General features: G+C 42.2%; 1 protein-coding gene across 2 annotated transcripts; it reads right to left on the reverse strand.

Moving 5' to 3' along the window:
• Positions 1-37,785: 37,785 nt before the first annotated feature.
• Positions 37,786-100,727, reverse strand: LOC306970970 (B-cell lymphoma/leukemia 11A-like). 2 transcript variants are annotated; one of them, XM_079567081.1, is made up of 4 exons: positions 99,891-100,727; positions 89,986-90,414; positions 74,030-74,104; positions 37,786-40,163 (listed from the first exon to the last, which is right to left on the reverse strand). In XM_079567081.1, exons 1-4 carry the CDS (start codon positions 99,943-99,945, stop codon positions 37,936-37,938), a joined length of 2,787 nt encoding a protein of 928 aa, XP_079423207.1. In that variant the 5' UTR covers positions 99,946-100,727; the 3' UTR covers positions 37,786-37,935. The 2 variants fall into 2 exon arrangements, with proteins under 2 accessions (XP_079423207.1, XP_079423208.1); XM_079567082.1 differs by lacking the exon at positions 74,030-74,104.
• Between the last annotated feature and the right edge of the window lie 43,452 nt (positions 100,728-144,179).

A 144,179-nucleotide genomic window follows, 5' to 3' on the forward strand; every position in this document is an offset into this window, starting at 1 on the left:
CACGCACAAAGACCAGACGGGTACACATCAACTCGTCTAAGCTCAGGTAAGAACCTGTTTCAGCATGTAAAAACGGTGGCCTGTTCCTTTAAACGCCCTCACCTCTAAATGGAGCTTTTTCTCCCCACATGGTCTGGAATGGTGGAGCCAGTGCCGACAATGGCGAGATAAGAATGTCCATTTCGTGGCATTTATATAATTTCTAAGTTTCTTCATAATAAGCAAATTATTAGATGATCTTTAGGGGCCGTTAGAAGTGAACCCGACCCACAATTAGCAGAAAAAAATGAATATGTCTCAACATTTGGATCAGAAGCCACTTTTATATGTTCATTTTAATATTAACTACTTCAATAATGACTTCTAACTAGGCTTTGACTTCGATGGGTTGATATCAGCTGAGAACATCTGCATTGTTCAAAATTTGTGATGTTCGAGGCTAAATGCTAACGGACATAGGAAAAATAAACTGATCAAAATACAGAATTCTCCACGTTTCCCAGAGTAGAAGCTTGATAACCGTTTCCGGAGGTAGTCACGCCATCTGTCCTTTCTATCTTTAGTCGTATAAAGCGTAAAATGTAAAAACAAATAAGCCTCAACGCTGCGTTATAGTCAATGGGGGACTGCCTTTCTAACACACTGCAAAAAGTAATTAACTAGATTAGTATAAAGATCTCAATTTGAGCATACTAATCCAAATTTGAGTTGTTTTGACTAGTTAAGATGTTGTTGGGCATTTGTCCTAGATCATTTCACTTGTTCTGAGATGTTTCTGACTCGTTTCAATACATTTCGTCCTCATTTCAGGTAATTTTCTTTGCCACTGGGGTAAGAAAATTGGTCTTGTCTCATTGGCAATTTTACTTTCTTATTTCAAGAGAGATTTACCCTAGAACTGGTCTGAAATGTCCTCAAACAAGCAAAGTAAACTAGGTCAGATCAGGAAAAGTGTCTAAATGAGTGAAAACCGCTCAAAACAAGAAACATTTCCTCAATTCAAGTCATTTAAGGCAATGCTTGATATTTACTTTTTGCAGTGCACCTTCCTCCGGATTGTCATGTGGTTCATGACGTTGTGCCGTCTTCATCAGTGCACGAGGCTGCGTGTTATGTTAATGTGAAGAAGAGGAGAGCGTAGAGGAAGTGCCCGTTGTTTTTAGCGTTGCAAATACACCACGCCTCAGCCGGATCTTTTTTTTCCCAAAGCCACTGCCTCAGTTGACCGGCGGAAGCGCTGGCACACCATTGTTTGCACGCAAGATTCCAACTTCATCTTGACTTTTGAGCAATGCTGTTGCTGCGCCAGTTTGGTCCGGAGCAGTCGCCTATTAGAAAAAAACATTCAAACTCCTCAGAAAGGCTCTGCAAAGTGGTGAGAGTCACTGTTGAAATCAGGTAAAAGTTGAAGAACAGGATCCATAAATACTGACGATAAATCCAGAGTTTTTCTTGTCTTTTTGCTCGAAACTTTCAAAGATGGAAGAGGCCAAACCAGTTATGAAATCCCATCCCTCCTCCCCGTGTCAGCCGGTTACATGACCTCCCCCACGCCAGGCCGTCCCGCTCCTCCGCCGCCGCAGCAGCCGTTACAGTATCCGCCGCCGTTGTTTGTTTGTTTGCCCCTCGTACAGTTATAAGAGCGCGGGAGCTCGGGTGTCGCCTGTCCGTCACAGAGCAGGGAGAGCGCAGGTGGGAGCAGGTGTGAAGTGGACGCTGACAGCTGCGGAGCACCAAGTCAAAGCCTGAAAACAATAAACATCGCGCGGCTAATTAGGTCAATGCGCGCCACGAAGACAAGGGGCTCTGCAGGACTCGGGACAACAGCTCTGGGTGGGACTGTCCACACTTCAGAACGCTCACATTAATCACAACAAGTGGTTCTTCGAGTTCCTGTGGATTATGGTGTACTGTATGTGTGCACTTACTCACAATGAAGCTCCATTCATGATCTATTTCATTGTCACACTGCAAAAAGTCCCCTACTAAAAACAAGGGAATAAAACAAGACATTTTATCTTGTTTTAAGGAAAAAATTCTGCCAATGGGGTCAGCATTTTTTTCTTGCTGAGAATTCTTATTTTTAGAATATTTTTCTTGTCATAAAACAAGAAAGAAACACTAAGTTTAAGCAAATAATTAGCTAGAATTAAGCAAAATGTCCTCAGAAAATTGAATAATTTAAGGAAAACATGAAAACGTGAAACATTGTGGGGTATTTTACTTAAATGTTGCTTGATTTAAGTAAAATGTTCTAAATGACACACATTTTTGAGCAGAATGTTCTTAATAAATATTAATATTTAAGGAAATTTTGCCCACGCCCAGGGATACATCTCCATGATGTGGAGCCAGATTGATGGTCAGAATCACCTGGCTGGAGGATTTACCTATTGTACATGTTTTTAGTTGTAGGGGAAACATACACTGACACAGGGGGAACATGCTCCACACAGAAAGGCCCTGTCCTGGTGGGAATCGAACCCAGGACTTTCGAGCTGTGAAGCTGAGGCTCTAACCGCTGTGCCACCGAGCCACCCACTTTAAAGAATGGAATGTATTATCTATCTGTGAGAATCAGTTCTTAAACTAAGAGTTGTATTCTTTGTCTAAAGCTGAAGAAAATTCAAAAAGTTTTTCTTTCTTGTTACAATAAAAATTAGCATGTTTTTAGCAAATATATGTGAACAAGAAATGAACAAGATTTTATTTCCTAAAATAAGATTTTTTTTCTCAAGAAAACTTTGCTCGGCAAAACATTATTACTTTTTAGGGAAAAAATAAGAACTTATTTCTTAACGTAAGACATTTTTTGCTTGCTTAGAATCCACCTTTTGCAGTGCATAAACTGCTGAATGAGCTAAACTGAGGAGCCTGTGAAGTATAAATGCTTGTAAATTATTTTGGACGTGATGCACCACACCTTACTTATTTATTCATGTATTGTTTGATGCTCAGAGTCACAACATTGTCACAACAGAAGTAATGTGGCGCCCCATGAGTGGTAGTTATGGAATCCATCTTTTGCTCATTGCGAACTTTAACACAACCTGCAGCTCTTCCAGAAAGAGTCTGTGTTGTTCTCAAGCCACAAAGACGTCCCAGATCTTCCCTGCACTCCTTATACGGGAGGCATGTAGGCATAACTTTGTGATGGACTGGTGTGGACCAGAATGTGGATGTCCCCACAAACCAGTGCAGTTCTAACTTCTGTTACATTGTTTATTGTATTTTCTGAACTTTCTTCTGTCATAGCACCTCAAGATGATTTTGAGGAACATTGCCCGTTCAAGTACTCTAGAAATGTGAATAATATTGACATTTCCTTTAAAATGAACACCCATTTAGGCCATAAATTATGTGTAACACTGGCATTTGGAGAAAGTGATGCTTTACTTCGGCCTATAATTTGAGGGTTGGTCTTTTGACAATGAAGAAAATCAGCACTGCACAAAGCAAATCAGTCCAGACAGAGATATAAATTACTAGAGTGGCTATAATCTGGCATGTTTATTTCAATGCAATGTTGATCAAAGATGTTTTTTAATTATTATTATTATTATTATTACAAACAATAAAAAGAGGAAGCCAGATTCTCCTCAAAATGCATAGGCACAGAGACATAATGTGTTAGGGAAGTTTAATTGAACGTGAATCATGATTTGGGCTCAGACCCCGGCGGAAGATTGCAGTAATGATATGGAATACATGGCATTGATGGACGAAATCCAGAATCTTCCCCGGAGCCCGGACACTGGTGGTGGTAGGACGAGACCCTGACAACGAGCAGAGCTGAGGAGAGGCCAGGCAGAGGAGGGGCGGAGGAGGGTCGCAGCACGGCTGGGAAACGGTCCAGTGATTGAGCGGGGAGCTTAAGAAGGGGCTCCTGCTTCATTTCGCTACTTGCAGTGTCATTGTTACAGAAATATAGAACACTTGCCTGAAACAGTGTCTTTGTAATAAGCTCCACACTGTTTGTTCCCAACAAATCTGAGTTTACTGTACAGTAGGTAAAGGAGTAGGTATAGGGCCTTTTATGTGCGCCGTCCCAGCATTCTGTGGTTAATCTCGACATAGAAGAACAGCAGCTCTACTCCAAGCTCGAGTGACTACGGAAACTCATTTGGACTCAGAGCTCGTGACCAAAAGGACAAGATCCCAGAGACATGCGGGAGGTGACACTGGGAACTGACCGATACATTTGGAGCTCCACTTATGCAAAAAATGTTCATACAACTCCCACCAACGAAGCCGGTACGGGGTTCATTCACAGGAAAGTGAAGAATGGGCACTTGAACGTCCACTCCATCCCCGCATTAGCACACACGCCGGTTTGGAGCCGCTGACAGTTTGTATCTGGCGTTCAGAATAAGAGGAGGTCTGCAGGGGTCTGAGCGGGAGAGAGATCAGATCAGATCGATGGCAGGTCTCGGAGTGTTGCCTGACACGACCTTGTCAAAGCAGAACAAGGGCAAACCCACAGGCACCAGTCAATAACGAGGGGGTGCGATGTGCCGGACAGTTACAGAGCACCGCTAATGCTATTTTTCAGTGGGTTTTTTTCAAAATAAAGCATTTGGGAGAGGGGGAAATCTGATGTTTGGCTACCTGTTGTCGAAGCAAAGCAGCAACATCTCCGTGTAGCTCCCTGCAAAGAGCAAAGTCTTTCACAGCAAAGGTGGTTTTGGGAGTGTTTTTACAGACAAACCTGGAGCAAAATAAACGCTTGTATATATGACGAGGGGGCCAAGACTGGGGCAGGATGGAGGAGCCGGAATGGAGTAGAGGATTCGCCAACCACGAGGATGCAGCACGAAATGGAGAAGAGGACTGACACGACTGGGATGAGAGAGAACCCAAAGAGGAACACGAAGCCACCCCATTGAGGAGGTCCCGTTTGGCCACCTCGGTCGCCCTGGAACGGAGAGGACGGCTTTTACTGCGTCCCATTTGAATCCTTCCATCCATCCATCCATCCATCCACCCTTCCATCCATCCATCCATCCATCCATCCACCCTTCCATCCATCCATGTATCCATCCATCCTTCCATCCATCCATCCATCCATCCATCCTTCCATCCTTCCATCCATCCTTCCATCCATCCATCCATCCATCCATCCATCCATCCATCCATCCATCCATCCATCCATCTATCCATCCATCCTTCCATCCATCCATCCATCCTTCCATCCATCCATCCATCCATCCATCCATCCATCCTTCCATCCATCCTTCCATCCATCCATCCATCCATCCATCCATCCTTCCATCCATCCATCCATCCATCCATCCATCCATCCATCTATCCATCCATCCATCCTTCCATCCATCCATCCATCCATCCATCCTTCCATCCATCCATCCATCCATCAATCCATCCATTTTCTTCCACTTTTCCATTGCTGGGTCACCCACTCTTTGCCTGACCCGTCACCTATAGGACCAGTTTGCCATGGGACACCCTACAAGGAGCACGAAGCCCCCCCCCCGCCCCCAGAATCATTCGGGTGCTCAAACCCCTTCACCACGTAAAGGTGGCGATTCCAGGAGGGGCCCTTTCAATCCTGTTTTTAACTAATCAGACGATTAGTCTCCATTGTGCCATTTTAATCCCGTTTGCTCGGATAGTCCAGTTCGTTTGAGGTCTTGTGAACGGACTCTGATCCGGGCCAAAGAAGCGAACCCTGGTCCAGCTGAAAACGTGAGTCTCGAACTCTGAATCGGATCATTCGGTTTGTGAACACAAGGAAGCGAAAGTTGTGGGGCGGTGTGCGTCTGCTACAATATTTATTTATTTATTTGTTTTTTTATATGGATCCCATTAGCTGAGAGCAATAAGCAGTCAGCTAGTCTTCCTGGGCCCATTCCATATTTTTGTCTTAAAATGTACATTGATTTAAACATTCATAATACTTATAGCAGCAAACAAACTCACAAACATGACGCTTCAGATTATTTTTGAATAGTACCTTATTTCTAAGTTCACCAATTCCAACTGGAATACGGTTCCAGGTAGATATAGCTCTATAGAGAACCGTTTTCTTCATGAAATTAGTTTTAGGATGTTGTGTTATTATATGACCATTGGATGCCGTCCTAGTATTACGCTTATGCACAGAGTTTAATAGGACAATTTGATTGAATATAAAAACAGGCATTTTGACTGATAGGCTGTTATATATTAAGGTGCCCAATGTGACTTGTATTCTTTGACTTAGATTGAGCCATGACAGAGCTGAATACATGTGCTCTCTGTTAGTTTTAATTGAGCACCAATATTATAATAGATCCATGGCTTCAACCAAAACAAACAAGTAACGCAAAGACAAAGTGGAGCGGAGACAGTGATTGGCCGGAGAGAAAAGCCTGATTAGATCTTTTTTAATTCTGTCTCTGCCCAGAGCCTTCGCAGTGTTCTCACGTGAAGAAAACATATCTCCGTGGTCCATTAGTCCTGCGTTAGTCCTGCTTTGGTCCCGTCTGCCGCTCATGCTGAGTATTGGCTCATCTATCTTTCCATTTTTTTTGTGTTCGTACTAAAAAGTGTGCAAAGAAAAACCAACACAACCCCAGTCTGATACCGCTCCATTTTGTAAACAAGAGATGGAAAAGGAAGTGGAGTTTAACCTCTTAACTCCCGTCTGAACCGAGAGGATCTTTTTCCTCACGTTATCAGATTTTTTTTCCATCATTTTTTTGTGGGGTATTCAACTCATTTTTATAACTTTTTGTATTTTTTTTCCACATTTTTGTCATTTTTTTTGGTCATTTTTTTGTAATTTATTTGTCAAATTTTAATCACATTTTAGTCATTTTTTGTCACATTTTTTTCATTTTTTTGTCACATTTTTTTCATTTTTTTTCATTTTTTGTCACATTTTTGTCATTTTTCTGTCTTTTTTTGTCACATTTTTGTAATTTTTTTGTCATTTTTTGTCACATTTTTGCCACTTTTTCATCCATTTTTCATCACTTTTTTGTCAAGGTTTTCTCACTTTTTTGTCACATTTCCATCATTGTTTTCGTCTCAGTTTTGTTGCTATTTTCACAGCTTTTTTCCAGAAGCATTTGGACTGGGGTAAAGCCAAACTGGAGAAAATGTGCTCGGTTCAGGTGGGAGTTAAGGGGTTTCTTATTCTCTGTTTTTCCTGTAGAAAGTTTTGATGCAGCGCCCCTACAGGCTGCAGAGGTGGTTCGATTGAGGTGCTTGCTTCCAAATATCACCTCCACATTTACGATAGACTCCAACCCGTGACACACATCATTTCGTTTGTTGGGAGAGATGCTACACAGTATGGCGTTGAACCATATCTTCTTCCAGGACCCGGCCGTGAACCCCCTCTCTCCCAAAATGTCCGTTTCCCATCAATATTAACCTGAGGAGGAAATGAGCAGAATATTAAAGCGGAGAGGTCTGCGCCGCTTCCATCGACATACATTAGTCCAAGACAAGCTCCATGCATTTTACATGCTCCGACCGGCCCCCAGGTACAGGCCGGAGACAGGATAACCACTCTGCCACCGGGGGGACGAGAGCAGTCCACTAAGAGAGATTAAAAGCTTTGTCCCAGCGTGCCCTCCATCAGAATGCCGTCCTGTAGATGTGTGCTCGGGTGAAAATCAAGTACGCTAGCTCTGGTTAGAATGTTTGTCTGCAATGAAGACCGACCGAAGTCAAACGATTGTTCGCTTTTATGGATAAAAACAAGTCAGATATGTTTAATTCTGACATGGATTTTATGTTAATGAAGTAAAAGGTCTTAAATCAGTGTTCTTGTTTAGCACCACCGTCAACCAAAGACAACAACGGCCACAAAGTTCAGCGTATTCTCTCCCAGCACATGCGGTCAAATGACTGTCCATTAAAGGTGTCCAAAAGTGGAGACAAGATAGATAGATAGATAGATAGATAGAGAGAGAGAGAGAGAGAGAGAGAGAGAGAGAGAGAGAGAGAGAGATAGATATAGAGAGAGATAGATAGAGATAGATAGATAGAGAGAGAGAGAGATAGATAGAGAGAGAGATAGAGAGAGATAGAGAGAGATAGAGAGATAGTGAGATAGATAGAGATAGAGAGAGATAGAGAGAGATAGAGAGAGATAGAGATAGATAGATAGAGATAGAGAGAGATAGAGAGATAGATAGATAGAGATAGATAGAGAGATAGATAGAGATAGAGAGAGATAGAGAGATAGATAGAGAGAGAGATAGAGATAGAGAGAGAGAGAGATTGAGAGAGAGATAGAGAGAGAGAGAGAGAGATAGATAGAGAGATGGAGAGAGAGATGGAGAGAGATAGATAGAGATAGAGAGAGATAGAGAGATAGATAGAGAGAGAGAGAGATAGAGATAGATAGATAGATAGATAGATAGATAGAGAGATAGAGATAGATAGAGAGATAGCTAGAGATAGAGAGATAGATAGAGAGAGATAGATAGAGAGAGAGATAGAGATAGATAGATAGATAGAGATAGCTAGAGATAGAGAGATAGATAGATAGAGAGAGATAGATAGAGAGAGAGAGATTGAGATATAGAGATAGAGAAAGAGAGATAGATATAGAGAGAGAGATTGAGAGATATAGAGATAGATAGAGAGAGAGATTGAGATAGAGAGATAGAGAGATTGAGAGATAGAGAGAGATAGAGAGAGAGATTGAGAGATAGAGATAAAGAAAGAGAGATAGATAGAGAGAGAGAGAGATAGATAGAGAGATTGAGAGATATAGAGATAGATAGATAGAGAGAGAGATAGAGAGATTGAGAGATAGAGAAAGAGAGATAGAGAGAGATTGAGAGATAGAGATAGATAGACAGATAGAGAGAGAGATAGAGAGATTGAGAGATAGATAGAGAGATAGAGAGAGAGAGAGAGAGAGAGAGAGAGAGAGAGAGATAGATAGATAGATAGATAGATAGATAGATAGATAGATAGATAGATAGATAGATAGATAGATAGATAGATATACAAATACAAGACATGAAAAACAATTGTCCGCTCGCCATGATTTTGTGAGTTAAGCTCCTCCTTTTGTTTCAGGATGGACTGATGAACAAAGGAATGTGAAGAACAGCTCTAGCTTAAGTTATATCAACGTTAGCCATTTTCACAATTTCACACATATCCTTCATGAACATCAGAAGAATCATGTTTCATTGTGGAAAAGCGACTCTACAATAGGGGTTCATCCCACCACCTCCCACACGTTGGGAACCACTGGTCTAAAGGAACCTGTCCACTGACCCTCGATGCGGTTTCAATGTCCACAGTGGGAAGGATTATGGCGGTGTCTATCCTGAAGAGGTGGATACGTCTCCCTAGATCTCCCGCTGTCCTGAGGGGTGGGGGGTGAGGGGGTGAGGAGAGGGGGCTGAGGGGGCGGACAGAGTGAGGGGTGAATGTCAGTTTGTCTCATACGGGGACAGGCTGAAAAGGTCAGCACTCCTCGCTGGACCTCGCCGCAGGGATCACCCACATTCCACCTGTATCAATGAGCAGGATTTATGGTTTATTTCGGAGAGGGAGAGGAGGAGGGAGGGGGGAAAGAGAGAACGAGGGGAAGAAATGAAGAAGAGGGGGGAACCAACAGGTCATATGTATACATTTAACTGCTAACCAGGGGCGTGCTGGGAGTTTCAGCTCACCTCGTCGGGTCACATGTACAGTTTATCTCCACAGTCAGCAGACAGAGTTATGCAAATGAAAAATACATTATTTATCTACTTTTTACACACGGGTCACTTATGCTTTTCTTTTACAGTCCGTTTCTTTCCTCATACCTCTCTCCACAAGGTGATTGGACTGTACCAACTTCAACTAACTCAGAGGGGTGTTAAAGGGGCCTAGCTCACCGGCCTGGAGACTATGGAGACTTGAGTTGCCGCTGGTCACAGATAAGGCGAGTCTCCAGGTCGTCTCAGTGGAAACAAACAAAACCTTTTCGATTTCAGCTGAGTCTCCCCCATGCAAGTCTCCATGTGGGTCTCAAGCAATTGTCATGTCTCCAAGACCTGTCAGATACCAAGGAGGTCCAAAAGAGCAGATATGGGCAAAGTTTTTATTGAGAGGGCCACATTGGGTATTTGAACTTTCCACGAGGGCTAGACCAGTTGCGAATTTGCTTTATCACTATTCTCAAACAGACAGTAATCGCCTAAAGACTTTAAAGAGCATAAACTGACCATCTAGTCTCTTTAAAGGGACTATACAGAGTCTAAAAATGTTAAAATTATGTATTTTCCTCCCCCTACATGTTCCAGCCGTTACTTCGGGTCGGAAGTGCCGCCATGCACAAGCTTGATATAGAAGGTGCAGTTACACATAAGACCTGAGGTGGCAGTAGTGAGTATAAAATAGCGAACTTGCATCTAGCCCCTTTAAAAGAGCTACAAAATAGCAGCAGTTAAGCATTATCTTTCTTTATGTCCATTTTTTTCTCCTCTGATTAGGAAATGCATATCTGGCATTGTTGTGCTTTGAGGGCCGGATTGAAAGGCTACACTGAGAAAAGTAAAACAATGGCTTAATCTGCAAAATGTATAGAAATCATTTACATCTGCATTTTGCTAGTTGTTCATAATGATATATATTCATTAGTCTAACTGTAAATGTTTCATCTGTAACTGTGAACATTTTAAATTGGTTCAACAACAAAAAATGTTCGTGACTTGAATGTTCAAAGGTTCATTGAGTCAATTTAAAACTCTTCATACACGTTATGTTTCAGTTAGTTACGTTTCACTGTGACCCAATTTGACAAAGCGCGATGTGGAAACGCTGATTTCTCATCACACACAATAAAAACAGTATGATCCCTCAGAACAAAACAAACCTAAACATTTTTATTGTCAACATTAGGTGACAGAATGACTCAATGGAGAAAGTGACAGTTTTGTTGACCTCTTAACCCCCACGTAAACTGAGCACATTTTCTCCATGTTTGACTTTACTCAAATCTAAAAGCTTCGTCTTCTTCTTCTTCTTAAAGAGGGGGTATTATGCTTTTTTCAATCACATAGCACCAGTCTATATCACACTACAATGATGACCAAACCTTCTGTTGGTCTGTCAATGCAGTAAATTAGAATAACTGCCTTGTATAAAATGTCTCTCTCAAAATGGCTGTAGTGAATGTCTTGAAATAGGCCTCTGTCTCTTTAAGAACCTCTGAGCCTTTCAGACACGCCCCCTCCACACGCTGTCTGTGGCATCAGTGGGGAGGGGGTTCTGCTGAGGAGCAGTGGTTGGTTACTCGGCTGGTGACGAAAGCTCGGAGGCGTCTCCAGGAGGTGGGGGCGTTCCTAGGAGGACTCAGGCAAAGCTATCCCTAAAATGGCCGCCATCAGAGTTTTTACAGATTACTCAAAAATACGTGGATGTGCCAAGGCAACACTTCAGGCATGTTTTTAATGAGGCAATGACATAAAAACTCGAAAAGCTTGAAAAAGTCGATTTTGTACAATACCCCCCCTTTAACATCAGCTTTCAAATGAGGCGTCACACTGGCCTATAGGCTGTTCCAGTGGAGAAGCTTTGAGATTTGGGTAAAGTCGAACCGGAAAAAAATGCGCTCAGTTCAAATCAAAGAGGATTTATACTTCAAAACACAGTAATTCTTCACCTCGGAGTGAAAAAAACTGTTCTTAGAAGTCCGATAACTTGACTGATAACTACCTCCTTAATCTGCACACATGAGAATATGTTCGGCTTCTTTCCAAAACACCTCTAGTTTTCAGACATTGTTCCTTTCATATCTCTCCGCTGAGCTCTTCGCCTGAGTGAGTGGCTTCAGAAAAGGGCTGAGGCGGGACTTAGACACAACAACCCCCCCCCCCCCCCCCCCCCCCCTCGTCTGTCATGTTTGGTCTGCGGCCCCGCGGCGACGCACAAAAGGTGAGCAGCCATTTGTAACCGAACCATCTACTTCACACGTTCAACTCTGACCCCGGAGAGAGGGGGGGGGGGGGGGGAGCAGTGTTCGAGAGTTGTTTCTGCAGGTATTTGGTCATAATGAGAGGAAAGAGTATTGACCTAAAGCGGCTGAAACATGATATCCAGTGGCTTCACTTCCTGATTTTCACGCAATCTCAGTCTTCCCTTCGATAAAGAGAAGGAAAAGGGAAAGAAAAAGAAAGGGCGGCCCGAGCAGTGAAGCCTTGGCGAGTGTTTTTACTCTTTGATGATAGGATTAGCTGAGTAACAGATGGGGAGGTGAAGGGGAAGATTCAAAGATTACTCAAAAAAAAGGTCTGTTTTTGATGAGACAACATGACAACATTGTAAAAACATACAACCCCCCCTTTAATTTTGTCGACTAAAATCATTTGTTGCATTATTTGAATGTTAGTTTTTCTCAAATTTGACTTAAACTGACAAAACTATGAGTGAAATCTCCAGGTATTGTTGTCAACTAATAAAAAATAGCCGAGTCTTTGGGATCTGTTCATTTCAAAGAGTCTCAAATTCAAGTTGAAATCATCTAAAACTACAATGGGACTCATATTTACGCTTTTCGAAAGGGTGTTTGTGAATAAAATCTTGGGCCACAGCTAATAAAAAGCGGCTGTATCTGTCTGACAAATCATTCTTAGTGCATTTAGCTTCCACTTGTGTCGCCTGCTCCATTTGGGCTGATTCTTGTGTTTGTTCAGGGAGTCCCGTGTCGAAAAGATCCGGCTCTTTTCACAATTGAGGTCCGGTTCGAATCATTCACCTTAAAGAGGGGGTATTATGCTTTTTTCAATCACATAGCACCAGTCTATAGCACACTACAATGATGACCAAACCTTCTGTTGGTCTGTCAATGCAGTAAATTAGAAAAACTGCTCTGTATAAAATGTCTCTCTCAAAATGGCTGTAGTGAATGTCTTGAAATAGGCCTCTGTCTCTTTAAGAACCTCTGACCCTTTCAGACACGCCCCCTCCACACGCTGTCTGCGTCCGAAACCATCAAATTGTAGCCTCTAAGCCTTAACCTTTCATGGGGTCGACTGTTAGATCTGTGCAGTTAGTGAACTAGAGCTTCAGCAGCATTTGAACAATCCGTCCGTCCTTAAACAGGGGAAAGGGAAGTGACATCACCAACAGCTGTTTTTCTTCTTCTTTAAAGTTATTGGTGGAGTGCAGGTCAAACAAAAGTGCATGTCGCCCCCTACTGTGCAGTGTCCAACAACAACATAGTGTCCAAACAAACACATTCAAGGAGATAAATAAATCCAAATGCTTCAAACATTTCCCTTTAGTGTTATTTTATTTCAACAGCTGTTTCATAAAGCTACATTATGCAAATGATCCATGTGGCTTAAGTTTCTACTAAATGAAAACAAAAGCATTTCATCCGAGTTTCCTCTTTAACACTGACATGTGACTGAGCTGTGGGGACGACAACATGGATTTATCACTTTTATAAAGTTTGGCTTGTGCAGAATATTAATTTTTAATTATTATTATTATTTTTATAATTAAATGTGCTCCTGTCAATCAACAGTGGTTGCGCATGAATCACTCCAGGGTGGGGGCGAGGGGGGTGGGGTGGTTTGGCGCAGTGGCTTATGGGATGGCACATAGCTCCTAATCACTGGTTAGTTAGCATCAGAGGTCCCTATGCTAAAGTGGCCATGCTAGTTAGCATCAAGGCTCCTTTTCCTAACTACTTCCTAACTGACAGACCAATTCGGAAGCAACTTGCCATGGCGGACACTGACGCACATCCGGTTTGGCGTAAGAGCTCTTACCAATCTGCTCGTTTCGGACGCAGCAACTGTCTGTGGCATCAGTGGGGAGGGGGTTCTGCTGAGGAGCAGTGGTTGGTTACTCGGCTGGTGACGAAAGCTCGGAGGCGTCTCCAGGAGGTGGGGGCGTTCCTAGGAGGACTCAGGCAAACCTATCCCTAAAATGGAGTTTTTACAGATTACTCAAAAATACGTGAATGTGCCAAGGCAACACTTCAGGCATGTTTTTAATGAGGGAATGACATAATAACATGATGTAAAGCTTGAAAAAGTCCATTTTGCAAAATACCCCCCTTTAAAGAGCCAATCACAAGAGCTGGTCGCTCACCAAAAAAAAACAATATGGAAGAGCCTCTTAATGTCCAAGGAACAGGTCTGTGCTTTGTCCAGGGCCGGGTCGCATGCAGTCTGAGCAGAGGGGCCCAGACTTCCCTCTCCCCGCACACTTCCTCCAGCTGTTCTGGGGGGCCCCGAGGCGAGGCCACAGAAACATGGTCCCACCAGCGCGTCCTGGGTCTCTCCTTTCAATGGGACATGCCCGGAACACCTGAGGAGATTCCCGAACCGGCTCTACTCCGAGCTCCTCACACATCATCCCGAACAGTGAATATGATTAAATACATTTGTCAAAAGGCTGTAAATGAAAACATGTCAAAATGAACGCCGTGGACGAGTGAGAGAAAGAGGCGATTGAAGAAAGGAGATGAAGAGAGGTCAAAGCGTGACACAGGAGACAGACATAATAAGGCGATAACAGGGGGTTCCCAGGGGAGAGCGAGGAGGCGCAGATAAGAACTCACTGTTTATTTTCTTACTGAGTGGACTGAGGTAGGATTTGAATTTAAGAACAAAAGTGATAAAAGAAAAGTGTAACTGTGTGTTTGAGACTTTACAACACCACAGTCTTTGCCAAGCTTGAATTTAGTTGAACAGATCGACTTACTTGAAGAAAATGTCACATATTTCTAGATTTATTCATTTTTTCAGGGTTGTTTTTATCCGTGAAAGGCCTTTAGTAAAAAAGGAAAAGTTGAAATTACTTCTCAAATTAAACTGATTCGTCAAATTTTCAGTATGTTTGCAAAGGCTCTCATTCGTCCAGGAAGTATTCATCGATGTGAAGCTGAAATCAGTGAATGGACTGACAACGACAGGTCAGAATTCAGAAGAGCTAAGAAGAAGCTTCTGTGCATTTGTATTTATTTATTTTAGGGCCGGGAGTTTTTACGATTAATTCCGATTGATAAATTACATAAAACCAAACAAAAATCACACTTTTGCTCTGTTTGGTAGTAGCGCTATCACCAGCTTAAATATTTCATATTCAATGTTCAATGTTGGTGTTTTCTCCATGTCCTCTAATGCATTCCACATCACAGGCTGGCAATGATGTCCAGACTAGTTGTGTTTCTTTTATTTTTTATTTGTTGTATCCACATATCTCAGGCAACATGATATGTTGGAGTCATGGAGTCATAGTCATGAATCATATTATAATTCATGACTATTAATAGCATAAGTGCATGATTTTCCTTTTCAAATGAAGCTTTTTGCATACAGATCCTGGAAGAGCACCTTACTTAAAAACATACCTAACCCACAGCAGCGCTCACTCACCCTCTTACCAAAAATCACACTTTACTTTAGCAGCACAGACGCTTTTTCAGTTTCCTTTTTCTTGTAGACGTTACTTAGGGACGAACACCTCGTGAAGCCCAAAACAATTCTACTGTACTTTCAAACTTGTTTACCATAAATGCTCTAATATAGGCCCGGGCCTTTATTTACTCAAGGGCATCTAGGACCAGGCCTTTATTGGAACCAGGCCACAATTAGAGACAGGCCTTTATTTCTATTTGAGCAAAACGGACGACCAGGAAAATGAAGAAAAAGCTTTTTTATTTTTTATTTTGTCCATTTGCACCAAAAATATTAGGTTCATTTATTAATTAACATTTCAAACCCTCTCCCAGCGGCTGGAACATTGATGCCTTTTATTTTGTCGGGACAACAGGAAGTGTTTCGTTGCTGTTAGCGGAACTTGACATCAACATGTAGGTTTTTACCACAGACCGGATTATTTGTTGTTATCTTGTGTAAAAGGCGAGTTCAGACGGAGCGTTTGTGTTTGTGATCGATCATGAGACTGACCCGAGAGAAGACGAGACGCTCGCGCTGATGGGAGGAGTTATTTTGAGGCGTGGGACTGACCTGCACACGGAGCAGCTGGACGTGCTTTGAAGACGCGATGGTGACTTTATTAAAACCCTGGAGTCCAAATATCGTCACAGGAGGTTTGAAAAGTGGCTAAATCTGTGTCAAAGTTGCGCTCGGATCAGCTCCTCCGCAGCGTCCCCATCGGCCCGGGTTCCCGTTTGTTACTTCCTGCATGTGAGTTATCATTTACACGAGTATTGAGCCAAATTCCTAACATGGGGAATATTTCTACTGCTAGTTTCTAATATCAGCCCCGGCCTGTTTTAGAGACCGGCTTTAATTTGCCTCCGCCAGCCGCGAACCCGGCCTCTGTTAGAGACCCGGCCGCTAATGGAATACAGGCCAGTATTCACACAGCTACGCCGACACAAACTTATTTAAACAGATAATTGTCCAAAATAAATCAAACTGACATTAAGTGTTTGAAATGATCACACAGGCCTCACAACTGCAGGAAAATAAGTTCACATGGAGGAAAATACATCTATACTTAAATGTGATTAATTAAGCACAAAGGCCATAATTTACTCAACTTAAAAAAATGAATCGACCCCCAGGAAAGTCCCACTGAGATTAAGAATCTCTTATACAGTGAAGTCCTGGCCCCAGGTGAAACATATTGTACATGTTTTTAGTAGTAGGGGAACCCAGAGCGTCCAGAGGAAACCTACACAGACACAGGGAGAACATAAACTCCACACAGAAAGACTCGAACCCGGGACCATCTTGCTGTTAAGCACGAGCTCGAACTCAACCAAACCCAGTCCAGTCAACGATTTCAGCTTCACTCATTTAAAGCGTAGAGTCGTTATAGTTTTTTCCCCCGGCTCTGGTGTTTGCTTTAGGTCTAGACGTTCATGGCTCTGCACTTTTCTCCAGCTCCTCCACCCCAGGGACGCTTGGTTGAGTCCGACCCGGGCCGGGAGGCCTCGTGGCGGGTTCAGCGATCACAGAGGGCCCCCGCTGACCCCGGAGGCTGGAGCTCGGAGCGAGAGGAGGCGGTGGAGCGGATGATGGAGTAACAGGGCAAGTCTTTCATGTCAAACCAATGTATTTGAGGTCAGGGGAGGTCACAGTCAGTCTGGCCTCTGTGTGTTTATGTGAAATCGAAACATATCAACAACTCCACGCAGCGCAGGGTACACTTAAGCTTTTATTTTCACCAGGCCTGACAAGTTTCTGAAAGACTTGCACTCTGTGTAGCCAAACCTGGGGCTGAGTGACAAAGACATGGCTGCTGTTTTACTCCAACGGCTCCTGATTTCCAAACAACCCATAATCAACACAATACACTCAAGAAGAGTTTTTTCCAACACCATTGATACCATTTTATCCAAACGCTAAATAAATTATCCAAAGGTCTGCACATTTATTAATGATTTCTAACTAGGCTTTGGCCCCCCTTAAACGTGGTCGATGCGTTGACAACAGCTGAAAACATCTGGATCGTTCATAATTTGAGATATTTGGTGGCTAATGCTAACGGCTATGAGGAAAATACACATTAGCAGGCATGGAATCTGAAAAGTCTAGTGGACCAACCACTGCTCCTCAGCAGAACCCGTCGAAATGAGCCAGAGGTTCTTAAAGAGACAGAGGCCTATTTCAAGACATTCACTACAGCCATTTTGAGAGAGCAATTTTATACAAGGCAGTTATTCTAATTCACTGCATTCACAGACCAACAGAAGGTTTGGTCATCATTGTAGTGTGCTGTAGACTGGTGCTATGTGATTGAAAAAAGCATAATACCCCCTCTTTAAATCTTTTCGTTCAAATAAAGAGAGTTGGTCACTGGGTCAAAGGTCAAACACATATGAATATAAACTTTTTTTTACAAAAAGTTCAAAATAAAAGTCCTTTGTCACAGCTGCTTCTGCAACACGTCATCGATGCGATAAAGATACCGTTCATTTTGCTGTAAAGTAGACGGGAGCGGAAAGAGAGCCTACACGAGCATGTTATGATGAAATCAGTGTTGTGCATTTCGAAATGATGCCGGGCAATATTAAGCCCTGCAGTCCCTGAAAAGTTATTACGTTTACTCGGCCAACAGAAGATCAGTGCGTGTTTCTGACAGGAGGGGGCGTGGCTTCACGATGGTGGCTCTGCATCATGATGGTCGTCATCCATTTAGATGGGTGATGATATCGTCCATCGGAACAACCCTATTGTACACACAATGGAATAATGTGTATTTGTACTTTGAAGGTACATAATAATAATACATAAGTCTTATATAGCGCGGGTCCAGCATGCTCCTCTAACAATCAACGGTGCTGCAGTGGAGAGGGTGACCAGCACTGAGTTCCTGAGTGTGCACATCACAGAGAAGCTCTCCTGGACCATGCACACTACATCACTGGTCAAGAAAAGTCATCAGCATCTCTACTTTCTCCGCAAGTTGAGAAGAGCCAGAGTCCCAGCCTCCATTATGTCCAACTTCTACTTCAACTCCATCACTGTGTGGTTCTTCTACAGAGGGACTATAGAGAGCATCCTGACCAGCTCCATCACTGTGTGGTTCTTCTACAGAGAGACTATAGAGAGCATCCTGACCATCACTGTGTGGTTCTTCTACAGAGGGACTATAGAGAGCATCCTGACCAGCTCCATCACTGTGTGGTTCTTTTACAGAGGGACTATAGAGAGCATCCTGACCATCACTGTGTGGTTCTTCTACAGAGGGACTATAGAGAGCATCCTGACCAGCTCCATCACTGTGTGGTTCTTCTACAGAGGGACTATAGAGAGCATCCTGACCATCACTGTGTGGTTCTTCTACAGAGGGACTATAGAGAGCATCCTGACCAGCTCCATCACTGTGTGGTTCTTCTACAGAGGGACTATAGAGAGCACCCTGACCAGCTCCATCACTGTGTGGTTCTTCTACAGAGGGACTATAGAGAGCATCCTGACCAGCTCCATCACTGTGTGGTTCTTCTACAGAGGGACTATAGAGAGCATCCTGACCAGCTCCATCACTGTGTGGTTCTTCTACAGAGGGACTATAGAGAGCATCCTGACCAGCTCCATCACTGTGTGGTTCTTCTACAGAGGGACGATAGAGAGCATCCTGACCATCACTGTGTGGTTCTTCTACAGAGAGACTATAGAGAGCACCCTGACCAGCTCCATCACTGTGTGGCTCTTCTACAGAGGGACTATAGGACTATTACCTAATTGGCTCATCTTGATAATCAGTAAACATACCAGCGACACAAACTGCTGTTAAAGTTTGGTCAAACGAAAGTGAACCAAATCTGATTGTGACAAATAACCATAATAACAATATACACTTTAAATCATAGTTCATACCTGTCAAAGGTCATTTCCTGCTGTTTCGTGGTGACGGTGCTTTGATTAAAACAGTCCCAAACTGCTCAGAAATCTTGAGCCGTAAAGCTCCTGCTTCAAATCCCATAGTAATGCTAACGCTAACTACATGTGAAAAGTGATGGTCATGATTGCAACTTTGTCATTTTCACACACGTACGAAATTCTGCCTGTCAATGCAATAAAAATAATCGGTCGGGCCACCTCAATATGGGGTCCAAACTATAAAATCTAACCCACGCCTCATTTTCCATAAAAAATAGGTTATATTTTTTCTGCATTATCCGCCCGCATTCCCGTTGCTCCGCGGCACTTTGCGTAGCAGTGTGCCTGCGGCTCCGGTACCATCATCTCCGAGCGCAGGCTCAAATGAAAACATATGGCTCTGTAAAACGGTGAAAGACGCCAAACTGAGAAAACAGGAGGCTTATCGTTGAACGGACTGACAGATTTATCAAACCGAAGCACAAGGACAGTGGGCAGCGTGTTTTTTGCTCGGATTATCCCGTGCAGAGGCAGGACTCTTCGTGGTCCGTGGCAGATGCAGCGTGTGTTCCTGTCTTCACCGGTACAAAGGGCTGGACCAGTTGCTTTAAGGTAAGAAACACCAGTTCATTTATGGATGTTTGTAAAGCGGACGATAAACCTGATGGTGCGTGAGTTTTGGAAAACTACTCCGCACCGGCAGCACTCATGTTCAACCGGTAAACACGCTAAACCTCGCTCTCTGGGCTCTAATATAACTAAATAACATCCCAATCATTAAACTGAGGTGCATTTTGGCTTTGTTTCTGCTCTGACTTCATTCGATACGTCTTTGTGGGAAATGTACAAGCGCAGGGATGCTCTTTGTGAAGTTAACAGGTAAAAGAGGCTGAAGCTGAACATGTGGATGAGCGTCATCTCTAAGGGACCCTTCTTTCATTAAGTTTTTTCTTGAAGTGCGGGTCTGGACAGAACAGCGGCATGTTTGGTCAGCCCTCATTTATTATGTCCATGGTCAGCCTTCCGTCCACTCAACTGAGAGGAGCAGTGGCTGAGCAGGAGTTAGTCATGTTGTTTGAGATGTGGTCTTGATTCAGTTGGTCCTCACATGTTGCTCTCTCATTCTGTATTAGGCCTTTGGCCTGGTTTAGATGTGATTTTGTCCTGATATTACATGTTTTTGCCCTGGCTTAATCCTGGTTTAGTTCTGAGTAGTCCTTGTTTATTATTTGGCTCTTTATTATTCTGTATCTATTGCTGTGTTTTTTCTTCTTGTCTATTCTCCAAAGCCTTAAAATGCTGGAATATAATAACTTTTATGTTTAGACCCAATTCAGATTCAGCGCTCCTGCAGCGCCTCAGTCGACCTCTTTGCTCAAAGTCTCGTCTGGACCAACGCTGTTCATGCACCAGGTGGACGATCGAGTCCTTCGTATCCATGGCTCACCCGCAGCAGATAATCCACCGGGGGGTGCAGGGCTCTGTTGTGTTTGGACTGTGAGCCGCACAAAGCTCCAGTCCGGCCCGACGCCGGCCTCAGTGACAGGTGAGGCAGATAATACTGTTTGTCTCCAGCCTTAGCACATACTCAGGAATCACTGCCCCGAGGACGACCCCCGCTGGAGGATTAAAACTGGACCTAACTGTGGGGAGGCGGGCGAGAAGTGGTTTAATGTGAGGAACAGACACCAAACACCTCTAGTTATGTTTTGATGCCGGGACAAGAAGGTTTTACCAGAGGGTTAGCAAAGATTCAACATGTTACAGAAAATATTGGCCGAGACCAGTGGTTCTCAAAGTTTGTAGGTGAGACACGGCAGATGAAAATATATATTTTTCACGCAGTGGTCAATGTGGAGATTTCTTAGCAAGTTTTCTCCCTGAACATCTTAGTTTTCATGTCAGAGTATAAAAAAGACAACGCTTACCCCATACATTCCTTATTTTATGACGTTTTGCTTACAAAAGTCGGCTTTCCCTCGCATATTCATTCAATAATATTGACATATCTCACGTGTCCTTATGGGTCCCCAAGATGACGCTGTAATCCAAATATGGTTGTTTCCTTTCTGGGAGACATCTGTATGAAAGACGGAGAAATGTTCTCATGCACATGTTACAAAACGTACAAAATAAGGTTTTTGCTCCACTTATACAAAGACCAGCACTTCAGCGGCTCCTACAGACTCCAAAACTTTCCAGTCTTGGGCTCAACAATATTTCGAAGGATTTTTCAGAGGGATCTAATTCCCAGTCTGATTTACTGAGCTTTGAACACAAAATTCAACCTGGATAGACTCAAACAGACAAAAGCAGCTATTAGGAAGATTTATTATTATTATTGATTGTATATTATTGTATATTAGATCGATCAGACCTCGGTGGTAGACATCCATGTATGTATGAAAGTCAGTATGGAACACTTTGGAGCTATGGATGTCGTCCCCGGAGCCTGGACACTGGTGGTGGTATAGGAGACCTGTGAAGATGCAGCAGGGAGAGGCTGTGGGCAGGAGACAGAAGAGACGGGGCGGAGGTGGGTCGCAGCACAGCTGGGAAGCGAACTAACCATGATTGCTGGGGCTTAAAAGCGGGGCCGAGGGCGATGATTGGAGCTACGGAGGAGCAGCTCTTACGCTGATGGCTGAGGTGGAGGTGTGGCCTCACGGAAACCCATCATTGGCTGGAGGTGATGCTGAAATTAGTCTACCAGGTTGAATTAACGCCTAGGCTTCATAACATGGCAAAATCTGATTTTTTTTTTTTCACTTATTAAGCGCTTAAAGGGACTATACAGAGCTTAAAAATGTTAAAATTAATATGTGCCTCTCCCTACATGTTCCAGTAATGTCCTAATGTGTAGAATGAGCTCAGACCTGTTCACCACAACTGCCTCTAAAATCCTGCACTGTCACTAAAAAAGTTGTTACTTTGAAAGTGCAGTTGTCCGTAAGACCTGAGGTGACAGTAGTGAGTATAAAAATTCATTTAGTCCCTTTAAAGGGGGGTATTATGCAAAATGGACTTTTTCAAGCTTTACATCATGTTGTTATGTCATTCTCTCATTAAAAACATGCCTGAAGTGTTGCCTTGGCACATTCACGTATTTTTGAGAAATCTGTAAAAACTCTGATGGCGGCCATTTTAGGGATAGGTTTGCCTGAGTCCTCCTAGGAACGCCCCCACCTCCTGGAGACGCCTCCGAGCTTTCGTCACCAGCCGAGTAACCAACCACTGCTCCTCAGCAGAACCCCCTCCCCACTGATGCCACAGACAGCGTGTGGAGGGGGCGTGTCGGAAAGAGTCAGAGGTTCTTAAAGAGACAGAGGCCTATTTCAAGACATTCACTACAGCCATTTTGAGAGAGCAATTTTATACATGGCAGTTATTTTAATTTACTGCATTTACAGACCAACAGAAGGTTTGTCGTCATTGTAGTGTGATATAGACTGGTGCTATGTGGCTGAAAAAAGCATAATACCCCCTCTTTAATAAAGATACAACATTCCCTGTAAAATCTTAGTAGCTAATATACACATTTCGTTCAGTTTATTATTTATTATGCAATTTGAAAAGAGTCTAACCCCAACCCTACTTCACGTATAAGCCAAGTCCATACCAGATAAACACCTAACATAAGCACATTACTAAGTGAATAAAGTCTAAAATCCGATGTTAACTGAAGAAAGTTTGTTCCCTGATCTTTAACGATATCAAGGCCATAACTTCCACGCTCCTTTGGTACAATTGACCTCAACTTTGGCCCAGTTTTCAGGTCTGAAGACTCCAAACCCCCACTCCTTATCCTTTCTCTGCCTCGGTCTGTCAGCCTGAACTTGACACTGTTGAATGGTCCTGGGATGGGGGGGTAGGGGGTGGGAGAGGGGGTGTCTCTTTCTTCCCGGAGGCCTCCCTCGCCGACCTCCTGACCCCCGCGGCCCCTTGACCTCGGAGCGGGACAAACATTCCCCTTCCCCGGGATTTCAGACGCAGCCGGACCTTTCAGACTCCAACCGTGGAGAATGGACTTATAATGCCCCCAGTGCACGCACCTCAAGGAGATTTAGGCGAGATCGGAGCTCCTCGAGGCGCCCGTCCCACCGCCGGAGCAGGGTGGGAAAAGGATGAGGGTTTACACTTTTCTTTTTTCTTCCAAACACGGCTAAAAACAAAACTGGTAACTCACAAATGTGCCAATGTTCTGTTTTAGTCACGACTTTTCTGATTTAATTAAATTCTCATGTTTTGGTGTGGATTTATTTTTCTTCATCTTTTTTTAAATGTTTTTGCAAGAACAAATTGCTGACAAGTTTTAAAAAGTGAATTTCAAAGTTTTATGGAAGTTTCTCTGGAATAATGTTTCTTTGATGAAGATGGTGAGAGGGAAACATCGAAAAACAATTAAACACAATAAAAAAATGTCATCAGTAGGTGGAGTAGTGAACTCTGCTCTACTCCACCACCACCCCCCCCCACCCCTCACCTGGCTTTCCCCCGTCACCCACGCTCCTCACTCCCCTCCACACCTTACAAGCTGCTCTGATCACATTCATCTTGTGTGAAACATACATTCATCCGCAGAAATAAGATTTGTTCAAAGTAAATATTTGGAGATTGACATTTATTTTCTAAACCGCAACTTTCATGAAAGTCTGTCACTATTTTTGGACAATAATTCCATTTAAAACTAAGCGCAGTACTTTTTTCCCCCGCAACCCTTGAACGCCTCAGCCTCTCCTCTGGTGCTGCTTTGCTTTGTGATCAAAAGGAGGAAAAGGAGAGAGGGGTTGGTGCTGTGAGGCGAGGGCATGGATCTATCATAATAAACGGATGAGGGAGGTGCAGGTGCAGCGCTGGTCTTCTTCTGCTGTGTGCTAGTGTGGCGCACATGGTGGCGCATCTAGAGGAGCTTGTTGGTAATGCATCGGTGCTGGATCGGCAAAATGGGATCACTTAGAGCAGCTTTAACGTGCTAAAAAAAGAGGCATTATTGCTCCCTATGCAGGGTCGCTGTGGGCCATAGTGTCCTCAGCAGAAATCTTTAATGAAAGGAAACACACTAAACTAACAATATTTGTAGAATTAAACTGATAAAGTGTGGACAATCCCCTCCAGGAACCGCCACCTTAACGTGGTGGAGGGTTTTGAGCGCCCAAATGATCCTGGGAACTCTGTTGTCCGAGGCTTCGTGACCTTCTGTGGACCCACCACCTGCAGGAGGAGCCATAGGGGCTACGACCCCCCCCCCCCCCCAGACCCAGCGTTCCTCTGCTCCGCCCCTGCTGCACTTCAGCTCAGACTTGTCTTCCCTCTCTGCACCTTCCTCTTTTTCCTCTCTGTGAGCACAGGCACCAGAGAACTCGACATGATGCAAACGTGAGGATCTGAACTTCAGTTTGGAAATTAATTTACATCCTTGAGATTTCTTGGTGAGCTGTATCATCTGTGGAATTGGCCACATTTTTACAGCTCTTCTTTCTCATCGTCCTCATTGAATGTGGTGCCCCTTGGAGAACAGCGCTATATGAGCGTATAGGAAGCGGTGGCATTACCTGTCTGTATGTGACGTACTTTATCAATTATAAATGGATAAATTACAAGTATAAAACGCTTCAGGGTTTGAGAAAAGGCCTGATGTGCACTGGCCTGTCCTCTCTCAAAGATGGGCTAATTGATTTTAAAAAGTAATTAAAACATTCACCTGCTGCTTATCTCCTGATATTCATGAATTCTGTCGGATATGAATAAACATACTGTTAAAAATAAAATTTGGAAATATTAGATACAGAATATCCTTTTCTCTCACATCTTGCGGCCCTTTCTTCTTCACCTCCGAGTCTCTCGGTCCTGTAGATCTATACATTAGCAGAGTGGTTAACCTGCGGTCACTAAAGTAATAGTCTCTCCCTCTAATGGACATACCATAACCACAGATATAACATAGTCTTTTACAGAGACCAGGGGAGAATAACGCTCAGACCACAGGCCCCTGGGCCAAATATGGGGGAGTTCAGCTGAGGCTGAGAGCGATGGACCGTCCTCAGAGGAGACAAAGTGCTGCAGGTCAGAGAGTTTAAGGCCAGTAATGCTTTGTTCTGGATTTTACAACTTTAAACAGCTCAGCCTCAAGAAGTGGAAGTAGTGATTGAAAGATGGTCAGATTTGTGATCACCAGAACAAACCTGGTAATCATGGCTGACAAGAATGCACATTTTTTTAAATTTTAAATGAGCTAAACGTCGAGTGGAGCGGCAGAGGGAGCGAGGGTCTGGGTGAATCAGTGGAAAAAAAATAATAGTTGCACGTGTTTGTGGTCATGTGACATTTTTTAGTCACATGATCCTTTGAAATACCACACCTGGGCTTCATTTCATAAGCTCTAACAAAGCCTCTGGGTCATTATCAACTTGTTTGTGTCAAGTGAGTAAGTGCATCCGGATGAAACCTGGCTGGCTGCCCTGTTTCAGAGCGTGGTGTCCTGCACTGGTCAGCTCCCTCCGCGTTTGTCCCTTTTTGTTTCCTGTAGCTCCTCTTGTGACGCCTCCTCTGTGCTGCAGGTGTGGGGGCTCTCGGTGCCTCTTCAGTGACTCAGAAGAAGAAACGTGTAGGTCTCAAAATGTCTTTTGTTTACCTTTTTTGGCGGCAAAGCTCGAAGGTCCAGGGTTTGATTCTGTGCGGAGTTTGCATGTTCTCCCCATGTCTGCGTAGGTTTCCTCCGGGTACTCCGGTTTCCCCTACCACCAAAAACATGTACAATAGGCCAGAATGAATGATGTGTGCGAGTGAAAGCATGGTGGTGTCAGAGGGACCGTTGGCGCAGACGTGTGCAGTCGCGACAGAGCTTCCGTCAGTCTCCTCCAGGGGAAACTGAAGCTACAAGTGAAGTTTACCAGCACCGAGTGTGGAGTGAAAGTACAATTGTCTTGTGTAAAGCGCTTTGTGACTATATGTCTGTGAAAGGCGCTATATAAATAAAGATTTTCTTCTTCTTTAAAAAGCTGCATGTGTTTTCATGTTTCCAATGTCATTTAACCCCTTAGAATACCTGAGCTCGTATAGGACCATTTGGATGCAAGGTGACACAAGGGGGCGCCCTTCCAACCTTCTCAGTGTAAATGTGAGTTGACTTTCTTCAGAGTGAGACTTTAGGTCAGACACCATGAGTGACAGTAACATGAGGCTAAATACAGTGAGCTCTTTGTTTCCAGTGAAAAGGCTGAGGCCTCATTGCTCTTCAGTCACAGACTGAGAAGTGAAGAAGGAAGTCACGGAGATTCTGCTTTAGACAGAACTTCAGACTTCTGCTGGATATAAAAGTTATATCATATTCTGAATCTCAAATATGGTAAAGCAACAATTAAAGGAGAAATTATTACAAAAAAACAAACACATGATTGATGCTTATAAAGGTTTAAGAAATATCCATATATATTATCTGCTATAGGTCATGTGTGTCATGTGTGAACCTCATGAGCTTCTTCTGTAACATCTGTCCACATCAGTCCTGCTGCACCACGACTCAGAGGAACTGGGACAAACATGATTCTACAGCAGATACAAACGACAAGGGTTTGTTTTTGAGTCATGAATAATTAACTAATATTTTAATTATAAACAGGATTTTTCACACTTATTTTGAAGGAATACTTGAATTTCAATCTTTTATTGTTGCATCCAGCAGAAGTGTAATGTTCTCACGCAGAATCTCCATGACTTCCTTCTTCACTTCTCAGTCTGTGACTGAAGAGCAATGAGGCCTCAGCCTTTTTACTGGAAACAAAGAGCTCACTATTTAGCGTCATGTTACTGTCACTCACGGGGTCTGACCTACAGTGTAACTCTGAAGCCAATCAGATCACAGACTCAGAGTGGGCGGGGCTCAAATGTGACCAAACGCAAAGATCGGAGACAAAAAAATTTATTTCAGCGCTCTAACAGGTTAAAGGCGAGACCCTGCAGGTGAATAGGGAAACTTTTTACATTTAGAGACATCAATATGACCCCTATGCTATCTATGTCAGTAGATTACTAACATAAATATAGTTATACTGCATTAATCTCTGTAGATCTCTGTAAATATGAGGCGTTTTATGCCTAAAATGACCCATATTTATCATGTTGAAATCTGAATAATGGATTGGGCCTTGTTTAAATTTATGCAAAACTCAACATATCAGGTCAGGAATTAGATATGAAAAAATCAAGAACCTTCAAAATATATTTTTGAAGGCAGTCTGTATGTGGAGATATTGTTGCACCAATGTCAACTTACAATTTCTCAAATACATCGATAGAGAAACATTGAATCAGTGAAATCATTTTATTTTTTTAAAGCCAATAATGCCTCATTTGAAAGACCTACAAACTGATCATAACTTTTTTGTCGGTTCATGTGGGGGTTAAGAGGTTAAGAGACGATGCATTGATGCTCCTGTGAACATGAACATGAACTTGAACCGAGGACCTTCTGGCTGTGAGGACGTTTCATGTTTAATGAATACAAGACACAGTGAGAGCAGGTGTGAACTTTATACTTTGTTTTTTTTTATTAATCGTTTTGATAAAGGGACAAAATGGTCGTGAACAGGAGTATGCACAGACAGTGGTTTCCCCCAAAATAACAAGACCCCAATCTGAGCAGCTGCAAGGTCTGCTCGTCTTTACAAAGGAATATCGACGTCATAACAAAAATAGAAACTCAAAAATCAAGCTCCCCGCGGCTCCGTTCTCAACAGAGCACCGGGTCTTAATAATAATATTAATAATAATAATAATAATAGAATAAATAGCGTCTCCCATAGTAAAAGATAGAGTTCAAGTTACCACAGACAGCGGAGGAAAAGGCTGATTTACAAAAGAACAGGTTTAGACCCATCAGCACCGGGACATTTGGCAAAGAAACGACTGCATTCCGGCCTTTTTAATGTAAAAGTTTCTGATTTTTATCGTGAAATCACTGCATTGATCGGAGGATTCCGGGACTTCTCTGTGAGAGACATGAGCGCTTTACTGCTTTACTGCTTTACTGCATTCAGAGACAAGGAGGGGGGGCTGAGGCCAGACCGAAGCAAAGAAGCACCACTGGGCCCGGGACGTAATGACCGGACGCCAGATCAAGAATACGTGAGTAACTAAATTTGATAACCGCTACATGAACTAATGCATAGTTCATGATGAAATGTCATTTTATACTCACTACTGCCACCTCAGGTCTGACACGTAACTGCAGTCTCTATATTAAGCTTGTGCATGACGGCACTTCAGACCCGAATTACCAACGTTTTGGATTTTAGAGGCAGTTGTGGTGAACAGGTCTGAGCTCATTCTACACATTAGGACATGGCTGGAACATGTAGTGGGAGGAAAATACTGAATTTTAACATTTTTCAACTCTATACAGTCCCTTAAAAACCACACTGCGTGAAATAAAGCTTTTTTTTTTTTATGACAGATGTTTTCATCATTGAAAAACACCTCATAAATGTACAAACTAGTGCATTTGCTGTACCAGGAGTGGGTACGTCCCCAGCTCGTTTCCATGGAGATATCGAGTAAAGATTTAAAGAGATTTAAATCCATTATTTGATTACCCACTGCAGTAAAAGCATTTTCTTAGTTGAACTGGTCATTAGGAGCATGTTTTGAACTGACAACAGTATAGTCCAAAATGTTACGCAGTGTGCCTTTAAGGAAATAGATAATCATTGATAATCATGATGAATGTGTTTGTGCAGAAGATACAAACGGGGACAAAGACCAACTTTTTGATAAACTTAACAGTAGATACGGGCAAACGTTTTGACCCAGGGGCTGCATTGGGTTTTTCATGATCTGAATATTTTATATATATTATTGCTTTTATTTCTTTTCTCTTATTTTAGTCTGGGGGCGTGGTGTTAGTCTGAGGGGGCGTGGTGTTGTAGTGAACAGCTGTAAACGCGACACTTCTCTCTCGCTCTCTGGAGCGTGTTTGACAAAGCAGAGCGGCTTCACATGGAAAGATCAAAACAGTTCAGATTTTAACATTTCTCTGAGTTTTTAGATGGTTAAAATCCAGGGATGGCTGAGAAACATCCTGTTAAAGTCTTCAATCCAAGAACCAGGCTGTTTAAATGAAGAGATCGATAACACGCAGTGTTTCAAAACGTGTCAGCAATGCTGCTGTTTAACATTGACTTGAAATATTTAGGCATTTGCCTCTTCACATAACATTAGTGTCTGTGCAGAGAGGAAGGTGTTTCATAAAACACTAATTATCTCTGTTTCTAGACAAAAATCAGTGATTTTGATCAAAACTAGCCTCTGTTTAGCTTAGATTTCTCCGGAACCGAATTAAACTGTTTCCACCTACTGAGAGCTTAGAGTCTCCCCTTTCAAACGAGCCACAGCATGTGTCCATAGGTATAACACAGAATACGCTGTGGTGCTACAAATATCATTAAAAATGTGCAGCCTCAATGTGTTAACAAGCAACAACACAGCTGCAGTTATGCATATCAATGAAAACGGGTGTCTTTCCCCCATTTTAGGCAATGCGTACTGGACTTTATGTTCTTTTCCAGGCCAGATTGAAGGGCTAGACGGGCCGTATTTGGCACCCGGGCCTTAGTTCACCCCCCCTGACTCACAGCAATGACATTTGTAGCAGCATTTGTTGGTAATTGTTCTCTTTGCAGGTTTTCAGAAGGTTCCGTCCTTGTCCCTGTCTGTTTCTTCTGCACACAGAGTTCATCACGATGCAGGAAAAAGGAAACGGGAAAAGTGTGATTCATTTCTGTTCATGTTTTTAATCGCTTATGTAATCAATTCATCGTGATCAATCCAACAAAGTCCTTATAGGCAAAACAAACGAACGCGGCGCCCGGTGGTGCTTCTGGATCGGCCCTCGCTTCGCCCCGCCTCCTCCGCCGCAGAGGGAGGCGTGGCGGGGGGGTGGGGGGGTGTGCAGGGGGAGGAGGGGGGAGGAGGAAGGGGGGAGATCCCAGCCAAATAAAACCAAAACGAAGATAGATATGTACAACACAGAGCGGGGCAGGGACACGAGCGGCGGCCATCTTATGACTCCGCGTCTCCCCCCCCCCCCCCCCCCCCGGAGCTGCTGCTTTCACTCCTTCCCCCCCCCCAAAAAAAACAATATACAAACACTCCGCGCTATAAGATTATCCTGCCAAATTAAGAAAATAGAAGGTGGCAGCCCAGGTTTTTCACTACCGAGAGAAGAGCTCGGTGAGGAGCCTTTTCCGGAGAACAAGCAACAGTTCAAAATACAGGCTGATATAAAAGACTATGGCGCCTAATCTAAACAACACAGAATCAGATACGCGTCTACAGAAAAACATGTCAGGAGCCCACCAGTGCATTTCATATAGACTTATATTATATCATAAATAATCTTATTCTGTCCCCAATGCAAATACTTTGACCGGAAGAGGGTCAAGAACCAACGTAAAAAACAAAAAACAAAAAATGTATTACAAAAAAAAACATCACAGAATTGACTTTTTTTTTGTACATTTCGTGTCCTCTTTTGCGATGGGAGGGGAAAAACTCATAAACAGTTTGATGCCGATGATAAAATATAACATTTTCTTTGATACAAAAAAAAGGTTTGTACAAAACATATTTTCTTTAAACATGGAGATCCGGGAGTTCTTCCACAACACGGTAATGCCTGGAGTCGGACGTCGTAAAACGCATAGTAAAAACGTGTCTATGAGCTAAGTGCTGGAGTTTACTCGGAGACAGTTTGCAACCCAGTTTTATGCAGGAAAAAAAAGAAAGAAAGTTGAGAAGTAGCCGACTTCAGTAGCTGCTTGAGAGTAAAAGCTCAAAACAAAAACAAAACTCTAATAATGTAAAAATCCTAATGTTTCCAAAGAAAATAACATAAAAAAGTATGAAAAATCTATATATTTCTGAAGAAAAAGGGGGTACGAAACACAAACTGCATATATTTTAGGATTTTGTAACTTTAAAACAAGTAACCATTTTTTTTGTTACTCAAGTAAGAGTAAAATATACTTAATTACAATGTTGCTCAAGTAGAAGTAAAAAGTACTCAATGATATAACTACTCTATTACGTACAACCTCTTCATTTGTGCTAAGGTTTTGTGCCTTATTGGAATTTGTGTGTTTGCATTGAATTGTCAGCGAACTATCGATTTATTAAAACTGACATATCTCCATGGTAACACAGGACAGTCAGCGCCAAACTGAGGGAAACAATTTTCCACTGTTTTTAACCATTTTCTGGTGGATTATGAACTTATTTACCACACATAAATAAAGTCAAGTGTAACTCGGGCCCATTTGGATGTTTATTGACAGCTGATTGTTCAGTAGAAGTGAAAAAACGGCAGTCGTAGCTAGCGTTAGCATTAGCACGATGCTAACACGTAGCATCTTGTTTGCATTCTCCGTTTTTTATGTATTTATGGGCTGTTGAACCACTTTGCTCCTCTCCATGTCTTTGTATCTTTATTTAGTATAAAACTATATTCATAATTCAGCATTTATTAAAATACTTTTTGGAATAATTAGAGAAAGTTTATATTTTTCTCCAAATTGCTTCCCCCTTGACTGTTTTCAAACATGACGATTCCAGAGTTGCCGTCTGCGTCCACACTGGGGGACAACAGACCGCTCACCAGTCGGCAGAAACAGATTCATATCTCTTGTTCATATCTATCTACATCTATGTTTGAAATGACATCATTAAACCAAATACGTTTGTTCAGTGATGATGTCATCGCTCCACTTCCGGGTCCAACGGAGCTTTAGCCCTTTTCACTGTATTGGGATTGAGCTGATTTTAACCTCATGTAACTGACGACAACTAGTGATGCTTTTCTGACATTAATTATCAAATTATTTTTTTCCAAACACAATGAAGGCAAATGTATATATATGAAAATATCTTCATTTTGTCTGGAGAAATGGTGAGCCATATTATCCGAATCAGGTGTAAAACTGTTTTTGGCCTTGTATTTGTTGTTATTTCAGCAGGAGATTCAGATAAACTTGTGTTTTTTGCTGTGGACCCTTATTACTACTGGGTCCAAGTAGTAGTAAGATACTACTTGGACCCAGAAGTATCTTATTATTGCCCTTTTGTCCAGCAGAACCTCCACGCTCACTGAAAGAAGACTTCTTATATTGTTATGTACGACGTGTAAGCTAATCACCGATGCTAATCCTTTGTTAGCATGCTAGCCAAAACACTTAGTGATATTGCTATTTTTATGCTTTAAGATATACATTTTGCGCAGTCGCCAACTCTGAGGTTATGGTTATTCGTGTTGCCTTTCTGTGATGGTACGAAAGTGGGAACGGCAGCGCAGATGAGCAGGTAGTAGCTTTGTGATTTCGGGTTCAGTTTGATTATCCACCAGGTCCAGAACGATAGCACATGGAAAGTTACGACCAAATCCAGTTCGACTCCATCTTTTGACTTGACATAATTGGCCTATTTCACAAACCACCTCGTAAAACAACAGGTAAAAATGTAAGATGGCAACATTGTGTCGTTGGCCTGACATGTAGCTACAAACTGGGTTGCAAACTTCTATTGGCATTGATAAGGCTGGCAACACATTTCTTTCCATGTACAAGTGAAACGTTACAAACAAATCTCCCCCCCAAAAACATATTTCAAATTCCCAACCATTTTCATCATTGTAAACCTGGTCGTGTTTTTTTTAGAGACAGTGCACCTCGTGTCTGGGATTAGTAGCAAAAGCGCTAACGGAAGCTAACGTCGCTAAGTGCTTTGAAAACAAACCAAAAGAAAGAGCTGAAATTAGAGCGCGAGTTTGGAAACGTAAACATTTTGTGCCCTGCGTTTTTGTTTCTGCATAATATTCATTCACATTTGACCCTTTACAAGAACCACAGCGTTTTTTTATTCATCTGCATCGTCGATATCAACCCTGTTTGTGTTTTTTTTTTACATCATGATTGCCTGATCCCACAGAGCTTCCAGTTTAGTGGCTTTTGGTTCGTCCAACTCGCCCGCTGTTAACGTTGGCACCGCGGACAAAACATGAGAAAGAAGAGGAGTTTGTGGTGAAGGCTGATTGTTTTAGATCATTATCTTTCTGTCGAGGTTCATTCATTCAAATGAGCCACAATTTAGGCCTTAAAAGTCAATAAAGTTGAATTGAAACTGGCATTAAATACACATTTCTTGGATGTTAATGGATTTGCTCAACTATTTTTGCTTCGTAGTTTGGTAAAAAAATACAAAAGTTAAGGTTTAAACAGGGTGGCCAAATTTCTTTCACATTCCACATTCACATTCCAAGTTTCTTTCACTCTTAGAGTCTTGGGTTTGAGGTTTTGCCACAACAAATAGTGATTTTTATAAAGAAATAAGCTAAAATATAGTCTATTTTACTGTTTTTTTTCACTCACCTCAAGGCTTAAAGGGGCTAGATGCAAGTTAGCCGTTTTATACTCACTACTGCCTCCTCAGGTCACATGTGTAACTGCACCTTCTATATTAAGTTTGTGCATGACGGCAATTCGGACCTGAGTGACAGTGCAGGTCTGAGCTCATTCTACACAATAGAAAAAGCCGCTCAATTCCTTGGTTTAACCGTGGACCTGGCAACCTGGGGTCTAAAACACTTTCCGCTGCATTTAGGCTTAAATTACACATCAATTTCCTCTGTTCTATAGAGTGTTTACAATTTACAGCAATGAAATATGTGCATATTTTGCTTTTGCGGCATTACAAATACAGTTTTTCCTTCAATTGTCCAAAAATGGGAGGGTCTCAGTTTAGTCTGAATTCAACCTCAGTCTAGTCTCACTTAACTTCTGGTTTAGTTCTAGTTTTATTCCATGAATCACCACTTGAGAAGTGAATAGTTACTGGGTATTGGAGTTAGAAAGCATAAAAAAACCACATCCCTAAATGTTTTTACGGCGGTGCCAACACCAGCAGGGGGCAGTGCGTAACCGCTTTACGCCTCGACGAGCCGAAAGAAGAAGCAGCTTTGTCGTTTGTGCTAAAACGCTAAAACACATGGACACTTCCCGAGCCATGCGCGCTATCGCTCAAGTTCAAGATTGTACACGTTGATATTTAAAAAGAACCTCCTTAAAAGAAACCAAAGTACGTAGAGTTGGGGTTTTCACATTTCTGCCTGTACCGGGACCGCGGGTCGTGTCACAGAAGCCCGTCCGACACGGAGTAGGTAGATACATCGTTCATGAATTGTCAAAGTCTGTTGGAGCTTTGGGGCAAGAACCTTCAGAACACATTATTGGGCGGCTTCCTTTCTTTTTTTTTCATCCTCGTTTATACCAAGCATTACGGTAAAGTTCAGGTCAGTGTGGGCAAGGGTTTTCACGCTTTTCCAATGGGAGACATTTATAATATATTCTGTTTTCTACACCCAAACAATAAAGCTTTGAGAAGAAGGAAAATGCTTTTGATTTGACCGATCTAAGCATCATACTAGTATGGTATTGGGGAAAAAAAAAGGTTTAAGCTCTACTGGTATGGAAAAAATGAAAGTATCGAAAGCAGGAACCGGGGAAAACAAACAACATATATCTTTAGATCAAAGTTTTGATGCTGTTGGTCCAGGGGCAGCATTAAAGGAAGTGACTTGGGGTTATTTTACCTCAAATATATATATATATATATTTCTTTCAATTTTTTTCCCAGTTTTTCCCCTATTTATTCCCATTTAAAAAAAAAATCTTGTTTCCCAATTTCTAATACCGTTTTTCCCCAAGTTTTTCCCCATTTTTTACACAATTTTTCCATATTTTTTGCCCTATTTTCTCCCAATTTGAATGTCATTAAAAAGACACGGATTTAAACTGGTACTAACTCTAAGTTTCTTGGAAAAACAGGGGCATTTCTTGACTATTTTTACGCACTAGTTTGTCATAAATGCAAAGAAATACCACCCAAAGCACATGGGTTTAAAGTGACAGTCTGTAAGTTTGCAAAGTGATACGAGATAGCGTGAAATTTTAAAGAAAACCATCAAATTTTGCAACTTCTTAGTTTGCAAAATGAGGAGAGCAGGAAGTAAACGATCAAGCTCCTCCTCCTCCTCCTCCTGATTGGACCTGACAGGAAAAGCTCGTCTCATTGGTCGGCGCAGGAGGAGACTAGACTCCGATTAGTTGCTGAGATGCGTGAAGGAAGGACTTCACGATAAATAATATATATCTTATTACTTTACATCAAAATGCAAGACCAGGTGGTTGATTTTGCACATTTTGTAAAATTTGCAAAACATTCAGACTTCCAGACTGTCACTTTAAATTGTACACCATTTTTGTTTTATCAGAAAAGTTGCCCATTGTGTCCAAAATAGCCAAGGTATGATGTACAAAACATAGTATTAGGGCATTAAAATAGCATTGAAGCGCGTTTAATGTGACCCTGAATGAAAACGTTGAAATGTTGGCGATGTGTTTGAGCAAAGGTCGCACATATTTCCCATTGGAGGCGAGAATCCTTGACATACCGAGCTGAAATGTACCGTTCTCGGTTTAAACAAAGCGTTCCCCCCAAACAGATAAGATTATGTTGGATGTTTCAGAAATTCAAGGCACTCTTTCTCTCGTAATGATAGCATCGATATTAGCACGCCCTCGTCGTTCTTGCGTCTGTTTCAGAAATAAATCACTCGCTTAAGACTTTGAGCCGATGGGACTTTCATTTCTTTGACCCTGTTTTCGTGGAGAATCTTTCACAAAGACTTGGTTTTAAGTGCATCACAGGGCGTTCGGGGCGGATCTGTGTGATATGTGACGGGGGGGAGGGGCCACAGCGTGGACCCGCCTCCTCGCTTTCTCTCTTTTTTTCTTTTTTCACCCCCCCAAGAATCCAAATGGAAAATAAACCCAAAAGAAAAAAAAAAGAAAAAAAAAAGCTCAACAAGCAACACATTTACTCAACATCTAACCCACCGGGGACGTTACTCTTTTTTCGATTAGCAAAAAACGTACTATGCATGCGGACTAAGTCTTTAAAAATGGAGGAAGGAAACGGAAAGGAGGAAAAAGATATTACACGACATGTAAATTATTGCACGATAAAAAAAAAAAGGCTCGTCGTTTCGCGTGGATGCAGGAGTATTGCCCCCGATAAAGGTCATGCATCGATGAAATGGAGACGGGTGACGGGGGGGCCCTCTGATCGGGCCCCCCGAAAAGGAGTGCTCAGCTCAAGGGGCAAATCTACAAGGGACTGGTGTAGCTGCGAAGGGGGGGTGGGGGGGGGCACCGCAAGAAAACATACTCGGGTTGAAAACCACCGGAACTCTGGATATTCATGTGGACTCGGATTGTTATGGTTAAACCTGTGGACATTTGAGTTGTGTTTCTGACTAGTTTCAACAGGTTCTTCTCTAAATGTTCTTCTTCTTTTTGACCATATTTTTTGCATTATGTGATGGATTCATGGCACAAAACCCGTTCAGCTGCATGCTTGGTTGAAAATTCCAGACATCTTTTGTCCATTTTACACATTTTTCTTCCAAAAGTTGCACCATTTGTCAAATTTTACGTAGAAATATCCAAATTTTACTACATTCCTTTGCTCCTTTGCCCCCTTGCTCTTTGGAACAAGTGAATTTCTCCATTGTAAGATCAATAAAGGAATTATCTGATCTTCTCAATGCAATGACTTGTAGCATTTCTGCCATGAAAGATTTTGTATTTGGGAATTAAAATCGAATTGAATGTGTTAAAGGTGACTTGCTCCCTCTGTAATTAATCTGTTGTCGTTTCTCTCTGAAAGCCAAATGGCACAAGACCTTGCCATATCACAGCAGCAGAACAGGAAACAATGGTTAATGGATATATTTTTCCCATTTCTAGTTGATTTTGCTATCACTATCCCTTTTTTCACATTGGCATTGATCGTGAAAAGCGATGGATTCCCTGGTCTGTTTTTATATCGGCAAATTCCTACACCGGCAGATTATCTTGTTCCAACTTCCACTCCTTTTACCTTTTTTTTTTGGTTTGTTAGGGGCCAAACGAGTCGTAGGTTCTGCCTTGAGAGAGAATTTATCTTTATGGTTGGAAGGCAGATGAGTGAAGTTCTCCCTTTAAGAAATGAGTTAATGTTTTATAAAGGATTACTTTGCATTCTTATAAGTAGGGCTGTCACGATAATTACTCTATCGACTTATCGTTCAATAAATAACACATAAACGATATGTTTTTGTACAGACGTTTTCACCGTCTGTACATTTATTAGGACAGATTGTGACAGGCCTACTTATAAGTATATTTTCTACCAATTACTCTGCTCATTCTTTACTGATCCTTATTGTTAATGGTCTTCTATTGCTGTTAATAAGTTTGTAAGTTTACCATTATCGAGCTGCTGTGACAACGCAATTCCTCTTGTGGATCTACAGTAGTTTGTCTAAGTTTCCTTTGACGATGCACATTTTAGGTGCAGGAGTGAAATATGAGGTCTGGAAATTGCAACCATTGAAATAGCCGTAAAACCGATTGCAAATTGAAACCCGTCAGAAATATGTCAGACAATAACTACAAGTCTAAGCTTTTTAAATCAACATGAATATTCCGAGTTCTAGTCCTTTCCCACCCATGAACATATCTTTGCAGTGAAATTGTCTCAAGTTTTTTTTTTTTTTCTTTTCAACACAGTTCGGTTTCTATTCCGACTTGATCTCGGTGCTGAGCGGCCGATCGCTGTGCCACTTCTTCATGTGTTTCTCCAAGGTGCTGTAGACGCTGAAGGGCATCTGGCATATCTCGCACTTGTACACGTCCTTGCCGAGCTGCCCGTGCGTCTTCATGTGCCGCGTGAGCTTGGAGCTCTGGGCGCACGCGTAGTTGCACAGCTCGCACTTGTAGGGCCGCTCGCCCGTGTGGCTGCGGCGGTGCACAGTCAGGTTGCTGCAGTTTTTGAACACCTTGCCGCAGTACTCGCAAGTGTCGCTCCGCCGCCCGTCCTTGGAGCCGGGCCGCCCGTGACCCCCCAGGTGCGGCGTGCTCCCCCCGCTCCCGGTACCGCTCCGGCCCGACAACCCCCCGTCCAGTTCCCCCGGCGGCGTGGAGAAACGCAGGCTGCCGTTTTCCGAAGAGTGCTCGGACGAAGAAGCGAAAGGCGATTGTCTAGAGTCCCCGAAACTTAAAAAAGGGTCTTTGACCTGTCGGGAAGCGGCGTAACCGGCCAGCCACTGCGAGTAGACGTTTTCCGTGTTGGGGATCGTCGGCGTGGGCAAGTCGAACTCTTTCTCCATTTTGATGCGTTTGGTGAACGGGCTGAGCGGGCTGGGGCTCCCCAAAAGCAGCTTCTTCGACAGGCCGATGGAAGCGGATTCGCTCGGGGACGCGCCTCTCCCGTTCACCGTCGGATTCTCCTCCCCGCGGTCGTTCTCCAACGCGGCCTCGCCGTCGCACAGGTCTCTGTTGAGGTGGTGATGGTCGCGGTTCAGGTGGTGGTGGTGGTGCAGGTGGTTCTCCTGGGCTAATGCGTTGCGCTTGTGCGCGCTCAAGGCTTCGCTGAAGTGCTGCATGCTGGCCGCGAGCCCCATCCCCTGCATGACCTCGGGCAGCGACCTCGGGATAACGGCCGAGTCTTCCAAGCGACTGCCGATGCCGCCGACGTTGTTCTCGTGCGGCCGCCCGTCGAGATTCAAGCTGAAGTGGAAGCTGTTGTTGCGTCTCTCCGCGCGGTCGCCGTTCTGCGCCGCCACCTCCATTTCCTCCTCCTCCTCCTCCTCTTCTTCTTCTTCCTCCTCTTCCTCTTCTTCCTCCTCCTCCTCTTCCTCCTCCTCCTCCTCGCCGTTCTCCCGAAGCAGCCGGTTGTTCTCCTTCTTCAGCTTGGCCACCACGGACTTCAGGGCGTTGCTGGCCATGTGCTCGCTGGTCCCCGGCTCGGGCGAGGACGCGTTCGAGAGCCCGTCTTCCGACTTGCCGGCGCTGGGGGACGACGACGACTTGTGCATGTGCGTTTTCATGTGGCGCTTCAGCTTGCTCGCTTGCGTGCAGGCGTGGTCGCACAGGTGACACTTGTACGGCTTCTCCCCCGTGTGGCTCCGCCGGTGCACGATGAGATTGCTTTGGAATTTGAACGACTTCCCGCAGAACTCGCAGCACTTCGTCTTCAGGTTGTTGCTGCTGGCGGAGTTGCTCGCGCCGGACGACGGCACGGGAGTCGTCGGGGTGGTTTGCGACCCCACCGGTGATTGCATCGCGTTCGGGATGGGCGGCGGGGTTGCGAGATAGGGCAGCTTGCTCGCTCCCTGGCCGTTCGCCCCGTTGCCTCCCGTTTGGAAAGGCTGGAGCAGGCGCTGCATCGGGCTCGGGCGGCTGGGCGAGAGCGGAGGAGAGGACCCTGAGGCGTTGTTGCCCGCCAGCTCGCGCAGCCGTCGGGAGAAGTCCATGGACGGAGGAGGGTCCAGGGGCATGGGGGGATTGAGGCGCAGCACCCTGTCGAAGGCACTCGGGTGGTGGGCAGCCAGCGCCAGCTCCTCCGGGCTCAGGTGATGCGGCTCCAGGTGGTTTCGCGGGGGCGGGCTGAAGAGGGGCGGCGTGGGGGGGAAACGCTGATGGTGTCCAGTCGTCGTGCCGCCTGCGCCCCCTATCGTCCCGACGCTGTCCCTGCCGCCGGAGCCCGAGCCGGGGATCCGCAGCAGGTTGAAGGGGCTGGCGTCCGGGGGCAGGTGCAGTCCGTGGAGGGGCGGTTGGGACGGGCAGTCGGCTCCTCCGCCCAGGGAAGGAGGGCCCCCCATGCGCGGCGTGAGCGGGCTGCCGTGCTCCGAGTCCAGGTAGATGCGGAAGCCGTGGCTGTTCTGGGCGTGCTGCAGCAGGAACCAGGCGCTGCCGTACGGCTGTTTACAGGTGGTGCAGGTGTAGGTGGTCGGCTCCTCTTTGCCTGAAACACACAGAGGAAGAAATCTGGTCAGAGTTTGGCTTTCTTTTAATCAGATGAAATGGAGCAGGTCAGACCACTAGAGAAACAAGGACACTGAACGGGCTGGGTGATATTGTTCAAAGATAAATCATCCAATCCAGCAACATTTACCACAAAATGGTTTCAATTTGATTTTTGAAAGTCCAAACATGACCTGTTACTGCTAAGGGAGGCTGCACACCGGTCTTAAAAAGCACCATAGTTTAGATGGAGTGTAGGGGCCTATGTAAGTCTAACTGTTTTTGTAAAAGAAATCTATAAAGTAAAATCTGCATGTTGAGGGAGGTTCTGTCCACACATTTCTCATAGTGATCTTGTGTCTCAAAGATAGATAGATAGATAGATAGATAGATAGATAGATAGATAGATAGATAGATAGATAGATAGATAGATAGATAGATAGATAGATAGATAGATAGATAGATAGATAGATAGATAGATAGATCTATGAGTGGTGGTGATGGTCTGAGTTTATGAGTGCGAAAAGGAGAACAAAACATATGTCAAAACATAGTATCTTTAAAGAGACTAGATGCAAGTTGGTCATTTTATGCTCACTACTGCCACCTCAGGTCACACTAGGACATGGCTGTAGCATGTAGGGGGAGGAAAATACTTAGTTTTAACATTTTTAAACTCGGTATGATCCCTTTAAGGCTGAAGGGCGGTGTCATTGTTTTTGCGGACGACAAGAAACAATACTGTGCCTGTAGTCAGCCATGTACTATGTCAATAAGAACAGTGATAAAACAGTTCCTTGCGGAGAACCTGTTCTTGTCAAGATCATTTCAGAACTTTTGTCACCAAGTCTCACAAACTGAGGCCGATTTAAACGATCGTCTAAAGCCCAGGCGATAGTGGTGCTGCGCAACTTAAAACTCAATAACTTATTTGCTAAACGATGTGATTGTATAGTATTAAAAGCATGAAAAATCAAAAAAGCATGATTCGAACAGAACTGCCAGTCTTATTAGATTCTGTGAAGCATATAAAGCAGATACAATCTACATCTTCTTCTACAAATTGATCATAAATGTCAGTATAGAGTTGAAACATACTTTCAAACTCATCCCTGTGAAGAATTGGGACATCACCAATGCACCAGGAAAGTTTCAAACGATTTAAAATGCACACGCTCCCTCTTTCATTGTCTGCAAATGTGAAGACGTCCAGAAAATCCCACCTTCGTTCACCGCTGTCGGAGAAGACATTGAACTTTGTGCCTGTTTTTGTTCCGTGCGGATCGGCCCAGCCATTACAGAGATATTAACCCGTGAACAAGGACAAGGACATCTGCTTCTCGACACCTCAAAGGCAAATTCTACCACAGAGTTCAGGCCTGTTTTGATATCGAACTGCGTGCTCTTTAGAAAGTTTTGACGCCACGTGAACGCAACACAGACCGCGAGATGAAACACGCTCTCTGTAATGCGGGCTGCCGAGCAAACAGAAGGCCTTTGACGGTAATAATTCCACAAATATTTGCGCTGCATTCCAGATTAATATCATTTTTATGTTGGGTCCATATCTCACCGCGGGCTACGATAGAGCAACACAGGCGGCGCATTCAGGGAGACGAGAGGGCGATGGAGGGATGAAATTACCAACAACTAAATGCGGAAAATACAACCTCTCACCCCCAGTTTTAAATTCTACCCTTTTTTTTGTGTTTTTTTTTGGAGAGTGAGAAGAATGATTAAATTTACGATGAACTCCTTGGAATCCAGTCAAACAGAAACACGCTTTTAATGGAAGTCATTGATGCAAAAATCCATGAAATCACCATTAAAATGTGGAATGGACGGGTGGCTTGACTGAAGTGTGGAAGTCATTACGGAAACAGAGAAATACAAGTGTTTGGGGATAAATATGCTCAGGTTCAGACGCTGCCAGGCGCCGATTTTGGAGCGTTTATTCAACCTGCGAGACAGCTGGTATGACTACAAAGTGAATCGAGAAATACGTGCTTGAGTAGCCAGTGTAAGAGACAAAGTTTTCTCTGCTCTTGTTCAGACTTTGTAGGCTTTAGTCGATAGTAAAGCACAGTAGGGGAGACATTTAACTAACTGTTTGGGGTCGGATCAATCGTATTTCCCCCGATTTCTCAGAACTCCCGAACTGGAACCTTTCTATTTGCGTGTTTCTGGTATGCCCATATATCTGACGCACATCCCACAACAGCAATGGCTAGACGCTCTACTGCTGTGTGCAGGTTGTGCAAAAAAGAGTTCTCCTTCCACTGTAGTTACTCAAGTCTGAAATACCATCTCAATGCAAAACATGTTGAACAAACACAGAGACGTCCTGGATGCTAATGTTTAACCTCAAACAAACGCTCCAGCCACGCCCACTCTGAGCCACAATAACCCTAACCCTTGTCAGTATAAGAAATGACACTTTGATTTTGTTTACAGCAAATGTTTTATCTTTGCAGTAGGACGACTGGGGGCCCAAGCAGCATAGAACTTCGTTTGTGATGTGACGTTCACGACCGAGCAGCTCTTCAAGGTGAATGGATCTCAATTGTGAAAAGAGCCAGATCTTTTTTTCAGCCAATTTTACCCCAAGTGCCCCTGAACAAACACAAAAATCAGCCCAACAACAGAGCAGGCGACACGAGGGAAAGCTTTTTGCACTGAAGTCAAAGCTAGTATTTGGCTTTGACTTTGACTTAAAGGGGGGGTATTATGCAAAATCGATAATGTTGTTATGTCATTCCCTCATTAAAAACATGCCTGAAGTGTTGCCTTGGCACATTCACGTATTTTTGAGAAATCTGATGGCGGCCATTTTAGGGATAGGTTTGCCTGAGTCCTCCTAGGAACGCCCCCACCTCCTGGAGACGCCTCCGAGCTTTCGTCACCAGCCGAGCAACCAACCACTGCTCCTCAGCAGAACCCCCTCCCCACTGATGCCACAGACAGCGTGTGGAGGGGGCGTGTCGGAAAGAGTCAGAGGTTCTTAAAGAGACAGAGGCCTATTTCAAGACATTCACTACAGCCATTATGAGAGAGCAACTTTATACAAGGCAGTTATTCTAATTTACTGCATTTACAGACCAACAGAAGGTTTGGTCATCATTGGTCAGCTATGTGATTGAAAAAAGCATAATACCCCCTCTTTAACATTTCATTTCACAGCTCTCACTTGCGGAATAAATATCGGGATATATATTGTATATCGATATTCAACCTAAATATATCGGGATATAACTTTTGGTCCATATCGCCCAGCCCTAGTATCAGTATATCAGTATCAATATCAAAATCAGTCCATAAATCTGGATCACTAAACTTCGGGTCCTCAAGTTGATTTTCAGAAATATCATTAAACACATCAGAGATTAAAGGCATGTTACAAAACACTAACAATGGGGGACATACAATCAAATCCTTTTAGGTCATATATTACTGGGGTTTGGAGAAAGTAGTGCTTTACTTTGGGCGTTCGGGAGATTCAGTCTCTGTTTTTTTTGACAAGGAAGAAAATTGGCCTCTCTGTGGTCTCTCTAATGGGCATTTCATCACGTAAATCGGAGCATGAGGGGAGAAGAAGAGATACAGTATCGGTCCAAAGTTTGGAAACACTTCGATAATGTGTAGCTTTCTTTTATTTCAAGACTATTTGCATTGTAGAGTCATTGTAGAGTGAAGAAGGAGAGTTAGGAAGCCCTAGGACTGGGGTCTGCAACCTTCAACATCACAAGACCCACTTTGATGATGAATGAATGAATTAAAGGAACCAATTTGATGAAAAATAGTTTCATGAGAAGAAAATATAGGGGAATTTCTGCCTTCAATATCACAAAAAAAACCTCAAAGCTCTAGCCCTGCACTACAGGAGCATGTCAAATACAAACACGGTGAAGCTCACAGTGGCCTGTTCTTCAAATTATGACAATTTCTTCCCTAAAGAAGAAAAAAAACCCGCACTGAAATAAAAGCCGGCGAAGTGGCTTGAAACAAAGTTGTGAATCCCGGAGATGCAGAAAGTCCAGCCCCCAGATGAAGACAGACTCGCTGCAGTAAAATGTCACATGCCTGAGCAGCCTCGGTCTCTGCGCAGTGACAGCAGCGGACAGTGTGGTTCACAGCGGGGCGTCCCACACACAGACAGCGCTGCGTCAATACTGCCCCCCCCCCCCCCCCCCCCCACACACACACACACACACACACACACACACACACACATCTGCAGGCGGGGACAGTATCGACGTCTCCCTCGCTCTTCCATGCGAGCGGCTCCATCGCATTGTTGTTTTTGTTAATTCTGCCATAAAAAGGAAAAAAAAATAAAAAAAACAGGCCAAGAATCATCGCGGCTTCTGTTCAAACAAAGGCGCTATTTCAGTCGGGTCTGAGCAGGTACAAAGCGGCGGCCACGAGTCGAACAAAGGCTTTCGAAAACACTGAAATAATGTTTTCGCGACACAACAGTGAGACGGCGCCGCCCGCTGCGTTAAACACTGATGAGAATGTGAAAAAGTTTGATAGACGCTTCGTGAGATTAGGAAAAAAAATGAGATTCTGGCATGAAGAACATTGGAAAGGCCTGGATTGAGAACAAATGGAAACCTGAACAATGATTTTTTTTTTAAAAAGAGTCACTTCAGATGCCACAAGAAGCACAAGTTCTTCATAAGAAAAGTGGGAACATGTGTATTTTATATTGTTCGATTGTGACCCCAAACTTTCCCAAAACATTTATGAGACACCTCATAAGAATAACTTTTTACATTTGAGGGAGCAAAGACGGGGGAAACTTGAGTCAAAAACGAGTTCCCGACTACTTCCCCTGACTGTGGATCAGCTGTTTCGTTTATTCATCTTTTCATGTGAGGGTTTTTGTTAACACATTGAGTGCCAACAATCCAGACCATTTTGTCATATTTGTAGCACCACAGCTTATTCTATGTTATAGCTATGGACACATGCTGTGGCTCATTTGAAAGGTGAGACTCTAATCTTTCCGTAGGTGAAAGCAGTTTAATTCTACGTGCCTCGATTCCAGAGAAATCCAAAGATAAACAGAGACTAGTTTGGATCAAAATCACAGATTTTTTTTTCTAGAAACGGAGATAACGGGGGTTTTATGAAACTCTCTCCTTTCTGATTAACTAACGTTTTGTGAAGAGGAAAATGCCCAAATGTATTTGTTTCAAGTCAATTTTCAACGACAACATTGTTGACACGTTTTGAAACACGCGTGTTATCGATCGCGTGTGCATTTAAACAGCCTGGCTCTGGGATTGAAGACTTTAACAGGATGTTTTCCATTTTTGGCGCTCAATGTGAAACGCTGCTATTTTTTTAGTTTAGTGCGAGCGGACGTCTTCCTCTGAGTAACAAAACTGAGAGTTAAATGCCAGATATCAATGCTAGCAAAAAGTACATTTACATGATATTTTGTAGCTTGTTACTTGCCGTCAGGACAACAGCAAATGTGATGTAAGTTGTGTTTCACTCACACAGATCTTCCATATATTGTCAGAAACCTGAAGGTCTTTCTCTCACCGGCAGATCGGCCGTAAACCCTCCAGTCACTTAAAGATTTGGACATGCATTATTGAACAGACTGAACAGGCTGGTCAGGAGGGCCAGCTCCGTCCTGGGCTGCCCCCTGGACTCTGTGGAGGAGCTGAGGGACAGGAGCTCACCTCCATCATGGCCAACACCTCCCACCCACTGTAGGGACTGTAGAGGAGCTGAGCAGCTCTTTCAGTGGGAGACTGGGGCACCCTCAGTGCAAGAAGGAGCAGGTCCTTCATTCACACTGCTGTCAGACTGAACAAGACTGTAAAGTAACATGTGCAATAACCTCTATGCAAAACTATGTGCAATAAAACATATTTTTGCTTTTACTTACTGATACCTCTTTTTTTACTATTTAACTGTTTGCACATTTCCTGTCTGTTTTGCACACCCTGAGTGATCTTACTGAATGCCCAATGTGACAAGTTAATTTCTCCTTGTGAGATCAGTAAAGGATTATCTTATCTTATCTCTTATCTTATTGCTAACAATGACTCCAACGCTAAACTGGCAGATAACGGGTTAAAGTTCACAAACTTAGCTTTTGAGACGCTAACAGCACATTTAAACGATTCACTGAGCTAAACCCAAATCCGTGATCAAAGAAAATCCACACTTTGAAAGCTCATGAACACAAACAAACTGGGGACAATGATGATGAACGAGTCCACGTGAACGCAGCATCAAAGTGGGCAGAAACTGACTGGGTAGAAGGTCCCGGGTTCGATTCCCACCCGGACGAGGCCTTTCTGTGTGGAGTTTGCATGTTCTCCTAATATCTGCGTAGGTTTTCTCTACCACTAAAAACATGTACAATAGGCCAGGATGAAAGAGAGCGTGTTTGAGAGTGCGAGTGTGGGGGAACGGATGGAAATGAGCCCATGGCTACAATCCAACGTGGTGTGTTTACATGCATGAGTGCCATGTACATCTAAATCTATCTAAAAGTTTGAAATCACAAAATTAAACCAAACAGACTTTTTTTGTCCAGCATCAATCTGTTCACTGAAAGTTTCAGACATTTACACAACATCTTTCAGAAGACTTTTTTTTTATTTTGCACTGAGTTAGATCTGTAATCAAAGTGAATCCCCAAACTACAGTCACTGTATTAATCCTTCCTCACAGGTGAAGAACCTGAGTGTGATTTTTGACTCTGAGCTGACTTTTATTCCACACATTAAGAATATCACAAAGATAGGATTTTACCATCTAAAGAACATAGCCAGAGTCCGCCCCATTCTCTCTCGGGCCAACACGGAGACGCTAATGCTTTCCCAAAAAGAGGATCTCAGGTTTACATCTTTTACAAACTTCAGCAGCTCGTGTCCTGACGAAGACCAGGAGGCGGGACCACATTACACCGGTTTTAGAATCGCTGCATTGGCTCCCGTGTGTTTCAGGATCAGCTTTAAAGTTCTTTTAATGGTTTTTAAATGTCTTAATGGTCTTGGTCATTCTTATCTTTCAGAACTGCTTTTACCTTACGAACCTTCGCGGCCTCTTCGCTCCTCCTCAGGGGTCTCCTAGTTATTCCTAAAGTCAGCAAAAAGACTCAATATTACGGCCCTCGTCTCTGGAACCACCTGAGGAGGAGCCCAGGGCTGCAGAGAACGAAAATGTTTTTAAGAGCAGCTCAAGATCCACCTTTTTAGCTTAGCTTTTAACTGACATCTATTTATTTAATCCTAATATATAATATATATGTGAGGGTGTGCCAGGCGTATTGTTTTAAATGTTGTAGTCTGTAAAGCACTTTGTACGGAAAGCGCTTTTTAAATAAAGTTTGATCGATTGAATCATTATTTATATTTGTGTGCTGCTCATTCCTGTCGTCTCTGTAAAACAGTGAGAAAGGCCGGATGAGACGAGCCACTGTGAGTTTGCCGTTTTTTTCCCATGATCCAAACGTGCGCGTGAGCGTGCACGTGGGCGAGCGTGCACGTACGAGCGAGCGTGCACGCAGAGTGTGTGTTTCCCAAAGAGCAGAACGCCTGTCCTGTAATCTGCCTGTGGTCGGGTTAAGTGCGGCCTCCTGTTTTAAAGGGACACTGTTTTCTCTCCCCCTCTCTCTCTCCCTTCCACGAGCAGCTCCGCCCTTTAACTCTGATCGTAATGAAAGTTTTAGGGCCCTCTCTGAAGCACTGGGGACACTTTACGAGACACGGCGTCCGCTGTGAGGCTCGGAGCGCGGCTGAGGCTTTGGTCAGCGTGAGCTCAAATAAAAGATTCAACGTTCAGCCCAGACTTTCTCCGACGCTTTGAAGAACGAGGGACAGAAACGGAGCGTTCCAGCGGACTTTCCTTATCAGACCAGATCATCACGTCTTGTTATGTGTTTTACTGTGTTACTTTTGGTATTGCAGACAATCTAAAGGGTTAATTACAGATATGAAGCGATCGCCTTCAGATTTGATCCCCGCTGAATCCCATTTGGAAAGATGAGGGCTGTAGATCTAGGTATAAGTCAGAAACACGAGAGGTGGGTAGAAGAGCTCAAATAAGATTAAAAAAGTACCTGAGAAAAGGCTACTTCTGTGGGTGCTGAGCAAAAGTCTGAGTCCCGATTCAGCCGTGACATAAATGATGAAAAACAGAACATGAAATGATGTGAAAATCTTATAAGAAGAAGAAGAAAAAAGTCCATGAAACACAAACCGCATCTATTTTCTGTGTCGACATGAAGCTTTTGCCGCTCAGGAAGGAGCACGTAAACGCTACAATGCACTTAACCTCGACTAAAAGTGTCAAAATAGCGACAAAAAACAGGCGACAAAAACCCACTTTATTGTCGCATCGAAACAGGCGACAGTGAAGTCATAAAAACGAGCAAAAAGATGACAAAATAGGCGACAAAAACGCAGCAAAAAAATCGACACAAACGTGATTTTGAAAGCACCAAAAACATGACGACAACGTAAGGAAAAATCATAGATCAGTCCTGTAGGTCTCAGCTTTCAAATGAGGCGTCACACCTGTAGGTTCCAGTCGAGAAGCTTTTAGATTCGGGTAAAACCGAACCGGAGAAAATGCACTCAGTTAAGGCGGGGGTTAAGAGGTTAAAGGGAGGCGTTTGACATTAAGTGAGGGGCGTAGGGAAAGCAAGAAAGACCACACACCAACTTTAACTATAATAATAATAATAATAATAATAATAATGATAATAATAATAATAATAATAATAATAATAATAATAATAATAATAATAATAATAATAATAATAATAATAATGATAATCGGGCAGAGCAAGGGCGCTATGGCCACATGTTGCACACACACACACACACACACATGTTTCTATCTTAGTGAGGACACTCATAGCCCTTTTCCACCAGGCTGGTGCCGGTGCTGGTTCTGGGCCAGTTCCAGTTTCAGAACCGGTTCTTTCGTTTTCCACTGAAAAAACGTTGGCTCTTGGTTCCAAAATCTGGTGCCGGTTGGGAACCAATTAAAAGCTGGACCAAGAAACGAGCACCAGTGATGTCAGCGGCTGGGGGCGTGGCTCTCTCCTCCAACAAACAATCAATATTAGTTAGTTTGTGCTTAGAACTTCCTGGAGGAGCCAAAACAGTCTGTGGAGGAAACTGTTGTTTTGCTTCATGCTCTTTAGCTAAAACAAGAGTTAGAAAGAAGAAATCAAAATGTTAACGGCTGCTGTGACAGAAACATAAACTTATTTTTCTGTATTTTATAACCAGAAGTGGCTGTAGTAAGATGTTACTATCCATTTTTGATGTTGACTTCCCAAAGCGTTGCTATGACAATAGGCACAGCTCTCATTTTGGTAGAAAACCAAGTCACCAAGGAACCAACCCGGCACCAGAACCAGCTCTGAACCAGCCCAGAACCAACACCTTGGTGGAAAAGTCCTATCATAGACATAATGTATTACCCAGACCTTAACCCTGAACCCTAAGCCCCTCCCCCTAACCTTAACCCTAACCCTAAAACCACATCTTGACCCTAAAACAGTCCTTCAAATAAATGAGGACCACCCAACATGTCCTCACGGGTCCTCACAATGTCGTAATTACAACACACACACCCACGCACACAAGTTTGTATCTCTATATACGTTAAGTGCAATTACTCTGTCACTGTTCCACATAACCAGGAAGTGCTCTTATTTCTTGACTTTCTAGTATTGTTTACCCCTCCTCCGCAGAGCAACGAGAGGCAAAAGCACTGACAAACCTTTGCTACTGCAAAACCACACGGTGCAGCGGTTCCTGATCCTATAATGCCTGACAGTGTCTCTCTTGAAGAAAAAATGTGAGTTATTTTGTGTTTCGGAGACTTATCACAGAGCATTCTCGACACATGATATCAGCAGCGCCTTCAAGAGTTCTGTCAAAGATGTAGAAAGTATTTTTGTTTCATGAAAATCCCAAATCTCCCACCTCTCCTCACCCTTCTCTCCTCTCCATACCCTCCTCTCCAACCTCTCCCTTCTCTTCTCTCCTCACCCTTCTCTCCTCTCCCTCCTCTCCCCACCCTCCTCTCCTCTCCACCTCTCCTCTCCCCTCTCTCCTCTCCTCTCCACCTCTCCTCTCCCCTCTCTCCCTCCTCTCCTCTCCCTCCTCTTCTCTCCTCTCCCTCCTCTCCTCTCCCCTCTCCTCTCTCCTCTCTCCTCTCCCCTCTCCTTCCTCTTCTCTCCTCTCCCTTCTCTTCTCTCCCACCTCTCTCCCTCCTCTCCCCACCCTCCTCTCCTCTCCACCTCTCCTCTCCCCTCTCTCCCTCCTCTCCTCTCCCTCCTCTTCTCTCCACCTCTCCTCACCCCTCTCCCCCTCCTCTCTCCTCTCCCTCCTCTCCTCTCTCCTCTCTCCTCTCCCCTCTCCTTCCTCTTCTCTCCTCTCCCTCCTCTCCTCTCCCTCCTCTCCTCTCCGTCCTCTCCTCTCCTCTCCTCTCTCCTCACCCTTCTCTCCTCTCCCTCCTCTCCCCACCCTCCTCTCCTCTCCACCTCTCCTCTCCCCTCTCTCCCTCCTCTCCTCTCCCTCCTCTTCTCTCCACCTCTCCTCACCCCTCTCCCCCTCCTCTCTCCTCTCCCTCCTCTCCTCTCTCCTCTCTCCTCTCCCCTCTCCTTCCTCTTCTCTCCTCTCCCTTCTCTTCTCTCCCTCCTCTCTCCTCTCCCTCCTCTCCTCTCTCCTCTCCCCTCTCCTCTCTCCTCTCCCCTCTCCTTCCTCTCCTCTCCCCTCTCTCCTCTCCCTCCTCTTCTCTCCTCTCCCTCCTCTCGTTCACGTCATATTCACCGAGCTTTCGACACGGTCAGGAGATCCCGGCCCTGAGCCTGAGGTTTCCCAAAGGCTGTGAACATAAGGTGGAATATTCATCCATGGGAGGGTTTTCCAAAGCGAAAACGCAATCGAACAACGGTCACAGCATCATGTACGCGGGAGGTTTTAATCGTCTGGGTTGTCTTTTTGTCCTCGGCGTGTCTCCGTCCCTCAGGTGGACGCTCTCAGCTCGTTATCGCCGGATCGATGCAGGACATATTTAACGGGGATTTATGAGCCATCAGACTAAAAGCGCTCTCTCCAGAACGGAGCATTGTGGTGAAGTTTGAGTCAGGAAATACAGGCTTTTACCGTCCGCCCAACGTCTCCGTCCTCCATCCGCTCCTCGTCGGACACTGTGTACTGCTCTGTGTACTCTGTGTGTACTCGGTGTGTACTCTGTGTGTACTCGGTGTACTTTGTGTACCAGGACAATGTGTATTTTTTTGGAAATACCAAGATTTTTACTGTATTTAAGTGTTTGCTCATGTGTAAGTGAACCTCAGATCTGAACTCCAGACCTGAACCCCAGACCTGAACCCCAGACCTGAACCTCAGACCTGAACCCCAGACCTGAACCCCAGACCTGAACCCCAGACCTGAACCTCAGACCTGAACCCCAGACCTGAACCTCAGACCTGAACCTCAGATCTGAACCCCAGACCTGAACCCCAGATCTGAACTCCAGACCTGAACCCCAGACCTGAAACCAATCAGTCAAACCTGGCTTAACCTCCACAGAACCTCTGACTGACGGTTCTGTCCTCACCAAAACCTGACCACGCCCAGAATGTGCCCAAACATAAGTGCTGTACGTGGAGTTGTAGATTGAGCCATTCGCGCATCTTTGAGCAATCTTGGAATCTTCCCGAGTGGCAAAAAAGCTTCTCAGCCAGAAAGTAAAATTGGTCAAAACAAGAAGGAAGTAAACCACCTTTCAGATCCGGTATGTCCACACTATGTCGTGAGCAGGTTTGTAGTTTCTCTCCTCCTCAAACTGGAGCAGAAGTCGGCGCTGACAAACTTCGCCCGCAGTCTCATGTCCATTTTGTCTGAACCATCGGGCCCCTCCCTGCTGCTGCGCTCCCCGGGGGCGACCTGTGGCTGTATTTACGCGAATGCCCATTTCATCCGCGACTCCTAATGGCAGATAAAACCTCAGATCACAGCAGTGCCCATCAGAGGGAAGCTGTCTGCGGGGGGAAGGAGACGGGGGCGAGGCCGGCCCGATGCCCACTCAGAGGAGCTCCCGGCTGGGACGTTACGGGCCGCGGTGCAAGAGGGACGAGATGATGATGATGATGAGGAGGAGGAGGAGGCCCTGGCTGTTTCCTCTACAAAACAATCCTACACTCGCACAAATCAATGACAGACATTTAGCTAATGATGTGATTCTCATTGAAGACGTGAAAGTATGAATGAACACATGGGATTATGTACTTTTATATTTTAAATTCTTCAAAGTAGCCCTTTATTCTCGCCATTTCCTCAGTGAGCTTTATGAGGTCGTCCCTGAAATGGTTTTCAACGGTTTAAGACGTGAAAAACATTTCTGGTGACGACTCTGTGAAGCTCATTGAGAAAATAAACACAAAAGGTGTTTTGAAGAGTTTATTTCATTCATAAATCTATGCCTTGCGTGAGAATCTACAATGAAAATCTTTTTATTTTCCTTCTACAGCCGTAACTTGATAAAATAATAATAATAATAATTTTTTTTACAGACCTCTGAGTTACCTGCCTTAAACCAGTCCAAACCTGATCTGAACCAGCACAAACCAGTCCAGCCAGACCTGATCGAAACCAATCAAAACCTCCTCTAAACCAGTAAAAAAACAGCTCTCAACCTGTCAAAACCACGATAAACCAGTCCAAACCTGGTCTAAACTGTTCCAAACCGTGTTGAAACCAGTCGAAACTGCTCTAAACCGGTACAAACCAGTCTAAAACTCCTCTAAACCGGTACAAACCAGTCTAAAACTGCTCTAAACCGGTCCAAACCAGTCTAAAACTGCTCTAAACCGGTCCAAACCAGCCTAAAACTGCTCTAAACCGTCCAAACCAGCCTAAAACTGCTCTAAACTGGTACAAACCAGCCTAAAACTGCTCTAAACCGGTACAAACCAGTCTAAAACTGCTCTAAACCGGTCCAAACCAGTCTAAAACTGCTCTAAACCGGTCCAAACCAGTATAAAACTGCTCTGAACCGGTCCAAACCAGTCTAAAACTGCTCTAAACCGGTCCAAACCAGTCTAAAACTGCTCTAAACCGGTACAAACCAGCCTAAAACTGCTCTAAACCGGTACAAACCAGTCTAAAACTGCTCTATACCAGTCCAAACCAGTCTAAAACTGCTCTAAACCGGTCCAAACCAGTATAAAACTGCTCTGAACCGGTCCAAACCAGTATAAAACTGCTCTAAACCGGTCCAAACCAGTCTAAAACTGCTCTAAACCGGTACAAACCAGCCTAAAACTGCTCTAAACCGGTACAAACCAGTCTAAAACTGCTCTATACCAGTCCAAACCAGTCTAAAACTGCTCTAAACCGGTCCAAACCAGTATAAAACTGCTCTGAACCGGTACAAACCAGGTCGGAACCAGCCCAAACCTGCTCTAAACCAGTCCAAACTATTCCAGGATAATGTTGCAATTGTGGTTTTCTGGCCAGAGACCCCCCCAATCATCCCATTATCACTTGTATTACCCCCAAAGGGATGACGGGAAGGATTTATTAAGGTAAAGAAGTTACATAGTACTGCTTTAAATTGTGACAGGCCTGAACATAAATACATCCTACATAACAAAACACAGACATTGTTTAAAATATGGTTGATTTCAATGTGTTGCCGTTTGTAAGTCACTTTAAATCTGCTGCTAAACCAGTATCAGCATAGGAATAAAAAAAAGTCGGCTAGTCCAGGAAGCTTCAGTTTTACTTTAAACATGAATTAGCATCAAAGTGTCCCCTGAGCTAAATGCTAACTCAAATTCAGTCAAGTTTCTTCCTTCTGTGGGGTCGGCTACACGTCCAAAGGTCACTGAATATCATCTTATAATAAAACAATGATGGAGAAACCACAGAAATGATACAAATGCCATGAAACATACCTCGACATGCTTTAACATAGAGCCTGGCTTCACTATCGAGCTAATGACTCATATCAGATCTGATTTCTTTGACTTTATAAATGTGCCGTCTCATCTTTGCATAACCCCGCTCACGTCTCTGTCTTTGTGTCAGTGGGACAGACAGCGCCGTCCTGGCTCCTTTTCAAACAGTCAGCTGCGCCTCTCGGTCCCAAACAGGAACACACACCCACTCGTGCACGCTCACGGCACGTGCACGCCCTTTCGCCGTCCTCACCCTGTGGTTCAGACTCCAAACAAGCACCTTCTCAAATGCACATATCCAGCGACAAATGCTCAATTCAGGCCAGAAACAAACAACCCTAAGCCAGGGGGGGAAAAGGGGCGGAGCTTCTGGTCTGTACTGTTGGCTAGTTCACTTATATTAGACACATTTGACTTCCCGATGCCTTCCCTTGTTTTCCCCCATCAACCCAAAACATGCACACTATTGGCTATTCCATCATGCTATGTCAGGCCGATATCTGGGTACTTTACCATATCATCTATCGGCTGATATCGTGCAGCTAAAAGGCCAATATCTCCGGGACCAAAAGTGGTAAGAGACTTCCTGTTTTTTTGTATTGGAAAGAGTCACAGCTTTAAAGTCAGACCCACAACGCTGAGAAACATCGCAGTGAAAAACAAGAGATAGTAGGGCTTGAACGATACACTTTTGTCACAACCTGATATGTATCATGATACTCAGAGGCCGCTCCGATATGTATTGCTATGCAGCAAGTAATTATGATAAGAAGTATGTTTATCTTAACATGTGTAAAAGGAAAACAGTCATGTGTCCAAAGTTTATAAAAAAAATGCCAGTTGTCATGTGACTGTTACTGGAAAACAATGGAGTGCATGATAAAAATGCCTCCAAACACTTGTATCGGAAGTATTGTAATATTTGATAAAGTCCCAGCCCTAAGAGATTATGGGCCAGATCTTGTGACTGGCGCAGTCCGTGCGCAACTCTAAACGCAACGTGGCACACACGCGATCTTGCTTGTGGCGCAGGTTTTGCGCTAAAGGCTGCGCCACTAGGAGAGGGCGTTATTTAAGAAAAAGAGGCCGACTGAGGCGTGGTTCATTACAAGCAGCACAATTGAAAACAAAAGTGAAATTGCCTTGAAAAGTCTGTTTGAGCGTCGGTTACACACGGGCTTCCTTTGATAGATCAACACACACACCCCCAACACCAAAACAACAGTTTTCCATAAATAAACCACACATGCTTCAAGTGCCACAACACCAGGTCTAACCTGCGTTTTAGGGTGACATTTCCATCGTGTGTCAGTCTTTACCTCCTGATGCTGCTGCTTGTGTAGCCACAGCTCAGTCCAAAAGAAAGAAGCGCATTTTACAGGGAGCATAGCAACTTTTTTTTTTCCAATTCAGCCGCTCCAAGAATCCTGCAGCTGTAGCTCAAATGTTCCAATACGCTACAGTTTTCTTGCAACTGCTGCATAACTCTAACTCCTCCGCAGCCGATATGACAGTTTCTGATCAATTAAATCCTACATTTCGTAACTTTGCGCATAGGCTGCTGCCTCTGTCCCCGCCCGCTCATCGTGGATCTGCAGTGAGTGGCTGCACGCGGCAGAGGGACAGTTTTATTTATTTAATCTTTATTAAACATTGCGCGCTGCATCACGCATATTATGCGTTTACAAGAGAACCCCCCCTGGCAACCCACCGCCTTCCACAGGTCAGAGAAAGCATGGGGAGGGGGCGGCACCACAACATCGCAATGCGAGTCTGTCCCCCCCTCCTGTCCTGCCCACTTTTTGCACCAGGTATGACACTGAAGATTGCAAGAAGCGTCACCCGCCTGCGTACTCGTCTTCTCTACAGCCTGCGCCATGAACCACAAGATCTGGCCCGTAGTCTTACAGTTGTTTTTTGTTTTTTTTGTATTGGAATGTACTGATTTTAGTTTTTCAAATCTTCTCTACAGCCTGCGCCATGAACCACAAGATCTGGCCCGTAGTCTTACAGTTGTTTTTTGTTTTTTTTGTATTGGAATGTACTGATTTTAGTTTTTCAAATGAGCTCCTAGAACATACTCAACACTCCGAAACTCCAAATGCTATGCAGTGATCATGAAGTTACAAATCTCCACTTTCCATCAACACATTATGACTGATCCACCCTTTCCATATAAGTAACAAATGATTCCCCTTTACCCTTCAAAATATAGGTTATTTTTTTTCCAATGCTTGAGCTGATGCCATTTCTCGTACCCAATGCCCCACTTTTGGACGCTTTTCCAGAAAAGTGCTTTTAAACGTTTAGCATGAAGCAGGCCGAAATTGACAAGACTCTTATCATTTTTAGGTATGAAAATATCTGTAGGATAAATTCTTAATATAAACAGTTTGGGATTTCTTTGCAATGTAATTTTTAGCATAGTATTAATTTCCTGTCCAATGTCCCATTCCTGTCCTTTTGCATTATTGCACTTTACACATGTATCTGGGATATTATCATCAAATGAATAGTTTATATACGTATATGCATTAGTCCTGCACCCCTGATAAAGTACCTCCAGCTGTCCCAGGACGTCACACACAGGACTATAGGGGGGGGGGGGGGGGCATATCGGCTTTGGCCTTAGAAAAACCCGTATTGGTGAACCTCATTGTCTTTTCATGAGCATATTCAAAAGAGCAGACCTTCTTCTACAAATAAAATAATCTTCGTCCCACAGTATCCGAATAACCGGCACGTTGAGTGGATTCACGCCTCCCCCCCCCCGTCTAATTTACAGCCTCGCGCACCCTCTCGTAAACCCCGGGCCCGTGTGATATCGTACCTCTGCCAAGTCTGAGGGCGGCGTGCCAGCAAACCGGAGCGGGGCCAGTTCAGCACACGCGGCGACCCCTGCCCTTTAAACGAAACGGGGTTAATGAGGGTCGTCACCTGGGGGCCCCGCGGTTCCAGCTCGGGGCCGCGGTCACAGTTAGCGCCGCGGAGGCTCGTGTCGGGGGTCAGGCATGGCGCTAATGAGCTGCGCTGGACAACTCAATCGCACACAGGTTAGCAGCAGGGTAAAGGCTTTAAAGAAACGCTTCGCACCAGAGCGGGACGGTTTCAACATACATGTGTTTAAAGCCTCTTCTTCTTCGTCCTGTTCTTATCTCCCTCAGACACTTGGGCCTCGTCTGAACTTGATGAATGTGTCTGGGACTTTGGCTTTAACCCGCGTGACCCCAGAAGAGAAACCCTCCCTCGCAGTGAGAGGACATGCTTTTGGCGGCGCATGTAGAGCACGTTGTAGCGCGATTTACGACTGGAAAGAGGAAAAGGAGAGGGTTCTTTGTGGTTCATGTGGAAATGCTTTAAGCCCAGTCCAAAATAAAGGCGAGGCGCTGCAGGTGAATAGGGAAACTTTTTACATTAAGAGATTTCAGTTTGAAACTTTTGCTGTAGCTCACTGACATAAATATGAGAAGAAAATGTATTGCAAGTTCAAAATGGTGGACCTTGCCATTATTTTCAGCGATGAAATCTAAATAATGAATAGACAAACAAAGAGGGGGTGTCGGATCTTGGACCACAAGAGAAAAAATCTGTACAAACTCAAATTTTGCCTTGACTTTTTGGGTTCAAAGGTGAATAAATCAGGCTGGGAACTAGATGTTAAAAAATCCCACAGATAAAAACAAGACTGTAAAGTTTGGAGTCTGTAGGAGCTGCTAAAGTGACTATTTTGTTGCATGAGTTTAACCTCTTACCACCCGTCAAAACCAAATGCATTCTCTCCTTTTTGCCATTGTTGTCACTTTTTATTTCCCTTATGTGTTTTTGTCACTTTTTTATGACTTTTTTGATGCATTTTGTCACTTTTTTGTTGCTGTTTTGTCACATATTTTGCTGCACTTTTGTCACTTTTTTGCTGGATTTTTGTCTGTATCTGTAATCTGTATTTCCTGGATTTTATTGTGTCACAGATGAAACACAAACTGTCTCGACGTTTTTGAAGACCATAAACCTTTTCTGCAATCAAAGTGTTTTCATCAGTTTGCTAGCATGCCGTTAGCTGAAACTAGGCGCACATTTTATAACGTGGAATTCCCACTGACGCGTGCAGAGGGCACTCCAGGTCCATTACAAACCCTTACTTCTCACTCTTTACAGTTTTTTCTTCACATACTCTATTATTTTTGCACAGTGGAGGTCAAAGTACAATAACCTGTACGGAAATGACACCTAAACAAGCAGCAACTTCCCTCTCTCTTGGTACAGCTGTGTTTTTTTCCCCTTTTTCTGTGAATTGCATTTGTTTGAACGAAGCGACTTTCTCTACAAAACCTCAGAGTATGAAGAGAGTAAAGCGGAGCAAACGCCTCAGCTTTTGTCCTCTGTTTATAGGGCATTCCCTCTCTGTTCCCCCGGCGTGTTGGCCTGTGTTGACCTGCTCTCGCCTGCTCTCGCCTGCTCTCGCCTGCTCTCGCCTGCTCTCGCCTGCTCGGACGCGTGGACAGGGATTAAGCTGTTTCAACTCTGTCTGACGAGGTCACGCGGAATACCCACCGAGACGATGAGAGTGTGCCGGGCTGGAAAAGAGCGAGGACAGAGGGAGGGGGCAGCAGAGGGAGGGGGCAGCAGGTGAGAGCATCATGGGCAACACAAAGAGGAAGATCCACAGCATAAAACAAGAGAGAGGCTAAACTATGTCACACATCAGATGTTTTTGTCAACGGATGAAAATTAAATAAAAAGGAAAAAGAAAGGACTTAAAGCCTTACTGTATCTGTAAATTCACTGAAGGAACGAGTCTGAGCTTTGTCCATTTGGAAGAAACCTTACGATTAAATATGATTTGAATACACGGCACTGGGTCGTAATGCGTATGAGTAGTGAAAACGAGTGCTCTTCAAGGATAAAGACAGTATAATGATAAAAAAACTAGAAGCCCTTACAATAACTGTGTGGAGTGGGTAAGAAGCCGAGGCACTGCAAAGATAAAGTTAAAAGTCCTTTATTCAAGAGGGATGCCTAAGCATTTCGATCCCACAGCAGGATCTTTGTCGGGGCATTCGTTTAAATTGGCATTTGAAACTGCCTGTAGCCATTACACCATAATTACTGGGTATAAAAGGTCACCAATTCTATATTTAACAAAATAAATAAAAATACCATGTCTTCATTTTGAGTTTTTAAAAACTAACAAATGTTCTGAGCTAAAGTTTCCATTGAAAATGAAAATTTTCCGCCCCTTTGCAACCGCAATTTCTCATATTCCAAAAAATATTTGCGTGAGGAAGCAGAGTTTACATTCCTTTTGGGTCATGCTGTAAGGTCACACCATCTGCAGAACAGTCATTATTACATCATAAATAAATAGCCTAATTGCAACACACTCACTAATGCTAACACGGCTAATGCTAACACGGCTAATGCTAACGTCCACAGCAGCTTGTACATACTCACTGAGGAGGGTCTGCACCTGCTACAACAGCATTATTGTTAGCGCTTCCATGTCGCCTTTAGAGAAGAAGAAGAAGAAGAAGAAGAAGAAGAAGAAGAAGAAGAAGAAGAAGAAGAAGAAGAAGAAGAAGAAGAAGAACTTAGGTAAATTTCTGACTCTGCTCTAAGGGCGACATGTACTGCAAAGGTAAGTCTGTCCTAACAATAATGGTGTTTTAGCAGGTGCACACCCTCATTTATAAGCTGTTGTGGACGTTAGCACTAGCTGTGTTAGCATTAGCTTAATGTGTTGAAATCTATTTATTTACTATGAAATAATGACTGTTCTAAAGAGATGGTGTGGCCTTACAGCACGGCCCAATAGGACAAATTGAGATGCTTTTAGAATGTGGTTCTCCTGCCTCCTAACCTCCATACAGGGGGGGGGGGGGGGGGAGTGGAAGGGCATCTGACAGAGCAGCTTGAGGATCTGACACAAGAGTAATTGCAGTAACAATGCTGCAAAGTGACAATGTGGGATGGAAATTGCAGCCTTCGGCGGCTTTTTAAAGTGACGTACAACCTACGGCTTACATTACAGTAATTTAAACATGATGTAAATTGAGTCTATATTGAGCGGCGCTAATAAAAAAGGTCTTTGCATTAATGTAATGGAGACCAAAAGGGTTTTAATCGGAGCCCATTACCGTACAGTCACACGAGCGCCTCAATAACTGCAATAGTCATAAACGTTTACGGCCTGTTCCTCCGGTGCTTGGATCTGAAAAGGCCGCAGTTCAAGCCGCCCCGGGCTTTAAAGCCACGCCGCGGAACATCCCAGGTCACTTTAAGTTACCGAAACTCAAAACAGAAAGAGAAACAAACACATGATGGCGAGAGCAGACTTTAGAGACCAGTCGGTGACGTCACGCTTACCACAAAGTGAAGAGTTAGTATTTAGTACAGGGGTAGGCAAGTTTGTGTCGTGGAGGGCCGATTTTCGTCTTTGCCAAAACAGCAGGGGCCGAAACTCACCATTGTAGCCGAAAGTACAGAACTTTTTTCTGCAAATACCAATGTGGTTCTTAGTGGTTCTTAAGTGGCATGGCTTCGGGACCTAACATTGCCCCATTATGACCCCAAACAAAACTGTAATTTGTCGTATAAAATATTGTATTTTCCACACAAGTTTTTGCGACTTTTGTGACAAGACTGAAATTATGATCAAAACAACCCAATAACAAACATGTTAACAAACTGTTAGTGTTCCAATGCAGCTTCAGATGGAAAACATTGAATAAAAGTTCCCTTTAGACTGGCGACCCACTGAAAATGGTTCCGCGACCCACTTTTGGGTCTAGAATCCCCATTTTACATTATATAATAGGGGATATTCTGCCAGGACATTTTTAAAATACTGACATTACTTCTCACATTTTTAGGGTACTTTAACAGATATTTGCATAATAATATTTCTCAAAATCATCTTGGGGGCCAGAGGTTCTGTGCTGGAGGGCCTGACGTTGCCTAACCCTGATTTAGTATTTTTCACCAATAATAAATAAAGAGTAGTCCAGCATTGCAAATGAAATATAAAATAACCCTACAACAATCAAACCTCAGCTTTTATGGAACATGCTCTGAGGGAGGAGACTGAACAGCATCATGGATTTTCTCTTGAATGGAGCACAGACATATCATCAATACACCGTCATGACTCACTCCTCCCCGTTTGACAAAATAACTACGCTCGAGGGGGAAATCATGGCGGATTTACAGACTCCTCCTCCCCAGCTCTGACGAAGCCCGTTCCTAAAAAGGGCATGAGGGCGGGATCATCACTGTCGACTCCGCCCTTGCGTGACGTGTAGCTCGGTCGTAGCTGCGCAGCTCCAATGCAAACAGTCCTGCCCTCATTACTATTCAAGATTTCTAAATGTTATCTTACAAAAACCAGCCTGGTCCCTTTAAATGGGATGGAGTGAGTGAACATGACGTCTATCAATATACAGGCCATGTATTCCTTGTATGTGTATGTATTTCTTCACAAAAAACATAGATAGAATGATTATAAAGGGAACTGTATTGTTTGTATCGGAAGGACACAATATGGAGGATCGAGAGCAGGGATAGGCACGTTTTCTTAACGGAGGGCCGATTTTTTTCATTGTAAAAAGACTGAGGGCCGAAGCCGCCAATTTCAGGCCAAAGTAAAGCACTACACTGGAAAAAATACCATCTTAAATGAGATAAATGACTTCAAATTGCTGGAATAAAGTTTTTCTTTATGTTGAATATGAAACTTTTTGGACTAATCTTAAAGATAAAGACACAAAATGCTAATGCCAATAGAACAAGCATAAAACCCACTTTGAAATCAGACAAATTAACTTTTAAAAAGATCACTTGAAATTGTACAATATAATCTGAATTACTGAAAGAGAATAATGACTTGTTCCATTGGCGATAAGATGTTTTATCTGATCTAAGACCAAATCTACTCAAACTTTAGATTGAATCTCTTAATTCAAGTAGGTTTCTGTCATTTCTTCTTTAAAATTATTATTATTTTTCCACTGCACTTTCTACAAATGCCAGAGTTGTTCATAATATGACCTAATATCTCCCATTTAACCCTGAAAATGTTTAAGTGCTTTCTGATTTGTGTCATAGGCTGTGTCCGAATGTCCACACTGTTCCCTATATAGTGACTATATAGTGGTCACGCCATGTTGTAGGGGTGTCCGAATGTCCAGAGAGAAAAAAGTAGTCCACTCGAAATTTCCCACAATGCATCTCGAAAAGTAGTGAGCATCACTAAACGGGTCAATATAGACCACAATGCATTGCGAGAGTCGGAGAAGAGCCTGACAGCGACAGGTCTTTGAACTAAACAACACGACTGAAGTAAATCAGCCGTTTCAGTCGTGTGTTTTGTATTTGTCATGAATAAACGACCTAAATATAAACGGTTACGGTGAAAAGATGCTAACGTTAGCTGCTAACCTTTAGCTTGAGCTGTTAAATGACCGGTTGCTTCTTCTCGAACAATCCAAGCCATTCATGTAAAATCCATGTGAAGTAAAAGCGTATCTGACTCGTATTAATCCATAAATATTCCACTGTCTCTGAGTTTGGTTGGTCTTTATCGCAGAAATACTTTATTCCCGGAGTTTCGCGAACTTCTGACCTACTTTCGGCGCGGCTTTTGAGCTCACGCTGGGGTGATTTTTTATTTTTTTTTATTTTTTTGTGATGATAGTAACGCCTGTAAAAGTGCCAAAACAGTCGTACTGTTTCATAAAATAAACGTTTGTAACAATGAATAAATTCAGATTAAATTTTTTATTTTAAACGTCACACAGCGTGGAAAAAGTAGTGGCTTGTGTCCGAATCGCCAACAGAATCAGTGACTATGTAGTCGACTATATCGAGCGGGCCTATGTAGTGAATGAGGGGTTAGTGTGGACATTCGGATACAGCCATAATCTTTCTCATAATCATCTTGAGGGCCAGAATTTCTGTGCTGGAGGGCCGGATTTGGCCCCTGGGCCTGACGTTGCCTACCCCTGATCCAGGGGAACATTTTAACAAATCATTTGTCACTGCCTTCATTCTGACGCAGAATCAGCCCAACACAAACACTGGCATTTGTAGAAAGTGCACTGGAAAAATAATAATAATTTTAAGGAAGAAATGACAGAAACCTACTTGAATTAAGAGATTCAATCTAAAGTTTGAGTAGATTTGGTTTTAGAGTGGGTTTTATGCTTGTGATATTGGCATTAGCATTTTGTATCTTTATCTTAGATTACTCCAAAAAGTTTCATATTCAACATAAAGAAAAACTTTATTCAAGCAATTTGAAGTCATTTATCTCATTTAAGATGGTAATTTTTCCATTGTAGTGCTTTACTTTGGCCTGAAATTGGCGGCTTCGGCCCTCAGTCTTTTGACAATGAAAAAAATTGCCCGTCTGTTAAGAAAACTTGCCTATCCCTGCTTTATGGCTTCACTTTTCCCATCAAAGATCATAAGAGCAGCACCAGAGGATTTAAAGAGCGGGTATTATGCTTTTTGCAGGTATTTCGTAATAATCTCAAGCACATCTTTGTTACTATCTGACACTTTGTTGGAGAGAACATCATTTTAACTTGAATAGAAAGCTCTAAAAAGTCAATTTGACAATGAAATACCGAACATCATGTCTGTAACTGCTTTGAACGCGACACTATAATGTAAACAATAACAAAAAGCACGTGTCAGAGGTCACCTTTATAGACACCGGCTCTAACTCTCACCCTCTCATTCCCTCCGACACATTCCACCTTTTGAGTGTATTCCTCTCTCCTCCTCTGCCTCGTCCGGGGGAGCGAGGGACCACAGGTGCCCGGGTGCATCCCACGGACATGTGTAATTCATCATTCATACGCCACTGACGCCGCAAACGGGCACAAAAAAAAAAAAAGAAGGTAAAAATTATACAATGAATAGGGAAAAAGCAGCACGCTAAACTGGCTCCATAGATCATTCGCGGGAGACAGGAGCACAAACAGGAGAGATATGATGTGAGGCGGGGGGACAGGGGGGGGGGACACGGGTCAGTGATAAGACGGCTTCTTCACAGTGGACAGATCTGTCTGCGTCTGGACAGAAAACACATCTGCCCGAGCGCACACGGGCGTGCTCTCCTCCGTGTGCGCATCACAGGGGCGTTTCAGCACTTTTTCTTTTGTGTTTCGTGAGCTTAAGTATTTTAGTTCTTGTTACTTTTCACACGGCCAAAGAGCAGGAGATTGTGCCCGGACTGATCAAAGGAGAAGGTCAACTTTACACCAGCTTTAAAGGCTCTATACCTAAACTTAAACACCATTTTAGTCCAAATCTGATCAAACAAAATTGAAATACAAGCATTTATTTTATGATAGACGCTTTCACCATTGAAAAACACCTCAAACAATCTTGCGCTTTTGCTCTGAGCGGCTCTGCTAAACCATGACTACAACTTTACCGGGAGTGGGTGCGTCTCCAGCTCGTCTCCATGGATACGTCGACTAAAGCTTTGAGAGTTAAACAGGTTATGCCCTCATCTAGATCCATTCTTAGATTATCCACTGCTGTGTCGAGCTGGTAACTGAGAGCATGTTTTGTGTTGATGGCGACAGTACAGTCCAAAATGTTACGCAGTGTGCCTTTAAGTGCCATTAATGGAAAAATGAATTCACAATCAAGATGTTTATCAAGATATTTTGCAGAAAAACCTGAGACATTCACAACAGTGTGGAATAAGTAAGTGAACCCCTATATTAAATAGCTGCTAACTCCTCTTTTGCAGCAATAACAGCTTTTCTGTAGTTGCAGATTATTTATTTTATTTTTATTTATTGGTTTATTTGGTCGGGACAGTGCATGTTAAAGGGACTATACGGAGTTTAAAATGGTAAAATTATATATTTTCCTCCTCCTACATGTTCCAGACATGTCCTAATGTGAATGAGCTCAGTTGTTCACCACAACTGCCTCTAAAATCCTGCACTGTCACTGAAAAAGGTGTTACTTTGGGTCTGAAGTGCCGTCATGCACAAGCTTAATATAGAAGCTGCAGTTACACGTATGACCTGAGGTGGCAGTAGTGAGTATAAAATGGCTAACTTGCATCTAGCCCCTTTAATGAACATACATGGGTAGACTTAGGCTAACTTCCATCCATTGTCCCGCATGCGCTCTCTCAAACACACTCTCATTCATCCTGACCTATTGTACATGTTTTTAGTGGTAGGGGAAGTACCCGGAGGAAACCTTCGAGCTGAAAAGCACGAGCACCGACCGCTGAGCCACCGCTGCGCCCACTGTGATTAGACGCTCATAAAGATGCTCATGCAGTTCAGCGAGATTCCTGGGTTCACTTACTTTTTCCTCCCTGTCCTGTGAATGTTCACGTGTTATGGCCAACAAAAACATGATAAACTTCAACGCAATGATATTACCTCAGTTACTCTATGGTGTATCATGCCGGTCACAAGCAAACAAAGCCACAATATAAACTTTAGAATCTCTTTATAAGCAGCACTCAGGATTCTAGATAGGAAATCACAACAGCATCATCACTGTCAAATATCAACCAAATATAAAATGCTCAACTTTCAATATACAGTTAAGTCAGCCAATCTAAAGCTACTATTCAAGATTGTTTATAATGCAGCACCTTCACCACTAAGAAGGTTTGTCCAGTTAACGTCTCAGAAGGTCAGAACAACAAGGTCAACAGCACGGTATAGATACAGACGGCATCTCTGGAATCACCCATATATGGTCATGTTTGAAAACAGTTAAGGGGGAAAACAATTTTGAAAAAATCTAAACTTTCCCTAATTATTCAAAAACTGCTTTAACAAATGCTGAATTATGAATATAGTTTTCTGATAAAGATACAAAGACATGGAGAGGAGCAAAGTGGTTCAACAGCCCATAAATGCATAAAAAAACAGAGTTCCCCCTACCGCTAAAAACATGTTCAATAGGTGAATCCTCCAGCCAGGTGTTTCTGACCACCAGCCTGGCTCCATATCATGGAGATGGGTCTCCGAGCCGGCCCATGGCAGCTCACTGCTCCTACAGGTCACCCCAGCGGCATTGAGGATGGGTCAAATGCAGAGAATGAATTTCCCTACGGGGATTAATAAAGTATAACCTTGAAGGGATATTTCAGGATTTTTGACATAGGGCCTCATTTCCTTATCCAGAGTGTTGCTGATTTCTGGAGATATTTTTTTTGTAATTCATGCAGTTCTTTGAAGAGTTTCGTGGAGCTAGGCTAGAGCTAGGCTAGTGCATTTCTATGGTATCAGCTAGCCTGCATTAAAAACAGTCTGACCCGCTCCACAGAGCACCTGAGGCAAATCCCTGACAACAGACTAACCATATAAATGTCTGTGTCAATAGAGTCATTTTAACCATTTTGCTTTTAAAATAACTTATATTTGAGCAGCATCAGCTTCGTGGTTGTATAAGCTACGCGGCGGCGGAGTGATCTGCTAGAAAATAGTCCCTCAAAATGCGATCATTCATGTGATGCAGGTCAGTTATAATCCAAACATGATTCTATGGACACAGACATTTATATGGTTAGTCTGGTGTTATAAGTGTTGAGAAATTCCAGAGTGTTCACATACATTTGTATATATGGTTCTCAGTGTGTGATGGAATTGTCTTTTTGTGACGAAAAATTGATGAAAAAGTGGCAAAAATGTCACAGGAAATTGACAAAAAATTGACGGAAAAATGACAAAAATGTGACAAAATGTGACAAAAAAATGACAAAAATTTGATAAAAAATGACAAAAAAATGACAAAAATGTGACAAAAAATTACAGAAATGTGATAAAAAATTGACAAAAAAATTACAAAAAATGGACAAAAAAATGACAATAATGTGACAAAAAAAATTACAGAAATGTGATAAAAAATTGACAAAAAAATTACAAATGAATTACAAAAAATTGACAAAAATGTGACAAAAAATGACAAAAAAAATGACAAAAATGAGCTGAACACCCAACAAAAAAATGATGGAAAAAAGTATATTCCGGCCTCCACCATGCCGTATATATATTCATCAGTTTCTCCCAGTTACAGCACGTATGCTCTGATGACAAATGCCACAGTGTTTCCTGGGGACGCAGGCTGCACGTCCCTCTGAGTGATCTGGAGCGACTGCAGACACGTGTTCTCCTGCACACGCATGTACATTACAGACACGGGGTCCGTTTACAGGAGGCGACGAGGGCGTGACCTTTCACTGACGACCCTGAGCAAACGCAGCGCCTTCTGCAAAAGCACCAACGGGATCCCTGACATCTGCCAAGGCCAAGTGACTAGGGGAAAAGATTTCATTTACAGATATCAAATTGAAACTATAAATATGAGAAAAAAATGTATTGGAATTTTCCTGCCATTTCATGTTTTCATATAAAAATAAGGCATTATGTGCATAAAAATGACCAAAATTGCTGATATTTTTAGTGGCACAATCTACATAAAGGGTAGACCCAGATTGAAACTTATTTCTTTTACATATTGTTATAATTAATCCCTAACCTCCCACCTGAACTGAACACATTTTCTCCAGTTTGGCTTTACCCCAGTCCAAAAGCTTCTGGAAAAAGGCTGTGAAAATAGCAACAAAACTGAGACAAAAACAATGATGGAAATGTGAGAAAAAAGTGAGAAAACATTGACAAAAATGTGACGAAAAATTGATGAAAAAGTGGCAAAAATGTCACAAAAATGTCACAAGAAATTGACAAAAAATTGACGAAAAAATGACAAAAATGTGATAAAAAAATTACAAAAAATTGATAAAAAATTACAAAAAATGACAAAAATGTGACAAAAATATGACAAAAATTTGATAAAAAATTACAAAAAAAAGACAAAAATGTGACAAAAAAATTACAAAAATGTGACAAAAAAATTACAAAAATGTGACAAAAAAATTACAAAAATGTGATTTAAAAAATTACAAAAAATTGATAAAAAATTGACCAAAAAATGACAAAAATTGACAAAAAAAACGACAAAAATGTGACAAAAAAATGAACAAAATTAAAAAAAAAAATTAGCTGAACACCCAACAAAAAAATTCTGATGACGTGATCAGGCGGGAGTTAAGAGGTTAAGGGATAAAACTAGCTCAAATCTGTATTTTCACCTGCCGGGTCTCGCCTTCAGTTTTCCAGTTATTCATTTATCTGTTTCGTTCCAAGTACTCGTTAGATGTTTATGTCCCTCACACATGAGCTACCCCCCTCCTCCCTCCCCCTTGTATGACACGCATTTACATATGGACACTTACACAACACCCTCCTCTGACCCCCCCTGTCCCGTCTGGGGATAGGCCCGGTCCACAGTCCGACCCGCAGCTCCCCCTCGCTCAGGACTATCGTGTGGCCGCGGTGAATGATTTACCGCGCGGGGCTGTGCGGCAGGTTAAAGAGTTTAGCGCCGTTTATGACCAAACACACATGTCCCGCACCGGTCCGGCCCAGGTCCATGTTTAGTCCCCATTTGGGCCACGCGCCGGGAGGAGACGGGGACATGAGCTCCATCAGGATGCAGCTTTTTAACCCCTTAACTCCCACCTGAACCGAGCACATTTTCTCCAGCTTTACCCCAATCCAAAAGCTTCTGGAAAAAAGGTGTGAAAATAGCAACAAAACTGAGACGAAAACAAGGATGTGAAAAAATTGAGAAAAAATTGACGAAAAATTGAGAAAAAATTGACGAAAAATTGAGAAAAAATTGACGAAAAATTGAGAAAAAATTGAGAAAAATTGAGAAAAATTGAGAAAAATTTCACGAAAAATTTAGAAAAAATTGACCAAAAAAATGAAAAAATTGACGAAAAAGGGACAAAAAAGTCACGAAAATTTGACAAAAAAGTGAGAAAATTTTGAAGAAAATTGAGAAAAAATTGACAAATAAAATCGAAAATTTGACGAAAAAGTGACAAAAAAGTCACGAAAATGTGACAAAAAAGTGAGAAAAAATGGACAAAAAAAAAAAAATGACGAAAAAGTGACAAAAAAAATCACGAAAATGTGACAAAAATGAGATGACTGCCCAACAAAAAAAGTGATGAAAAAAAATCTGATGATGTGAGGAAAAAGATCAATTTAGTTTTGTAGGTCTTAGCTTTCAAATGAGGCGTTACACTGGCCTACAGGAGTTGGGTAAAGCTGAACTGGAGAAAATGCTCTCGGTTCAGGCGGGAGTTAAGAGGTTAAACAGTAATAGGAGGCCACATGCGCCACAGGGGCTCCATATCTGACCAAATGGCCGTGCTGCAATAAAGGCCTTTTAACTATTGATCTTCTTTGAGTGCCTCAGTCTGGATCCTTTAAAGTCATGGCAAGACGATTTCGATTGAGGAGCACGATGTGTTCACGAGGCCATTCAAAGTGCTTCACAGTGACTACAGGAAGGCAGATCAAATCAATCCACCAGACATTAATATCATCATTCATCACTTACTTTCAAAGCATAAAGTGCAGGTACAATCGCTTTAGTGTCATTTCTATCCTTATTTTGGTCTTTTCCCCCTCTCTTTAAGTCTGTTTTGTGCAGCAGAAATTCAACAAACAAATGAAATAAACCTCTTAAGAATGCGGAAAGTTAAAGAGTTGACTCATGAGCATAAAGTACCATTATTTAAATGCAAAAGCCAAACTTTTAAACGCACTGACCAGGGCCGCATTTATGCAGGGGCTTACAGGGGCTAAGCCAGGGGGCCCAGGAGGTTGAAGGGCCCCTGGGCACATGCAGACTCCCTCACATGTAAGGCTTAATCATATGATTTTGCACCCGAGATTAAACCAGGAATAAACTAGGTCTAAACAAAGTCTGAGCCATTTTCTTGAGTTGACACTGGGAAAAAATATGTACCTATTGGTCTGTTAAAATGAACGAGAATGCACCAAATTGCACCATTAAAATAAAATAAAAATCTCTGTGGGAGGACCCCCAGACCCCCCTTTTAAATATGTCCCCCCCATCCTTCTGACAGCAGCAAAGGTTCTTCCGCCAGGGCCATGGAGATCAAATTGGGGTATGTTTAACTGTTTAGTTACTTCTGCATGATCAAATAAAAAATGCCTAAAAGGGCCTAAAGGGGCCGACCAGCTCTCTCCCCATGATTCTGGCCCAAAACATGACTCCGCCCCCTCCTTACTGACATCACAGCCTTGTTGGGACATTGTGGCCATTCACCAACCATCCACTACTCCATTGATTTGACCATCCAGGGTTAATGAACAGTTTAGGGGAGGCCCGGATAGAAGGTTTATGCACAACTGCAGCCTCTGGAGGGTCCTACACTTTGATGTTCGGGAGACTCCAGAGGCACCAGCAGCTTCAAATACCTGTCTGCTGCTTTGTAGCATCTGTTCTCTTAATCTGATGTGTTTGTCTGGCAGAAACCGTCCATATTGTGCCTTTATCTGCACAAACCTGAGTGTGTCTGAATCATCCACAAATCTCTTATCAGTACGATGATTACGCTTAATCTTTCATGAAATATCAAAGGTTTTTATACCTAGACCAAGGCATTCAACTATTTCACACTTTTCATCAGCAGAAAGTCCCTTTTTCTTTACCATATAGCTTGAAAATGATGATCTGCTTAATAAAGTGGAGCATCCTTTTTCAGTAGTTTTTCCCTTAACTGGGCTTAACCTGAAAACTAATCATCCCAGGTCTCTGAGATTAATGTCAGTGATTCATGGGGCCCCGAGACACGACACCATCCATGAGTTTCATTATTTATTTATTTATTTTTTACCTTTATGACACAAAAATACAATCTGCATAATTATTTGGAACGCAGTGTATATGGGGGCCCTGAAAAAACTTGATCCCCGAGGCCCATTTTACTTGAATCCGGCCCTGGCACTGACGCTCCCATCGTCTGCGAGATCAACCACTGCATGTTCTGGTGGAGTTTGTGATGTTTGTGTTGAGGCAGCGCTGCGGTGCCGCGTGTCGCTGTGGAGCTTATACATTATCTCGGACCTAAAGTTCACGTCCTCATCTCTCTCGCATGTAAACGGACCCCGAGCCCTGGAACATGTGCAGCGAGAACATACAGTCTGAGTCACACGGGGTCGGGAGGGTGTGAGGTCTGAGGCTGATAACGTGTTCACGCCACAGTCACGTCTGAGCCCGGCGAACGGCAAACAGCAAGAAGGCAAGAAAGTGCCCTGATAAGAGGAAACCGTCAAGAAAATGTGTTTCCTTTACTTTCCACTTTGGAGTGTAAAGTCTCATATTCTTCGCTCGTATGTAGTGGAGTAAAAGTAAAATTACTCAAGCACTCGAAAACTTTACTGAAGTACAGCACTTTACATAAGGATTGAGCCGATTGAAGTTATGCTGCAAAAATATCAAGACAAAGGGCCGAGGTATAGTTCAAACCCCTTAACGACCACCTGAACTGATCTTCTCCAGTTCGGCTTTACCCAAATCTAAAAGCTTTTACATTTACTGTGCAATAAGACTGTAAAGTAACATGCGCAATAATCTCTGTATCAGCTGCACTTTATTAACTCTGAGTGATCTTCTCGAACGCCGACTGTAACAAGTGAATTTCTCCTTTGTGAGATCAATAAAGGATTATCTTATCTTATCTTTAAACAACCAAACGCTTCCAAAGTGCTGCACACGCAACAGAGTAATGCATCATTTGAAAGCTAAGACCGACAAAAGTGATCGTAACTTTTTTGTCACGTTTTTTGTTGTTTTTTTTTGTTGCTTTTTTACAGCGTTCTCACCATTTTTTTGTGTGTGTTTTACCCTCGTTTTCGTCGCTATTTTGATGTTTTTTTCTAAGCTTTTAAATTTGGGTAAAGTCACACTGGAGATAATGCGCTCAGGTGCGGGTTAACAGGTTAATTTTAAATATGGCTGCTGGTTAGATTATTAGTGTATCTGAAAACATTATTATTTATTACATTTTTGTCACATTTTTGTCAATTTTTTGTTATTTTTTCGTCATTTTTTCGTCATTTTTTTATCACATTTTTGTCATTTTTTCGTACATTTTTTGTCAATTTTTTATCACATTTTGTCACATTTTTGTCATTTTTTTAATCAATTTTTTGTCATTTTTTTGTCACATTTTTGTCACATTATTGTCATTTTTTGTCACATTGTTGTCATTTTTTTGGTCATTTTTTGGTCAATTTCTTGTGACATTTTTATGACATTTTTGCCACTTTTTCATCAATTTTTTGTCACTTTTTTGGTCAATGTTTTCTCACTTTTTTGTCACATTTTCATCCTTGTTTTCGTCTCAGTTTTGTTGCTATTTTCACACTTTTTTCCAGAAGCTTTTGGACTGGGGTAAAGCTGGAGAAAATGTGCTCGGTTCAGGTGGGAGTTAAGGGGTTAACAGGTATTTGATCTTTTATTTGCATAATAATATTTCTCAAAATCATCTTGGGGGCCAGAGGTTCTGTGCCAAAACCATTGTTCTTCTTTGCCTTTTATATACTTAAAGTTACTGTATTTGCTGATCCCTGCACTGAAGAGAGCCACATCTTTTGAACTAACAAGCATATCCAAGTCCTGCATGTTTTAGTTCCATTGCCCAGAGAGCACAAGATAGAACAGACCACAACTAGAACATTTTGAATATGCACGGAGGATAAAGAACACTGCTCCGTACGGTCTGACAAACCAACGTTTAGTCATTAACAGATCGTCAAAGTCTGGAGCTGAGCCAAGTTCCTTCGCCCCGGGCCCTCCCTGTGTCTCCCCTCTAAACCCCGCCCCCTCCCCCCTCTCCCTCTCAGACAGTCATTTCCTCAAACACACCCCATTTGGCAACACAACTACCTCGAGCCGGTGAACAATACATGGCAACACATGGCCAGAGTGATATTATTAGCAAATGTTATATTACTAGCAAACTATTAAAGGGGGGGTATTATGCAAAATCGACTTTTTCAAGCTTTACATCATGTTATTCTGTCATTCCCTCATTAAAAACATGCCTGAAGTGTTGCCTTGGTAATCTGTAAAAACTCTGATGGCGGCCATTTTAGGGATAGGTTTGCCTGAGTCCTCCTAGGAACGCCCCCACCTCCTGGAGACGCCTCCGAGCTTTCATCACCAGCCGAGTAACCAACCACTGCTCCTCAGCAGAACCCCCTCCCCACTGATGCCACAGACACCGTGTGGAGGGGGCGTGTCGGAAAGGCTCAGAGGTTCTTAAAGAGACAGAGGCCTATTTCAAGACATTCACTACAGCCATTTTGAGAGAGACATTTTATACAAGGCAGTTATTCTAATTTACTGCATTTACAGACCAACAGAAGGTTTGGTCATCATTGTAGTGTGATATAGACTGGTGCTATGTGATTGAAAAAAGCATAACACCCCCTCTTTAAACCAAACCATAGACACAGAACCACTAAATTAAGGTGAGACGCTAAAAAACCTCTGAAAAAAATCTTTAAAATATAGTCCGAGACTGTGAAGTTCAAAGTCTGTCGGAGATACTGACATGGAGATGAAGAAGAGAAAATGGCTCTTGAAATGACAATCTCCAAAAATAAATCTATGGAGAAACATTGAATCAGCGCAATAATTAAACGTGTTACTGTGAAGATCAGGGATTTTTTGTTTGTTAAAGTTACAGCTAATTCAAAGCAAATCCTAAAAAGTGCTAGTCCGGGACCAAAATGAGGCTATAATTTCACAAAAAATAGGAAAATCATAACTGAAATTGAACGTTTGAGCATTTCTAAGTCGCTGTGCATTTTTGTTTTGTTTGTTTTAAGCTTGGCTGCAAAGAATCTCCTACATACAGCAGTTCAAATCTGCGCGAACATGTTGATAAATGTGTGTGATTCTTGCTTTCGTTGAGCGGCTCATATCAGAGTCGTCTCCCAGATGTCAAAGCTTTAAAAACAGCGGTTTCCGACCTTTTATCCTTGACGTCCCCCTCGCGCGCGTCAGACTCAGGCCGAGCCCCTCCCCCGGTCCAAAAAACATGGCTCCTTCAACATATCAAAACATAGATTAATGGCCAACAGGCGTCGAAATGCAACACATGAACAGAACGCTGTTTCCTGCACCTGTCAGCAGTTTTACCATTTATTTTTCTCAAATAATACATGTCATTATCGAAAGAACAGATTTGATGTAATCATTTTCATCTGACTGACAATTACTTTGCCCATAATAAAGCCCCTCACATCATATTTGATAATAGCTATAAGCTGTCGGGGTAACGCATTACAAAAGTAACAAAAATATATTACTCTTTCATGTAACTAAGGAATATAACACATTGCTTACACAAAATACAGTAATATATTAGTCATTACAGTTTCACTCAAGCTACAAGTACATTTAAATGATGTGTATGTACAGTATGAATACGACACGAGAAAATGTAGATTTTGCCAAAAGTAACTCAGAAGTAACTCAAAGTAGTGTCACTCAGCTACACTTTTAAACAGTAATATGCAATACAAACATTTTACTTTTTTTAAACTGGAAAACAATTTGGAGAAAAATCTAATCTCCAATTACTCAAAAACTACTTTAAAGGGACTGTGTGGAGTTTAAAAAGGTTACAACTAAGTATTTTCCTCCCCCTACATGTTCCAGCCATGTCCTAATGTGTTGAATGAGCTCAGACCAGTTCACCACAACTGCCTCTAAAATCCTGCACTGTCGCTCAAAAAGTTGTTAGTTCGGGTCCGAAGTGCCGTCATGCACGAGCTTAATATGGAAGGTGCAGTTACACGTATGACCTGAGGTGGCAGTAGTGAGTATACAATGGGAAACTTGCATCTAGCCCCTTTGACAAACACTGAATTATGAATATAGTTTTCTACTAAATAAAGATTCAAAGACATGGAGAGGAGCAAAGTGGTTCAACAGCCCATAATTACATAAATAACGGAGAATGCTAACATTATGCATCGGGCTAATGCTAACGGCTAGGTACGACTGCCAATTTTTTCACTTCCACTGAACAATCTGCTCTTAGAAAACATCCCTATGACGAGATGCCGTCTGTATTTAAAGAAGAAGGTAACAATCCATAGCCGTTTAACTCACTCATTTCCCATTGACTTGACATGGTCGGCACGGCAACAGTTTAAAATAGTTTACCTTCTTCTATGTCACTTCCTGTCGGTGTCCAACAAGGAAGGGAGACTATAAACGTTTCAAAAATGGCCAAACTGAAGAAAACTGGGTATAGTCTTTAGCAAAATATTCAATAATAATTGTGTTAACTATGTTTAACCCCGTAACTCCCACCTGAACCGAGCACATTTTCTCCAGCTTTACCCCCAGTCCAAAAGCTTCTGGAAAAAAAGTGTGAAAATAGCAACAAAACTGAGAAGTAAAACAAGGATGAAAATGTGACAAAAAAGTAAGAAAACATTGACCAGAAAAGTGACGAAAAATTTATGAAAAAGTGGCAAAAATGTCATAAAAATGTCACAAGAAATTGACGAAAAAATGACCAAAAAAATGAAAACAATGTGACAAAAAATGACAATAATGTGACAAAAATGCAATAAAAATGTGACAAAAAATGACAAAAATGTGACAAATATGTGACAAAAAAATGACAAAAAATTGATTAGAAAATGTACAAAAAAATGACAAAAAATTGACGAAAAAATGACAAAAATGTGATAAAAAAGGACGAAAAAAAGACGAAAAATTGACAAAAAAAATTACAAAAAAGTGACAAAAATGTAATAAAAAAATTACAAAAAATTGATTAAAAAAATGCCGAAAAAATTACAAAAATGTGACAAGTGTGACAAAAATGTGATAAAAAATTGATGGGAAAAAGGACAAAAAATTGATGAAAAAATGACAAAAATGTGACAAAAAATGACAAAAAATTGACGAAAAAATGACAAAAAATTGACGAAAAAATCTGACAAAAATCTGACAACAAATGAGTTGAATACCCAACAAAAAAATGATGGAAAAAAAAAAATCTGATGCCGTGAGGAAAAAGATCCTCTCGGTTCAGGCGGGAGTTAAGAGGTTAAGCAAATATCGTGTCAAAAGTGTCAGATGCACTTTAAGTCTTATTCTGACGACTCATATTGTCGTCTTCAAGTTGCAAAGTGGCTTAATAAAATATTCCTTCATCTAAACCTCTCTTCCTTTTGCCCTCTTTTCGGTCCTCCGTTCGCCTCCGCTGCCGCTTCCTCTCCCTGACCACACGCGGCTCTAAAACTCCCGCTCTGGGGAGGAACGGCCATAAAGTCCGCATTAGAAAGTCTTTTTTTTTTTTCCTCTTCCCCCCCCGATCAGGGCGCAGATAAACGATCCATTAGTTTTCATCATATCGGGGCGGCGGCAGTTACACGGAGAAAATGATACGGCCATGAATTATGCATGTGTTTGGCCAGCGCCCAGGGGTGAAGGCAGGGGGCGCCGTGGAGCAGCCGGGCCCCCAAAAAGTTCAGAGCATCAATAATTCAGACGCGGATACGGTTTCCTGTGAATATTAACCAGAGGGAGGCAGCCGGAGGGGGACGGTCCCGGTTTAGATCATGGTTTGCGGCGTGGCTTAGGTCCGATCGTGGAGACTCCGAAAGTGTTCGCGCTATTTCACGCTGATTAAAAATTCTCTTTAATTGATAAACGTCCCTCAAGCAAAAGCGGCAGCGAGTCCGTTTTGTAGGAATGGAGAATCAGAGGACTTTGGTTTTTCTGCAGCATCCATCTACAACGACAAGCCCATGACCCAAATAAGAGTGAAATTTGCAAAATAAATAATGTAAAATACTGTGTTTCCCTGCAAATGATTGTGGAATAAACTTTAAATAATCCAAGAAAGCTGAAATCGTCATCAAAAGAACACATTTGAACAGACTCTGGAAGGTTTTTGTGCTTTTCCAGCGGATACATAGTGAATGAACGGTCCAAAAGAAAGGTTCATAAAGAAAGGTTTGTATAGATATGGACGGCATCTTTGGAAAGGTCCATGTGTTCGAAGCAGCCAGAGAGAGAAGACGAAAAAACTGAACGCTTTCCTTTTTTTGGTGAAAATATTTTTATACGAAATAAAGATATGGAGACATGGAGTAGAGCAAAGTGATCAAAAATACTTCAAATATGCTATATAATAAAGCTAGGCCACGCCCCGTTGTATCTATACTATTTCATCAGTGAAGCCTTTCAGCAATCCATGCAAACAGCAACTTATAAAGCGCTTTTTCTACCGTTATCAGGCCCAAAGCGCTTTACAGCACTTTCTCATTCATACACCAGTGTTGTAGTTTGGTGAATAAGATCTGCAGTTGTGTGTGGTTAATGTTGTCCAAAAAAAGAAAGAAAGAACGGGGGAAAGGAAAGGAAAAGGAAATCTTTGACGGCACTTTTGTTCGATGGCAAAAGTAACTTTAAGTAGTGCAACTCAGCTACATTCTTTAAACAGCAACATGTAATACAAACATGTTACATTTAATCACTACTATAGAATATATTACACTTTTAAAGTAACCAACACTGCTCTTTACCCGGCAGATACTGTAAAGTAGTCATTGTATTTCAGAATACTGAATACTTTCCTCCTTTCTAATCAGAGTACTGTATTCTGAACACTTTGAATACTTTCACATATATCGACATAATATTTATGTAAATTATTCTATAATTACAAACGCATAGGCTATGTTTTTTGTCTCACCTGTTTTAAACTTTAAGCTTCTTGACTGGACTCCTCATTTGAAAGCCAAGACCTACAAAAGATGTCGCCACTTTTTCATCGTATTGTTGGTGCTTTTTTTTGTTGCCTTCCTGTTTTTTGTTGATGTTTTGATGCTTTTTTTTAAAAAGCGGAGAAAATGGAGAAAATGCACTTGGTTAAGCCGGGGGTTAAGGGGTGTTAAAGGGATATTTCAGTATTTTTGACACAGGGCCTCATTTCCTAGTTATCCAGAGTGTTGCTGATTTCTGGAAGTTTTTATTTTTGTAATTCATGCAGTTCTTATATTTGAAGAGTTACGTGGCGCTAGGCTAGTGCAAGGCTAGAATTATTTCAACCATTTTGCATTTAAAAGAACTTATATTTGAGCAGCATCAGCTCCGTGGTTGTATAAGCCACGCGGCGGCGGAGTGATCTGGGAGAAAATAGTCCCTCAAAATGCGATCATTCAGGTGATGCAAGGTCAGAGTATATTCCAAAAATGATGGTTTAGACACAGACATTTATATGGTTAGTCTGGCGTTATAAGTCAGTGTTTCCCAACCAGGGGTACGGGTACATGAGCACTTAGCAGTACTTGGAATTATTTCAGATTAAAAAAAGGTGAAACTGAATAGAATTTCAATATGAATTTCAAAAGGAAAGTTGGTTTTGATTATGTTTTTCAGTAAATGGTTTGATTTTGAGAGTATTTTAGCTTAATTTTGAACACAACACACTGTTAAACACTGCATAATATTAATTTAGCTGGTCACTTTGTAATAATATTGGCAAAATCCTCAAGGTAGGGGGTACTCAGAGGATAAATCCATGACTCAAGGGGTACCACTGTTATAAGTGATTTGCCTCAGGTGCACTGTGGAGCGGGTCAGATTGTTTTTAATGCAGGCTAACTGATACCATAGAAATGCACTAGCTTAGCACTAGCCTAGCGCCGCAAAACTCTTCAAATAAAAGAACTGCATGAATTACAAAAAAAAAAAAATTCCAGAAATCAGCAACACTCTGGATAACTAACGGAGGCCCTATGTCAAAAATCCTGAAACATCCCTTTAAGTCATTTTACCGTCTCCAGCTCTTGAGCCGGGAGGTTTTTGGCCTCGTGTTTTCAGTGTTAGCTTTAAGTCAGCGCCGCGGAGAGGAGGCATGAACGCGGCACCCATTAATTTTGCAACAACTTATTCCTTACATTTTCAAATCTCCTCCCTCTAAATTCATGTTTTAATATCTCAAATCTGCATAAACCCCCCCCCCCCCCCCCTCTCTCTCTTTAATCTGCGGGGCCCTTCATGAATATTCACGAACCCCGCCTCGACTTCGTTAGCTGCTTGTACTTCCTAATGACCGCGGGGCCCCTGCAGTAATTGCCGATTGTTTTGCATTTTTGATTGGCCGATTACCATTAGCGCGCCTGCTTTCGCGCGCGCGTGGGTAATTTCAATGACGCCGTCCTCATTTAGGGCCATCTGGACAGGTTTTTCGGGGCGCGACACGGAAGAAAACGGATCGGAGACGTGTAGGTCGTTCATCAAAATAATAGAAGGAATGGTCCGGTGTCAAAAAAACGTGAGGCGCGGCCGGAGAGGGAGCGGGGATTTAAACCGGGACCAAAGCTGGTGAGTGTGCGTGAGGAGAAGGTTCCAGCGATTCCGAATGAAATCAATAAAACTATGGGAAATGGCACATCGCTCATTTAAATTAATAATGAGAGTGCAGATAGAATACTTTCATCTGTCGGTCGCAGATAATATAACCGTTTTCAGGCTCTCCCGCGGCTTTGGGAAGTCTGTGTCAGGTTTTAGCCGCGTTGAACTGAAACACAGGCTCCAGTGGAAGAAGGAGAATCATCTTAAAGCAGGGGTGTCCAAACTTTTTTCCTGGGGGGCCGCATATTGAAGTGTACACGGGGTGAAGGGCCGTAGATCGGTAGTTAGTGCCGCAAAACCTTCGACTAGCAGAGGTTTAAATTGTGCCCCATACCTCTTTTTTTAGCTTAAAACCTTCATGCCAGCTCAGTCTCACAACGAAATGTTAGTTGTTAGATTAGAATTGTATAGAATTATTACATTTCAAATAAAAAGGTCCATCTCTGGTGATGTGTACTGATACAGCAAGAGGCCGAGGGCCACCATAAATTGGTCTGAGGGCCGTATTTGGCCCCCGGGCCGCACTTTGGACACCCCTGTCTTAAAGGGATGTTTCAGGATTTTTGACATAGGGCCTCATTTCCTAGTTATCCAGAGTGTTGCTGATTTCTGGAGATATTTTCTTTCTGTAATTCATGCAGTTCTTATATTTGGAGAGTTTCACGGCGCTAGGCTAGTGCTAGGCTAGTGCATTTCTATGGTATCAGCTAGCCCGCATTAAAAACAGTCTGACCCGCTCCACAGAGCACCTGAGGCAAATCACTTATAACACCAGACTAACCATGTAAATGTCTGTGTCCATGCAATAATATATATACTCTGACCTTGCATCACATGAATGATCGCACTTTGAGGGACTATATTCTAGCAGATCACTCCGCCGCTGCGTAGCTGCACTAGACTAGTGCTAGATATTCCCCCTGTGATAACGCTGGGTTAGTCACAATTTATGAAACCAGGCTGGTTTTCGTAAGAAGAATTTTAGAAATCTCGTACTTAATGAGGGTCGGACTGTTAGCATTGGAGCAGCGCGAGCTACACGTCACGCAAGGGCTGAGTCTACGGTGAAGATCCCGCCCTTATGTCCTTTTTAGGAACATGCTTCGTCAGAGCTGGGGAGGGGGAGTCTGTAAATCCGCCATGAATTCCCCCACGAGCGTGATCATTATGGTAAACGGGGAGGAGTGAGCAGAAGACGTCCATTATTTTTTACAGTCTATGGTCGAAACTCACTGTAATTGTAGCCCAAAGTAAAGCACAGTTTTTTCTGCAAATATATACGTTTTGCAGATTTATATGACCTTGTGCTGTGTTTTTCTGGGAAATATCGACAGAATTTTCCACATTTTAGAGTCCTTTTTTTTTAACGTATTTGCTATAATTGAGAGAGCGTGTCACCTTTTTTCTTTGTTTCTTTTTCCTCCTTCTCTTTCAGGTGGCCAGGGAAGTGTTTTCTATTCCGTTTCGTGGGGTAAATGTTCCACTCCTTTGACAAACTCCGTTACTGATAACACGTGTCAAACTCAACAACGACCACAGCTTTGGAAATGAGATAATAACACGAGACGTAGTAACTTCATAGGAAATGTGCCGCCGCCGCCGCCGCCGCAATCCCCCGCTCCGAGGCCCGTTGTGTTGCATCATCGCTGCAGCTGACTGGGTTTGCTCCATTTCTCTAAAAACGGCACAATAAACTCACACACACACACACACACACACACACACACACACACACACACACTCCCGAACGCCTCACTTCCTCTTCCACCGGACCGTTTCACTAAAGCCAAATCTGGAGAAAAAACATCGCGGCACAGGGACGTTTTCGAAGACCACGAAATGTTTAAAAATAGTCTCCTCTTATCATTAATTGAGATGGAGGGGGAGGGAGTGGGGGAGGCACAATCCACCCCCCTCTCGCTCTTTCCCGCATCGATCGTCATTGAGCGTGTCCTGGATTCACATATCGGCTGATAATGTGGCACAGACAGAGGCCGACGGACTGAATAAACCGCCGGGCTTAAACGCGGCTCTGTCGAAAAAAAGAGAACGCGTGAAAAGGAGTCGTTATCTGGACACTGGAGGGACAAAACGCACCGGAAACGGCGTGTGTTTGATCAGGGGACGCTGGGAAAATAAAATGAATGCACCGGAGACGTATATGGGGGTTTGTGCAGGAAGAAACAAGCCACATCTAATAGTTTTTACAGCCATTTTGATGCGTAAATACTCAAACCTATGTATTTATAATGTGTACACTGCAAAAAAAAAAAAAGAAAAAAAACATCATCTAAATTACTTCATCTGAGAATCTTGCTTTGAGCGGTTCTTGGCCGGTTCTATGTAGGATGTATCGATCCAATATTCAGTGTCGGTATCGGTAGCCGATCTGGGCATTTTGAGAGTATCGGATTGGATCGGATTTGATGACTTGAGGGGTCCGATAGATACAGACGGCATCTCGTCATAGAAGGGGGCATGGCTTCGCCGAGGGGGAAAATAGAATCTTTAGAGAAACACAATTTTCTCTTTTTAGCCATTTTCTGGTGGAAAATGAACTTATTTATCACACACAAATAAAGTCAAGTGTAAATCAGGTCCATATGGATATTTTGTCACAGCAGATTGTTCAGTAGAAGTGAAAAAACGGCAGTTGTAGCAAGCGCTAGCTAACCGTTAGCATTAGCCCGATGCTAACATGTAGCATCAAGTTAGCATTCTCCGTTATTCATGTATTTATGGGATTTTGAACCACTTTGCTCCTCCCCATGTCTTTGTTTCTTTATTTAGTAGAAACTATATTCATAATTCAGCATTTGTTACAGTCGTTTTTGAATAATTAGAGAAAATTAAAAAAAAAATCAAAATTGTTTTCCCCCTTAACTGTTTTCAAAAATGACCATATATGGGCGATTCCAGAGATGCCGTCTGTATCTATACAGGGCGCCCGTGAATCTGTGGTCCTGGATCTGCAGCGGCTTCGGCTTCGAGGTTTATCGCAGCACAGTGGTAAACCTGCAGATCCAGGACCACAGATTCATGGCCTTAAAGGAACGATACAGAGTTTAAAAATGTTAAAATTTAGTATTTTCCTCCCCCTGCATGTTCCAGCCATGTTCTAATGTGTAGAATGAGCTCAGACCTGTTCACCACAACTGCCTCTAAAATCCTGCGCTGTCACGAGCTTAATATAGTAGGTGCAGTTACACGTATGACCTGAGGTGGCAGTAGTGAGTATAAAATGGCCATGTTGCATCTCGCCCCTTTAAGTACACTCATGAGCTCACAAGACGCATTTCAAAACAGAATTCAGATGGAGCTGCCAAAATAAAATCACAGAAACTGTACAATCAATCATAACAGAACAACATTCACATCCCAGAGGAGGATATACATTAATGCGTCTACTATTGTTAACCTGCCGCTAACACCTCTGAAAAACTTTCAAATTTAAAATTCAAAGCTAAAACCTCTTGCATGTTTATAAATAAAAAATGTAAAACTACTGAAATATCCATAGGCTATAATATATAATGATACATATTATACCAAAAAAATATAATACAAAAAGACTGTATCGGGATTGGATCGGTGTCGGCCAGAGGAAGTGTCAAAATATCGGATTGGATCGGGAGCTCAAAATATCGGATCGGTGCATCCCCAGTTCAAAGGTCATCTCGCTTGAAATAAGAAAGTAAATCTGCCAGTGGGACAGACGCCATTTTCTTTCTTCAAGCTGAAATAAAGACAAAATGTATTGAAACGAGCCGGAAACATCTCAGAACAAGTGAAGTAATCCAGGTCAAATGCCCGACTAAATCTTACCTCGTCAAAACAGCTCTTTAAAATATTATGCTCAATTTGAGACATTTAAACTGATCTAGATATTCTTTTTTTTGGACTGTAATGATTTCAGCAAACGCAAGAGTGATGGAAATGTAAAAGAGTTTTAAGCCCACTGAAAAATGAGTGTTCTGTGTGAGTCGGTTTGAACTAATCAAAGGTCAGATAAAAATGCTATAATGGAAAAAGCAGAAATCTCACTTGAAATCAGACAAAATAAAGTTTACTTAAAAAAAAAAACTTGTTCCATTGGCAATAAGAGGTTTTATCTGATCTAAGACAAGAGCAAATCTACTCACACGTTAGATTCAATCTCTTAATTCAAGTAGATTAACGTCATTTCTTCCTCAAGCAATGTCCCAAACACTGCTAACAATGATGCTAACGCTAGTTTCATGCTATGCTAACTTTGAGAGCGGGTGTTCCCTCTTCTATAAACAACAAAAATGCAATGTCAGTACTCTATACAAACTGTGAATAGTTTAATTTACAAAATAAACGAGAAACTACAGAATTATGTCTTAAAAGTCTGTCTATTTATTGGACAATTCACATATTTTTCATTCTCGCTCTTCAAGTCCCACTTAAAGCATTTAAAGCAATACTAACTTGTTAACTCTAATAAATCCTTCATCTCCCCCTGGTGTCTCTGGCCAGAAAACCACAATTGCAACTTTTCTGCCACTAATACACACTAATAGAATCACAAAGAAGAAGCTAACGGGCTAGCGGGCAAAGCTAACTAACGCCACTTAAACAGTATTTACAGCCAAGTTTCAGTGAAAAAATAAATCTATTACAATGATTGTGTAATTGGATGTACAACATCCCTCTGTCCCTTTGTCTTTTCTGTCAGCGTAGTATTTACTCTCACGGACAATCAATACGAATTAATAACTTGCTACAACACCTGCAGTTCTGCTTATGGCCTCTAGGGGGAAGAGTTACTTAGTAGGCTACTGCTTTAAATGTAAGAAGAAGAATCACACACACTAGGGATGGGCGATACCACATTTTTTGGAATTGATACGATACTAATGGGGTCATTTTTGTCGATACCGATACTGGTCATTTCGTATGTGTGAATGTATTTCAATCAATATACATTTCTAAAACTGGTTATTTTATATAATTAACTGGTCAATTAAAATGATATTACTTTAACTGGTTAATTAAACATTACTAATGTGATATTAAATACATAAGCAAAATTTTAAATAAATACTTAAATGACAAATAGAACCTAAACCAGAATGATAGGACTGGCTCAGTTCAATCCTTTGCTGTTGTGACTGTTTTGGCTCAGAACAAAGAAATAAATCATCCTTTTGTGTTGATAATTGCTGCCCCGCCTTCTTCTCACATATGCAAATTAGTATCGATACTTTTTTGCCCAATATCGATACTTAAAAAGTAGCCGTTTGGTATCGATATATCGATACTTTAGTAACTTTTCCTGCCACCGATACACACTAATAGAATCATGAAGAAGAAGCTAATGGGCTAGGGGGCAAAGCTAACTAGCGCCACTTAAACAGTATTTACAGCCAAGTTTCAGTGAAAAAAAAATATCTATTACAAATGATTGTGTAATTGGATGTACAACATCCCTCTGTCCCTTTGTCTTTTCTGTCAGTGTAGTATTTACTCTTATGGACAATTATTAAGATTAAAATCTTATCTTCCTACGACACCTGCAGTTGCGCTTATGGCCTCTAGGGGCAAGAGTTACTTAGTAGGCTACTGCTTTAAATATAAGAAGAAGAATCACACACACACACACACACACACACACACACAAAATGTTGTTTCTTACATAAAATAGGTATTTAGTGCTTCAAAGTGCAATAAAAGTCATTAAATTAAATCGTTTTTGAGCTAGTTGCTAACCGTTAGCTAACATGGTGATGACGTGCATTTGTAACTGAGTTTTTTCTACTGGACAACCCGCTTAATTTACTGCAGCAGGAGTGAGACGAAGCATTCAGAAGAACCCGATTTAAACTCAGCTTTATTCGCTTGTGCTAAATACGCTCACAGTCCGACAGAAAACGTGTTAAAAGTGACAAAATGTGATTCCCGGAACAAGCTTTCTTCCCCCTTGGCCCGGTGTAAAGTATCTGCCAGTCGGAGTCACAGTGAATGCTTTTTGTGACGTTCGCGACGGCAGAAACAGCCTTTGTGCAGAAGTTTCACACTGAAACCACGACGGCAGAGAACAAACCGGACGGATAAATGAAACGCAGCTCTATTTCAGGCCTGAGATTTGCCCTGACCGGTGGCCGCTCTCCTCCACATTAGGGATTCTATTTAAACCGTTTGGGATTATAATTTAACTCCGGGCTGGATTAATACAATAAATGGAGACGAGAGAGAGAAGAGGAAGAGCGACGGAGGGATGGGGAGAGAGGAGACAATGGAAAACGCATCCACTTTTTGAAGCCTGTCTTTTTTTTTTCTTTCTTTCACTGCTCATTTCGAACAGTAACAACAACGACTTAAGCATGGAGTCACGAGCATTTAAGAACATGCGTGTCGAGTCTTAGCAGGTTGGAATAAGTCCTGACAGAAAAACAAAGATAATTGTTCTCGGCAGATGACGTTACATTACCTAAAAATAAAGGCACACTGTGTAACATTTTGGATTCTACTGTTAGAAAAAGTCATCTTATCTTCGATTAATCGCTTAAAAAGTGCTTGAATTAAGACGATCTAGAGCAGGTCGACTGTCTGGAAATAAGACTGCAAATGGAACAAGCATTATTTTGCTTAAAATGAGACAAAGACGCATAAAAATCAGACAAGAAATGCTTGAAATAAGACAAAGGTAGTCAAAGGTAAGAAAAAAGGTCCATGTTCCATTGGCAAAAATCAGCACAAATCCATCCATTTCAAGCACTTTTAACGGCAATGGTTTCAATTTGGAGACGTCGTTTTACAGGCGAGTCAATCAAAATGACCTATTTCAGTAAAGGGTTAAGTCATTTTTTTAAATTCTAAGAAATGTCTTCAAAGTAGCAAAGTAAAGTCTGATCTAAATGAGTGGAATCCTCTGTCAAATGGTAAATGGACTCAACTTATAAAGCGCTTTTCCACCTTCATCAGGCCCAAAGCGCTTTACAGTGAGGAACCAGTCACCCATTCACTCTCTCATTCATACACCAGTGTACGCAGACACTGGAGGCAAGGAGGCAGTGTGCATTTGTGGGAGCTGGGATTCGAACCCACGACCTTCTGATTGTGAGACAACCCGATGTCCAAAACCACATTTTATAGGGTGTTTGGGGTTTGAGTGCTTTATGTCGGTGGGAAAAGCATTTACCTTAAATCTTAACTAGAGACAACTTCATGTACTCTTCAGGCGCTAGCCCCGCAGTTAGCTTTGCCCGTTAGCCTGTTAGCTTCTTCTTCGTGATTCTATTAGTGTGTATTGGGGTCTCCGCCTCGGTGCAGGGAAAGTTGCAATTGTGGTTTTCTGGCCAGAGACACCAGGGAGAGATGAAAGACCCTCCAATCATCCCATTAACGCTTGCATCGCCCCCAGACGGACTACGGAAAGGATTTAAGGTAAACAAGTTACTTAGTTCTACTTTAAAGGGATGATAACGGAGTTTAAAAATGTTAAAATTCTGTATTTTACTCAACCTACATGTTCCAGACATGTCCTTCACCACAACTGCCTCTGCACTCAAAACGTTGTTCCCGTGAGTTTAATATAGAAACCGCAGTTACACATTTGACCTGAGGTGGCAGGAGTGAGCATAAAATGACCAACTTGCATCTAGTCCCTTTAAATTAGTCGAGTTGATAATTTAGACAAGTTTACACCCAGTTTAGTCCTGATCTTGATCTTCACAGCTAAAATCAATCCTGAAATTAATTTAATCTGCACATAAACTGCACATAAAATTGGATAATAAATCTCAATTTACTTGAAACACTGACTTATATTCTGATTTTAAGTGCCAAAATACACAGTTGAATGATACAAATGAAGCTCAAATATTCCTAATTTCCGAAAAACCTATAGATCCTAGACTTGACCATCTCAACCATCCAAACTGACAGACGTTACTCCACTCCCTAATCGCTCCTCCAGCCTGTACTTTTTCTTCTTCTTCTTCTCCCATGTTTTAATTATGACGCTGAGAACGATCCGTCCCCGGCCGAGCGGTGGCGGTGAATTAAAAAGGCGTACGGGCTCGTTCACGGCTGTTTCTCTGTATCTGACCTCAATTAAAGCGTGTGTAAAACCACTGCACACACACACACACACACACACGCACACACACACTCGCTCTTGTTTTCATACAAAGGAAGCGTCACATGTGCACTTTTATATCCACATATTTCTTAATTTCACAATGAGAAACTGTGATTGTAAAAGAACTAGTGGTGTGTATGTGTTTGAAGCTGCATTTTCAATACTCCAATAGATACAGGCGGCAACTCGTCATAGAAGGGGGCGTGGCCTCACCGAGGGGGAAAATAGAATCTGTTGTGATTTTTTTTTTTCTCACTCGTTTGAGCATTTTCTGGTGGAATATGAACTCATTTATCACATACAAATAAAGTCAAGTGTAAATCGGGCCCATATTGATATTTTCTCTATTTTCTCAGCAGATTGTTCAGTAGAAGCGAAAAAAACGGCAGTCATAGCAAGCACTAGCTAGCGTTAGCATTAGCATGTAGCATCATGTTAACATTCTCCGTTTTTTTATGTACTTATGGGCTGTTGAACCACTTTTCTCCTCCCCATGTCTTTGTATCTTTATTTAGTAGAAAACTATATTCATAATTCAGCATTTGTTAAAGTATTTTTTATGAATAATTTGAGAAAGTTTCTCCAAATTGTTTTCCCCCGTAACTGTTTTCAAACATAACCATATATGGGCGAGTCCAGAGATGCCGCCTGTATCTATACTAGCACAGCAGCATTATGTAATAACAGCTGAAAATGTGTAATGCAACACACTATTCATCATTTATAAAACATTTACCACCGTTGTCTATTATTTATAAGCACTGATACTCGAATGAACAATAATTGTGGTTGCAAACGCCGTCCCTTTTCAATGTTGGAAATTATCCAAGCAAATAACAGGATTTTGGGGGGAATTGTCAGGAATAAACAGGGAATTAACAGAACTATAGGTCGCCTCTTTACAGACAGATAAACTGGGGCATAAACATTAGATTCGATGGTTATTCACTGAAATATGTGTCGCAGCAGAGGTGAAAAGTCTCAAAGAAATCGCCGTCTCCGTGTCTGACGCCTGGACAGTTTTGTCGCCGTTTGAACGATACAAAGAGCGTTTGGAAAAGTCGTTAAAAGTCGATAATTTAGGTCTGTTGTGTTAAATGCAGCTCTGGGTCAGACACAGGCCCCGCCCACTCCTCGTACAGTGATGATCAGCAAAGTCAAGGGCACTTTGTCCCTCGTTTCGGGTGATGCGGCCGAGTGTGGCGCCTCGGTCCACCGAAAACCTCATGGTGTCGCTGCATCTCGAGCATCTCACACAAACTCACACTTTCACTTTTGACCAAAAAAATGACAAAAGTGTGACAAAAAATGACAAAAAAATTGACAAAAAAATGACCAAAAAAATTGAGAAAAATGAAAAAAAAATGACAAAAAATGTGACCAAAAAAATGCGAAAAAAATTGACAAAAAATGACAAAAAAGCCAAAAAAAATGACAAAAAAATGTGATAAAAAATAAGAAAAAAAATGACAAAAAAATTGACAAAAAATTAGAAAAAATGACAGACTGTACAATAAGACTGTGAAGTAACGCCGACTGTAACAAGTGAATTTCTCCTTTGTGAGATCAATAAAGGTTTATCTTATCTTATCTTATCTTATCTTATCTTATCTTATCTAACAAAACACTTAGCATTAATTGAGCAAAAACTCCCAGAATGCCTCAGTCACTACCAGATCAATGTATACAAGTTTTCCTGGTTTTAAACGTCTTTGTGTTTTAATGTCTTTCCTTCCCTTTTTCTCATGTCCCTAACATTCAATAACTAGAACATAAAATGTGGTGGAAGAAGAAGAAGAAGAAGAAGAAGAAGAAGAAGAAGAAGAAGAAGAAGAAGAAGAAGAAGAAGAAGAAGAAGAGCTTTATTTATATCACGCCTTTCACAGACATGGTCACAAAGGGCTTTACATGAGACAATTTTACATTCTCTCCATCCTTAGGCTCAGTAGCTTCAGATTCCCCCGGGGGATTCACCCACAGACATCATTCACACAAGCCTATTGTGCATGTTTTTAGTGGTAGGGGAAACCAGAGCACCCGGAGGAAACCTACGCAGACACGAGGAGAACATGCAAACTCCACACAAGGCCGTAAAACTGGTACTGAATGACCACAGGTGATATCCAAACAAAGTCATGATTAAAAGTAAAAACCTGTCATATGTAGTTTAAAATCCAGGGTACTAGCAAACATTGTCCATAGATGAACATTTGAAAAGAGCCAAAGTGTAAACAGACAATGATAAATACTTCATCTAACACGCTGTATTTTTCTTTTTGAGTCGGTTTGGATGAGAGCCGATAGAACGTCTCATTTTTTCCCCCTTTTTTCATGACTGTAGAACTCGCATAAAGGACGGTCCCCACAATGCGGCAAAACAAGGCGGACCCCACAAAGGTAGAGACGCCAGTGTGTGTGTGTGGGCGCGTTTACCTGGCAGCGGCTCCAGTTTGGGGCAGATTCCTCTCGGCGACACCATCTTGTCCTCGTGCGTCTCCGCCAGAGTGGCCTGCACGCCGACCTCGACGGGCCGCCGGCCGCCCCTCAGGGCCGGGGAGGGCGTCAGGGCGAGCCCCGGCGAGGGCGAGGGGGGCTTGTCCAGGCCCCGGCCGCCCGCGCTCAGGCAGGGCGGCCCGTGGCAGCGCCGCCTCTTGTGGTCGATGAAGAGGATGATGTCGGCCAGCGGGAAGGTGGCCTGGCACTGCCCGCAGGTGAGCATGTCCTGCTCGGGCGAGGGGGGGTCGGCCAGGCGAGGGGGCGGGTCCAGGCGGGACAGAGCGGAGCCCAGAGGGGGGTGACCGGTCATCCCGGAGTCCAGCAGGTCCTCGGAGGGCACCACGGCCCCCGATACGGGCTCCGCGGCTGCAGGAGAGAGGGCAGAGTCAGTACATGAGGTGATGCAGACATGAATGAGAGGCGCCCTGGGGCAGACTGGCAACACAGGGCTGCCAACGAGTACGGCATCGCCAACAGAGGTGGTCAAAGTAAAAAAATCTTTAATCTACTCAAGCAGTAGTAGTAGTAGTAGTAGTAGTAGTAGTAGTAGTAGTAGTAATTTTCTCTAAATAAGAGGTGACCAGAGTAATATGTTGGAACGAATGGCAGTTCTGTCGGCCATCTTGTGACTGGCCCTTTAAACCCAGTGCAATGTCCTCAAATGGGAAACACTTATTTCTTTGATACTGTTTTTAACTATTTTTAGTTATTTCATGACTCTTTGATCATTGTGATTGACCTTATGTCAGATCTGCCAAGACAATAACGTTTTTGCAGTTTTTTCAAATGTTATTTGAAGTTTGATATGAGGCATAAACCTTAGCTCCATTTGTTCATGGATTTTCCTCTGACAAACACAATCATCCACTTCTACTTATATCAAACATAACATGTGTTTCCTACTTTAAAACAGTACTTTTTTCTGTACTTTTTAGCACAACATGACCAATATTTATTGAACATGGGACAGTGTTACAGTGAATGCTAACACTGAACCCTGGGAATGAATAGAGAAAACAAAGCTAATACTCAAAAAACTAAACATTTGAAAGAAATTACTTCATGGCTGAGATACCTTGACTTAGATATAATAAACCAATCCCAAACAATGAGAGTATCTAGAGTTGTATCAAATATCTGGGTCAAAGTGCTTAATTTTGTTACATATACGACCACTCAAATATAACTCCAATAGAAGTAAAAGTTGCTCTGTCAGGTTGTTACTGAAGTGAAAGCACTGACGTATTTGCTGTAGAAAATACTTCAGTATCCTTGGTAGAAAGTACAAATCAGTTTAAAATTGCAGTTGCAGCATCAAAATCATTACAGTTACATGAATTGCTTCTCTGTACGGAAACACGACTGGGACAAACAGTCATCGGCACTGGGTACATCAGCACAGCGCCCCCTACTGCTCTGGAGTGTGCGTTATTAGGCTTCCAAAGTGAACAAAACACACGGATGAATTTACTTTTTACTTTGGAGCTTTTATAGAAATGTAGTGGAGCAAAAAGTGTTATATTCATCTTTCAAATGCAGAGGAGTAAAAGTAACAAAAATACTACTCAATTAAAGTCCAGATCCTCAAAAAATACTCAAACAGAAAACAGAAATAAACCGTGTGGAAAAGGATGAGCTGAGGATGGGACATGGTTTGTTTTACAGTTGAAATCATTGAAATGCGAGAAATGTACCCAAATTTAGATCAATTTTAGCCTTTGGTTTCGATTGTTCTGCAGAAAAGAAAAATACAACCGGCTTTTTGATCACATTTATTCCAATTTACTGTGTCAAAACGTCTTAGGGGGGGGGCAGGGTCAAAATAGAGACAAAAACACTGATGAAAAAGTGACAAAAACACGACTAAAGAGTGACGAAAAAGCAACAAAACATAACCCAAAAAGCAATGAAAAAGCATCAAAGACACGACTACACTGCAAAAAGTAGGTATCAAACATTGACTACTTGAACTGTATCTTGTTTGCAGCGGTTTTTACTACTTTAGACTTTTTCCCTACTCTGATTTCCGACTAGTAATGAGGTAAATCTCACTCGAAAATAAGAAACTGCCCATGGGAAAAGACCACATTTCTTTCCCCATTGGCAAAGAAATAAACCTGAAATAAAGACAAAATGTATTGAAACGAGTCAGAAACACCTCAGAACAAGTGAAGTAATCTTGGTCAAACGAATACTTAGTCATTTTAGTTGTACTTACAGCTAAATTGTTGCACTTTTGAGCCCCGTATCTAGTGGAATATTAAAACTTTCCAATAAAACAACAGTGGGAATGTTTGTGGCACATGCATGAGTTACAAAGGGCCTTTTATTTTGATAACTTTACAAGATTCTTTTATGGCTGCGTGTCTTGTACTTATTCGGATCGGTCACAGTTGTTCTTTCTTGCTCGCTCTTACGGCTTTTGCAATAATGTCTCGGGAGATTTATAAAACTAGATCGAGTCGAAACACACACACACAAGGCCTAGAGTTTAGCAGCTGGAGCGTTCAGGCTTTGGCCTCGCGGTTTCTGCTGCTGAACAGAGCCGGAGATTTGAGATCTGAACACATATAGAAGCAGTACACTGCAAAAATAAACGAATATAATAAATATCAAGCATTGTCCTGAATTGAGGATATATATCTTGTTTTGAGTTTTATTTTTTTTCTGATCTGACCAAGATTGTTTTGCTAGTTTGAGGACATTTCAGACTGTTTTTATGGTAAATCTCGCTTGAAATAAGAAAGTAAAGCTGCCAATGGGACGAGACCATTTTTCTTACCCCATTGGCAGAGAAACTTACTTGAAATTACGGCGAAATGTATTGAAACGGGTCAGAAACATCTCAGAACCGGTGAGATAATCTAGGTCAAATCCCCCAACTAAATCTTAACTTGTCAAAACAACTACAATTTGTATTATTATGCTCAAATTGAGACATCTAAGCTAATGCTAGTAAATTACTTTTTGCAGTGTAACACCTGGCGTTAGGTTTTCAATACCACACTGGAAAAAAATGGAAAAATCTTTAATAAAAATGTTTAAATTATCTGAATTAGTGCCCACTTTGAGTAGGTTTGGATTATTTTACTGCCAAAGGAACAGAAATGGTTTATACACTGCAAAAATTAAACATCAAGCATCTTGAATTGAGGAAATGTATCTTGTTTTGAGCGGTTTTCACTCACTTTTTTCCCTGAGTTTACTTTGCTTGTTTGAGGACATTTCAGTGCGGTTCTAAGGTAAATCTCACTTTAAATAAGAAAGTAAAATTGCCAATTAGATAAGACTAATTTCTCTTAACCCATTGGCAAAGAAAATGACTTGAAATAAATTGGAAAAGAGTCAGAAACATCTCAGAACAAGTGAAATAATCTAGGACAAATGACCAACTACATCTTACTTAGTCAACTCAATTTTGGATTCTTATGCTCAAATTGAGACATTTATACTAATCTAGTTAATACTTTTTGCAGTGTAACCTTTGACGTTTTTGTCTTATTTAACAACACTTGGTTTACGATGCCTGAACGATGAACTTTTTTCAATACCTATACCATAAAACAGAAACAATAATGTTGATTTACTCCATTAAAGACGATTTCCTTTGAATTTGAATCATTTGTTTGAGTTGAAACAACCAAGTCACTTCTTTTAGTGCTGTCCCTGGACCAAACAGGCATCAAAGCTTGAAGTACCTAAACTTTTTAATTTCCGATACTTTACTGGTATCGTTTGAACGTGCCCAGCCCTACTTCAAACCTTCTCAAAATCAGCAGAAATGGTCAAATCAAGCACTTTTTAAGCACATCATCTACCTAAGACAAGATGTATTTTTCCCCAGTGTATGTCATCAAAGCTTATACACTGCAAAAACTAAACATCATGGGTTTAAATGACTTCAAATGAGAATTTTGAGCCGTTTTCACTCACTTTTTTTCCTGATCGGACCAAGAGGACTTTGCCAGTTTGTTGACATTTCACACTGGTTTTAAGTTCATCTTACTTGAAATAAGAAAGTCAAACTGCCAATGGGACGAGAACAATTTTCTTTCCCCATTGAATCTCTAGTATAGACGAAATATATTGAAACGAGTCAGAAACTTCTCAGAACAAGCGAAACAATCCAGTGAAAATCTCCCAACCAAAACTCAAATTTAAACTAATAAACTAATATATATATTTACTTTTTGCAGTGTACTTACAGGGAAAATCAGAAAAAACAGAGAAAAGGCTTGAAACGTGCTTGAATTAAGACAATTTCTGCTGATTTGGACCAGCTCTGGTATGTTTTGAAATGAGAGCTGACGAAACGAGGATTCATTTGTTTAAATAAGAATAATAGCTCTGTAAAAAATGCCATCTTTTATGGAATGAAATTACTTGAAATATTGGGATTTGTGCTGATTGCGAGCAGATTTGGAGTATCATTGCCAAAGGAACAGCATGTTTTTTCTTGCCTTCGACTTTTTTTTTTGTCTCATTCCAAGTGTTTTTTGTCTTACTTTAGGTCCAAACCTGCTCAAAATTAGCATAAATTGTCTTATTTCAAGCACTTTATAAGCAGTTAATCTCAGACATGTTGGCATTTTTTCCAGTGTGAAATGCAACACTAAAAAAAAAAAGCAACGAGACTAGAATAATCAGTCCAAACCTCCTCAAAATCAGCACAAATGTCAATATTTATTTACGTCATTACATCCAGGCCCCTTTCAGCGCCGCAGTTTGAAGAACCTCAGTGTAAAGACCTGTAGTAGAAGCTCGCGGCTCCTGTACCGCACTGTAGGGACCGCCCACTCGCCAGGAAACCGTCTCTGAAACGACGCGGGCCTGACGCTCCTGCACCGCGGACGCCATTTTGAAAAACCTACACACCGACCTGATTTTTGGACTGTCGGTGTACGGATCTAGATTTCAACAAACCACTGTGTAGGTGAGACGACCAGAGTCACAGCAACTGGAAGTTATGAGTTTTTATGACAAACTGTGTTTCAATGTGATCTCCCTACGTGACTGAAACAGGCAAACCTTGCAGATCAGAGCAGTGTTTCCCATCCAGGGGTGCGGGGACTGGCCTCAGATTAAAAAAAAGGTGAAACTGAGTCCAATTTCAATCTTACTTTCAAAGAAGTGAATAATCTATGTTTAGTTGCTCAAATTGGCAGGATTCTCGAGTAAGAGTTAACGACTGGTTTAGGGCACTACGCTGCAAAAAAGGTCATCTTGAAATAAGTACATTTGTCCTTGATTTGAGAGTTTAATTTCCATGTACCATCCATAGGCCAGGATATTAACACGTAGATGAAGATAAAACACCTACAACAGTTTTATTTCAAGCAAATTCAGATTTTCCATCTATTTTTGAGTGCAGTGATTTATCTTTAATTCAAGTGTGAATATCTTGCCCCATTTTACTTTTTTTTTTTGCTGTATACAAACCCTCAGGTGTTCAGACTTTCCTTTTCATCTCTATCTTATTTATGTATTTCATTCAAAAGGGTCAAGTCTAACTTTTACCCAACTTTAGTTCTGCTGTTTAGTCAGACAGAATATACAAATTACCATCAGGATAGTTATAGGGCTGGGACAAGATATCGCTTTGCAGTACATTACAATCGTGTCGGAAAACATGTATCGCGATACTTTTGATGCACAGTTATAGAAAAAATAAACATACACTGCAAAAAGCAAGCTAAAAAGAGGTCACATTTACTTGAAATGAGTATATTTTCCCTTGATTTGAGAAGGCAAGTAAAATGACCTGCCAATGGAACTAGCATTTTTGCACATAAGATTTGATTTCTCTTAACATTAGATAATAAAACATAACATTTTACTTGAAATAGATGCTTGGCAGATTTGTGTGCTTGGCAAGTCAAGATAACTCAAATTTAGGGTAAGTTCAATCCAAGTAATTTGAACTTGGTGTGACATTTGCACGATACAAATATTTTTAACTTTAAAAAAAAAAAATCAACATCAGACTGATTTATATTTCATTTATAGATTCTGAAAACTCCCCGATGGTCTTTTAAATCAAATAATACTAATGCTTTTGAGTGCTTAAAACATGTGATTTTTGCAGGAGTTTAGCAGCTCTCCTTTTTCACTCTCCACACTAGAAAAAAAGACCGTTTTAAATGAGATAAATGACTTAACATCACATGAGTTAAGGCAGAGTCGATATGAACTGATCTAAAAGTTCTATAAACATTCACTTTTACCTTTACTTGAAAATAATCATAAGAAAAACTGTTCTCTAATCTACATTACGAGGTTTTATCTGACCTACAGGGTTTCCGCAGGGCAATAAAAAGCATTGAAAGTCATTAAATGGATTTGGCCGAAAATCAAGGCCTTTAAATGTCATGAAAAAAGCTGGCTATAATTCTGATTTTTCGGGGGAAATTATGACATTGGGGAACCATTTTTAATATGAGTAAATATAATGGGTCTAAAATGGGCTCTTTGGGGGTCACAAGATGAGCTTGAGACAATATTTATTACATTTCTGACTTTGAATTTTACAGGAGGGGGTCCAGAGCTGTTGGTTGATGATGTTTTGGGGTCGCGGCCTGGAACGATTTGGAAACCACTGCTTTAAAACAGATTCAGAGGCAGTCTTGGCTGAAATTCAAAATCAGTTTTTGTTCCAAAGCTTCCCGTTTTGCCCAATTCTCTTTCCTCTGTTTGATGAAATGTTTGCAAATCTTAAGAATTGAAACACGCACCGCTTTGATCAGCGTATGTGGCATTAAAACATAGTATTTGGGCCTTTGAAAAGCATCACATTTGACTTGCTTCTGCCATGTGCACACCCTGAATCTAACACCAGACCGAACCTTAGATGGAAGCTCTCGATTCAAATAGATTTATCATGTCTTCCTCAAGATGCTGATTCTTTTTCCCACTGCTCTCGAGGCGAGCTTTGAACATGCCTGAAAAAAAATCACTTCTGCGTTTTCCCGATATCGTGCAGCCCTAGTTTGTGCCTCAAAGGTCTTTCAAAAAAAAAAAAAGGGCCAGAATCTGATTTAAAAGACTATTTGGACACTAAAAACAGTTCTTGTGTGAATTCAAGCTCACGCCGCAAATAGGGCAGCGCTCACGTCACCTCCTTTCCTCTCTACCGTCTCGAAAATCCCCCCAAAAAAATCCCCACAGAATGAAAAAAAAAAAGAATCTACCCCCCGAAAAACGAGTGACTTTCACATCTGCGCAGGTCCCTCACCTTTTAAGACTCGGTGCAAGTCCGGGACGACGAGGGAGGAGGGGGGGGGAGGAGGAGGAGGGGAGGGTTCTTGAGGATTTAGGGAAAGAGACAGGTTTTTTTTTTTCTTTTCTCGATTCGGCACGGTCTGGAGATGCTATTTTAAGACAATGCGAGAGCGAGCTGACATGAGGCGTCGCGAAAATATGAATAATTACTCGCTAAAGAGGGAGAGCGAGGCAGTTTCGGAGAACGTGGGAGCAGCGGTCTCCGATGGAGGGAACCTGCGGTCGCTTGGAGGGAGTGTGTGTGAGAGGAAGGGGAACGTTTTTTGTTTTGTTTTTGGGATGGATGGCTGTTCTTTGACACAATTTGTGAAGTTACACGTCAGGAAAATGAGGCTAAAACGGTCGAAAGAGAGTGAGCGGGCAGCGCCTTTGCTTTGTAGGACATGGTGTAAACAATTCAGAGCAAACGTTGAAATTGAGGTTAGGCGAAAAAAAATCACTTCCTGCCTCTCCAAAAAAAAAAAAGCGTAATGCAGATCTACACAGCTCCCGTGGATTATGCGGCCTGTGTTTCGAAGGCGTCGAAGCAGAAACGATAAAACACGAGGGGTTGATTACAGTTGTGTTTGTAAAGAGACGTCCCCTCCTCTGCGACGGGCCGGGACGGAGACGAAAACGTCCGTGTAATTCGGGCGAATGTGGGACAGGCCAGCGGGGTTTTTTTTAGTTTTTGTTTTTTTATTTCAAAGCCCAATCTCTAATTGCGATTCGTCACGGCTAAATTAGGAACACGCACGAGGAAGGAGGCGGCGGTCAGTTTGGGGAAGGAACTATTTGTGAATCGACAGAAATGTGTTTGGGAAGGAAGGGGGGGGGGGGGGAGAGGTGGCCTCGTGTGTCAAAAGTTGGTCAATTTCCTTGCAAAAATGTGAACATATAATCCCTTTAAAAAAAAAAAAAAACATTACATTTTGTGTGAGATTCTCCTCTTTAAATGGAAGGAAAGTTGCATGTGTGACAGTGTGGCTACAGGAAGCAGTTTGCACTGTATTCCTACATGGGATTGAGAATGAAGAGGCTTTGGATGTCGAAAAATGTGAGGAATTTGTTAAAAAAAACAAAACAATGAAATCCCCGCTTTTGTTTTGTAGAGATTAAATGAATTTAAAGCAGCGTTTTGTAACATCTCTAAGCCTAACTCACTTCTCTTAATCTTCTTCTAATTCAAAACCCGGACTCAAACAGCTTTAGTGTTATTTATCCAAGCGACGTGGGACATTTTTTGTTGTTTTTTTTCGGGGGGGGGGGAGACACGAGAAATGAGTCCAGGGGTGGCCCAGGAATAATGAACGTCACGGGGGGGGGGGAGGACAGACTCAGAATCGCGTCGAAATGTGGGACAATTCTCTTGTTTCCCCAAAAGTCGCGCTTGCTCCTTCCGCTCTTCGCCTCGTGTTTGGGGTTTGAAACGTTAAAAAAAAAAAAAAAAAAGAGAGAGGAGAAAAAAAAACCCGGGGGTGTTCTCTTCCCCCCCTCCCTTCCCCTCCCTCCCTCCCCCTCCCCAACCCAAAGTCCCGCGCCGCCACGCTCTTCTTTATATTGCGAGGAGGGTATATCTCTAAATGGGGGGAGTCCGCGCGCCGGAGATGTGGCAGATACGAGGCTGCGTGTGTGGCGCCGTCCAAAACACTCCAAGTTGCTCGTTTGTTTGCATCTTGCACTTGTTCCTGGTCGCGCTCTGCCTCCTAGCGGTCACTTCAGGGAGCTGCCAACCCCCCCCCCCCCACACACACACACACAAGCGCGCGCGCGGGGCTCCTGTCCTGTGTACTGTCAGCCTGTCTCACCTCCAGCGGCGGACCGTGCCTCGAGAACAGGGGAACAGGGGGCAGCCAAAAAAAACAAAAAACAAAAAAAACCGAACACGCGCAATTACGCATTTTGGGCAGTGTCGCGTTTTGGACTTATCGTCAATTTGGCAAATGTTTGGATAAGATAAACACTTTTTTTCTTTTTTTTTTTTTTTAAATTCAGCCCAATTAAGGAATCCGTTTAGATGAATGAATCTCACGTTTAAACTCGGGCTTGCGTTTTATCGACTTTAAATTTTGGCACAAAAGCCTTTGCGTAAAAGTGGCGGAATTGTCCATTTGTCTTGCACGCGCTGTGAGGGAATGCGAACTTAACGCAGGACCTGAAATGACAGCGTCCTGTTGCTTGACTTAAAGCCTTAACCTTAAATACGTGTTGAAATGTGAATAATAATAGACGTAAGTGGAGCGTTGAAAGAGTGCGTTTAAATCCGGTTAAGGAAAACAAACAAACAAAAACAAAGCACAAAAAAAAAAAAAAGTCCGATATGAAATAATTCCAAAGCGAGAGAGCAAAAGGAGAGGAGGGTGGCTGCACGCAGAGACACGTAAATGAGGAGCAGAGAGGGGAGCGCACGGACGGCAGCGGTGAGACGGGAGAACCGAGGGGGGGGTGAAACTTCTGGACTTCCCTCCGTGTCCGGCGTAAGGACAAAAAAAGAAAGGGGAAAAAAAAAAAAAAAGTCCAACCGCGCTCTGTCCACACCTGTGCGGGGCAACAACAAAAAAAGAGTTGTGTGAAGCTGTACTTACGCGAGAAGTCCCTCTTGCTCAAGTGCTGGGGTTTGCCTTGCTTTCTGCGCGACATGGCGAGCGGTGGCGGCAGCAGCGGCGGCGGCGGCAGCGGCGATCGGCGCGGCGGCGGCGGCGGCAGCGGACTGTGTGGGGGCTGAGGTGGAGGTTCACATCGGGGGGACGAGACGAGGCGAGCCAGGGTCCGCTACACCAGCAGCAGCAGCGGCGGCGGCGGCGGCAGCGGCAGCAGCAGCAGCAGAGGAGGCGACGGGAGCAGCATCAACGTCCGGTGAGGGACAGGGGGGTATCCACAACGGGCAGCCTTTGACATCCACGTGAGTTTCGCGCAGTCAAGCCCGCCCAGGTAATCAATTAAAAAAAAAATATAATAATAATAATAATAATATCACAAAGATGTCGCAAAGGAGGCGAAGATGGATCTCGGGATGCGGGGCGTCATGGCTTTTTTGAGAGGAGTCGGTGTGTGTGCGCGCTCGGACGAACGGATGGATAGAGCGAGAGAGAGAGCGAGGGAGAGAAATGGCAAAAGCCCACCACGCCACCGACCCGACCCCCCTCTCCTCTACTCTCCTCTCCTCTCCTGCCTCCCCCCTCTTCCTCCCCCGCGGCCCCCCCGTGTTTCGGTTGGAGCCGCAAGTTCAAGTGCATGGACGTGACGAACTCGCGGAGAGAGAGAGAGAGAGAGAGAGAGCGAGAGAGCGCGAGCGCGAGGAGCCAGCGACAGGACGGACACACGACAGTACAACATGGGCAGGGCAAGGCGAAACGGTAGCCCATACCCCCCCTCCCCCTTTCGATGTGTCCCCTCCCGCCCGCCCGAGCACCGAGAGTAGAAGAGCCAAACCCCCCCCCCCCCCCCCCCCCCCCTCCCTTCCCCTCCCCACTCTCCCCAAGAGCGCGGAGAGTCGAGGGGAGGGAGGGAGGGGGGCGCGCAACAACACCAATGGACGGTCATTAGGAAAAGAGGGTTGGACACTGACAGTGGAAGCCAATGGACTCAGAGATCAACGGCGGCGGGAGGAGGGGAGGAAGGGGTGGGGGGGGGAGGCACTTACAGCGGGCGCGCGCGGAGGAGGTGGTTCTAATGAAAGCAATATGCACAGAGCAAGAGAGAGGGAGAGAGAGAGAGAGCGAGGTGGTGGTGGCGGTGGACGCAGTGAGCGAGAGGCGCAGGGGCACGGACTCCCGAGCGCGGACAGAGCGCCGCGAGGAGCGCGCGCGCGCGGAGAGAGCCGCGGCTGCAGCAGCGAGTGTTTTAAAAAGTGAACACCGGGGGGCCGTGAAAAACACTAGCTCTTTTATTAAGGTAGTTAAAGATAAAGATTATTTTTGGTCAGTGGGCCACGTGTGGGGATATTTTGGGACAGTTTTACGCGCGGGTTGGGGTTGGAGAGAATGAGGGTGGATTTAGATTTAGAGGCGCGCTCCGCTTTATTTTGGAGATACTATACTATATATACAAGTGTGCTAAACGAAACGAGATGAGGCAAATGCAAAAGATGTAAAGGTTAAGGTTGTTTTGGAGACTGCTTTACGCGCTGTATTGGGGGGGAAAAGACATGCGGCCAAAGCGCGTGACACAACAGGGGTTTAGATCATATTAGGCCCGCATTAAAAAGCTCTCATGTTTTTGGGGTGAAAAGTGAATGAAAATGTTGAGACGACCGTGGAGCTAGTGTAGTTAACGTAAATGTCATCAGATGTTTTCAGGATGTGTCCATATTACATTGCATTTTCTAAGGCACATCCAAAAGGAAAAAAAAAGCCACACAGTTGTTCCCTAATCATTTATATTTGTGACAAAGCCCGACGCTTTATCTGTCACTACACCTCAATTAAACATTAGAGGAGGAGGGCGCATCTGACACACCACATGAAACCAAAACCGTCCAAAAAAAAAAAAAAAACACTGGATATATGGATGAGTAAGTCAGCAGCTTGTCTGTGGACCCGGGTTGGGTTTGATCGAGCTTTGGCCCTGGCGTCGTCCTGGTTCAGCGTCCAAAACGCACCATTGACTGAAAGAAAAATACATCTGTGGAAATGAAACTTGAACCTGGACTAAACCGGGGATTGCCAGAATAAATGGATAAAGTAAATGTGGCGTTTAACATAGGGGACTCGCGCAACTACGCTTTTACGCACTCGGGGGTCAGCGAAATGTCTTTGGAGAGAAAGAAACGAAATAATGGATCTTGTCTGGGCACCGCTATGGATCAACCCACTCTGATATGAACTAACAGCAAAACAAGCCGTGACTGAAAATAGAAAGTCTAAATCGGAGACCTGATTATAGTGAGTGTTATAACGAGCGTGGCGTTTTCAGAAACACACGGCGCGTTCTGAGCGTAAGGGGGGGGGGGGGGGTCTTTATAATCCACGGTACCGTTAAAAACGCTTCCCGTGTAATAAGTTTGAGCGCTGCCCGAGGTTCGAGCGACAGGCGGGCGAGGGGGGGGAGGGTGGGGGGGAGTGAAGCTGGAGAGAGAAAGAGAGAGAGAGAGAGAGAGGGAAAAAAGACGAAGGAGGCAAAGGAGGAGGGGTACGCCGTAAATACTACTGTAATAAAAGGGCTTTGCGCATATAAGACGCTTGGTTTTTAACGGCGCGGGAACAAAGAAGCCGTCGGTCGGGTTTGGAAGCGCACTCTCCGGGGCTTGGATTGGCGCGACGAGCCGATGGAGACGGGAAGCCCTCCCGCTGCATCCACTGCACTGCGCTTCACGGACGGACGGGCTGAGGAGGAGGAGGAGAGTGCGGCTCGTGGTGCGCCTGGACACCGAATGAAGACCTGCGCGCCTGAGTGACCGGACTGGAGAGAGAGAGGGGGGGAGGGGGAGGAGGGGGGGTTGGAGGCGAGAGAGGACAGAGGAGAGGGAGAGAGAGAGTGGAGGAGAGGTGGTCCCAACGTCAAAAGGCGAAAAAACGCGTGACCATTGAGTGAAGTGTTGGCTGCGCTGGACCGAGCAGCGGTGGTTATTACAGACACCGGGGCTTTTTCTCCGAGGCGCGCGTGAGCGAGCGCGTGCGTGTGGATTATGCACAGCTCGCGCGCGCGCGCGGAGACGGAGAGAGCGAGGCTCGGATTCATCGTCCGTGCGCATTACCTTTACCACAGCGCGCGCGGTTTGCTGTCGATCCGACAAGCGTTTAGCTTCACGTCTCCGGAACAAAGCGAGCTTTATCTTCTGGTTTCACTGAGGAAGATTCATTATATTGATTAGAAATACCGTCGTATTGGATATTAATCCGCTCAATTCAATACTATCATAACTCTTTCTCCTTTACGCATCGCCTTAAAACAATATCAAGACACATTGTTGCGGGGTTACGTGATGAAACGCATTCCTGTTTCACCGTGCCATTTGAAGCATTTTAAAGCCGTTTACAACAATTGTTTTAGACAAAAACACAAGACGTTTGAGACAGAATTGAGAAACATGTTGCGTAAAAAGGCATGTCCTCCTGTCAAGGCGCTCAGCAAAATGATGTTAAACGTGAAACTATGATTTATTATGAGGTGAGCTAAAAATGTGAAGGTGAGACTGGAACTTCTGAAACACAAGTGAATGATTCTGCCTTTCAATCAAACACCAGTACATTTGAAAACGTGTCGGAAAGAGCAAACCTGATGTAACTAAACAGGACACATCTAGATTTATAGCCTATATATTGACTTAAATTATTTGTGCGTAAACACGTCCATGTCGCCCATCATCCTGTCGCGCGGTATACGCTTCTTTTATGATCAAGGGGTTACGTTCTTTCGAATAGCTTTAACATGATTGGACAAGAAAGACGCGCATTGATCTCAACCATTTACAGTTACTAAGTCGATTTTAATTACGCAGCAGCGGTAACTTCTGAAACAGCCACAAACACTCCAAAAGAAAAAACGTTTGAAATGTGATGTAAGATAAGCTACGCGTCACGGATAAAAGCCAGAAATGAACTTATGAAGCGTAAATGTATGGCTAAAACACGGGTGTCTCTCGTCTGCTCGGTGTGTGAGGCGCCAAGGTGCCCGCTCTGTGCGCACTGACAGGCGGACACTCGGGAAGCGCTTCATCGGCAAGACCAACCATCACCACATACACACAGACACAGACACACACACACACACACACACACACACACACACACACACACACACACACACACACACACACACACACACACACACACACACACACACACACACACACACACACACACACACACACAGGCTGAAACATCGAGACTAATTCACCTCAGTGATTATTTAGCGCACGGTTTGGTTGAATGAGGGAACAGTCTGGCTCAAACCGGGAACACATGTATCCAAAAAACACACCGAGCGACGTTCTGTGGTGGAGAATATGTTTTCATTTGATTGATCAAGGGAAGGAAAGGGAGTTTTGCACCAGGCGTAATTGGAGAGCACGGGTGTCTGCAACTTTTTGGATTCCAAGAGCCAATTCTTATGTGAAGGGCAGCAACAAGCAGAAACATTTAGCCCTGATTAAGTCCTATCTGTCTTGTGGTTTGTTGCTGATGCTCCTGGATCAGTCCTACGCGCTTCTGCTGAGTTAAACTGGGACTAAATTAGGCCAGTTTTGGTAGATTCTCTGAAAAGTCCACATGTTGCAAATACCTGGGGCTTAACCAATGTGCCACAAACCGATGCGTAATTGGAAAGAACGAGCAAAGTGTCCCACATTTAGGATAAAAAAAAAAATAAAAAATAAAAAGTTCATATCAATTCGTCTTTCCCACTCGTTTTTGACATCTCACTCTCCGCTTCTCCTCGCGCTGGTTTTCGTCTGTGATTCTTTCTCAACGCGTTTCTTTTCTTTCTTTTTTCTTCCGTTATCTGACAAGCTGCGTCCCGGAAGCGCGCGCACACACGCACACACGCACACACACGCACACACGCACACACACACACACGCACACACACACACACATGCAGTCACGGATGTATAGGCGGCACAGGGAGCGCGCGTCCCTCTCCGCGTAATGGGACATATAGTTACAGCGCGTGGCGTGTCATGCGGTGTTAATCTCTGGTTGTTACTGTCACAGCCTTTCCCTGTTTTTTTTTTTTTTTTGGTTCCGTGCTTTGTGTCGGTTTCCTCTCGTTCACTTTTCTCCTCTTAATCACAGAATAATCGACCCTGTGTTTATTTCTCTCCCCCCCAAAACAATTTGCGACGCTCAAACTCAACACCGTTTCCCAACTTTCAACCTCCTCTCTTCAGACTTCTCGGTCTTTTTTTTTTTTTTTTTTTTTTCAACAAATTGTTTCTTTGCTCCAAATTATTTGTTTCAATGGATTCCTTCTCGTATAAGCCCACGTGCTTTAACGCTGCTCTTCTATCAGGCCTGGTTTGTTTTTTGTGGTCGATTCTATACTCGCCTGTTCGCTCATCTTTACGCGCGTGGAGTTACCTCGCCGCATTCACCGTTATTCCCACTGTCCTCTGCGCACGGAGCCATTTGCAGATTTGTCTTTAACGGGATGTCACGCGCAAAAACACACACACAAAAACACCAGTCTCATCTTTGACAAAAAATGCCCCCAACACCGAGGCGTTTTTGCCAAATCTATCAACCTATATCCTTCCGTTATCGTGTTATCAAAAAGCAACAATACATTTCGCGATTTTACCTGTCAGATGAAGCCAAACAAAAAAGCTAAATTTGAGGAGCAAACGGTGCAAAAAGGCGGTGCCTGATCTTTCTGAATCGCGCGTCTCCTCCGCGCTGCACTCGCTGGACATTGGCCTGGCCGAAGCTGCGGGCCTCGGGAGCAGCGCGCGCTTTAAAAGCACCGGTCCATCACTGAAAACGAAGCGCTTTTGGTGAAGTGGGGGATCGATCCTTGTTCGAAATAAATAGGGCAATAAAAGCAGCATAAATCCGCCCACTAAGTTGGATCACTCGGTAAATGCACAGATGAGTGAGCGCGTGGGGATAAGACGCGTTGAAGTGCAGCAAGGTTTCACCGTGGAGATCGGGAAACAATTTGAGCATTTATTTGTTATAGCGGGTTGAAGCACGTGCAGGGTTTTAATAAATCCATCAAAGTCGCAAAAATTGACAAACTGAATGAATAGGATAATAAAGTGTCCTTTTAAGAAGCTCCAAATAATGACTGACCTTGTGCGTAAAGAGCGCAAAAGTGCAAATAGTCCAATTAACACACTCGACTTTACAATTCAGAGCCTGGAAGTTTTAAAGGAAAAACTGTGCATAAAAATGAATGTGTAATCCTAAACTTCGGCTCTAGCAGTCCGAACAAAATGTTGCACAAAAGAAAAACGGTGACATTTGGGAGAAACTACCGTGCGTGTGTTTCTTTTACGCACCGGCGAACATCGCGTCATCTCTCTGATATTTTCTGAAAACCGGCTTTGTTCAATATGAACAAACTTTTACATTTCTCACCCTCAAAGGTCTACGTGTGTGTGTGTTCTCAAGTTCTGCTGCGGAGACTTTTATGGGACAAATGTGAGGTTTCTGCTGATGCGTAAAATGGCGTTTCCCTCGTCAAGACCACACGCGCCACCAGCTGATAAATGCTGTAATTCTGAAGCGCGTGAAGGAGGGTTTAGGTACAGGCTTTTACAGTCTGGTGTTCTTCTTTTGGGCCCCTGCTGCGCGAAACACCAGAGGATCTCGTTACAACTTTGGGAGAAATGCTCACCTGTTCTGATACAGATGTCTCGACTCTCACATAAGCCGTGATGAAGAGAAAATCTGGATAAAAGTCTGGATAAAATCAGACGCGGGTCGTACTCACAGAAATATTTAACCCTAACTTTTAAGATTTATGTAATTTTATTACATGACAAATTCCCATTCACTTTTTTTAGATAATTTTTATACAAACCTACCAAATAAACTTTAAATGATTTAGATTCATTAGTGTAATAATGCCTATTTATTTGAAATGCATAATCCTCAGGTTTATGTGTTTTTTATTAATAAAGTTTAACTACTCTAAATTAATTATAAGGAGTGTAATTATTTAAAATACATAAAGTATATTGTTTGAATTACATGTTATTTATGCTTATGTAATAAACCAAATTAATCAAAATGCATCACATTTATGTAATTTTTTTCCATTCAGTACAATCTTAATGATGCATAAGAACAATCAGATCAGACCGCATTAATTCAACATATTTATTTACATGCCAGTGCAAAAATTCTTCAACAAGATGGTTTGAGCTGAGCAACTCAAACACTGCCTGCTCACACTGTAAAAACTACCCATCTGAATGCTGCACTATGGTAGGCTACGGATTAATCCCCGTTTTATATCCTAGAGGTCTGCAGCAAAGTGGCTAAAATGAACGAACACGGTGGCAGTGGTCACCTTCAAAACTACTACAACAGTGTGTGACATTAATGTTAGGAGTTTGTATCTTGAATAACAAAGTTAAAGGAATAGGCCACCGTTTTTACAAACTGAGATGTTCTTACCTTAGCTTTGACGAGTTCTTTAGGGCCTGTCTGATCTTCACCCGTGCCTTCAGTCACGTAAACACAGCGCAGACGGCGTTAGCATTTAGCCTCTCCCTCTCTCCTCTATAGCTCCAAAACTGGTCAAGATAGAAGCTACCAAGCTCTTCCACGTTTTCCCTATTTAAATATGGTTACGTGAAGTGTTCCACTACAAAGTATAATTACACAAAATTAAACAATGTGGATTTTCTAAGCGGATAAAAGAGGGAACTATATTGTAAGGCGTAATAATACCAGGAGTAGTTCAGCATCTGCACAGTAAAGTTAAGATATTACTGTGCAGATTTCTTACTACTCCTGGGATTATTACGCTTCAGCGGATTTTCTGGTATACCTCAAATGTACTCTTCAGGCTTCTTGGATAGCTCAAGTTGAGTGCGTAGATCAGTGCATAAAGCATCACACAAGCATGGCTGACACTCTGTAGATTATGGAGAACGTGGAAGAGCTTGGTAGCGTCTATCTTAACCTGGTTTGGAGCTATAGTGAAGGGGGGAGAGGCCAAACGCTAACGCCGTCTGCGCTGTGTTTACGTGATTGAAGGCACGGGGGAAGACCAGACAGGTCCTAAAGAACTCGTCTAAGGTAAGAAATTATCTCAGTATATAAAAACGGTGGCCTATTCCTTTAAGATCAAGTTGCTAGTCCAAACATATCTTTACAATCCTAACTCACGTGCTAGCACCTTGGTTCTTCATTAATTAGGTTAGAGAACCGAAATCATAACCTTAACAGGAACATTTTTGCTTCTGACCTAACTGTAAAGTTACATTAGTTAGACAATTGGAGCACACAAAAGTACATTTGTTGATCTTTGAAGAATTTTAAGCAACTGTGCGAACGTACACACAGTTCAATCCAAAGAAGACACTTTTTGGACAAGATTTGAATTTAAATGCTTGGACACCAAAAAGAAAAAACTAAACAAAACAGGCATTTCCCTGAAGCACCCTTCACGAACTAAGGGATCATTTAAACAGAAGATAAAAAAAAAAAGAAAAATCACTGGAGCAATTTCAGTTTCAGTGCCTGTACTTTTGGTGAAAGCTTGCTTGAGTCAAGGTCCATCAGGATTTTCTGGTATACCTCAAATGTACTCTTCAGGCTTCTTGGATAGCTCAAGTTGAGTGCGTAGATCAGTCCATAAAGCATCACACAAGCATGGCTGACACTCTGTAGCTTATGGAGAACTTTCACACCTTCCAGCACAACACCGACATCAGCAAAGCGTCCACCTGGAACATCAGGACCATGATCTTCTGCTTGGACTGTGTAGATGCCCATGGTCTTCTCTCCAATGTCTGCCTCAGCCTCTCTGGATTCAATGTCCTGGAATATAAAGAGAACAGAATGATGAGCTCGGTGACCCTTACCTTAACCACCAAAATTTAAGCAGCCCATGCCTAATAGATCATTTCTGAAATACCTCGATTACCTTCATTGACATGGTTTCAGTACACCTGTGCCAGTTTCAAAGACCAGGCAGCAAGCAGTAAAAGGTCCACATTATTAGGTCCTGCTAACAATGTGAACAGTAAAAGAAATACACAGCACCAAAACTTAACTCGACTTCAGAGAAAAGGACGGAACTTTGATACGAGTTTTGGTGCTGTATATTTTTCTCATGAAAAAGATTTATATGCTGGGTTGCAGGTGACATCACAGCGTTCTAAAGGCCTATAATATTATATGGAGGTAAAATTATTTTGTTTGAGGACATTTTTTGTCTTGTACATAAACATTATGGGCCCAGGGTCTAATAATAATGATATTTTTTGTAATTCATACATTTACTTTTTTAGATACCACTTGTGAAAATGGAGTGCAATTAATAGGAAAAACTGGCTCCCCCCCCCCCACCGGCTCCTGTGACATCAAATTCTAGAACCTGAAACCCAGCAATTGCTTTTCTTTACTGTTCACATTTTTGGCAGGAAAATTGAATGAAACCATCCCACCTTCCTGGTTTTGAAACTGGCACAGGTGTACGGAAACCATGGTAACAAAGGTAATCAAGGTATTTCAGAAACGTTCTATTTGAAGAGATTTAAGGCACAGTATGTATGCGTTCATGAGAATGAGATGGATGAGAGTTCATGGTAACAATGACCATAAAACCTTTTATGACCTACTAAAAGCCTGAAAAAAAAAAAAAAAGTCATTAAGGATGCATTTTGTGTTTTTAACATAATATACAGCCTATTCTCAAATTGTGCACAATTAAAAATCTGACAATTGACCTTTGGCTAAGCCCTGCCCCAAGTTATTGTTGCTATGTCAAATAGATTAACGTCTGGGCGCTGATAAACGTGGCTTATTCGGATGAACTACTGCAGCAATAAAACAGTCCATTCATAATATTGTGAATCCAAGTTATTATTATTATTATTGTTATTTTTTTTTCTAAGGAACTAATATGTACAACAGTTCAGCTGTTGTGAGATGTTGATAGTGGACTCCAAGTTCACACTTGCCTGGCTAACGCCAGACTAAAATCACAAGTGATATTTAGTTTAATATCACAAGTGATATTTGTGATTTACGATTGTCCATAGCAGTTTATTGGGCGCTACGAATGTCGATCATGCGTCTGCACGAGGCCACAGCCAATCGTATCATCGTATGAGATGACGTATGACGTACTCGCTGTAAACTTTAGAGCTAAACTATTTTGAACAATAAAAATAGCGTTGCGTCTGCTGCTGTCATGTTGGATCCGTAAATTAAAAAAATGTTTTATCCGTAAATAAACTGCAAGCTTCCGTATATCGAATAGCTCGTCATCGTCTTGCCGTCCCTCCTTGTTCTGTGATTGGTTCCCAAATCCATGCGAAAATTTCGGCCGTGGCCCCCATAAAACTTGGACAGTAATAGCAGCGGTTAGTGCTCACGCCTCACAACAAGAAGGTCCCGGGTTCGATTCCCACCTGGACGGGGCCTTTCTGTGTGGAGTTTGCATGTTCTCCCCGTGCCTGCGTAGGTTTCCTCAGATTTCCCCTACCACTAAAACATGTAGAATAGATTCCCCTCTGGGGCCAGGATTCCCCTGAAAAGGAGATTCTTAATCTCAATGGGACTATCCTGGTTAAATAAAGGTCAATAATAAAAAAATAAAAATGGAGGGCTGTCAAAAACTGTCCAACTTTTGTGGAAGCTCTTTGTTTGCTACGCTGTGATAGGAATATCAACATTCTGAGGTGTGGCTTGGCCAAAGGTAAATTCTTTGTAGTAGTCTTGTTCTCACGTGTTTATGGGCTGATCCTTCACTGACGGTAAGGTTCTGTTGTTCTTTAAGACGGAGGGATTTCCGGGGAGAGTGCAGAAACTGCTCTTTTACCAATAAAGCCTTTGACCTGCCATTAAAAAAAAAAGAAAATTTACAAAACAGCAACTAAAAACTCAGATATATAAAAATACATAACCAGGAATCCTCCACTGATTTTATTCAGAGATCAGTGATGTAAATACATACCCAGTACCCAGAGCCTAATAAACGTTTGATACAAGAAAATGGATTGAAGGAAGACAAACCTCTCCAACCCCTTTCCCCTCTTTTCTACCCTCCAGCTGCTCTACTCACCTCTCTCGTATGCTGTTATAGGGGTAAGGTTTACTCCTCTCCTACCCAACCTTCTCCAAACCTTCTCACTCAATTCTCACTCAATTCATCCTCTTTCACTCCCCTTCTTAGCCTCCTCACTGGGATAATAAACTTGATGCACAAGCGCCACTACTTCCTGACAGAAATATCTTTATTTCCTGTATATACTATAAGTTTAAGTGATTAATTTGGTGTGCATTACTACTTTGAATATTGTGCACTTTTCTGCCAAGGTAACAACTCATTGGGTGCCAGCCATTTTCAAATCAGCCATACCCTCAGTGCCAGCGTTTTTTCTTTGATTTTGACTTTTTTTTTCAAGATCTATAGAATATTTAGTTCCATGTGTATGTCAACATCAAACCTACCAAAATAAAGATAAGATTCTCTTTTATATAAAAAAAAGTTTGTTTCTACCTCTTCATTCGTAATCGTTCATAGAACATGGGTAGGTTTTGCCTAAACATTGGCTTCAGACCAAAAACACTGATAAAACTGGCTTTTTGCATACTACACAATATTCTGTGGGTCTTAAAAAATCAGTGAAAATCGTCTGCCAATATGCCTGGCAATATGGGGATGGCTGTTCTGAAAATGGCTGGCAGTGAATGAGTTAAAGGAGTCTTGTGATGTTATCAACAGGGGAGGTGCTCGGCAGCACTGAGAAGTTGAAATGATTCAACTTTTCAGCATCGGTAAAAAGTGAGCTGTTGGACTACAAAAGGACAGTGGGAGTTATAGGAGGGTTAGCAGGACAATAGGGAAGGGAATGGACCAACCTTTCCCTATCCTAACATTCTCTCTCTCCCTTTACCCCTTACTTGTCAGAAACGACCCCTTCTATACTAAATAGATTCAGCCCCAACAGCAAAAATAATCCATGCTTTCAAATACACTGCACTAGGGCTTACCTCTTGACATGTGTCTTTGGCTTTATTGACTGCCTCAGATCCTCAGCTGCCTTTTGACAGAGAAAAACAATTATCCTGTTATTTCTATCAATGGACAACAGTGGCAATTGCTCATCAACTACAAGGGATGCTGAAGATGCCTTTTAAATTTAGTAAAAAATAAATACATTTTTAAGACAAGCGAGAGATTAGTTTACTATGAGAAAAAAGACACACGGGGTAAACAATTAACAAGTCCACATACTTGCCATATCTTCAAAGAAGACAAGAAGGCCTCTTTCTCATTGATGTTCTCAAGGCGCTGGAGTTCGTAAGCAGACAGTCCACTACATGCATCCTATTGATACCCCCCCCCCAAACAAACACAGAACAAACGTAGAAGTAAAAACTGCTGGTTCATAAGAACTATGAAGTGTCTGTGTCCTCACCTTGTTGTTTGGGCGAAAACTGTCAACCTTGGCATAGTGGAGGCATTTAGATGCCAGGACCTGGCCCACTTTATCCTCTGGCTCCTCTGAACTTAGTGGATTTAATTCCTACAAAGTGACAACACTACCACCGTTGGCCTTATGGGAATTTCTCATTATAAACAAACAACCCATTGGACTCAATCGTGATCTACTGGTGGTCATGTCAGTGCATCCTCATGTTCATCCCATTCTCATGAACGCTACAAGTTATTAGGTACATCTGGATAGAAATTACATTTTGCAGAAAGGACGGTAGGCTGACATACATACCATGTATTCTTTAACCAGTGTGTCCAGATCTTCATTGAGGTAGATGCTCAGGCATCGAAGCACACAATCACGTCTCACGTTAATGTCTTCATTCTGAAAACAAAACAAAACATACATGTCAGTGTCAAGAGACATACTAACAGCTCAACCGTACATGCTTATCAGATTAGAAAACAAAAACAAAAAACATACATTTTCCATCTGGGCCATTATGGTGGTGATCTTTCTTCCTGCAGCTCCACCTTTGGCATTAAAAACCTTAATCAGGTCATTGGTCTGATGGTCCAGTTCTCCAAGGAATTTGGAGGTCAGAGGTACAGTTGTCAGTCGCATAAATTCCAAGTTGATCTGTAAAAGACAACACAGACAGGATGCAGTGTTTGACAGTTCATAAAGAAAGTTATTGATAGACCAAGTTACTACACTTCAGATTGACAATTACCTCACTGACATCAAAGAGTGCTGGCCATCTGTTTTGGAACTCTGAAATTGCTGGCTCCTGGAGAACCTCCTGCCTCCTGATCGAGAAGGTACGCTGCATCTTCTTCTTGATCTCAGCCTCATCCTTTTTCTTCTTTTTTACCTCTGTCAGCAAAGCCACCCTTTCCGCCTCCATACTCTCTCTTGTTTCACCACTGGGGATGTTTGGACAGAAATTAACTTCTGCCTTCCTGGGCTTCTTGATGTTGGCCGCTGGCTTCTCCTGGCCTTTCCGTTTATTCTTCAGAGAGTTGACTGTAACCTCAGGATGTCCAGCTTGGCTGAGAAGAATTTTTTTTTAAATTTTAACATTTAATGCAAGTTTATGACATTTAATATCTTGCACCGACACAAATGTGTTAAAGCAACAGACTTGGTGGTTCGGTTGGGAACAAAGTAGAACCCATTAAATAGAACACATACCTGAGCTTTGATCTGAAGTTCATCATCTTTACTTTCAAGTAGTGCTTCCAACCACAGTAGCCACTGCGAGTGCCTTTCTCCAATAGACATGGGTGGGACTGTATCAGAGCCTTGGCCACTTCTTCAAAATGCTCATCTTTTGGATACGCTGTATACCGCATGATTTCTTCAGCTAGACCCTCAAGAATATCAGATCGTGTTTTGGGGGTAGGAGAGAGCAAAGTTCCGTTTGCATTGAATTCATTATTTCCGGTTTGGAGCATCATCTCAGCACAGTATGAGAAGCGAGGACATACAAAGACTTTGGGCCAAGAACAGGACCGGGTCTCGGGCGATGACAAGATGACGGTATCATTGCTGCGGCAGGAGTCTGAATCACTTGCTTCATGTGATGACAAGCTGAGGTTTATGGTGCTGGCATCGGAAAGACTACGTGGTGTTGTGGGGCTAGCATTACTTGTTGGTGGATAAGAGCTGGTTGTCTCAGAAGGTATGAAGACAACTTTCACAGTACCTTTATCTACAAGTTCTGACGTTGAAAAAAGGTTCATGAACTGATCATCCATTTCTTTGTCCCTGTACTGAAGTCTGAATGGCTCAGTCAGCTGGAAAAAAGTCTTGATTTGCAGAGCGAATTCCTCCACAGTGTTTGGTATTCCAGATTCAATGGTGAGCTTTCTTGCATCATCTTCACCTCCAAAGAGGACTCTGAAAGTTACTTGTCCCGCCATACTGCTTTGCTAATCTAAGGTGGAGACACAGAGTGGACAAGTATTACTCTGGTTATATAAATGCTTAACCACCCAAGCAGAATGCCTGAACAGGAGACAGTATTAGGCTATAACAGATGAGTTAATTAAGAAATAATGTTAGTAAACGGAAAATAGCTGGTAGAGAGAAGATGGAGTAGGAGAGCGGAGAGAAGATTAAATGGAGGCTATGAGAGACGTGGCTTGTAGAGAGGACAATACAAGAGCGAGAAAGGTAATAGAATGTTTTGGACAGACGACGCTAGAGTGAGGAGAAAGTCAAAATAGGAGGCTAGGACAGCTAGGAGGAGGGTAAAATGAGGGTTTGTACTGAGCAGAGGTTCCACTAGGTCACTATGGCTGACAGTCATATAACTCCGGCCAACATTGAAAATCATCGGTCATAATTTCATTGTTAAAACAGAAAAAGTCATTTGATTTCAAATAGGTCAAAAGTCAGCTAACGAAAACTCTGGTAGTGAGAAGGCTTAAAGATTGGAGCGTGAGGAGGATGGGTGAAGAGTCAAGCAAAGAGTGGAAGCCACGAAAGGTGACAAATTTTCACAGCAATGGAGCACATGAGAATCATACCTTTGATGACAATGTGTCTCTTCAGGGTCACCATACGCCTGGATCCGACTGTGTATGCCACGAGTGGGTAGCAGTCTCTTAGCTCCTCAAACTGAACAAGGGCAACCTTTCTATCTGGTGACAAAGTCAACTGAAAGGCCCTGAAATGATCTAGATACCAAGCAAAATAGGAACGAACTATGAAGCACAACTGATCTCTCACTATACATATTTGCAGAATCTCTGCAAAATCAGGCATTCCAGCAGTTGAATCATATACAACCAACATTCCATTTTTGTAGTTGATCCCTTTAGTTGTGACATTCTTTGTGAGATTAACTTGACTAATGTCTGGATATTTCTGTCTGAGAGCGACTACAACTTCTTCATTCAGAACATCAATAGGGACCGTGGAGACATTTGTCACTTCCAGATTTGAAGCACTGAGACTAGATGAGTGTATGTGATAACTGATTAACTGCTGGTGTTTGGTTGCCAGAGTGAGTGCAATATTCCTGAAGTTATTTGTGTGTCGGGCAACTTGTTTAAAAAAACTATGTTTTGCTTCAAACCTTATTGTCCATACACCAACAAGAGGCCCAAAGCACGTGATTAAGTGTGCATAGTGCTCAAGATAGTGGTGTTTAGGTTTCAGTCTTTCACCTGGAATAAGCTCACGTAGTCTCTCTCTGTGCTCAGACACTTTGACATCAAGGTAGGCGATTGTCTCTTGGGTGTGAACAGGTGCCACAGCTAACTCCACGATTTCCTTCAGGTCTAGTAACACTAGCCAGGCAAGCTCACCTTCTGGTATAAGGTCTCCTATCAGAAAAGGGAGGAAACGTATAAGGCACCAATTCTCATGTGCGTTGCCACCTACTGTCTTCCTCTTGGAATAGGTGTGTGGTATCTGGTGAGGCCGATTCTTTTTGTCACTCCACTTAAAAGGAAACTTAAGGAGGCATGTGTTAAGAGACTCAAGAGTAAAATACTTTTTGGAGATCAGAATGCTCAAACATAGTGCTAGTTCAAATGGAACAACCCCCTCAAACAAATCGTGCACTATATCGGGGGGATAACCTGTGCTGACATGAAAATGTTTAAGATGCTCAGTCAGAGGGCAAGCTTGCTTCACTCCAAAGCAACTCGTTTCAGTGTCCTGTGCAGTCTTAAGATGTGCTTCATGTATTTCTTTGGTTCTAAGACAAAAGCTACCTGAATAAACATCAGTTGACTGGATCTCTTCTTTCTGAGCAGTACAAAATCGACAAATGTAGCGCCCAGAGAAGCTCTCTATGAAACCAGCTAAACCGTGGGCACCCAAATTGTCTGCAATAACACTGTGCACGGTTCCTTTCACAAAAGTTCCGAGCTTTGAAACATAGACACCGTGCTCTTCTAATGTAATAAGATCATGTAATAGTGGCTCTAATACTTTTCTATATCCATAAGTTTTCACATAATTACTCTTGCACAACACTGCTAAATTAATAGAGGTGAGTGCTGAGTGAGAGCCTGGTCCCAAGTTATTAAGAATCCAGTATAAGCCACACAACTTGTGCTTCTTCCGCGATGTGCCTAAAGGATTGCACAATTCGAAGTCATCAACGTACAACGTCAAACAAATGTTCAACTCATCACCTGACAGGAAAGGATTTTCTTTGAAGTACACACCATCTCTTATGGAGCGATACTGCTGGTTTTCAAGCTGGTCTGGGTCACTGCCCTGTGTTCTGTGGGCATCAATAACTCTATTCAACACTTCAGATGAATCAAGTATCTGCTGTAAAGATCGCAATAACGGGATATATTGAAAGGACTTGCTTGTTTTTTGATCAAGAAGAAACTCCACTGGCTCGACAACCTTAAACACTTCTTTATAGTACTCTTTTCTCTTATAAGCTGTTGCAAGGGGTCCACCTTTTTTCAGTGCATTTGCCAAAGGACTAGTTTTACACAGTGAATTAGCCAATTCCTTGATAACCAAGCTATCAACCTCTATGTTTTTTCTTTTGAAAAAATCTGAAATACTGTTACAAGTTATTGACACAGACACAGTACTCAGCAAGTAGTGGAGCTCATCAACTAATTCGTCTATTGCTGTAGATGGAACATGAAAAATGTTTTCCAACTTCAGTAGAACAGAGCCAAGTTTTTTTTCGACAACTTCAGGAAGGTCCTCTGAATTATCAATATCACTATCTGCATCTGACAGACTACCATCTATGCCCGCATTAAATGTGGGCCCCTCACCTACTGGACTAGACACTGACTGAACACCGACTTTAACTACACCTGCTTTAAAATCCTTTAGACTGTGGGGATTATGTTTACGATTTTTATGTGAATTAAAAGTACCATATATGTTTGACTGATAATTACATCCCTCAAACATACAAGTTACATTTTCATACTGCCTAAGGTGTTGATTAATATGACTAAAGTATTCCTTCTCTGTTGAAAGTTCTTCACATCCACATGTCTGACATGAGAACGTAGTGGACTGAGCACCTGCTGTATCAAACTTGCGGTGTGTTCGATATGTGTGTGTCAAAAGTTGCTTCCAGCTTATGAATGTGCAAGGACAATCTAGATATACACAGGGATATCGACCTGTTAAGCTATGGTGGAAATGTCTCAACCTAAAATGTTTTAATAAGTCATACCTGGTAGATAATGAACGGTCACACAATTTGCAAGGCCACATTCACACAGCACCTGTGAATGAAGACAAAGGACAACATATTAGGTTATTTGTAAAAATCAGCAGCGCGCATCAGGAAAAGAGGCTTAACCACAAAACTAGTTTAGAAAACACAAGCAATGCGATTAATATTTATGACTGAGCTCGTTAGCTGTGTTGTATAGCTTAATTATGAAAAGATAAACTTTCCAGATGTCATTTCCAAACGGCTTATATTTGTTTTTAATATACTCTCAATAAAAAATATTTTCACTTGTTGTATTGTGTGTACATTTAATGTTGAAGCTAAAGCAAGAGATTGAGATTTTTAATTAATATGAAATGTTGTCATGTCCATCACGTTTAGGGTTAGAAATCCGATTCTAAATATGTCTAAAAACTATATATTGAATATTAAAGCAACCACTAAAGTGACACTAGACTGCACTGATGTATTACATGTTAAATAATTGAAAATTGAATATTTGTTATTGTTTTCCAAAAACTACAGACGCCAAATTGCCCATGGTTGAAGAAATACCAAGAAAAGCCATATTTAGCTAGTCTGGCTATCGTCGTACTATACTAAATATCACAAGTTATATTTAGTCTGGAGTAAACCAATTCATTTTCTCATAGGAGAGGTGCGTTTACGATTGTCAGCGCACATCAACTGTGCCAGTACTTTCTCTCCACCGCCGAGCACCGCGGCTCATCACGCGCACCATCGTACGCACGGGGCTGTTCTCCCTCACGGACTTATTCACGTCGAATCAGCTAAGACCTAACACTCCGGCCCGAAACCTCGTTTACTTCAGACCCTGCATATACAAAGAGGATGATCCTAACAGAACAGAGGAGACAGATAAGGCTTGGAGGACAGTGAGATAAACGGGAGGGGGAGGGGGGGGACGCGCGCGGATCTACGATGTAAAAGAGGAGTCATCACCCGACTAGTCGACTCCACTTTTCTCGATAAATAAGTCGACCTCTGAAAATCACTAGTCGTTACCGCCCTAGTACGTGTATATGGCTCAGTATCAAGCTAGCCAAAACTAGCTAACTTGTTAGCTACGATGCTAACGGGCGCAGGTACACGCGATCAAGATTAAGCTGCTTACAAGAAACACGAACTACGCAGATATAAATAAATACATGATATAATATTGATGTGAGACAAACTGCACGATGAGGACATATTTAGGAGTAACTAGACATAGGATATCTCGGATTACTTACCTTCACTTGGACAACTGCAAGGGCAACCCACATGTGCCTGAGCGCGAGCATTCAGCGGAAGTAAAAGACACCGTTTCCGGTTTCTTCTTTTCACTTCACATAACTTCTACGAAAATCAATTACATAAATATTAAATAAAAGAATCTTGTTTGTTTTATAACTTTGATTATTTAAATAATATCAGCATGTATTAACTAATTACATTCAATACATTTTTGAATTTATTAAATTATGCAGATTAAATGTATTTTCAATGCATACATTTTAAGAATATGAGTTTTTAAATAAAATCAAATAGATGTAAATGCATAAAAATTAACTCTGCCATGAATCATTTCTGTGAGTGCAGCTTTACTTTTACTCAAGTACAAGAGTTATTAGAAGAAACTGTACTTATGAGAGTAGTTGCTACTAGTTATTAACCTTAAATATAGCGTGTGTTTCGTGCCGCTTTTTCTTCATAATTATATCTTTTCTAATACATTTTTTATGGCATTTTCTGTGGGCACATTAGGATTTTCACATGACGTTTTACTTCTCCTGATTTATGTCACAACTGAGACATAAATCAGACTTTTACGCACAGCAACAGTTTCTCCAAGTACTGTTTTTACTTTTACTAGAGTATTTATTTGAGCCACTACTTAAATCTCTGTGGATCGTGGCCTCATATTGTTGTCTATACCCAAATGTCATTACAAATAAGTTTTTAATAAAAGTGAAATGAAATATTCGGTCTGTTTTGTCTTGTGTATTTAAACTGTGTCCTGTTTCAGTCCATGACTCTCTTTTGGATGTAGGCCATACCTTTCTGTTCCTCAGACTCTCATTTGTGACAAACGCGTCAGTGGCCTTGTCTGGTCTGCAGCGCCCTCTATTGGCTATACATACACATGACACTCATGTTTTAAGGATTGGAGTGAATGAATGTGATGCTCCGGAAGTTCTTCAGGAATAATCAGACATTCAGTTTGAAGAATCATCATCATTGTGAGATCAACAAAGTCTTATCTAATCTCAGTCATACCTGCACGTGTGAGAAGACCTGGAGAATTACACTGTAGTTTTTCTTAACCCCCGCCTTAACCAAGTGCATTTACTCCAGGTCAGCTTTACCCAAATCTACAAAAGGATCTCAAAGGATCATTATCCTCGCGTGGTCGTCTTTTTTTGTCACTTTTTCAGATTCTCTTTTGTGCCTTTTTGTCGCATTTTCACTGCGTTCGCTCACTTTTCGGTGGTGTTTTTGTCACAACATTTTTTGTCACTCTTTTGTCGCATTTTTGTTGAAAATATGCTCAGTTCAGGTGGGGGTTAAGAGGTTAAAAATAATAATACGTTTAATTTGTTTGCCGCCTTTCTAAGCACTCAATGTCGTCTTACATCGAGGAAACACACTAGAGTGCACTGTACAAACATTAAATCTGAAACAAAACACTGAACAAGACCATGTAAAGTTCAGGCAAATGTAATGTCCAAAATAAGTGCATTAACGATACTGATGCCTAATGATACTTTTTTGATACCGATACAAAAAAAAAAAGTGTCAGCTAAAACCATTCACTGTGACAGCCAGTGTTTGTTGGTTAATAACTATTTAACCCCTTAACTCCCACCTGAACCGAGCACATTTTCTCCAGTTTGGCTTTACCCCAATCCAAAAGCTTCTGGAAAAAAGGTGAGAAAATAGCGACAGAACTGAGATGAAAACAATGATGAATATGTGTCAAAAAAGTGAGAAAATGGACAAAAAAATGATGAAAAAATGGGAAAAAAAATGGACAGAAAATGGACTAAAAACTGATGAAAAAATGACAAAAATCTGACAAAAAAAATGGACAAAAAATTGGCAAAAAATAAATAAAAAAAAGTGGCAAAAAATGTGGCAAAAAATGTGACAAAAAATTTACAAACAATTTGACAAGAAATTTACAAAAAAATTACAAAAATGAGTTGAAATCCCCCCAGAAAATGATGGGGAAAAAATCTGATGACGTGAGGAAAAAGATCCATTCAGATTTGGGTAAAGCTGAACTGGAGAAAATGCTCTCGGTTCAGGCGGGAGTTAAGAGGTTAATCAGTTACATTTACTCATGTACTTAAGCAACATGTACTTTAAGTTTAAGTAACTGTTGTGTGTATCCCGTACTTTTACCTCTACTTGAGTTGAAGCATTAAGTATCTTTACCCTTGCTTGAGTATGGCGCAGCGGTCAACGCTCGTGCTTCACAGCTAGAAGGTCCCGGGTTCGATTCCCACCTGGACGGGGCCTTTCTGTGTGGAGTTTGCATGTTCTCCTCATGTCTGCGTAGGTTTCCTCTGGGTACTCTGGTTGTCCCGACCACTAAAACATGTACAACAGGCGAATCCTCCGGCCAGGTGATTCTGACCTTGAGCCTGGCTCTACATCTGGTGATGGCTCCCCGGGCTGTAGAATGATGACCCAAAAAAACACACCTCAAGAAACTGCTAACTCGTGAAAATAGATGTACTTTGTAACTTGATTTTTCATAATAATTTCTTAATATATGTCAAAATTGATGCTGTTTTTTTGCTTTGTTTCTGATCATTTATGTCGCTACAGAAACATGAATCAAACATTTAAAATAAAATTCTCTTTATGTACTTATTATTATTTGGGTGACTACATTTTCACATGTACTTGAGTTAAAAAAGTACTCTTACCAAGCTCTAATGCAAAAAGATATTTCAAAATAAAAGGATAAAAGGCGAACGTCAAGCCAAGGGTTTTGTGGCTCTACAAAAAGTGTGACAAATTATTTCCCCAAATTATTTCAGTTTGACCAGGACCCCCTTTGCAAAGAAGATTACATTTTTCGTGGATCATTCCTGGACGAATAAATACAGATATATGCACAAATACTTAATGTGACTCTGAAACCCGTTGCTTTATGTCAAATAAAGCGATAAAACAATAATGAAAAATCACGATGTGGAACTGGAGCTGTGTTTGCACGGACTGTGTCTCCCCCTGGTGTCCATGTGAGGTAAAGCTACACACTTTACACTCGATCACACTGGCAGAATATACAACTTTTCTGCAAATCCAAAATGGCATCTAGCCTAAATAAACTTTTAATACATTTAGAATGTGTGAAAACTTTGATTCACGAAATTATTGTGACCCAAAAGGTCTAGTCTAAAGGGAACTTTTATTCAATATTTTCCATCTGACACTGCATGGGAACACTCGGTAAAATGTTTGTTATTGGGTTGTCCCGATCATTATTTCAGTCTTGTTCAAAAGCTCGTGTGGGCTTAAAGGGACTATACGGAGTTTAAAAATGTTAAAACTAAGTATCTTCCTCCCCCTACATCAGGGGTGTCCAAACTTTTTTCAGGGGGGGCCACATATTGGAGCGTACACGGGGTAAGGGCCATGGGTTGGTGGTTAGTTCCACGAAACCTTCGAGTAGCAGAGGTTGTGTCTCATGCCTTTATTTATGCTTAAAACCTTAATGCCAGCTCTGTCTCACAATAACATGCTAGTTGTTAGGTTAGAATTGTGTGGAATTATTACATATTAAATAAAAAGGACCATCTCTGATGATGTGAACCGATTCAGCAAGCAGCCCGAGGGCCACCAAAAATTGGTCTGAGGGCCACATTTGGCCCGTGGGCCGCACTTTGGACACCCCTGCCCTACATGTTCCAGCCATGTCCTAATGTGTAGAATGAGCCCAGACCTGTTCACCACAACTGCCTCTAAAATCCTGCACTGTCACTCAAAGGTGTTAATTTGGGTCCGAAGTGCCGTCATGCACAAGCTTAATGTAGAGACTGCAGTTACGCGTAAGACCTGAGGTGGCAGTAGTGAGTATAAAATGACTAACTTGCATCTAGTTCCTTCAAGAACCACTGATGTAAAACATTGGTATTTGCAGAAAAAAGTTATTTACTTTCGGCTACAAGAGTCGGGGAGTCAGGGGGCATAGCTCTCGATTTACCGATCGATCTATGTTCCCACCCTCACCTATGGTCATGAGATTTGGGTAATGACCGAAAGAACAAGATCGCGAATACAAGCGGCCGAAATGAGTTTCCTTCGCAGGGTGGCTGGGCGCACCCTTCGAGATCGGGTGAAGAGCTCATTTCCCCGGGAGGAGCTCGGAGTAGAGTCGCTGCTCCTTCACGTAGAAAGGAGCAGCTGAGGTGGCTCGGGCATCTGTTGCGGATGCCACCTGGTCGCCTCCCGCGGGAGGTGTTCCAGGCATGTCCTAGTGGGACAATTCCTCATGGAAGACCCGCTGGTGGGACTATGTCTCCGAGCTGGCCTGGTGTCGCCTCGGGGTCAGAACAGCTGGAGGAGGTGTGTGTGGATCGGGAAGTCTGGGCATCTCTGCTGAGACTGCTGCCCCTGCGACCCGGCCCCGGATAAAGCGGAAGAAAATGGATGGATGGATGGATGGACAAATAATGAAAGATTGTCACGGTTTTCTTCTCCATAAATGATAAAATATGAAGTAACATCTTTCTCTGACAGCGGCTCCAGACGCTCCTGACAAACCTTGGTCAGACGTCTCCTGATATCGTAAACGTAAACGTAAACACTCTCTGTTACTAAGCAACCATGCTGTACATAAGGGCCATGAGCGAGTCCCAGTTCTGTCCTAAAGTGCAGCTTCTCCCTTTACCCAAGTCACTGATGGATATTTCAACATGTCTTTATGAAAACAGATAAATAAAAGATCCGCACAACTTAGTCGCTTTGGAGCGACTAAGTTGTGCGGATCTTTTATTTATCTGTTTTTGTGACACTTTCCATTTTTTGATCCTGCACACTTATTTAGAACTGTGGATGTGCGTGCCTTCACCCACAACATGTCTTTATGAAACATGAACTTCAGTGATGTAAAACAATGAAAACTACTGATCACAGGAATATTTTCAAAACATAACAGACGCAGAGATGAGGATTTAAAACGGTTTTATTTACAATTTGAAAAATAAAAATGTAATTGAAAACAGGCTCAAACTATTGTTAAAAACATGTCGATTGGTCAAGAATTTAAAAACACCGAACAATTGGCTTCAATCAATGCAAACATTTCTGATTATAACTTGTTCAACATATATACAGTATTTCATCAAACAATTAATTCTTTTTCCAAACAAAATTAACACATTTAAATGTTTTAAAGAAAATTACAGACAGCAAATTAAAAACAATCTTAAAACTTTGTATTAATGGATTTCTGATTTTTTGAAAACAGAAACATGTTGGATGTTAAAATGTGCTTTAAACTGTGAGTTTTCATGTGACTTATCCGATTACTTCTCTGGGTGAATGATTCCTGACAAACTGAGCAGCTGTAAGGCCTCTCTCATGTGTGTGTTCTTTTATGTTTATCTAAAGTAGACTTTTGGGCAAATGTTTTATTACAGATTGAACATTCGTATGGTTTCTCTCCATTGTGTGTGCGTGTATGTGCCTTGAGGTTAGTGAGCTGTGTAAACTTTTTCTCACAGACCTGGCAGCTGAAAGGCCTCTCCCCTGTGTGTGTTCTTCTATGTTTATCTAAAGTAGACTTTAGGGCAAATGTTTTATTACAGATTGAACATTCGTGTGGTTTCTCTCCATTGTGTGTGCGTGTATGTGCCTTGAGGTTAGTGAGCTGTGTAAACTTTTTCTCACAGACCTGGCAGCTGAAAGGCATCTCCCCTGTGTGTGTTCTTCTATGTCTAATTAAATGACTAGCTTCTTTAAATGTTTTCTGACATGTTGAACACTTGTAAGGCCTCTCCCCTGTGTGCACTCTAATGTGTATTATTAAAACATGTTTATGTCTAAATGTCTTGTCACAAACATGACAGCGGTGCTGCTTCTTCTCTTCTCCTGCGTCAGCTCCAGACGTCTCTCCGTTGTCGACCGTCGCGCTCGTCTCTGGGTCAGACTTGTTTTGGGCGGAGACTTTGGTGCTTCTGTCTCTGCTCTGGACCTGGTTGTGGTGATCTCCATCAGCCTCTGTCTCCATCTGTGCGTCTGAGCGGCTGAATGGAGGTTCTTCATCATCGTCGTCAGTGTCAGACGAGTGCTCGGTGTGTCCCTCCGTCTCTGAGCGGAAATGTGGCTCTGAGCTGATGTTCCCGCGCTCAGTTTGTCTCTGTGGAGGCGGGGAGGGCTCTTCTCTCTTCACGCTCACAGCACTGGACTCTGGGAAACACCTGAAACATGATTTAAATATGAATAAAGTGAACAATAATGTGACTGAGACGTGTTTGAAAGTGTGTGAGCCTACACTGGCAGCTGCTCTTCCTCCCGTGTGACGCTCTGCTCTTCTGGCTCCTCTTTGATCCGTGAGGTCTCCGTGATTTCCCGTTTCAAACTCTGACCAGCGTCCACTCTGACCAGCACGACTCTCGGGCTCAGTATCTGCTCCAGGAGCCGCTGTTTCCTCCGGTTCTCGTCTTGGGAGCGACGCAGTTCCTCCTCACACTCCGCTGTCGTCCTTTCAAACAGCGCACGTGTCTCTCCAGCCGCCACAGCCAGACGCTCGTTCACAAAAGCTCTGAACGTTTGGCCTTCACACATTTTTACAAACAGCCCTAAACAGAGACCACAGAGAAAACTATGAGGTTTCATCATTTACATGTTACTCTCCTGTCACATAGAGCTAAAGCTGAGCCTGGACTTTTCTGTGGCTGTTTCTCTCCTGTCGAGCTAACTGCTAACTAGCCTTTAGCTTCTGAGAGATTTTAACTTCAACTTCATCAGGATTAAGGCCAACTATGAAAACAATTCCCTACAAACATGTTAAACATCCGTATGAAACATTATTAACACAAACTGAACACATTGACTCACCTGTTCTGTGTCTAAAATGATTAAAATCACAGTCGTTAGCTTCACACAGCAGCAGCAGACTGTGGGAATGAGCAGAGTGTGGTGTTGCCGCGGTAACGCACGTAACTGTTTCTCTACAGCAGGCGTCTCAGACATGCGGCCCGCGGGCCAAATGCGGCCCGCGAGGTATTTTTTTGCGGCCCGCGAGATAATTACTTATTTATATTATATGCGGCCCGCCGGTAAATCACATTAAACACGTTAGAACTACATTTCCCATGAGGCACCGCGCGGTAGCGCCAACGCTGCTGCGGACGCGAGAATGTAAACATCAGACAGGGAAAGGGAGATGCGCCGCTGTCCCTGAATGCATCTCCCACGCTGCCTCCACCAAAACAACAGCGCGTGGTTCCAGCAGCTACACCATGGAGAAGTTAAGGCTTATTTACAACCTCAGACACGTAAAACAAGCGGCGATGGGCGCGGGGCAGGTGAAGACAGGCGCCTGTGTTTGTGGATTATAAAGTTTTTCCAGCTGGAGCTGAGACTGACCAGACGAGTGAGAATCATGGATAAAGAGGTTTAAGAGCAGCAAGTTCTACGACGGATCCTCAGAAGATCGAGTGCACAGTGAGTGTAGTGTTTTTATGTCTATTCTGTGGAGTAAAGTCAGCCCAAATTGTGCGGCTGTTGCACAGACTTATCTGACATGAAGCGCGTGCGTTTGTTGATGTCTTATTCAGTCTGCGTTTGCCCGTGTTACACATTGACAGGAGCGGGGTTGAACTGGTGTGACTGAAAAAACTATTGCCATTCTTCAGTTTATGGACAAGCCCGACGCTGATGGTCTATTCACTTTTTGTTTAACCCGATTTGGCGAGAGCCCAACGAGTCAGGGGCGCACGGTGGAGCGAGATCTCTCTGCTCCGCCTCCAACCCGGTGTGCGCGGCAGGCGATCTCGTCCACATTCGCCCAATTCTTGACAGATTTTTTGACAGAACGCGACAATTCCCAATAACCCACAACAGCCCGCAACAGCACGCAGCAGCGTGCCACCGCACGAAGCAGTGCAGGAGGCATATTCGTGACCGTGCGTAATAATTCGTGCCATTAATTGTAACACGCAGCAACAGTTCGTGGCGGCGCGTGAAACCTCTACCAATTCCACTCACATTCGTGATCCTGGGCCACGAATGTGGATCCGTGGCTTCGTAACGCATCGTGCCCATGTGTAAACCCAGCCTAGGACATTGCAAAGCGAACACATTGTATTGCATAGTGTTTAAAAGCGTCACAACAGTAAAGTGAGGAGCCTTTTCTCTCAGAGCTACATTATCATGTCAATGAATTTAATCTTTATTAAGGACACATGTGCGAACACATAGTTACATTAAAAATAGAGAATATGGAAATGTATTAAAATACTGCAAATAATGACAGCAACATTGACAGTAAAAAATATAAGCCCTATCAGTTCTCTAACTGTGGGTCAGAAAAAGGCCTGCGGTCAGAGGTCAGTGACTCCACATTATTTACATGAGGTGAATCTGAGCTGATCTCAGACACACCAGAGTCTGGAAAAGTGTCCAAGTCCACACATTCATCGATGTATTTATTATATGACAGGGTGAACATTAACAAAGAGCAAAACAAGTTTGAAGCTAATGCTTTTGCTGATGCTCATGATCAGCTCCAGTCCCTGGTTGGGCTTTTCTACATTAAATTAAAATGACATTTGTACATTTTGCATTTCTTTAAAAGGCTCACAGACAGAAACTGGACCTGACTCCTGAAACATCACTGATGCCCTGAACCAAAATGGGATTAATTACAAAAAACTAATTGTCTAAGTCTGTAATTTCAAATTTAGAAGCTCAGCAAATGTTTGACTGATTGGAAACTTCTGGAAGCTTAAAAATGTGCAGATGTGTCTATTTTAAGTTATATTATAGCAAACAATAAAAAGTTGCTAAATCATAATTGACTTAATATAAAAGGCTTCGTCTGTTGTGGCCCCCGACCAACACTGGGTTCGCATTTTTGGCCCCCGGTCCAAATGAGTTTGAGACCCCTGCTCTACAGCCAAAAGTGTGAAATAAAACCTCTACAAACAGAAATAAAAAGGAGAAATGACATTCAGTCCTAACGTATGAGGACAGTGAACAAGTCGGCTGCTCCGGGAATCTTTTCTGAACACTTTAGCCCGTTCAGTGTGTTTTTCCTATAGCCGTTAGCATTGAGCCAGAAAACATCGCAAGTTATGAAAGATGCAGATGTTTTCACCTGTTGTCAACACATCGACCGCATAGATACAGACGGCATCTCTGGAATCACCCATATATGGTCATTTTTGAAAACAGTTAAGGGGGAAAACAATTTTGAAAAAATGAAAATTTTCTCTAATTATTCAAAAACTACTGTAACAAATGCTGAAATATGAATATAGTTTCTACTAAATAAAGATACAAAGACATGGGGAGGAGCAAAGTGGCTCAACAGTCCATAAATACATGAATAACGGAGAATGCTAACTTGTTGCTACATGTTAGCATCGGGCTAATGCTAACGGTTAGCTAGCGCTAGCTACAACTGCCGTTTTTTCACTTCTACTGAACAATCTGCTGTGAGAAAATTTCCATATGGACCTGATTTACGCTTGACTTTATTTATATGATAAATAAGTTGATATTCCACCAGAAAATGGCTAAAAAGAGTGGAAAATTGTGTTTCTCTAAAGATTCTATTTTCCCCCTCGGCGAAGCCACGCCCCCTTCTATGACGAGATGCCGTCTGTATCTATTCAGGTGACGTCAGAGCCTGGTTAGAAATCATTACTAAACAAACAAAGCTTTTCAGATTTAACTTTAGTTAAGCATTAGCGTAAAACAGTGGCATCTGAGCTAAAGGCTAAATCGTATTGCATTTTGTGAAGTTGGATCCAGTGAACAATAAACCTATTTTTTTTCTGTTTATGATGGAGAAACCACTGAAATGATGCATGAAGTGGACATGTCGTACCTTTCTATGCTTTTATATAGGGGAGAGTTGCATCTGTCCCTTTAAATATGGAATTGTCCTGTATTTGGCTTTAAAACTGCACATGTCGTATTGAATCAACATGAGACTCAATTTGGTCTTTTGTTTTTCCCACAGAGCTGAGCCCGGTTCTGCAGAAGTTGTTGACAGTGTCCAGAGTGAAGCGACCTCTGCAAATAAACACAGACTGTGGACATTGTTCAGCTTTAAAGCAGTACTATTTAACGTGTTTACCTTAATAAATCCTTTCCCTAGTCCCTGTGGGGGTAATACAAGTGTTTATGGGATGATTGGAGGGTCTTTCCCTGGTGTCTCTGGCCAGAAAACCATGTTTGCAACTTTGCTGCCACCGGACCAGAGCAACCAACCGTCACTTAAACAGTATTTACAGCCAACTTTGAGTGAAAACATAAATTCATTGTATAATTGGATGCACAATATCCCTCTGTCCCTTCGCCTTTTCTGTCAGCGTAGTATTTACTCTACAAGACAATTAATTCTTGCTACGACACCTGCAGTTGCGCTTATGACCTCTAGGGGCAAGAGTTACTTAGTTCTGCTTTAAATGTGTGTAATCTGTGGCAACACTGCTGACGACAGAGACAATGTGGACCTGTCAGTATATTGTGGCAGTATGGCCTGCAGGCGGGCTCTGCCACTTTAAGGGAACATCTGATTGGTCACTTGCGTGACTAGCGACCTATAAAAATGTCTGGCTCCTGGTCTATCGTCCTCTGACCTCGCACACTTTCTCCGCCTCCGTGTCCAGCTTCCGGGTTGAGTGTAGCTATGGCATGTGAGACGCGCACCGGTACCTTTCGTTTTAATCGGTTTATTGGTGCTAATGTTGACTTTTACTTGTAGTACATGTTAGAGGATAACATTAAATCGCTATTTATCATACTGGGTCAGGCTGTACAGTCGTACTATCTCTGTCATAGCCTTGACTGTGGTGCTCAGGCGCCCACTCTCTGCCACTGAATGCTTGCGTATCAGTATGACGCTCTGAGAGGGTATTTATCCCTCTTCTGTGGAAGCATAGACAGACTTGAATGGTAGGACTAGCGCAATGTCTCGAGTTCATGTCTCCGGGTCCCGCACCGATGGTAAATAAACTTCTCCTGCATAAGACATCCAGACTGCTGCCTGTCATTCATCTATCCTCTCGAACACCATTGTTATTTCTCTAACAGTACAGGCCGCCGCTCGTCTGGGAAGGGACAGACACGCTGTGCGCTCCACCGTAATGGTAAGCTCCAACCCGTTTAACGCGATCTGTGGTAGCTTCTGTAACGTGGCTTTTCTATTTAGGCTGTCTCCCGATTGCTCACCTCTCCCCGTCATAGGAGCTGCGTTTAGCCTCAAAAGCGGTAAGCGCTAATGCACTCCCTGGGTGGAGCTTCTATTTAGGCAGCCTCTAATAAATACCCCCTGTTTAACATAGATGCCGCTGTTTTGCCCACCGTTGACTCCACAAGTCAACATCTGACTCTGCACTGCACCAACAGCTGAACACTGAGATCTCCCCAGTCCGATCACCTGGAGAGACGCCCAGCTGCTCGGCGCATAGTCGATTCTGTTACTTCACTGTTTTTGTTTGAGGAATATGTGGAGTGTTTACGAGTCCTCTTGCAATGGTTGTGACATGCAAACTAAAATTGTGTCTCTGTGCCTAGAAGCTGCTGGCCCGTCCCAGAGGTGGTGGTGGATTTCGTTGGTGGTGGTCCCTTTTACTTGGTTTGAGGTGCACTTTTACTTGGTGTGTTTAGTTTTGTGTGTCTTCTTGTTTAAGTTTCTGCCCCTTTGTGTTGTCCCCCTACCTCTGGCCAAGCCTCAGCTCTCTTGCGTGCAGTTGCACTTTTAATGTTTAGTGCCTTACCTTTTTTTATTGATATAAATTACTACTAAAAATACAATAAAAATACATTTTATAGTAACTTGAAGCCCTTAATTAATCTTGTCAAACTGATCGTGACCGTCTCTGCCTCATCAGTAGTTTCGAACCTGTGTGCCTTCTCATCTGTGTTGTTAAGGTATTTTCCCAGTTCTACTGGGTGGCGTTGTGGCAACCTCCTATTTTAATAATTAGTAAACATCACCCCGCTCTGCTACAATATAAACCATAGTAACCCTCTAAGTGCAAATATATTATATAAATACATTTTGTGACTTTTACACATTATTCAATTCATACTGTTCCATACAAAAAAATATACAAAAAGATGAGTAGGTAACAATAATGACAGACGCACAGTAAATCTATGTTATTATTTTATTACAATCGTTAAAAATCAAATTACTTTGTTAAATAATAATAAAAAGGATCAAAAGAGCTGTTAAGTTAGCTCGGACACACTTCTGCCACTCAGACCCGAGCACATAAATGTGGTACAAACACCCAAAGATATATAGATATGAAGGCAATCAAACGTAACCTCTGACATTCAGCTGCGTCATCCCGGGGCCTCTGGTGGTGATGTGTGACTTCCTGGCTCATTTTTTTTTTATCCCAAAAACACAGACAACACACGGATTCTCATGATTTCAGGAAGCTGTTTGACTTTCACAATAAAAGACTCGGGTCATTCAAATTCTTTATTAATCGAATGTCCCAAAATCGACAAAATGAGGAAACTTATTTTACACCGGAAGCTGAAAGACGAATGAGTGCCGAGTGTCCGAGCGGAGAGGAGCAAACATTCCCACTCCCGGCCACAGGGGGAGCTGCACACCGAAAGTGTAGGATGTTTACACCGCTGACAGCTCAGTGCTCACAGCCAGATGGTCCCAGGTTTAATTCCCGGAGCGTTTGGGGTGGAGTTTGCACTTTCATCCTGTGTCTCGGTGGGCACGGTTAATCTTCCACTGACAGATACTTCAGGTCGCAATAAACCAGGGCTTCCACGAGGCATTAAAAAGCCTCAAAAGTCATTAACCCCCTACCTCCCGCCTGAACCGAGCACATTTTCTCCAGTTTGGCTTTACCCCAGTCCAAGAGCTTCTGGAAAAAAGCTGTGAAAATAGCAACAAAACTGAGACGAAAACAATGATGGAAATGTGAGAAAAAAGTGAGAAAACGTTGACAAATGAATGATGAAAAAGTGGCAAAAATGTCACAAAAATGTCACAAGAAATTACAAAAATACAATACAATACAAAAATTTGATTAAAAATTGACGAAAAAATTACAAAAATGTGACAATAAATGATAGAAATGTGACCAAAAAAATGACAAAAATTTGAAAAAAAAGGACGAAAAAATGACAGAAATGTGACACAAAAATGACAAAAATGTGCTAAAAAAGAAAAAAAATGTGATTTAAAAAATGCTAAAAAATGTGATTAAAAAAAATGACAAAAATGTGCTAAAAAAGAAAAAAAAAAGAAAAAAAATATATAAACAAAACAGTTACAAAAATGAGTTCAACACCCAACAAAAAAATAATGGAAAAAAAATCTGATGACGTGAGGAAAAAGATCCTCTGGGTTCTGGCGGGAGTTAAGAGAGTTAACCTCCACACCCGCCTAAGACCCACAAAACTGATCTTTTTCCTCGCGTTGTTGCTGTGATGTCATCACTTTTTTCCACATTCTTTTTCATCTCATTTTTGCCACTTTTTCTGTTCTTTGTGGCTTTTTTGTCACGTTTTCATCACTTTTTTGTTGCACTTTCATAACTTTTTTGTGGCTTTTTCGTCACTTTTATCGCACTTTTTTTGTGGCTTTTTTGTCTTTTTTTGCTGTACTTTCATTACTTTTTTGTCACTTTTTTGTGGCTTTTTTGTCACTTTTTCCATCACTTTTTTGCTACATTTTCATCACTTTTTCGTCACTTTTTCATCACTTTAATGGCACTTTTTGGTGGCTTTTTTGTCTTTTTTGCTGCACTTTTATTACTTTGTTATTTTCATCACTTTTTCATCATTTTCTTTTTTTGTCTCTATTTTCACTGGAGAAAATGTGCACGGTTCAGGTGGGGGTTAAGAGGTTAATAAGAGGCTTTTGATCTATGATTTGACCTTTGTGTTTGGTTTGTAGAAAAAAGTAGTGCAGTAGAAAGTAGTATCTCTATCTTTCAAAAGTAGTGCAGTAGAAAGTAGTATCTCTATCTTTCAAAAGTAGTGCAGTAGAAAGTATTATCTCTATCTTTCACATATAGTGCAGTAGCAGTAATAGGAGTAGTACTACATGTGAAAGTTGAGTTCATTCATGTGATGAGAGTCCGTGTTTATCGGCACTTCCTTCCTCTGTCTGTCACACCCACTTCCTCCAAACACGACCCGACAAGACACGCCAGAAATACCACAGCTCCTGGATTAGATCTTTGTTTTTGCCTTTTTACATCGTTTTGAGCAGAACCCCGTGGCGGGAGTAAATCCTGCAGCCGCTCTGTGACAGTGAAAAGGGGAAAAGATGTAGCTTTCGTCGCTTTGTGATTTCAATTCAGGTTCAGTTTAGAGTTATTTGAATTGGAGACATTATCCAATATGGCAGCGGGCGGCGTTTTTGTCATGTGACTAACCTCTTACCACCCGCCTGAACTAAATGCATTCTGTCCTCTTTGGCCATTATAAAGGTCTGTGTAACACCTCCTTTGAAAGCTTAGACCCACAAGACTGATCTTTTTCCTCGCGTTGTTGCTGTGTTGTGAAAACCTTTTTTATGTTTTGTTTTTTTTTGGTCACATTTTTGTCGCTTTTTGGTTGAATTTTTGTCACATTTTTTGCTAGATTTTTGTCTTTTTTTGCTGGATTTTTGTCTTTTTTTTGCTGGATTTGTGTCTTTTTTTCTGATGGATTTTTGTAATTTTTCTGTTGGATTTTTGTCATTTTTTGTTGGATTTTTGTCTTTTTTTTGCTGGGTTTTTGTCTTTTTGCTGGATTTTTGTCATTTTTTGCTGGATTTTTGTCATTTTTTGCTGGATTTTTGCCTTTTTTTGCTGGATTTGTGTCTTTTTTTGCAGAATTTTTGTCATTTTTTGCTGGATTTTTGTAATTTTTCTGATGGATTTTTGTCATTTTTTTGCTGGATTATTGTCACTTTTTTTGCTGAATTTTAGTCTTTTTCTTGCTGCCCTTTTGTCACCTTTTTGTTGAGTTTTTGTCATTTTTGTCGCTTTTTTGGTCACTTTTTAGCGCTTTTTTGTTGTGTTTACATCCTCATTTTCTTTCTTTCTTTTTTATCACTGTTTTGAAGATGCTTTTAGATTTGGAGAACTTGGAGAACAGGAGAAAACATGTTCAGGTGGGAGTTAAGAGGTTAACATTAGTTCTCCATTTTTAGGGTTAGTAAGCACTAACTAATTAACGTTTGCTGGTTGGCCGTAATGGAAAGCCGCTGACATCACTGGTGCTCGTTCATTGGTCCAGTTTTTAACTAGTTCCCAATCGGCAGCAGTTTTTGGGAACTAAGAGCCAGGATGTTCTGAGTGGAAAATTAAAGAACCAGTTCTGAAACTGGAACCAGCACCAGCTCCGTGAAAAATCAACATCGCAGAATCAAAAAGCAACGTCACTGTGATTAAAAACAAAGAGCGGTTCAGAGTTGGTTTAATCCTACGGCTGGTCCTAGCAGTGGGCTGCTGCAAACATCCGACTGAAAGCCCTTTCAGACCAATAGCTTCCAGTCAAAGATGTTTACAGTAGCCCCCAACTGCCCTCTCATATGTAGATACAATACACACATAGATGCACTGTGGAGGCGGGAGGTATAAACCAACAAAGTACTGCAAAAACCGCTGCTGAAAATCAATATAAATACATTTGATGTACAACTTGGGCTGGGTACCGCTTTTCAACAGTACCTGCTTTTCGGCACTGGTCACTAAAGGTAAAAATGTCTTTCTTGCACAGCAATGTTGTTCTCTTTTCTAGTTTCTTATTCAGTCCTGGTTTAGTCCTGGGTTACAACCGGTTTAGTTTAAAGCTATATCCAAGCAAAGACAAAACACTTTTGTTTTCAGAAACTTTCTTTGTAAGCCTGAAGCAGCTCAGTAAACGTGTGCGTCCACATGGGTCGACTCAGGTCTGTGAAAACGGCACAATTCATCTTCCAGGCCAGTGTGAGGCGCTGTGACGCTGACACAGATAATAGAACCACATGTTGCAGTAAACGTTTGTGGAGTGTAAACAGTGAAAATTAAACTGATTCAAGGATTTGTGATCTACAGAAGAGACGAGGAGGAGAGTTTATTCTTCAGACGTAAAAACCTGTCGGTGACTTTTACTGTCAGTCCAAAAACACAGACTGACTCGTGTTTTTCTACTCGTCACCTGTGGCTTGTGGACGGCAGTGGAGCAAAGAGGGGCAGAGTCAAACCATCACAGATCCATGAGGAAAACTCATTATAAGGTCAGTAGATTATGGATCACAAACACCACTCTAGAGCTGTGATGTCGTAACAATGGAGCCACGTAAACGGCATTTTGAGATCTTTCCACTCTGGGACGTAGTTTGGAAAATGTTTGTTTACAAAACCCCAAAACGCCGGGCTCGTATGGACGATACACTGGGTTGATAAAATATCTGTGCCTTTGGTCCTCAGCTTGACTTCGCATGGACAGGGCCTGGTTTGGTCCTGGCTCTGACCTGATCTCTAAAAATTACAAACGTTTTAGGAAGTTATGGCTTCGCTTTATGGAAACAGCCTCCATTTGGGCTGAAGCAGCTAATTATCTGCGCACACATTCATGTTGCTTTTTTAGACCCACTACAGGTCATGGTATTTTGACATCTGAAGAACAAAGTGCCAAAACGAGGCACCGAAAGAATTTTTGGTTTTCGATACTGCCCCCTACTGGAGCTTTTCAGTCGGCACCAAGTAGGTACTGTTTAACCCCATACCTCCCACCTGAACCGGGCACATTTTCTCCAGTTTGGCTTTACCCCAGTCCAAAATCTTCTGAAAAAAAGCTGTGAAAATAGCAACAAAACTGAGACGAAAACAATGATGGAAATGTGACAAAAAAGTGACGAAAAATTGATGAAAAAGTGGCAAAAATGTCACAAGAAATTGACAAAAAATGACAAAAATGTGACAAAAAAATGACAGAAATGTGACAAAAAAATGACAAAAACGTGACAAATATGTGTTAAGATTTGACAAAAACATTACAAAAATGTGACTAAAAAATGACAAAAAAATGACCAAAAAAATGACCAAAAAAATGACAAAAAATTTATAAAAAATGGACGAAAAAATGACAAAAATGTGACAAAAAAAATGAAAAAAATTTGATAAAAATTTAACCAAAAAAAGTTACAAAAATGAGTTGAATACCCAACAAAAAAATGATGGGAAAAAAATGTGGAGGAATGAGGAAAAAGATCCTCTCGGTTCAGGCGGGAGTTAAGAGGTTAACGATACCCAGCCCTATGTGCAACATCTCCAAAAAGGGTATAAAGCACTTTTGTGAAGATCGTCCACCGCTTTAGCACAGCAATAAGAACTTACCGACAAACTCCCCAAACAGACTGACAGCCTCAACCTACAGGAGAAAGAGCAAATGTTATTACAGCGTCTCAAACTGTAAGGAGGTTGTAGACTTCCCCCTTGTCTTTGAGATTTAATTATCCGTGTCTCGTCTTGTTGTTGCTCCCCCGATGCCGTCGTTTTCTGCCGTCCCAGGCCCGCATGTTCTTAGTGTGTGCACAGTAAACAGCCCGGGCCTGTCTCTGTTTAGACTCACATCGCTCCTACCTCCTCTCACCAACGCAACTGCAACAAAACCCCGACCTGAACCCGCTGCCTCCTCACTTGGAGAAAGTCAGCGGCTTCCCCTCCTGCCGCTGTTCCCCTTCTGCCGAGCGCTCTCAGGTCAGCACAAGAACAAAGAGAAGTCTATCAGAACATTACAATCTGCATTCCTTAAATACCTCAGCACTACAGAGAGAGAGAGAGAGGCAGGGGTGTGTGTGGCTGATATTTCCTCATGTGACTATAATTGGCCTCTATCGTTTTCTTTCATTTAATGCTTTCTTGGCGGCAAAATGGGCAGATCTTGGTGCCGATATTTGGATATTTTATAACACCGGCTGATCTAGTGTCGATAAAAGGTCGATATCTCCGGAACCGAACATGTAAGAGACTTCGTTTTTGGGAAGAGCATTGGGAAGAGCAACTTCCTCGGGCTCAGGACAGAGAAACATCGCAATGAAAATCGGTCATAAATTTGTTCACCTCGGATCATATTTTTGTTGCAGACTTTTGCTTATAATTTTTGGAAGAGATAGAGACTTATTATTAGTTATTTTCATTTTTTTCAATCTACTAATTTTTATCTTTAAAACGAGCTCCATCCAAAGTGCCTACTAAACATGAAAGTCCTGTTTACTCACGAGAATGAACACACGCTACAAACAGAACAATAATGATAATAACAATACATTTGTCTTACATAGCGCTTTCCCAGACGCTCAAAGTTGCTTTATAATTTCGTGCTTTAATCATTCACACCATAAGTAATCAGTAGCCACATCTGCCCTGGGGTAGACTGACTGATCTGTGCCATCGGCCCCTCCAACCTCCGCCAACCACTCGCTCGCCCGCTGCTTCCTGGTGTTCCCAAACGGTCTCCCATCCAAACACCGACCGGGCCCTTCCTGCTTCGCTTCCGAGGTCTGACTGTCACCAGCAAAACACCGGTGGAGACGGCGATACTGTCACACACACACACACATACACACACACTGTTGTACTTCTATCTTCGTGAGGACACTCATAGACATAATGTATTACCCAGACCCTAACCCCAAACCTCACCTTAATCCTAACCCTAATCTAAATCCAATTCTAACCCTAAAACCACATCTTGACCCTCAAACAGTCCTTCAGATAAGTGAGGACCACCCAAAATGTCCTCACTTTACAAAAATGTCCTCACAAGTACAGGAACACACCCACACAGAAAAACAATAGTATTTTTAGGCTTGATTTTTGTCGTCAGTACATAGTAGAAGTAGAAGTATATTGTGTTTCATCGAGTTTTATGTTATGTGTCAAGGTATTACTGAGATTTATATTTTTTAAGGGGAGACACTCCAGGCAAAACTACATTTTTTCAGTTTTCAGGTTTTGGGCCAAATTGGTCTCTGAACAGACAAGCTTTCACCCGGAAACCAAAAATATCCCTAATCTTCACAATAACCTGTTTAAATATTGCGCTGATTCAATTTTCCCCCATAGACTTATATGGGAGAACACAATTTCAAGGGCCTTTTTCTCAAAACACATTTTTCTGTCATTGTGGCGAAACTATGTCAACGCCAGTCAGACCTAAAGACTTCACATTTTCCAGCCTTGGACTGAACAATATTTGGAAGATTTTTTCAGAGGGATTTTTTATTATCTAATCCCTAAGCCCCATTTATTCTGAATGTCAAAAAATAAGGCGAAAATTAAATATTTACAACATTTTCCACTAAAAAACAGCTTATTTTAAAACTAAACAAGAAATCCAAAAAACCCTCTGAAAAAGTCTTGGTAACTCATTCATCAATAAAAGGAAACAATAAATTTGAATGTAGCTCTATCCATTTTTCAGATTCCATCGCCGAAAAGATGGGAAATTTGGGGTATTTTTAGGCATAAAACACCTTGTTCTTATATGAAAAGATAAAATGACAGAAAACTTGCAATGTATTTTTTTCCTCACATTTATGCCAGTGATCTACAGCAACAGTTTCAAATTGATATCTGTAAATTTAATTTCTTTCCCTATTCACCTACAGTGTCTCGCCTTAAGTTGGTTTCAGAAGCACTGAGTCGTCCTCAATAATATCGTTTATCACATATTTTCCTGCCTCAATATATCTAACTTCAAATGTTGTTACCGTGACAGGCCTAATGCCAAGGCTACCCGGCTACACCCAACAGATATGTGCTTTGATGCGAGGGCCACATTGGGTTTTTGAACTTTCCACGAGGACCAGACCAGTTGCGAATCTGGTTGTTTCATACGATTACAATTCTAATTCTATTCGCTCTAACACATTAAAAGAGCAACAAAATATTCAAAAAATATTCAAAAGCATTCTTTTCCTTTATGTCAATGAAAACATTGGTGTTTTTCCCCTCATTAGGCAATGCGTATCAGGCCTGGTCATGTTTTGAGGGCCGGATTGAAGGGCTGGGCGGGCCGCGTCTGGCCCCCGTGCCTGAGTTGGCCCACGCCTGCCCTAGAAGAACATATTTTTGATTTGGCAGAAGATGCCGCTGTTTTTCAATCGTCTGTGTGATCTTTAAGGCGAGACACTGCAGGTGAATAGGGAAAAAATTTAAATCTACAGATAATACATATTGATATTGATACAATTTGAAACTTTCGCTGTGGATTACTGGCATAAATGTGAGGAAAAAAATACATTGCTGTCATTTTGTCTTTTCATATAAGAACAAGGTGTTTTATGCCTAAAAATGCCCCAAATTTCCCATCTTTTCGGCGACGAAATCTGAATAATGGAGTCGAATGGATAATGGAATGATGGAGCTACATGGAAATTTATTGTTTCCTTTTATTGATGAATGAGTTGCCAAGACTTTTTCAGAGGGTTTTTTGGATTTCTTGTTTAGTTTCAAAATAAGCTGTTTTTTTAGTGGAAAATTTTGTAAAAATGTAATTTTCGCCTTATTTTTTGACATTCAGAATAAATGGGGCTTAGGGATTAGATTAGTAAAAAATCTCTCTGAAAAAATCTTCCAAGTATTGTTCAGTCCAAGGCTGGAAAATCTGAAGTCTTTAGGTCCGACTGACGTGAACATAGCGTCGCCACAATGACAGAAAAATGTGTTTTGAGAAAAAGGCCCTTGAAATTGCATTGTCCCATATAAGTCTATGGGGGAACATTGAATCAGCACAATATTTAAACATGTTATTGTGAAGATTAGGTATATTTTTGGTTTCCGGGTGAAAGCTTGTAATGTTCAGAGACCAATTTGCCCCAAAACCTGAAAATTGAATAAATTGCCTGTAGTGTCTCCCCTTAAGAGGTATTTCTTCAAGGCTGCTTTGGACGGACGGCCCAATTTCTCTGATTGGTTAATTCGCCTGTCAATCAAAGCCATCAGAACTCTCAGAGATACCTCAGGGTCCCAGATTACTCTATTTAGAAGAGGAAAAGTGTGTAGTTCAGCTGGGGAAGCAAATAGACAAATCCAAAATGTCACTTATGCTTGTTAGCAACAGACCTGAGTTTTCTTTCATTGTGATTCCAAACGCCAGGTCTCGATCGGGACACCGATCTGTGGGAAAAGAAGCAAATAAACATGTATTACTGTAGTGGCAGACTTAGTTGCCACTTTAGCTGCCAGGGCTTTCGGCCGCAGTTTGACGTTCCGATCAGTGCAGCGGCCGAGGACCCATATCCAGATCCTAAAAGTTTGGTCACGTGCACAAGGTTGACTCAAGCTTATCTTATAGAGCACAGGCATCGAGCGGCGCGTGACCAAGAACCAAAAAACTCTCCATCTGAGTTTGTGAAACCTGCTGCAATATTTCAGATAACATTCAGCTCACGACAATGGAGAAATGTGAGAGCAAACCCGGACTATAATGTATTGGTTAATACGGACATGAAGGGGGTTGGCAGATATCCGATATATAGGCCGATATTTTAAGTAATTTAATTTGATGTATTTAACCCCTTACCTCCCGCCTGAACCGAGCACATTTTCTCCAGTTTGGCTTTGGCCCCAGTCCAAAAGCTTCTGGAAAAAAGCTGTGGAGAATAGCAACAAAACTGAGACGAAAACAATGATGGAAATGTGACAAAAAAGTGAGAAAACATTGACAAAAAAAGTGACGAAAAATTGATGAAAAAGTGGCAAAAATGTCCCAGGAAATTGACAAAAAATGGACGAAAAATGACAAAAAATTTGTTTGTTTTTTATTTTAAATTGTGATGGAAAAAAAAGACGAAAAAATTACAAAAATGTGAAAAAAATGGACAAAAAAAGTTACAAACATGAGTTGAATACCCAACAAAAGAATTATGGAAAAAAATCTGATGACGTGAAGAAAAAGATCCTCTCGGTTCAGGCGGGAGTTGAGGGGTTGAAGCAGTACTAAGTAACTCTTGCCTCTAGAGGCCATAAGTCCAACTGCAGGTGTCGTAGCAAGTTGCGATTTTTTAACTTATTAATTGTCTTGGAGAGTAAATACTACACTGACAGGAAAGGCGAAGGGACAGAGGGTTACTGTGCATCCAATTACACAATGGAAATTTTTTTTTTCACTCAAACTGTAAATACTGTTAGCTAGCTTTCCCTTTAGCATGTTAGCTTCTTCTTCGTGATTCTATTAGTGTGTATTGGTGGCAGTCAAGTTGCAAACATGGTTTTCTGGCCAGAGACACCAGGGGGCGATGAAAGACCCTCCAATCATCCCATAAACACTTGTACTACCCCACAGGGACTACGGAAAAGATTTATTAAGGTAAACACGTTACTTAGTACTGCTTTAATAGAGGTCGACCGATGTGGCTTTTTCTAAGGCCGATGCCGATATGCACCAACGATATTTAGAAAAATGTCTGGTCTCCGCTGCCCTGAGGCCTATGAATTTGCTGGAGGCACATTTTAAAGCTCTGACTGAGCTCTTTCCAACACAAAGAAACAGGAAGTGTCTATATCACTTTTGGTTCCGGAAATATCGGCCCAGAAATTCACTGTCATTCTCAAACTGTCCGTTTACCACGTGGCTATAATGTGTTGTTTATATCCTAATCCCTCATTATGTCAGTGCCCTCTGCTGGACACATGGGAAATTTTTCCTTTTTTTTTAAATTTAAGCTGCCCCCTAGTGGCTGGAGTGAGCATTCTGGTTATTTCCCTTAAAATGAAAAACTCCACACAGGAATTGGGCGAGAGAATCTGTGCTCTACAAGTCGTGGGCCGGATTGAATCATCTGACGTCGCCGGAAGTGGCCCGCGGGCCGCCTGTTGGAGACCCCTAGCCCTACAGTAAAGTCCACCTCTCTCTGGTTCATGATTGAATGTGGGCTCAACCTCTTAAAACCAAATGCATTCTCTCCTCTTTGCCATTGTCATCACTTTATATTTCCCTTATGCATTTTTGTCTTTTTTTTTTCTGGATTTTTGTCACTTTTTGCTGGATTTTTGGCACTTTTTTGCTGGATTTTTGTCTTTTTTTTTCTGGATTTTTGGGACTTTTTTGCTGAATTTGTGTCTTTTTTTTTTACTGGATTTTTGTCATTTTTTGCTGGATTTTTGTCTTTTTTTTTTTACTGGATTTTTGTCTTTTTTTACTGGATTTTTGTCATTTTTTACTGGATTTTTGTCATTTTTTGCTGGGTTTTTGTCATTTTTTGCTGGATTTTTGTCTTTTTTTTTACTGGATTTTTGTCATTTTTTACTGGATTTTTGTCATTTTTTACTGGATTTTTGTCATTTTTTGCTGGATTTTTGTCTTTTTTTTTACTGGATTTTTGTCTCTTTTTTTTAACTGGATTTTTGTCATTTTTTTACTGGATTTTTGTAATTTTTTACTGGATTTTTGTCATTTTTTGCTGGGTTTTTGTCACCTTTTTGCTGGGTTTTTGTCATTTTTGTCAATTTACATCCTCATTTTCTTCTCGTTTTTTTGTCGCTATTTTGAAGAAGCTTTTAGATTTGGAGAATTTGGAGAACAGGAGAAAACATGTTCAGGTGGGAGTTAAGAGGTTAATGTGGAGGGTTTCATTCTGAGCCAGGTCTGAACTCCACAGAGCGTTACACCACGACACTAGAGAGTTACTGTTCAACAAAGTATAGAAGAGGCAACAGTGGCTCAGTGGTTAAAGGAAAACGTCCACGGATCGAAAGGTCATCGGTTAGAATCCTCCGCCGACCGGTGCAGAATGCCACAGACACAGCAGATTTTCAATACAAGGTGAGACTGGGTCTGTTTGTCACACGGGTTGGTTGTCACATTGCTGTTTATAGCCACACTAGGGGGCGCTGTGACTTGATATTGTTATTGAACATCAAGTGTAACATCCAGATTCTCCTGCTGGAATTATACTTCCACACACACACACACACACACACAAAAAACACTGAAACCAGGAAAGGAATTGCCCTTATATGGTCATGTTCGAAGCAGCCAGAGGAAGGAAACAAAGAAGAAAACATTTTTTTACTTTCTCTACCATTACTTTAACAAATGCTAAATTATTAATATATTTTCCAACTAAATAAAGATACAAAGACATGGAGAAGAGCAAAGTGGTTCAACGGCCCATAAATACTTGAAAAATGGATAAGGCTAAACCAGGAAGCTAGTTAGCCTCATGCCACTTATGCTAACGTAAGCAACGAGTGTCGCTTTTCGCTTCGACTGAACAATTTAGTGTAAAAACATCCATATGGACCTGATTTTGGCTTGCCTTTATGGGTGAGTGATAAATAAGGTTTGGGCCAGAAAACCTCAACAGTTCGCGAATGTGACGTCATATCGCTAAGCATTATGGGATTAGCAGCAATTGTAAATGTAATGGAGATTTTAAAAGTTAAAATACTGGAGTTATTGTTCACGTTAAAGCCCTTGGACACCACAGTGTGTTCGATGTATTTACCAGCAGTAACTAGCAGCTAGCGGAGTTGTTCCACGGCTATTTTCTCCACTTTTTATACTGTTTTTAGCTAATGTTAGCCAATGAAAATGTATGCTAACAGCTGCAAAGATGGCGGATCTCCATGGTAACTGTAGAATTTCCCGAACTCTATTGCAACTGCCCTGCCTCAGGGTCGGAGTCACCAATGCACACTGATGGAACCACGCAGAAGAAGCTAACAGGCGAACGGGCAAAGCTAGCTGCAGGCTAGCACCACTTGAATATTATTTACAGCCAAGTTTGAGCGAAAATAATTATCTCCATTGTGTAATTGTATGTACAATATCCCTCTGTCCCTTTGTCTGTTCTGTCAGCGTAGTATTTACTCTCACGGACAATTAATAAGTAAAAAACGCAGCATGCTACGACACCTGCAGTGGTGCTTATGGCCTCTAGGGGTACTGTTCTAACTATATTTTGGCAAAATGGTGTCTAGTTATGCACTTTAAGTTAACTTCATCACTGATGGCCTCTGACTCTTAGTGATACAGCAACTACTCCGACCACCACCACTGTTACTAGCACTACTAATCCCTGTTTTTCCCCTCTCTCCTTTAGCCGATGTCGTAGCTCATGGTGACTTCCTGTGTTTAACGCTCAGCTCTGGAATAAACAATTTCTGTCATAAACGCTTGTAAATAATTTCTTTGCCGGTACTTTCCCACTGATCTCCACATTACTGCCGTCTCTATACAATGAATAACTCACGGAGCGGAAGTGGACCCTCCTCAGACTGAGACCAAACACACGCTTCCTCAAAAATGTCCTTTACATTACAGGGCAAGCACTACATAGTTATATCGGGTCGAGAGCTGCCTACTTTTACTGCAGTACATTTGAAAGATACTGTACGTATGACACTTTATGCTCCAATACATTTCTATAAAGTCTCCAAAGTAAAGTAAAAGTTTTCAAAAGACTGA

The sequence above is a fragment of the Gobius niger genome (assembly GCF_951799975.1).
Source record: "Gobius niger genome assembly, chromosome: 12".
Lineage (NCBI taxonomy): Eukaryota > Metazoa > Chordata > Actinopteri > Gobiiformes > Gobiidae > Gobius > Gobius niger.

Bases quoted from the DNA above. Each gene is read 5' to 3' on its own strand.
- LOC306970970 (XM_079567081.1), bottom strand. From the start codon at position 99,945: ATGTCGCGCAGAAAGCAAGGCAAACCCCAGCACTTGAGCAAGAGGGAC. The intron at 90,415-99,890 runs GTAAGTACAGCT...TCTCTCCTGCAG, and splicing joins GAGCAAGAGGGACTTCTCGC to CCGCGGAGCCCGTATCGGGG. The intron at 40,164-74,029 runs GTCGGAAACCGC...TGTGTGTTTCAG, and splicing joins GGGGACGTCAAGGATAAAAG to GCAAAGAGGAGCCGACCACC.